Consider the following 113,293-nt stretch of genomic DNA (forward strand, 5'->3'; position numbering starts at 1 on the left):
TACAGCGCCTTCTGGCAGGGGTCTATTCATGTAGTCTACTCAACCATTAGGGAAAATGTCCTGAGTGAAATGAGTAGAAGACACTGAGCATGATCCACTTCCCTGTGGCCAGAGGCCATGTCAAGAAAAGAAGAGGAATACGTTTCTGTACGTTCCCTACAACATGCATTATTCAAAAAAGGGTGATGGCAGGAGGCATTATTTTAAATGTATCTAACCTGGTCAGACTGATAGGGGAGTAGAGGTGGTGGCCCAGAGGCAGAAGCATACTCTCCCAGTGTCGGGGTGCCAGGAGTGTTGGGGAAGTCTGAAAACCCTGTTTGGCTGGAGAATCCCTGGCTCCCTGCAGAAACAAGAATGAACAAATGTTACCTCTGTGAAGAAAACTAAACAGGTCAGTGCACACTTTATTTTGCCTTGCATAATAGTGGCCGGTGCAGCCTGAAAGAGAAAGGGGGAGGGCACTTCTTTGCATGTTGCTTGACATATTTTTCTGGGTCATCTCCCATCTATTAGCCCAAAGACAGAGCGACTGTGTACAATATGGGCATACAGAAATTACAGATATTATACACAGCACCAGTTAAAAGGACAGATGCTTAATATACATTAAAGCCTCTGGGTATATGGTTTATAAGAACAGCCCTCATTACAAGAATGAGGGCTATCTTCAGTTAAACCCTTAAATCCCTGAAAGAATGACTTTTCACTCTTCCATAACATTTAAATGAATAAAACTTGTCCCAAAAAATAAATGGTAGCCAGTTATTGTTAAATATGACAAATTGTAAGATAACAGTACACAAATGATCATATAACAACTACAATTCCACATGGATGATGTTTGATGATACTTAATTATTGCTTTCTATGACTTTAACTTTTAAAATTGGAAAATTAGGATTGTTTGTAGATTAGAAATGTGTTACAATGACTGTGAGGAAGAATTAAGCCTGAAATGTCCGTACTTGAAATAATATTTTCAGTGAGGTTGTGCAGACCTTTTCTTGTGCCTCCATTTGGAAGTTCTTGCACTTGTACATTTAATAGAACAGAAGAGTTTAATATAATTACTTTATATTCAATTTCAAAACCTAAAAATAGGTGAATTCCTTTATTACGGTTCTTATTTATGCATCAAAATAACTCAAATATACACTGAATATTTTTTGACTGAAGCAGATAAGCTGATGTCCTTTGTCAGAAGGACTCACAGTTTATAAGACCATATTCATTCAAAATAAAGGCACCACTACTAACTCATTGACCCCTTTGACTTCCCTCCTCAAATAGAACCTAACCTGGCCTGTTGTAGTCGGGGGTGTTCCTGCCTCCTGCTGTCAGACTCTGGTATGGAGAGGACGCAGGGCCCAGAGCTGCAATCATTTCCATGACGTTGGGCAACACCATGTGGCTCGGGCTGACTGTTCGGCAGCGCTTCAGCACTGGACCATCAGGCTCCTCTTTTATGTGCAGGTCTGGTTTGATGGGTACTGGTCTCCAACCACACACTGGGTCTATGGTGATCTCCTCATAGTCAGAGCTGGAGACAGAAGAGACAAATGGGTTTTCTAAGTATAATAAAATGCTTTGGACATCAAATATCCAAAAGATAAAAAACACAAACACTTATGAATTTCACATATGAGCGCTTACTTCTGGATATACACAAGAATACCAAGCATGTACTGGTCGACCTCCAGCCCCTCAAGCAAAGCGGTTTTACTGCAGACGAGAAGAACAAAGTGTTATCTAAAGTTTTCACTGAGATGAGTGGATCTGAGACTAGAAAGTGCAATAAGTCCTTGTTAAATACATACTTGCACACAGGACACCTCCAGGTCCCTCTTTCACAATTAAGTTGCAAATAGGACTCCAGGTCAAAACACTACGAAAGAGAGATGTCAACATTAGACAACTGATATGAAAGATTAGGTGTGTGTGAGAGTGTGTGTGTGTGAGTGAGTGAGTGAGTGAGTGAGTGAGTGAGTGAGTGACCTCACCTGTATGTGTCTGCAGTCATGACCTCTGGCTGGCAGCTGGATTCGTCTAAATGTGATCGGGCATTTGAGAGAGACTTTGATTGCAGTCTGCTCCACACCGTCCTCACCGTTCAGACCAGGGGTCCCGGGGATAGTGCCACTGCTGAAGTTTCTCTTGACTGAAACAAAAAGAAGGGAACACAGTCACATCCCTGATCTACAAACACGGCTGGGCGTTGTGACAAGGCATTTCATCTTCATCTAGGTCAATACTGAAGGTATATTTATCAGATTTCTGTTTAATTTAGATTTTTTTTTCATTTATTATTTTAATTTTGAAGGTCTCAAACATATAGTGTAAAGTACCTTGAGATAATGTTTATTATGATTTGGTAATATAAGAATAAAATTGAATTCAATTGAATAATTTGTGAAGGACAGGCGCAGAAAAATGGTAGAGAAACTCATTGTTACAGAGGGAGTGTCCAGTGTAACAATAATAGGCTCCCCAGTTTAAAGTATCCACAATAGTTTAAATCCCTGATTTGTACAGGCACCACCATCAAAAGAGATAATTTAAGACGTGTCTATTTACTGTGGAAAAAGGTCGACTGTGGTTATGAGTATGTGTGTGTGTCAGGTAAAATGGAAGGTATATTGTATAGTGGTGGGGGGGGGGTGCAATTTAAATGCAGCAATTTGCCAAACATTTTCTCTGAGTTCCTGGCTAATCGCATCACAAGAACACATCACTGGTCTGTTTAATGTCAGCCTCTAAGCACTGTAGCCCCCAGCTGGGACAGTGGCCGAGGGGATGAGTAAAGGGAGCACACAGTCGTTGGTTGCTGAAACTGGCAGGTTAGTGAAGCTGTAGTTGAGATTCGGTGACGTTGTGAATCTGTTGCTCAGATCCTTACTTCAGATGAACCGCAAGCTCCTGGCAAAGACCTTTTCAATATCCCATCAGTGGTTTAAATTAAGAAATGGTGGCTACTGTTGGATATGGACTCACTCTTTGTGATGCAGTGCTCAGCCGGCAGCAGTCTCTTTTTCATCAAACCCTGCAGGACAGACCTGACAGACGGCCGGTGGACCAGCTGTAACACAAACAGGTGGGACTGGGGGGAGATGGCGGGGGGTTGAAATGGCTCAGTTTAAAGTGAGACATACAATCAACAGGTTGCATTGTGACACTGCGTTCATTTCAAAGCTACTTACACAACAGCATGCGGTTACTGTGATCTGTACTGTGTTACGTCCTGGCTGACACACTTGCTTTAGGTACAGAGGCTTGTGGGAGGTTTTGTTGTCCCCTCGCTCAATGGACAAAGGGGTTGCATTGACACTAACCTGATCGAGAGGAACAAAATGACAGTATTAGAGTAAAGGTGCATCTAGGAACCCCTAAAGAGACTAAAATGACAGTGAACACCCTTTAAGAAATGGTGTTCTGACAAACACACACACAGTACCAACCAAAGAAAAAGTGAGGATGCTCACTTGCACAGAGGCAGGCCAGTTAGTGTTCATTTGTCTGTCCTCGTGGTGGTAGCACTTAAACTGCAGCTCCAGGTCAGGTCTGCAGGGGGAGACATAGCACAATTAATCAGGGAGAGAATGGGTGGGGTTATCAGACATTCCTCATCTGCTTTTCCTCATGTGGTATTTCAAATGACTCAGGAGGAGAAACGAGTGAGATGCACTGCTCTGAATACACACTGTGTTACAGAGGGTCCCAGCTAAAGTCTGGCCTCTGCTTTGAGGTTGCTCATCTGCACTACACAGCAGCTCACTCTCACTCTACCCTTTGTAATAACAAAATTAAAACACTAGTTTTAATATAAAAAAATAATGATATCCTCCCGTTACTCAAATTTCAACTTTTAAAACCAGGATCTTTATCAGTTTAAAAATCCATGTACATCACATATATTCAACCAAAACATTTTAGACCAGTGCTTTAAATGTAACATGTAATCTCTGTTTGCAATTTACATTATAAGAAGCAAGAAAAATTGGACACCAAATACACACGCGCTGTGTTTAGGGAAAAATCTGCCCAAATCATCGGTGGGTGTTAAAAAAATAACTAAAATCAGAAAAAAAGATGATATTTATTCCTAAACACATGATCAAAAGTCAGATTTCTCACCTCAACATGAGTGTTTTGTAGACGGAGTCTCTGAGCTGGAAGGCGTGGTTACTGACAGCCAGGTTGTGCTCAAGTCTGAACGGCTCTAACACGACACCGTCTCGTACTGGGAAAGTCAGCCGCAGGTCATCGCTGGGGTTACCTTGAAAAGGGAGTTAAATACACTTTAGTTTAGAATTGGCTTATAACAAAGGATGGGTCTATAATGGAAAATTCTACCATTGTACCACACTATGTACTATCTCTCCTTATGGATACTATTCCATCACCGGTCTCACCTGTAGAGGGCTGCAGGGTGCTGATGTTGGGTTTGGTGTCTGGTGGAAGGTAGGGTGGTTTTGTGTCCTGGCCTGGGGATAGGTAGGGGGGTATGGTAGTGCCAGGTGTCATTGGGGGGGTGGGGTTCCCTCCCATCGGTGAGACTGGATACCCGGGCATCACTCCACCCCGACCCGGCTGAGATACGAGGATGAGGAAGCGTGTTTAGAACTTCAGATCCTCAGCAGCGTATTTCTGTGTAATCTTAACTGGACTCAGTCTTTAGTGAAAGGGACTGTGGTGTGTGCATAGATGTCTTACCCCGTTCACTGCGGCCTGCGTGAAGGCATTGTATCCCCCTGCTCCTCCTGTTGGCAGGCTGCCCTGACCATTGAACGGCTCCGACTAGTGAACACAAGACAGGAAACAAGACAGTCAGCTAATGGTCTGTTTATCTGGACCTGGAGTAGTTCACTGTGGTGCAGAAATTAGTGTGGCCTTAATTATTCAGAAACTTTTAAGGATTCAATTTTTTCCCTGTTTTGATCAAATCAAAAAGTTAAAAGGCTGCAGTCTAATTATTAATGAAAAATAATTAAAGATATGATAAACATGCCTATTAGTTGGTCAATAAAAATTCAGCAAATATAAAAGAATTTCACAATCAAAATGTCATAAAGCCTGAAAACTGACAACCCTAAAATCTCCTGTTTTGTCCAATGTATAGACTGAGACGAATAATAATAATAAGCTGTTTGAGAGTCATTCTGTGTCACCTATATTTTCTTAGCTTTTGTCAACTTACTATATCTTGATTTTTGTTTGCAATACAAACTATTTTGTTGTTCCTTGCAACATTTGTTTTTATCCTACCCTTTAAAAGCATTAAGAGATCCTCAGAAAAAAGGCTTGCTTATGTAATTATGCACTTATGTTGACAAGAACATTGGAACATTTCCTGGAATGATCAAAAGTTCAGATATCAATATGGTATCAATAATGGTATCATTATTGAGTGTGTGTTATTGGTTGGAAGTGATTACCTTATAATATTGTGGAGGATTAGGCTGAACTGCTCCAGGAGGGAACTGCGCTGGGTTGTGTGGTCCAGAAGGGTACTGTCCCATTAAAGGCATCCGGCTGGAGGGGTAAGAGGGTGAGGGGGCACATCTCTGCTGTGGGCCGGGGGGGTACTGCAGAGGCTGGTTGGGGTATCCCGACATCCCACCAGAGCCGTACTGCTGTTGTGGATAACCCTGCAAAAAAAATATATAGAATGGAGCAGTTACTTAACCGTTGTTATTTTTGAAGTTTATTGAGAAGCAAACACAAGAGTGAGTGACTGACATTTTCTTTCTCTACAACACTATTTGTGAAGGTAACGGACATCATCCTAATATTCCAGCCAAGCCAATATTCAACCACAAAGAGGGAACTAATTGTATACATTTAATTTCATAAACATAAGCAGTGGTTTTTCTGTTGGCAAAAGGAATCCAGGACACATGCAGACAGAATAATCAGTCATCAACTAGTAAAACTGAATTTCGAAAGCGTGAGCAAACATCCATGAGTTAACAGTCCTCTCTAACCTCTGACTGGTAAGGCCGTTTCAGCCCCTGCTGTCCACCAGGATAGCCCACATGCTGGGCCATCTTCTGTGCCTGTGCAGCGTGAGAGGCATATAAGCCCCCAGCGGAGGGTGGAAGTCCAGGCCTGGAAGGGACCATCCCACCAGAGTTCATCATCTGAGGGCCACGGGGGCCCGAATGGGACAGGAACTGGGTGCTGTAAGTTGATGCTCCACCCATCTGGGAGGGAAAAGAAAAGCAAGAGACCAGATGAGGGATTGCAGGGTAAAAACAAAGCTCTCATAATAAAAAAAAAGTAAAATCGCTGTAAGTTACTGTAAGAACAGGTGTTTACATCTACTTTAGAGTTGGTTTATGACGAGGAGGAGGCTGCAGAGTGAATACATTTGAATAATTAACTGCAAAAAACAAAAACCTGCTTGTTCAGAGGGATGGTGCTGGACATTCCTGAAACTCCTTTTCATTTGAGCTCTTTAATAAGAACCAACAGAGATAATGACTGTTTGCTAAGCTTCTACAGTGACTCTTATTATGTAAATAAGAAGTCTGTAGAGTAAAAAGTCTGGCATGGAAGAGCAGTGTCATATTATGTGATGTCTCTCCTCTTAATAAGAAACATGTGTTGTGAGTGGAGAGGGAGCAGCTTCTGCTTCGCAGCCGTCGACACCAAACATTACAACTCTAAACCAGGCACGGTGTCAAAGATGTCGTTTTTCCTGAAGTCAGCAAAATGCAACACTTTTGAACAACTAAGCTGAAAGTTAATGTGTGACTTCCAGTGTTTCCTCTGTCGTTAATGAAAGACCGCATCTCATATAAGAGCGAGACTATAATTGATTTCAGTATAGTGCGGCATGCAATGTAAAATGTATAAGTTTACTGAAACACAACCCTGGGAAATACACTGAAGACATCCTTCACTGAACCACTGGCCTCATGATGTTAAACTAACTAATTAAAATTAAATTTTTAAATCAACCTAATCTGCTGAAAAACTGACAGGGACAGGCTGCATCTGCATTGGATCCATTTAAGAAAAAAAACTGAAATGAGTCTGGACTGGCTGAACAACACCACTGCATTCTGCAGACCCCCGGCTTCTGTACCGACCAAGACATTAACAGGGAAAACTGCACATTCAGAACTCCAAAACAAATAATTTACTTCAACTCCTGTATTTCAGTGGTTCAAAAATGCCTTCTGCAGAATATGAGGATGTGACATCATATTTAGTCGGCTTCAAATCAGGCAAATTTACTTGAGTAAGACTGAAATAGGGTTCATTCCTTTCTAGAGAAACACAAACTAGAAAAATGACATCCATGTAAAACAAATCTTATCAAATCTTATTCATATTTAGGGTTAAATTGATAGAGGAAAAATTATTCTTTGCTTTTATTTAGGTGTGTGCTGCTTTCCCAGTTTCTCCCTTACTTCGTTCACTCGGCCTGAACTCACTAATAAAAAAGTGTGTGCCTTCCCTCCCTTCCCTGTTTTTATTCTTTCCAGGCACGTTTACCTGTCCATAGCTCATCTCCTGGTGCTGTTTGTCCTGTATTGCTGAAACAGTTGCTGTGGCAGTGGCAGTTGCTGTGGCGGCGGCGGCAGCAACAGCAGCGGCAGCAGCCTGAGTGAATTCTGAGGGAGGACGCGTGCCCAGACCGGCACCTCCACTGTTACCAGAGTAACTGCAGGGTAGAGGGAAGACGGGGGAGATGAGTGGGCAGTGAGCTCAGAGTACTGAGCGTACGAGCGTGAGAGGTGTCGTCACTAGCATGAGTCAGAGCAGTGGGTGAGGAGCGGCCACGTTGACATATGTTAATGCAAAAACCCCACAGCATGACAACAGCACGTAACAAACAGCACAGTCCTGAATAAAAATATATACAAATTCAATTATCATAGTCAATTGGTCATTTCAATATGTGTGTGGCATGAGCAGTTTTGAAAGTAGAGGAACCTTTAACAAGACACAATGAGTTTCTTGGGTTTGTGGTCTTTTTGTTTTGTTTCCCTCTTTTTTTTTTAACCACCTTTAGTTCTGAGTTCAGTGTCTGTGATCATTGTGAAAGTGAAAGTGAAAAGTTAGCTTGACCTTTTTAGAAAGGCACAGTTACGAGAAATACACCAGGTTGTGTATTTGGTTTGGTAGTCTATATATTGGAATTTCCCTTTTATGTAATTGTAACAGGGTTAACTGTTGCAGGAGCTTGTTAGGAACTTTTGAGTTGATTTGATGCACGTGAAGCATAGATGTACAGTACTGATCCTCCATCAATGTTTAGGATAAACATATATTCTATTTCTTTTCTGTCACAGAAGCTGTGGTATTTTCAGTTGTAGTTATTGGGGGCTCAGCCATGTGCCATGTTTGTGTGCGTTGACACAGTAACCTTCACCTTAAATTTACTTTGAATCACAACACCAATACTGTCCTTACGTCTGGACATCCATAAGAAAAGTTTGAATAAAATTTTTGCTGGTTTGTTAAGGACACATATCCGAATGAAGTTTCCTCTACATTCATAAAATATAAGCAATTTAATTTACAGTTCCATTTTAAGAAAAATCCCTTTTTGAATTTCTTCTCAGTGAAGCTGAGAGAAAATCATCGAGCATACCTTCCACCATAGGCCGAGGATTGGTTGTAGGCGGCGTTGGGGCGTCCGTACATAAGTGGGTGACCGTAGCCTTTAGATACAGCGTCTCCATATGACTGTTGTCCCATAAACTGGGAGGCCATGCCAGGGCCCATCCCAGGGCCCATCCCAGGGCTGCCACCAGGCATCATGTGGCTGCCAGAACTTTCACCTGGACCCATTGGTGCACAGAACACCTACATACATAGGAAAGGGGGAGAGGAAGGGGGTTAGGGGTGGTTATCACAGTCATAAGAACCATAAAGCGTTGAATACGTTACATTAAATCAGTTACAGAAAGCAAGTGAAACAACAGAGAGACACACTTAACAGTCACATTCACCTGAAAGAGAAACTTCAACTAAATGTTCTGGAAGTTCTTTAATCAATAAATTTAATGAAACTGGGAGCCAAGTATTGAAGTGAATGATGGCCTTCTGTCCAGTATATTATTATCAAGTACTATTAAATGTGAATTGTGCCAACAGTTACTTTTACTGAAATAAGAAAGGAGGAGAAGACATTGGTATAGATGATGTGTGAGACCTTTGAACTGATTCGGGCATGAGGAGGGCGAGTTTTGGGTGCATTTATGACCACTGAGAGATATGGACCACACATGATAACAAACAGACCAATCACAGTTATTTGGGTCTGTGTTGTCATGATGTGCAGTTACATTTCAAGAGAGGTGCGTGTCACTGAGTGGACAGTACAGTAGCTACAGGCTTGATTCTGCAAAGTACAAATTGGACTTAACAGACAGACGGCAATCAGACTCTGTGACTACCAGCTCAAAATAGGAACAATAACAGAATTATGAAACTATCAATCATAGTCAAAAGAAATATGATAAAAAAGAGCCACAGTTGTACTTTCAGATTTAAAGTTCAAAATGACGGGCCTCAATTCCCTGCTCTGAGATAAACAGAAGCTTTTTTTGTATCAGGTTCTGTTAATTCTGGTTTTGTGTAGTTACAGCTCACGAAACAAAATGTCCCAGAGTCATGTATTACCTGACTGTGTGTGGGATTGGTCACGCCCCACACTGTGGTTACTACAGAGAGAGATCCTGGGTGCTGATTGGTGCCTGGTTGCCAGGAGACTGGGTCATTTAGATAGGGGCCGTCACTGCTGCAGAAGGATACAAAGCTGAGTTGGTGGGGATTGTTGAGGAGAGAGCGTTCATTCACATATCAGATATAACAGTTCAAAATCAGAGTATCACAACATTTTATTAGGATCCATTTCTGTATTACACTTTTGGGCCCAGCTGTGGAGCAGAGACAGTGCACCTAGGTGGTCAATTCATCATTTACTTTGCTGAGTTAAAGATTAACCTGAGGGTGGTTTCGTCATCTGACAGTTGAGGTTACAAACCATTTCCTCAACAGGAAACAACCACATTAGCAGTACTCTCATACCACATTATTTGCAGGGGCCTTTGGCTGAGATCTCTTCTACTGCCACTGTCGTTTTTTTAATATTTAAAAAAATTATTTCACAAAATTTTGCATTATTTAATTTATTCAAATATAAATCAGCCTCACTCCTGGTTTGTTTGTTTTTCTTTCTCTCTTCTTTCGTCATTTCTTTTCAGCCGCGGCTCGTCATGTCAGTGAGTTAGAGACACATTTCTTGCTTTCATAGCTTTCCAGAGAGCGACAGAGTGGTCTACAGTCTTTGTGGCTGTGCTCAATTAAAGGCTGTTCTGGCTCGATAAAAGCTCAAAATCAAGATGCTTCCAAAATGTCTGAACAAAAAACACTCGACAGCTGCTTTGTCTTAACAGTGTGTAAGAAAGAGTCAGACTGGTTGGTCCAGTTTTTAGGGAATTTATTCCCTTTGCTCTTCTAATTATTCATAGATCAGTCTGAGGGCAGTAATGCCTGCACTATCAAATGAAAAAACAAGCAAAAACAAGTATTACATGTTTTGCTTAAATCATTGTGCAAACATGTGTGTGTTATTTCAAAGGCTTAATGGATTAATGAATGTAAAAGGATATAATGTAAAATCCAATATTCAAGTAAAGCAGAAAGCCAAAAGCACCAACTAATAGTGACTATCAGAGCGCACTACTATTGTATAACAATATAGGAGAAGCGAATCGTTACCTTCACAGAAACACAAATATCGATAAACTGTTAATCCCATCTCTCTGAAGGCTATAATTATATAACATAAATGACCAGTGTCTATATGGTAAGAGGCTCTGTGTGAAACTGAAAGTGAAAAATTGTCGGTATGGGCATGATGAGCACTATACCAGTCATTGATTATCTATCTGAACACAAGCTGCTGTCATTTACCTGTATATTATGTTGACTTTGTCACAATAATAAAATCAGGGATTTATCAGAACCTCATGGGTGGCTGTTGGTTAGCACAGTGTTTATAAGACATAACTAAATCACTTTTCATTCTCTGGTCAGGCAACAGAGATAAGAAACAGAATAGAAGAGGCCACAGAGAGCAGTGGACCGAAGGGCAGACTAAAGCTGTTCTCAGATATGACCTGCGAAGGACCTGCAGACAGTTTGGTCCAGACTTTCTCCAGAGGTTTCTTTTACAAGTTTATGAACAACCCAGCAGGATCTTCTTAGCTCAGAGGCATTCACAACAGCAACAAATGCTCCACTGTGTTCAGGTGAGAAGTGGTGCAGCAGACAGAGGGATGTAATGTATTCATTCTGCTGCGGAAATCACGTGATTTTGGTTACATCCCATCAACCCTGTTCACCAAAACCTTTCTTGAAATCTTCGTCAGTGTCTTCTTCGTGTATGGCTCTTCCTTTTCATCAAGAGATGTTTGTTTTGTTTTTTGCATTTATACGTCTGTCGAGTGTTAGAAAAATGCAGACTTTATACTAGGTGGTCAGGCACAGAAAGGCTACAGAAACTCTGGAGGCTCTCACTCCTTCATTTGCCGCTTGTCGGACATTTGCTCAGACACATAAACCTCCTCCAGAGAAACTCCAGAGGTTTTCCGGAGTTCAGTGCATGTCTAAAGGCAGCTGGGTCTGTAGTTGTCAGTCACAGCAGGGGTCTGAGTAGCAGCTGCGCTCCGCCTTCTCTAACTTTCTCTGTGATCACTCATTTCAAATGCCAATACATCAGATCACACTGTGGTTATTAACCTGTTATTCTAGCTTCAACTCAAACCTTTATCTCTGTGCACAAGGACTTAAACTGGGTGTTTGCTTGATGATAATCAAACACATCAAAGGAGAATCCTGCAGAGGTGGCTGGCACTTTGGTCGCGTGTCTTTGCCTCAAACGGATTACTTCTCATGCCGTTTTAATTTTGATGGTGGAGACTGGAAGTACCAGTGGCACAGAATTTCTGCAACTATTCTTTATTAAGTGATAAAAAGTTGAGAGAACTCTCTGAACATGTTATTTCACAATCCTAAAAGCACTCACTTCACTGGGAGGAAATACCACAGCGTGCAGCAACATTTAACATTTACAGAGGAAGAGATTTGACCACTATTAAAGTTGTTTGGGCATTTCACAGTATACAGAGGTTGATATATAGAGAACCTGAAAACACAAGTGACGTTTATCTCACGTTTTTGTGCATATAACTTGATAAGACAACTCAAAGTGAACTGACCAGTTTATGACCAGCTTCATGAACAGTGATCCAGTACCACATTCCGTAGCTGTACGCAGCTCAACTTCTGCAATGCAATGTGACTACATCTGTCATCTGCTGTCTCATGCAAGCCCACATTCCTGGCAATTTACATTGACACGCAAACACTGGATTTCTACTGTTAAACTTGCAATCATCGCAAAAAAGGTAAAACAGTTGCCACCTTCTTGAGTTACAAATTCCATTGAGCTCATATGCCTCAAAACACAATATGTCACCTGAACAGGATTCCTGGATCCTATTTCATGTCTCACGAATACCTTCAGCTACAAGCGACACACCAACGCAACCACCTGCATCGGTCGGAATTTCTGCTTAGGTTCAGTGACACAAAGACAGAGCTGGAATAAGTTAAACTTGTTTCCACCAAACACGCCCCTGGGCCCAACAACAAAACCGTGACAAATACAGCACTGGGCAAGTCAGGTGAGGTGTCACATGGTTCACCTGAGGACGCCGAGTTTAATGTCACCACTGTGTGTTTGTGTGTGTACCTTTGTGGATTGGGAGGCAGGGAGGGTTTCATGGAGTTGAGGTGGTTCATCGGATGAACGGGGGGATCATCAGAGAGCCCCCACTGTCTTCAAGTGGCAGGTCCTGTGAGAGAGAGGGGGAAAGCACACACATAAAAAGACAGTTACTCAAAGCTCATTTGCTGCACAGCAACAATTTATCATCACTGCAGCCCATACTGTGTGCACTAAGATATAGTGCCCTCCCACTCATAGCCACTCACTTTAATCTCTGTGTGTCTGGATGTGTCTTTGTGTGTCTGGATGTGTCTTTGTGTGTCTGGATGTGTCTTTGTGTGTCTGGATGTGTCTTTGTGCGTGTGTGTGTGGACTGTGCACATCAAAATGTTAGCCTATCACTGACTGCTGTAGCTCTGATACCTCTCAAAAGGAGGGGGGAGGGGTGCTGGGAGCTAAATTTAGCATGCTGATTTCAAAAGGAATTTAAGAGAACGGAGATGTGAGGAGGCAGACGCTCCGCCCGGGCACGCCGACGTACAATCAGGCGCTCGCCAACACACGCTTGTTCTTCTTGTTCCTGGATTTGGTTCATTTAATAACAGCCCTCATGTTTATCCGCCACCTTCCCTTCTTCAATACGTGATCTTTTCTCTATTTCCTACACAATCCTCATTTCCACTCTGCTGCTGCCAACTGCTGCTCTCCTCCTACCTCCCACTAATGATTTTCTTTATCTGACGGTTACCAACTGACATGCTAATTTTCCAACATCAGAGCCTTGCCTCCACATCCCCTCCCCCTTGGTTCTTCTCTCTGGTTTCCCTATTGCACTTTGCAGATTTGGGTCAGACACCCCACATCTTGTACAGCAGGAGGGGAGGAGAGGGCTCCTCAGATCAAATACCTGTATTCCCTCCGATCAAAAGACACTGTCAGCCTCCAAACAGCACCTTGCAACTTCCATCACAGCTCAGCAGCTAAACCACACAATGCAAGATGTCTGTCTTCATCAGATGCTGCAGCACAGCCTGTACCTGCAGAGGAAGGATTGAGACACACTGTTCCCTCGGTTGACCTCAGCTTTCAGACTGTTTTTCACCCACGGCTCTTTGTGCTGCCTGTTCTTTTCTTGTCCTCTGCCTCTTCCTCTGCCATCAAACTGACAGCCAAAACACTGCGGGCGCTCAATCAACCCTCAACTGACCCTGTGCTCCCACAGCCCCTGTGTTGTTTGGTTAGCACTGATTTCAGCTTTCACGAGCAAAATGAGATGAAACAGAAAGCAAGACATGAACCTGTTCAAGGCAGTTTATCCAGATGTTGTGGTGTTTTAAACAAAAAAGTGTTATCTGCAAATCATATTCTCACTGCTACAATCATAAACCATCAGAAAAGGTTTTTGTTGGCGAAACTTTGCATATTGCTTGTACTGTTACAATATGAAAAAGGTTCCAGGCTGAAGGTCTGGACTTTTAGTATGGCTGAGACAATGTTTTCATTACTGATTATTCTGCAACGGTTTTCTTTTTCAATTTAATCAAAAGTTAAACAAATATGATTTCTAAGAGTCTAAGGTGACATCTTCAAATGTCACTACAAATTCAATGCATTCACAAAGAAAAGCAGCTAAATGTCACATTTCAGAACCTGGGGCATTTGGTATTTTTGCTTTTTCAATCTAATTAATTCATTCACTTATCACTTTAGCCTTAAATTACACAGTGAGACAATTGTTTATATTTCATAAAGCAACTGTTTTACACTCAGAGGAGGATGCGGTATATGGTGGCAGCATCAACCTGCTCATCGTTACTTTACCTGGACTGCTCTGATGTGATTATGTAAAACAGCCTTAAGGACTTTGAGAAGTTATGTTTCATAATCAAAACCAAATTACTAACATTAATAGAAACATATTGTAATCTCTATACATTCAATTTAGGCAGCTAATTACATCTTGAGCCAAAAGGCCACAATCATTTTCAGTTAAAGTGATCATCAGTTTGACTTACGTCACAGCCATTAGTGATCCAGTGTGCATCAACTGCTTGCGGGTAGGAGAGAATGGCAGCTAGTCAGCAAACATGATTAAACACTCCCTCTGCTTCTTTGTCAAATAGAAAGCAAAGAGCTCTTTACATAATTTATTAACTGCCACTCATTGTTTTCTGACTTGAGCCGTCACATTAACCGATCAAGGTTCTTACTTAAGTGCCTCTTTTATTTTGACAATCACTTAATAATACTGACGATCTCATGACCCAATCATTTATGGCACAATTTATATTGGGAATAAAATGAAACGATCTGACAGAGAATTAATCAGCAAAGATTTGATGAATCCTTTAGGTCTTTCCTCAAGGAAAAAACCTGTCAACCCAGTTGGAGCGAGAGGATTTCTAGATTTTCTGGTTTATAACACAGTCATTTGGGTTTTTGGCTGTTGATTGAGTGAACTATGGAAGAAATGTAAGAATGTCTTTCAGGCTTAATGTTCCAAGGCCCTTTTCCCCCTCCCAATACATAATGCCAAATTGCCATTTTAGCAAGGTGTGGCCAACACTACACTACTGAAAATAAGTTATTCTTCGCTGCTCTAAAAACAGCTCTTGATAGTGGCAATGCATTGCAGCTGTTGTTTTGAGACGGCAAAGAATAAGTGATTTAAAGGGAAAGAAATTTGCTGTCTTATCTGGATGAAACAAATATATTATTAAAAAGAAGATGTGAATATAATAGACGTGGTATTGGATCGGTAAACAGATTTGCTTACTCGCCTTTGACCTGCAATTCTGCAGTATCTGAGACATGTCTAGTTTGAACCCAAACTATTGTTTTTTCAGACACCAAAATAAATAGCTGCTCTTAATCAGCCACTGAAAACTGGATATATTAAAAAGTGAAGTTGGTAAGTCAACTGAGTCTAAAAATGTGTCAATATCATCTTCTGATCTCTGTGAAAGTCCTGAGCTCAACTCATGTATTACCTCAACCTCTTCACGACATGGACTCTCGCTCTTTGTGAGACCTCTCCTGACTTCCCAAAGCCTTTGTCAAAAGTGGTGTTTTATAAGCACCTGACAGCAGCAGATGGTAAGAAAGTCACAAGGCTCCATATTAATAGTGCACTTTCACAATCTTAGTTGTCCTGTACACATTTTTTTAAATAAATACCTTCCTGGTGAAGACGAAACAGGTGACGAGAGTATTCTCAACAAATAGAACCTCTACCAAGGTAGAGCTATTGGCAACCATGGATGTGAGCCTTCAGCTGCTAATGTAATGTGTCACATTACTTAATTAATATTTCATATGTGGTGCTTCTCATCTCAGCTTCAGAGATCGCCACCTACACTGATGTCTGGTTCTGCCAGAGGTTGTGGGAACTGTTGGGTTTCTCCAGAATATTGTAGGGTCTAGGCCTTACTCTATAAAGAGTCTTGAGATAATGTGTGTTGTGATTTCGCTCTACACAAATACAGTTTTATTCAACTGAAATTAATTTCTGTCCTTTCAGCCAACACAATCAATGAAAAATATGCATTATATTCTAGCCTTAGTTAGTAGATAGGATCGATCCAATACTGGGTCTGAATTCAATAAGATGCTATAGGCCTGCTTTGTACGAACAAGGCTAAGAGCCATTGACAGGATGTAATACAAATCATGACAGTGTCTATATTATCATAGACACCTGGAGGACACTGACTGAACTTTTAAAGAAATAAACGGTTTGCGATCCAAAAAACTTGATAATAATGAAAAATACCACTTTGGACAGCTCAAAAGCGAAATTTTCCTTTTACCTGGAAATAAAACTATTTAAAAAGGTCTGTTGCTTTTCTTTGTCTAATGTGGTTGTAAGGTCAATTTTTGGTTCACCAAAAATAATCTATTGATTAACAACTAGAAGACTAATATACATAACTGTTGGTGCAGAACCCAATGTTTATAGTGAAAATGAAATGATCAGTCAATTATTCGATTAGTTGAATTTATGAGGAAAAATGCAACAAAATGCACTGATTCCAGCTCGAATGTAAATGTTTGCTGCTTTTCTAAATCTTCTATGATATCAACTTGGAGGTCGGGTTGGACAGACAATAAAGACATAATCAATTAATTGATTACTAAATAATAAGAGAGTTAATTGATAAAGATAATCATTAGTTACTGCCTTCATATATACTTTTAAATATGGCTGCACACACAATAGTGAAAAGAGCTAGGTCTACACAAAGGGAACTGAGGAAAACAGAAAGAGTACAACTCTGAACCAATAGAAGTGATAGTGAGGTGCTTGTCTGCCAACATCTCTTCAAGGCAATGTGTGAAAATCGGAATAAGGAAATCGCAGATGAAGGCCAAAGGCTCACATTTACAACACGCCCACTTAACTGGTGACCTGCACTGCTCCTCTTTAATAAAGCACTAATTGAGAGTCTCAATGGGATCTGAGAGATTAACCAATTAAACACCATCATGAAAGGAAAGCGACAGATCACCACAATGAAGGGCCAATTCCAATTCAAGTCCAATTCAAGACATATGTGCCATGCACAGTATTTTGTGTACTACAGGTGCCTGGAATAAGAATTTCAATTTCAATTAATAGACTCATTTTGTACCATAAAAGGATCAAATATAGTGTCCGGAAACTGTATTAAGTTACTTCACTGAAAATCCTCATTTTTATCATTTAATTGTGTGTATATGGATCAACAGTAGAGACGCAAGTAGTAGCAAAAAAACATTTTATTGGGTATTTAAGTTTATTCTATAGCCTGATCATAAATCTGTCATTTCAGTGGTTTTGGTGTCTGGTTGGAGAAATCAAGCCACCAGATCACACTAACTTTTGCAGTTTTTCAAGCAAAAATGCCAAATATTCTCTGGTTTCACCTGCTTAAATGTGGGGGTAGGATTCTTCTCTTTGTCATGTGTGACAGCATGGCTAACATCACAGTGGGCTCTAATACACTGTCACAGCACAGTAGTAATCGTGTATATATCTACATGAAATCATTGGGGATAATAATCAGCAGACTAACTGAGCTGCAGAGAACATGAGGAAGATCATACAGCCAAAAACTAAAAAAAACACTAAGAACATGTGGAGGCTTCAAACAGCAGCAGCCTCAACACAAGCCCCTCACTTCACTCTGCAGTTGTCTCAGCACCTTCATTATCCAACACTTCTTCTTCATCATCTCATGTAAACACTGACCCTGGGTGACGGAGCCCGGCTTCCAGCCAGGACAACATGTTATTGTACCCATGGTATATTCAGGAAGTCCTGGCCCAGAGGGACAAACGGGCAACCTCACCTCAGACCCACTGCGACGCCACCACACATGCATGATATAAAAACAACAACAACAACAGTTGTGAGGCATGTAGCCTGTTGGGGGGGTTGGTCTCCCTTACACAACCTCTCACATGATGTGGTTATCGATCTGTGAACATACGACAGTCGGAATCAATCAAAGCAGGCGATCACACTAGCACACTCACGTCTAACCTGCAGCTCCTCCCGCAACTCAGCGAACCAAACATGCCGCTCACATTCGCAGCAGATCGGAACAAAGCCTCTCCGCGGTGTAGGAGTCCAGCCTGTCCCCCTCTCTCCGGCTCTGTCTGTCAGTGGGTAGCACGAATGTGTGTAAAATGCCAAATCGTGGCGGTGTTCTGTTGCACCTACCTGCCTCAGCTGCTTTACAAACGCAGATACGTCCACAGCCCCGCGGTAAAAAGCGACAATAAACGAGGGGGAAGAGCGTGAAAAGGCGTCCGGCGGAGGGGAGAGTCCGGTGTCGTAGCCTGACGGTGTGAAGTTTAGTGTGATGTGTCGCTGGGGAGGAACGGGTGGAGGAGCGAGTGGAGGCTCTTTAACACGCTGCTGCCGCTGTTAGCCACTCAGTGCTAACTAGCTCCCCGTCAGTCCGCGGCACGTTAGCCCGTCGTTACACTACCTGTCTGCGCGGAGGGTGAGAGCAGCTCTAGCCAGACAAGCTGGGCCCCCGTGTCTGGGAGAAAGTGAAAGCTGCTCGGCCCGGTAGCTTACCTTTCACCACCGCAGGAGCCGCTTGGTCGCCAGACAGCGTTGCGTTAGCCGGGCGACATTAGCCTGCTAGTGTCGCAGTCGGGCTAGCGGGGAGAAGAGAGGCAGCCCCGATGAGCGGAGCCGTGGTTACTAGGACCTGTTAGCTTGTTGTTTCCACACCCCGGGCTTATAATAAGTGAGTAACACTATTCATCAATTGGCCCGTAATGGCTCTTGTGTTGCGAACTTGACACGTTAAGCTACACACACTAACTAAGTACACGCGGGTTAATAGTTGCGGTGTGCGCTCGGGCCCATAACCTGGCACCTCGGCTCGGCTTCACCTCCCTCATTGCACAATGACCCGCTATAATATATTCATGTGATCACAGGGATATAATGTCTCCCACCGAGGAAGACCCCTCCTCCTGCAAGTCAGGCGGCTGAATGACTAACCACAGAGAATGTGTGTGTTAGTGAGTGGGGGGGGGGGGGTTATTGAAATGACATCACCTATAAATGATCACGTGGGTGTGTGACCCATGCACAATCAAATCATCCACCTGCACAACCTTCACACGTACAGAATCATGCAAAGGTTTGCACATGCTATGTTGATTTTTTTTGGTTTTAGGTAACGTGAATGCAACCCCTGCAGTAACCAGACATTTCAAAATGAGCTTTTTTCTTCAAATGATCTTCCACTGCTACTGTCTCATTTCATCAGCTCCTCCAAAGGACAATTTCAAGCAACTGTGGCATGCGCACAAATTTGGAGTCATGCAGTCCAATTTCTCTGCAGAGGCCACAGCTTGCAGGCTTTTTCGAAATTAGTTTTGACTGGTAGGATGTTCAGCCCTTCTCCTGCTGCGGATCACCTGACACATGGCGTCACCATCATGAATTAACTACTTCTGACTTGAACATCACTGAGAATCGAGCGGGATGAAACAGTGTCGGACCACAATCAGATTAAGATGCTACCTTACCAGGGGTCTACAAAGAGATGTTTTTTTTCAATGAAGATGCAGTATTATTTGGATTGTCTACGATTTTTACAGATTTCCACACAATCGACGATATTAACTAAGGGAAAACACTTTTGGTAATATTATGCTCAACATCTTACCTGCAGCATTGAGGTTATGCTTTCATCACTGTTGTAAGTTTATATTCCTCAGCAGGACTGCGCAAAAAACACTGAACCAATAAGCACCGAACTCGGTGGAGGGATGAGGCGTGGGCCAGGGAAGAACTTATTCAACTTTGAGGCAGATCCAGATCCTTTATTATGAATTAGAATATTTGTCTGTGAGGTCCAAGGGTCCTAGATAAGGAGAGAGTTTTGCTGTGCAATCTTCCTCAGGTTCTTCATTTCTCCTGTTCAAGACTTAAAAGAAAAAGTTCAGCTTTCAGGATGGAGCGCATTCTTGCAGCAAGTTCATAAAATTTAATTACAAGTTTTTCAGGTTTACATTCTTTTGCGGAACCCCACCTTCTGAAAAATGTTGCCTCTATAAGGTCAGTTATCTGATCCAGATTTTCAGCGCTGCTGGAAGACAAGCTGTTGACTAAAACCTAAAAAACCTACAAGTGATGACTACATTGACATTATCAATGTTATATATTTAAAATAGAAACAATTACTTTTTCTGTCAGACTACAAAAAGACACGTTTATGAAGTTATTCAGTTGGATGTAATTTTTGTAAATTTTTTGTGAATATCTAAAATTAAGTTACTGCCCAATATTTTGGCTCTGATTACAAAACAGTAAACATGGATATTTTTTATTTAGTCACATTTATTAATTCGATCTTTTTTTCTTCTTTTTATATTGTACCATAACTAGAGGCACAAATCGTCTTGGCTTCTATGAGCCTTAATACAATGATCACAAGTACATTTGCATTCAGCAACGAAAAGAGAATAAAAACTCTGTGGGTAGGTAGACGTTAAATGTGCTGCCGTGCAAGGAAACCTAAAAATATCTCTGCTCTGCAGGAAGAGTGGGTGAAAAATCATCGAGAGAAAGGACTGTTACAAAAAGTGTTGCAAGCTGGGATGTCTGTCAAAGGGGGGAGGAGTTACTGGGTAATGTTAAAACTACTATTAATAATAACAGTAATAGTAAGATTTATTTTTTACAGCACCAGCAGCTCAGTGCTGTACACAGAAATCAATCCCACTGAATAATAGTTCAAAGAAAATCAAGTATTAAAAAAACATGAATAGATTTAAAACACAAATATGCATGACATTTGATTAAAATACATCAACAAAGTGCAGCAGTGAAGTGAGAGCCCGAACTAACCTACATCCCACACTTACTGTTTAATTTGTGTTAAGTTCATGATATACAGGTAATTAAAATCTGAAGAAATGTAATTTGTGCCCAAACATTGTGTGCATTGCAAATAAAGCTTGTGTGTGTGTGTGTGTGTGTCACTTGAAGCCAGGCAGTGCTTCAGCAGCAGGGCCACTGAGTGTTTTGGAGTCATTAGAGGTGTCTGCAGTATCTTGCCAGAGGGCAGTGCACCGTGGAAAATAAAAAGTCCAACCAGCTCTGTGTTTTGCAGACCTCTGTTGCCCTGGAAACAGGTGCTGAGATTTCCCATTTCTTCATTTTTCTCTGCACTATCCATATCAGCCCCCCCCCAACACCACCACCTCTACACTCCACGCGCTGCTGCTGCTGCCGCTGCCTTTGCTGCTTCCTCCCCCACGACCTGCCGCATAGTACAATCACACATACACACACTCACAGTTCCAATCCACTGCAGTCATTTCACAATGTCACAGGACGTAGTAACCGACTCCTCTGCTACAGAACCGCACACAGGACCTCAGAGGGGTCGCAAACGCACACACACCTAAATTGTGTTGACCCTGCACTCAGTGCTGCAACTATCTGACCTCCAGGAGAAAGAAATGAAAACAGAGTGGCGATGGGGAGGGTTGGGGAGACAAAGAGGGAACAACTGGGAGTGAAAGCAAAGCCGACTGCTCTATCAGAAGAATGTGCTGCAACTCACTGCTGTTCTCGATGGAGGCAAGGTTAAAGAAGAGGACGGGAAAAAGCCATCTAGCCTTGCCTTCTCTAAAAATATTCTTCTCAGCGAATTAATTGTGCCCATGGGGATGTTCTGTAGAGTTCAGGCAGATGGTCCACCATATTGCACACACCTATGTCATAACTGTAGCTGTTATTATTGAAGAATTCATCCCTACAAGTGTTGAAGTGAGGGGGGGGTGGGGATAGCGTAGAATGCGTCATGTACGCGAGGCTCAGTTACAAACAGGAGAGACACGTTTACATCGGGCCCTGTCTCCTCACTTTCTGGCCTTTTTAAGTCATCCTTTTGTTTCTGCAGTGTTGTGTGTGCATTCCTTTGTCGTGACTTCTCTTTGGCAAGAGGCAGAACATTCCAGGGAAATGGCTGACCCACAATAGCACACACATACACACACACACACAGAAAAAAAGGCATGGGGATGACTGAGGTAGTGAGCTCCTCCGCCCGCTCGTTGCCTGGGCGTACTCGAATCACTGTTTCCTGACCGACACATGACAGATCATGTGGGCAAACACAGCCACACATACAGTATGGCTGTAGAGCATTACCAGCTGAAATAGCAACACACATGACCATCATCACTAGAACACATGACAGCACTCGCCCTCCAGCTACTCCACAACACCACTGTCACATCGTCAGACCATACACAATCCTCCCCCCTGCCTCAGTGCAAGTACATTTATTCAAGACAAGGGCAGCAAATAGAGATTATTTTTATTTTCTCCATGAACTGATGGTTTGCTATATTAGGAAATAAAGAAAGGCTCTCCCCTAGTAGAGAAAGAACATCCCTAAGCCCAAACCTAGTTAGCTATCAAGCCAGAAATGATTGTAATAGTAGATTCCTATGAATCTTCTCATTCCTCAAGCTGAACTCAATTAAATTTTTTTCAAATGATTTTGTACTTCTGCTTCACTAGTAATACGACAGTCCTGGGTATTTGTTAATCGCCTGTATTCACTTCATACATTATTATTTTATTTACATACAAAATTAAGAATAAACTTAAAAAAGTGTAATGTACTGGGGAGATTAGTTATTGCATTAGCTTCACCATAACCAGCTATGTCATGAAGCAACTGCTGACATCAGTAATAATAATCAAACAATACATCAGTGCTAAAATATAACAATACAGCACAGGCAGTGAGTGAGAAACTGAGTACTGCATACTGACAGTACTCATGTACTTTTGCTTAATTATCATTTTGAAAGCAGGCTTTTCATTTGTAGGCTAATGCATTACAATGCAGTACTACTGTGTAGTGATTAATAACCATCATCATCATGCAACTTTTAATCTCACCGTACCGATTCTGAATATTTGAAATGTGTGGGGGTCAATGGATTCAGTGTAAAGTGCAGTAAATACACAAATATTTCTGGGAACAGCTCAAGCTACTCTACGATCAGATCCTCAGCAGGGGACTCGGTTCAAGTTATAATAACATACAAATTCAAGACAGAACACAAAGGCTGGAAATGAGACAAGGAATGAAAATCCCTCTGACAACTTGAAACAATAAAAGTCTCTACAGTCTGATCTTGTGCAGGTGATCACTGCAGCAGGTGTGGAGACTAAACAGGGCAGAGGCGGAAGAAAATACTTCAAGATACCCACACAACAGTGTAAAAATGTTCCGTTACAAGAAAAGCTCCTGCATTCAAAATGTTAAAAAAAGTACAGGACTATTATAACTACCAATTATTATCTTTTGAATCTACTACAGATTCAAATTGACATGCAGAATTACAATGAACTCAACTGCTAAGTATAAAGTTTAGCCGCACCATCAAAATACCACCTATAGACATTAGTGCAGTTATAATAAATATCAAACATTCACAGGGTTTTTTTCTGCACCTTGACTACTTTCACTTTTTGCAATAAGTGAACATTAGTATCTGCATTTAGTTGAATAAGGTTTTGAATGCAGGGCTTTGTGGTTGCTATTTTTACTTAAGTAAAAGATGTGAATGGCTCCTCTGACATTGTTCTGGTGGATGATTCCTTTTCCATGAAACTGATTTCGACCATCTGTGTGACCCAACATTGAGGGTGATGGGATGTTATTTTTACTCCTGTTTGACTTGCTGACAGCAGTTTGTTGCAATTAGCATCAACTCCAATCATCTTTCTGTCCCGCAACCCCTGATTCTCATCCTTTTGCATCCTCACTCCCACAACCATCTGGTGCCTCAGGCTCAGCTTTCACGACTCTGATTTCGGGCAGAATCTACACATCGCCTAAATGAAGTGTTCAAGGCTCCTCTGCTGAAGCATCTGGAACAGTTGGACCAGAAGCTGTGCTCCGCTGCTGTTACTGTAAATCCTTAACATGCAGAGGTGGACAGTAACCAGATGCTTTTACTGAGGTAATATTGTCGAGTATTTGCATTTTGGGTTGGGCTTCTTTATACAGAAATACACCACAACACATGTCAGAGGGACAACGCATTGGACTCATTTTCATCCTCAGACATTGAAGTGCAGTAAAGTAGCGAAGTCAAAATATTGAAATTGCTACAGTACTGATATTAGATAGTAGAAGAATATTATTCTATACTATTACTTTTAATACTGTATGCATATTTAAACAATACTGGGGAAATGTTATGTTCTTCTATGAGTAATGCATTTTCAAACAATTATGGGGTTTTAATGTATTCATTTATATATTTTATTTCTTTAGCTTATTGTGATGAAATACTTTTATCTGTAAGCGAATGTTATTTAATTTTTGTTAAATAAAAAAACACAAACTATTTATTGGTGGTGATTTGTGAGGAAACCTGGGGGCTTTTAATCACAGCTGGCTCACTGCTGCCACCTTGTGTTCACAAAGAGTTTTGTTGGGACTATAAATAATATATAACAATAAGATAACTAAGTAACGATTGATAATAAAATTAACATCACATCTACCACTTTGATTATCCTACTTTAGTATTTAATATGATGTATTCTATTTACTTCTACTATAAATAATTTTCTATAATAATTTAATTTTTAATAATTTCTCCTACAACCTTTACAACACGATTGTCTGCGTTAATGTAGCCAGTGAAGACACAGTTAATGAAGCTGAGTGTATGAATGAAGTATGGAAACGATTCTAAACTATACGATGATAAATGGTGAAAAGCTTGATTGTTGTGATGAAGCCATGGAGCCAGACAGTGGCGTCTCTACGTGCTGTGGCGCTGTCATAATGAAAGTGAAATCACAGTGCTGCTCTTGACTCCACTTTCGGTTCAAAAGTGAAAGTAGACTTAGTTCTGTGAGCTGCGAGTCTCTGCGTGTCTACCTGCGCCCAACTGCGTGTTTGACCCAAGAAACCTGTAATTGGCACTATAGTCCCGTTACATTTAAACCCGAGGAAAGGTGAGTGTTTCTGTTTTTAAATCAACTCCATGCGTTATAACAGAAGTTTTACTAGTAGCTAATGTTTGAGCTAAAGCTCAGAGGTTAATGTGGGGAATTGAAGTGGTGGTTCACAGACGAAGAACAACTATCTGTCTATTTCTGGTGGTATGGTACAGATGCTTCGAGCTGGAAGACAAGGCGACAAAATGAATTATTATGGACGTTTGATGAAATAATTAAAACCATTAAGCTTTCCTTATACGATTTTAACAAGTGTACTGAAGTGCAATATGGAATAAAATATTAATTTTAAGGAAATTACAGGTACAATTGTGACATTCATAACCTGCTCATATTGTTATTATTTATTTTTTTAATCCTTGAGAGGTGACAAAGAATTGTCACATCACACTTGTTCATGTTGACATCCACTGTCTGTGTGTCAAGTTTCACAATACTTTAGATATTTTGAGAAACTTTAAAGGGAAAGTCTGCTCTATTTTCAGAAAGGCATTCATAACTTGCTCCTCTTAAATTATTATTTTTTTTAAAAAATCCTTATCCCTCCTTTTATCCTCAAATTTACTAGCATCGATTGTCAGCAGTTTTAATGTTCAGAAAATGATTATAATCACAATGCTTAATTATCCAAGCTCCTGTTTCAGGGCCATTATGTTTTTTTGTTTGCTACTCAAATAGCCCTTTGTGTAAAACCAGCCATAAAATCTCCCCAATTGACCTACCTTGGACCTAAGTTGGAAACAGAGATCTTTTGTATATTTATTGAATATACTGTATATATACATATTTGATAAGAGAAAGTTAAAGATTAAAGATTAAGATTAAGATACATTTTATTATCCCACACACATGCACAGACATGCACAGGAACGCACAGGCACACTCATGCAAGGGGAAATTTAACCTCTGCTTTTAACCCATCTGGTGCAGGACACACAGAGCACTGGGCTGCCGTGTACGGCGCCCGGGGAGCAGATGTTGGGGGAGTAAGGTGCCTTGCTCAGGGGCACTAGACAGGGTAGGGAGAATCCTCTTGGATTTTTGGACAGATCACTCCAGGTTTGTCTTTTTGTTGTTTCTCCGTGGAGTCGAACCAGAGACGAACCAGAGACCTTTTCTGCCCATAGTCCAAGTCTCTGCCACTAGTCCACCACCAAAATCAAATCAAAAAATCAAGCCATCTTTTCCTTTAATTTTCTCGAAATTGCTACAGCAAAGTCACATGAAACCTGACAGACAGAAGACAGACAGACAGACAGTGGGGGTCAACATGAAAAAGAATGTGTCGAAAATCCTTTGCCACCTCTTGAAAATTCAGTGTGTAGAATTTAGTGACAACTAGTGGTGAACACTCATGTTGCACCTGAATACCTCTCACCTCACCATCCCCTTCCAAACATGATAGAGAACCTGTGGTAGCTAGTGTGAAAAACATGGCAGCCTCCAAGACCTGCTCCCGATGTAAATGTAAAGTTTTTAAATATAAAGGGCCCATTCTAGGGTAAAGTAAACAACCATTAATCCAATTTAGGTGAAACACACACTTGTGAAAAAGTCAATAGGATTATTGATATGCAATTTCTGCCAATATATCCCTTTCACCTAGATCCCTTTTTAAAAATACAATTTAATAGGAGCAAGTTATGATGAACATGAGTTGAATTTCACTTTCAAGTACATCACTGGAGTTCAGGGAATCGCTGAAAGCAGCTTTAGACTAACAGATGAAGTGACTTCCTTTCACAAAGATCAAAGGTCGAAGGTCACAGGTCACAGTGACCTTATATGAATCTGAAAACAAGATTATGTAGAAATATTTACACAGAAACTGCATTGGTTGGTGGATGCATACAACTGCAGTGTGGTAACTTTATCCATCCGTTTTGTGATTTCCTACTGAATAAGGTATTATTTGTATAGCGCCACAAATTGTGGTGATTCAAATGTGGTTGGAGAGAGAGGAGAGAGAGACCAGGAACAATTCATATAAAACTAATAATAATAACAATTGTTGTTATCCCACAGCTCTGAAGTTGAAGATACCTGCAAAGAGCGAGAGAGAGAGACTAAGGGAGGGGAAAAAACACATAGTTAGTGACATGTAGATAAATAAATAAATAAATAAATGTGGGGGCAGAGAGACAGAAAGAAGGGGAGAAGTGCTCAGTGGATGAGTTTTCCCAGCAGTCTTAACCTATAGCAGTATAACGAAGGGATGGTTCAGGACTCACCGGATCCAGCTCTAAATATAGGCTTTATCCAAAAGGAATGTTTTAAGCGTTTTCCAGAACTCAATATCTGGTTTTCTAGAGTGTCTGTTATGACTTGTTTATCCTGCTCTTTTTGTTCTATGTTTCCCTTTCACTCACCATCATGTCTTGTCTCCAGTACGCCACCCCCACCACACACACATCCCACAGACATGGCCGAATGCCATGAAGACAATTCTAAATGGTTGAACAAGGAGGGACACCAACATAACAGTGATGACAAAAGCTCAGTCAGATCAAGTCAGGCCACCTCCTCCTCCTCCTCCTGCACTGGGGATGGAAGAAGTTCACCAGGAGGCGAAGGCAAGCGGAGGGAGCAGGACACTGCGTCATGTTGCCGGCTGGACGACCTGAAGAAGTGCCACAAGAAGCTGGGTCGACTGAACTTCAGAAGCACGCACACTGTCCTCGTAGATGTAAGAATATATCCTTCTCTCCTTCCCTGCGACTCTGAAACTTTAGCTTTATATGAAGCATTATCAGTTTTTTTTCAAATGTCCTACTCCACACTTAGTAATATTAGAGGCATTAGTTCACACAGATCTTAAGAACTAATAACCACCAACACAGACCACCTGTTTCAATAATTTGCAATTTCAAAATATACTGTAGCATTGTTGAAAAGCCTGTGGTCACAAATCATTCGCTTTCTGGAATTTACAATCACTACATAACTGCATTGCTAGCCTCAATCCAGCCACTTACACCTGAAGAAAGACAGAAAAAACTGAGCTTGTTTCTTTTTCCATCAAACGTTGGTACTAGATGTAAGTTTCCCATCACGTAAAACATCTGAGCTCAGCATTAACCATCGGCTTACCTGTTCTAATTAGGTTGAACCATAACTGAAACAACTGCGCTTGAGGAGACTGACAACAATTTAGCTGTCATTGAAGTATATAAATCTCCCCTTATGAAACCACATTCAAATGACACAAAGGCATAAACATGACTAAACTAAACACAACAAAGTAATAAAGCTTGCAGGAACCTTGAAGAAATAAACAAACCACATCCAACATCCAAAACCTTAGACTTTGACCCTTTGGAACTAGTGCTTAGTAACAGTTGACACAATTTCTACTATTTCCAACCTAAAAGCAGAATACAAACAAGGTTCTGTGTCATGACTTTACACTTTTGAGTGAAAAAATGGATTTAGTTGGACACCTTTTAATTATGGACATTTTCCTTGTGTTTGGATTTGATTTGTGTTTGTTTCCTGTTTTATTTGGGAAATTCCGCTACTTGTGTTTCCTGCACTTGTCCTTTAGTCCTATTTATGTCTGTGTCCGAAACCACTCACTAATCAGTTAAGAATGAATTCGCCATTTAGTAGTTGTGTCCTAATGTTAAGTGAAGTTTAAAGGTGGTCACTAACTGATTATATTTTTCAGCCCTTTCCTGTTCCCTAGTGTTTCTTTGCAGGTTCAGTTTATGGATTTTATTTTTTGCTTTGCTTCTGCACTTGTTTTTCCTATTTATTGAAATTGGCCTGCATCAAAGGACACCTGTTTTTTCACCTGAACCTGTGGCCCCTGCTTGTTGGTCCTCCAGTTCCTTATTGGGACATTCTGCTCTTCCGCATCAGAAAACTTTCCAGACAAAGTCGAAGACAGATAAGCACATTTTGACACGACAGGGCTCAAATAGTATGTGACATAAGAGAAAAAACACTCAGTCTGTAAATATTGACGTATATTTTAATAGTTACTTTTTATAAATACAGTATGATAATGTCTGTCACTAGGTCAGTATAGAGAATGTCCGTGTGAGTGAGTGAGTGATTGTTACGCGTGAGGAATGTGAACACAAAAAGGGCAAATGACAATATCACTCGGCAGGACAAGGGAGGAGAGCGAGGGGATCTTGTAGGTTTGATTCATAGACTCCTGAGCCGAGTCTGACAAGGCCTCAGCACCATCCCCATCCCAACATGCCTGAGGCCGCTGTCGTGCACAGCACATACATTCGATTCCTTGTGGTTGTTGTTGAACATGACCGTATGGTTTCGCTCACAGGTGGACATTTTCAACGCTTCAGGACAAGTTCTGCCCCAAGAAGGGAGAGACGTGTGGCAAAGTAACTTTGTGAAGATGCCCTTTTCGCCCGGAAGTGTCATAACCATCAAGACCGGATCGAGGAAGGTGTGTTTGAGGCAACACAATCTTTGTTGATCTGCAGTAGATCTGGGTTGTTTCCTCAACTGATGCAGAAAAACTTATCATGTTAGAAAATGTAAATGTATCTAAATAGCACTTTTGTAGTCTTAGCGACCACTCAGCTTAGAGGTATAGTTTTGCCATTCACACACACACATTCATACTGAGCATCTAACCCTAACCCCTAAAGTTGTTATGGCTCATTGTCATTGTTGCCATGGATTTTGTTCCTAGCTGTTGCTGCTAGTGAGCGCCTTTTTATTTATAAAGTAACTTAATATTAAATGTATTGTGTGTCCAAAGCACTTCCTTGAGCCCTTAGACGGAAAGTTCTCGAGATATGCAAGCCACAGACAGACAGACAGACGACTTGTCTTTCATGATTCCTTTTTATTTTGTTCTTAGTTTGTTTTAGATGATGACATGCAGCATAGTTTATATTCGTTTATGATGAGTTGATCTCCTCTGTCTGCTGCCCACCCAGGTGCAAAGGTGGGAAATGATCTCCAAGAAACTGGATGGTCTGGCCAGTAAGAAGAAACAGAGAGTTGATGATGTGGTGGTACGTTAGCAGCCTTCACACTTTTCCCCTTTAATTACATGCATACATATATATATATATATATGTGTGTGTTTCATACCAATTTATTTTCCCCATCCTTTTCTGGGATTCCAACAATTTACAAAACATACATCTTCTTTCTTACAGATACAAAACTTTTGAGAAAAAGTAAAGGCCCACCCACAAAAAGAAAGAAAAAGCTAAAGAAATCACAGAATTATTAAATGTAGATAAATTAACTCTATAAAGAGCTTTATTTATCTGGTGAAATGGCTTTCACAAGATAGTTTAATGTGTAAATAGCCAACTCAGTCTTTATTTACATAGATATTTAGTTTTTATTTTTAATCTTACAAAACTTTATATCATGCAGGTCAAGTATCAGTAGAAAACAGAGCTTAAATTGGACAGCACATTGGACAGATCCGCTTTTCTTCAAAATAATGCGTTTCCAGTTTCCACAGTCAAAGGTAAAATACCTAATCACAGGGCCCACATATATCTTTGCTTTTTAGACATTTCATACAATCTACTCTCTGGACCCTGTTCAGATTTCATCATCATAGAAATATACAGGTTTAGTCCATATACAGTATCATCCAGCCATCCTTCCTTCTGTTCTGGTCATACACATATTCTCTATACAAACAAATACCCTTTTTTTTATTATCAGGAGCCTAAATTACAGAAAAATACAGATAAATATTTGCATGGTAAACTTGCTTTCTTCCAAAGCAATGACACAATGCCGTGATTGAGCAATGCATATCTTCCAATGCCCTTCACATGACTCACATCCACTTTAGGCAACTTTCTTACATATTTCTCTGCAAATATATTTTTGCCCGGTTTGGGCATGGACTGAGCCTCCAGAGTTTCTCCACAGGGGCTGGAAGTGCGAACGCAAATGTTCGAGTGAGAGTCTCTGGACTTTCTTAGGACCTTATCTATTTGACCCCCTAGTTTAAAGTCTGCAGAAAGTCCAGAGGAGCTGATGTGAGAACACAACAGGAGTGTGCGCGTTGATGACATGTCTAACACGTTACAGACGCAAAAACAGACAAAACAACAAAGAGAATACAAATATATAATAAAAAATATAATAATAATATCAAAAAGCGCATGGAAGACACCGACAAAGAAGACAAAAAACACCTCTGGAGAAAGTCCAGACCTTCTTTGGAGTTTCTCTGTAGGTCATGTCTGAAAACATGACATCAAATGTTCAACCTTTCATATTCAAACTCTGTCTGTCTTTAGGAAGTTATCATCAAATGCAACCCACAATATAAAGATCAGTGGACGTTTGATGCCCTCTTCTCCTTAGTCAAGGTCAGTGTCCATTAGTTTGCTTCAGATCAGATTTGTGACGCCTAAACCCTCTATTGATCAAGAGTGGATCATATTGACTTTCTAGTGTATCCCGAAAGAAGAAAACTACTTCGACACACTGTTTCCAAAGATCGCGGCGTTGGCTCTGAGCCTCCCCCAGCATGTGAAGAAGGTAATGTAACTTCCTTGATTTGCTGACTCTGCATTTAACTCATGATGATAATGAAAATGATGGGGGTGTTCCCGTGTTTTCAGGCCATCCCGCTGCTTCAGACGGGGAAATGCCACGCCATCACTCTGTCACAAGTCCAGATATCCTGCCTGCTGGCTAACGCGTTTTTCTGCACCTTCCCACATCGCAACTCGTCCAGACCCAACGCAGAGTACCAAAACTACCCCACCATTAACTTCAACAGGCAAAACAGACCCACAGTCTTACATTTCTGAACACAACTCCTGTACACTATCTCCCGCGTGAACGGTGTGTGAGGTAATTGTTAATTCTCATTCCGGATGCAGTCTGTTTGGAAACTGGTCGGATCGGAAGAAGGAAAAGCTGAGGGCCATCATGCATTATTTCAATGTGGTAACAGATGAGAGTAAGTTGCTGCTGAACCCCCTTTCCTGCTTCCTGTCCATGAGACGTCTCAGTAAAAACCATTCTATTTACATCTTTGCAGAAACTAAACCAGAAGGACTGGTGACGTTTGAGAGGCGTTGCTTGAGAGACTCAGAGTTGCCGAGCTGGAGAAGGTAATAACTTACGTCATGTATTTTATAGAGCATTTAAAAACCCAGAATTACAAAGTTCATCGTATTATAAGACGGATAATTGAAGTCAACATATAAGCAAATGGGTAAGATCAGAGGTTTAAATAATGTTCACAAAGCTGGATGGGAAAAGGACAGGTGCGGGTAAGGGGGTTAGGGTGTGTGTTGCTGTTAGTTTGAATGTGGGATGATGGATGATTAAATTGTATAATCATTTTTTATAAATTATTTCTATTGGTAAAATGATAAACAATAATCATATACTATAAGAATATTGTCTACTCAACCTCAGGCTCCTGACTCTAAACACACAAAGTGATTAATTAAGCATGTATAATGTCATACTATATTGTAATGAAATAATCTCTACAAAAAGGTATTTTAGAAACATAAGTAATATCATGTAACTGTCAGTATAATAAAACAAAGACCTAAGTGTCTTCATTCACATATAAATGAAAAGGCCGTGCGTATATATAGCAATGAAGAGGAATCACAAGACCAGGGAGGCCTGGTAGCAGAGTTCTGTTCAGTCAGTAATCGATCTGCAGAGTTTCTTTTGTTCGGATCATAGACTGTATTTAATGATGGATGGATGACATGACAGCTCCAGTTCCTCTTAAGTGAAGCCAAAGCACCTCATTCACCTTCTGGTGGCTGGCTGCAGTACAAGTCATAAAGTCCACCATCTCGGACATTTAGAATCAATTTTTCTCAAAGCTAGTTTTTGACGTGATCTGCCGGCGACTGAAAGTTTAAAGGATAAAATATAGAGCATTTATAGAATGATGTGTACAGAGAGGGACAACTTTGTGTTGTTGGCATGACAGTAAAAAGACACAATCCACTGGATTCATCGTGAATATACGATATTACACTGAACAAGTTAAAGCTTTTGGAAGCTGGTTGCACTGGGGGGAAAATAAAGGCATGACTCGGACGTATCCTCTGAGGACATTGACAGCTGGCAAAACCTTTAATGGCACTCTATTTTGGTTATAGGTGTGATGAGAAGCTGTCCAAGCTGTATGTGACATCAAAAGGCAACATTGAGGCCAACTGTGCAGGGATGTTACAGGTAAGAAGCAACACAAAGCAGCAAAAGTCACAGCTGTTTCAGAATGATCTTTATATATGTGTGTGTGTACAGGTGGATTTTGCTTCCCGTTGGATTGGCGGAGGTGTGCTAGGCTCCGGACTGGTGCAGGAAGAGATCTTGTTCCTAATGAATCCAGAGCTGATAGTTTCCCGCCTCTTCACTGAGCGACTGGCGGACAATGAGTGTCTGATTGTGACAGGTAGTAATGAAATTATGAGTTAATGGACGAGTTAGATGACAGAACCATCTCAGTTTTGATGCAGTTATTGAGCAAAATTAAGTGATATCGAGCAAAACATTTTAAATGCCTTTTTCTGTGTAACTTGAAATTATTTGTTTTTTTCGACAGTTTTTTATGCTTTAATTATTTATGAGTTATTTTCACAAGGCAGGGGAAGCACCATATCACCTACAGCAATGTCAAAGGGCAGAAAAAGAGAAAGGAATTATAGGGAAGCGAGGGATAAATAAAGACTAATGAGAAGCAAGAAAGGAACAACAACAGCAAAGCAGAAAAACTAAACAACATCAATAAATATAGCACCCTTAAAAAGGAATGGGTTCTTCTCAGGCTCAGGCGTCATCCCTCCACTAAAAGTGGTGGAAATCAGTTAAGTCGTTTTTGAGTAATCCTGCTGAAAAATAAACAAATAAACCAACAGAACTGGAAGAGAAAAATCAAAAGAAATCCCAAAGTTAACTTGCATACAGACTTGAGCTCGATTAAGAGCTTTTTTTCTTTTCTTCCAGGCTTACTCCAGAAATCTGGCTACTTAATATGTTAAACAGGCAACTGAATCTATGTCATTCAGACTGAACATTGGACTGATCTACTTTTCTTCTTTTAAATTGAAGAATGGTCCAGCAAGCACCAAATCCGCCGCAGAAAATAATCCCCACCATTGTCTCCTGTTTGTTGGAAAAGGAAATATTGTGCAGCTCTTTTCGGAAATTACTGGGCCATTTAGGGGTTTTATTATTTTGTTATTTATTTTTAAGATTTACATGGTAGTAACAGGTGTTGATTTTGGTCTTTTTATGTTAAAAAAAAGTCTCACAGTTTGCATTAACGTCTCTGTCTCAGGCTCTCAGCAGTTCAGCCAATACTCTGGTTTTGGAGACAGCTTTCAGTGGGCGGGGCCTAATGATGACAAACTGAAACGGTATGAGCAGGCACTTTTTGTATTTTACAGAATTTGTTTGTTTGTTTTTCTGAAATGTTATATCATCTTTGCAGGGATGAGTGGGGCCGGCTGCAGAGGCAGATCTTAGCCATTGATGCTCTGCAATTCAAAAACCCAAGGGAGCAGTACCATATGACCAAGGTCACACGAGAACTGAACAAGGTCGGTTTTGTCTTCACGTGTTTTGTTAATTTTTGGGGAATTGGGACATGATGCTGCTGTTGTTGGAATTTGTATATGCTTCCACTACTGTTCTTACATGGTATTATTGTGTCCTTGAAGGCATTCTGTGGATTTAAAGGACATGGGGATGATGAGCCAGACATCGCCACGGGCAAGTGGGGCTGTGGAGTCTTCAATGGAGACCCTCAACTCAAAGGTTCGTAAGCGTTATGTGACCCCATCAGTCACATGAATAAATATATAAAACATTTGTCATGAGGCTTTTACTTCACTTCATTTTCAGCTGTGATCCAGCTGATGGCTGCAGCAAAGGCCAAGACAGGACTGGCCTTCTTCACCTTTGGCGATGAAGAACTGGCAAACGGCCTGAAGCAGATCTATCACCTGATGGTCACAGAAGGGATTACAGTTGGTGAGAGTTCCCCCGCCCCCCCCCCCCCCGTGATATTTTCAAATGTTGTTTCTCGTTTATTGGCTGGTGAATTCTTTCTCAAATTGCTTCATCACAGAGAAACTGTACGGACTTCTGGGGGACTACTGTGCTGTTCAGCAGGCCACCAGCCACTCGCATGTGGATCTGTTCAAGTTCATCAGAGACAACATCAGCTGTTCCAGAAGTCTGCTGTGAAGTCAGATTCATGTCCACGTCTGCATCTGATTTGCACGAAAATATAGCGGCAATGTTTTTGTTGCAGAAATTAGCAAGCTTCGAAATCATATCTTATGTTATACAGCAGTTATGATTATTTCACATAGAGAAAGAGAAGTTCACCAAAACGACAAACCCACGTGATCGCCACAGGACGCAAATGTTTTATTCAACTCCTCGCTGGCTGATTGGAAGTGAACAGTTGTTGAATGCTCGCCACTCGAACATTTGTGTATGTGTAAAAATAAGACGTCGAGGGGGCCAATTCAATTTTTAGATTTTGTTTTGAATTCTTAAAAATTGAGAAGGCAATAGCAATAGAGTGTAAACTAATGAATTATTATTAATGTACTAAACTTATTGAAAATTACAATATGTTCACTGAAGGAGGCTGAGAGCCGTAGTCACTTAAAGGGACTCTTACCTTTGTTGCATTTGAGAATTACAGCACATTCGAATCATCCCGCCTTCCTCCAATGCCCCACCCCCTCGTTCCCATCCGCGGTGTTTTTTCTTTTGTTTTTCCCCCTGGGAGCGGCTGTTTCAGTACGCCGTGGACCACTTTGGTCTGCCATCGTCAGTCGCTACGGTCGATACGGTCGCTACTCGCTACTGTCTGCCGTGGAATCAAAACAAACCCTATAGTTGAGGACGCGCCTTGATGACGCGGGCCCGAATGCGCGACAAGAATCAGACGGGCTTCCTGTCTGTTTCCATGCAGCAAACAGACAGGTCTGTCGGCCAATAAGGTCCTTCGGTCCGAAGAATTTTATTGGTTGAAGTTTTCACTAAATATTACGAGAGTGAAATAATTGTTTGCTTTAACTCCTGGTGGGTCTGTCTTGCATTTTAGAGTGTCATTACCTTATTAATACCAATTTAACCTTATCCACAAAAAGTGTAAAAATGCAACAAAGGTAAGAGTCCCTTTAACATGTTAAAGGGATAGTTTACAGAAAAAATGTAAATGCCCTCGTCTACTCAGCACTACGCCGATGGAGGGGTGGGTGAAGTGTTTGAGTCCACAAAACACGTCTGGAGTTTCAGGGGTAAACAGTGTTGCAGCCAAATGCAGTACAATTGAAGTAACCGGAGACCAGACGTAATAAAACAGCGAGAAGTAATGATTTACAATGTGTACTCCAGCAGGTAATTCACCATCTCAACCTGTTGGTGTTTTCGAGAAAATGGATAAAGAACTAACTCTTAAAGTCATAATCTCACAACAGTGAGTGGATTGATGAGAAGATTTCACCAGAAATGCTTTGTAGGGTTTTATCTCCCCAAACCAGACCCCTCAAGTTTCAAGTTTCAAGGTTCAAGTTTATTTTTGATTCCGGCCATACCTGTAAAACATACAGTGGATTAAAACAGTTAAAAGACTATGCAAGAAAGCAGCAGTTTTAAAAGACAAGTGCAATTAAGTGCTTGAATTAAAATGATTTAAAAAAACAGTTTTAAGTAGTATTAAGTGCACAATAATCACTGTTTGAATATGTATAGTAAAAGGAGATTTCATGGCAAATGTTGAGTTATCCAGTAGAATCACTTTAAATTAACCACATTAATGTCTATAGATTTATTCATTATATTTATAATTCGTTGCTTGACACAATACACGGATAAACTACTTTTGTGACAAATCAGTGAAAAGGAGACCAGCGGCCGTAAGCACAGGACATCTCCCCTTACCAGTGCCCCTGAACGCAACCTCAATAATCCCAGCCGTAATGAAGAAAACAGAAGATACTGATTTGATCTTGTTTGGGACAAAAGCAAAAATCAGGACAAGTTGCAGAAGGATATTATTTATTTTGTAATAATTGTGACTAAAATATGGAATTTCGAATTATTCTCAAATTGTATTAGATTTCTGGGACTATCATCTTATGACCTCCTTGGAGCTTGTGACCCCTAGTTTAGGAATCACTGGTCTGGATTGTTGTGATAGAACAATAACATTATTCTCCTCTAAGTAAACTGATACCAAAGCGTTGTCTGGTTTGTTTCAAGTGGATGTTGTGGTTGTAAATTACACTGCAGTGCTGATTTACACTGACTGAACCCTGCTCTGTTGCATTCATAATAAGTCTTGTTAAATCAAGCACAAAAAAAATCTTTATTTGTTAAAAACAATCAAACGTACATTTTATGAAAATAAATACATCCTTCCATTCTGAGGAGCTGAGGATTCTCAAGTCTCAATTCTCGCAAGTATTCGGTTACATTTGGCAGAGACAGGTGTTTACATTTATGTGGAGGGACGGTCAGGAAACTGGAAATAGGAAATGGGAAGAATTGAAGCATAAAATAAAAATTGGGAAAAGAGGTGAATTAATAAGAAGTCAAACAGTGGTGCCTCCTTCCTGAGATCACACAGGAGACACTGCTCAAGTTGTCACATTTTTAGGATTAATATGCAGACACACGTTCCCTACAAATGGCTCCCGGTTTCAGTTCAATATTCAGCCGTCTCGGCTCATCGTCTATATTTTGTTTTCTTCTTTCACCAGAGAGCAGGGTTGCATGGCGGTCGTCATCACACTGTTTAGAGACATTCCAGTTAGATGCTTGGGGAAATATAGCACACTTTAGATCGATGTTTAATACCTATGACACTGTAAACTGACATTTTTACACTTGAACAGATTAAACACATGAGGTATAACTTGTGAGTGAGCTTTTCAGATTTTGTTGCCTTTGGACTTCCTGTCCCGTCCTGTTTCAGTCTCTGTGCTAAGCTTACCTGAACAGCTGATATAAAAACATCTTCTCTTCAAAGAAATTGAAAGCTTTTTTCTCTGTTCCTTTAAAAAAAAATCTTCATTTCATAAGCATTTTTCCCCTTACAGTCCCAAAGCAATTATTTTTATATTAATAAAATCGTAAAAAAATCAAACACGTAAGCTAAATCTCTTTGTCTTGAAAATTCATTTTGTATAAAGTTATACATTCAGTTATGCAGGTTATCTCATAGTTTCTTAACAGTAGTGTCCATCACTGTGAACATGAGGTTGTCATATTAACAGTGTTTGAAGTCAGTAGGTCATTGTGGGTTGTGTTTAAGGATTAGACCTGTTACCAGGTCTGACATGGGAAGAGTGAGGAAAAAAATCCATCAATGCAAAGGAGGGAGAATAAAGTCTGTGTGGGGGGGTCACACAGTCTGATGTGTGTTGTTGGTGAGTGTAGGGAGTGAACTGGACCAGTCACTACACTTTTCCTGCGAATGCCTCCAGATTGAACGCTGTGTCCAGTAAACGCTGCAGCTCCATGACGTGAGTTTGTTTGTTCCCAGTAGCTGGAGCTGCAGCAGGATCACGTCCAGCATACCTGCAGCACACACACACACACACACACACACACATGCTGTTAGCAATAATACATTCACAGAGTCGTCTAAAATCCCACTTGCTTTGCTGTTTACTATGTAAGAAAATGAAATAAGAGCTGACCAGATGGGACGGGTGTGGTTGATGGTGGTACTGAGGCGAGGATTGACGTAGTAATAGTAACCCTGGTTCTTGTGCTCTTCCTGACACCAAACGAGATCAGCCTTTGCGTAGCGGTCAGTCTCTGCTTTCACCAGATCGAAGGGGAACGGTGAGAGCTGTAAAGAGAAAAAAGTATTATGATTTCAAACAAGTTGGTTGCAAAAGCGCATTCACACATACATTCATGCATTGCATCTATTGGCAGCACTTATTTATATTTCCATCTATTTACTCTTTCAGGGGCAATTGGGGCTCACTATTTAGATCAAGCATGCGGAATGGGAAAGACTGGGATCAAACCGCAGACTCTCTGATTATAGGAAGACCCGCTCTCCCCCCTGAACCACAGCTGCCCAGCCCTCTGGAGCCTTTGTGTGTTTAAAATGTATTTATTTTATTTTTGGGGTAAACAGAAGCAGAATATTACTTCACTTTATTTGTTTATTCCTGCAGTGAAGGGACATTTCAGGCAGCAGTCTTTCATCAGAACTGACTACACTGGGTTACAACCAAGCTCAGGTGAGCTGTATAACAGTGCAGCAATCGACCGACAGGAGGTCTCCCAGGCAACACTCAACACACAAAGATGGCGCGAACAAGAAAAAACAGACCTTACTTAATAAAGATCATATCACAATAATTATATAGCTAAGAGAATCCACACATGAAAGTAAATAAAAAACTTGTTGCGTTACATGTGATTCTGCCTTTAACAAAAATGTTATAAATTGATCAGGGATATGTTTTTATAAAAAAGTTCATATTAAAACACGTCTGTTTTTAGTAGATGCAACCACTTCTACTACTGTTAGGTCATGTGAAGACAGAACAGTGGCTGTAAAAGACTTTGAGAGACACATTTACTTTTGTCCTTTTTTTTCTTTTCCCACAGTTTTGTTACTTTAAAGCTTTTCGCTGTAGACTGGTTTCTCTAAAACAGACTCGTCTGTCAGTCAGTTTGATTCCTCTGTGCCTAACAACTGTAAGGGCTCAAAATGTACTTTTTCTGAAACTAATTAGGTTAAATAAAACATTTAAAAAGCAGGAGTGACCACAAATGTGTTGGACGTGAGTGCAGAGAGAGTAACAGTCATGTTCATCTTCAGGTACAATGAATATTTGTGTTCTGTGTCAAACAACTATTGAAAATAGATCCTTGGCCCTGACAGGAAGGTCAGGCCGTCACCAAAGTCTTCACCCTCCTGCATCATTGCTTATCTATGAAAGATTTCACGGTAAATTGGCCTGTATATTGAACCATCTTGTTCCGGAACAAAATGCGTGCCAGACAACATTACCATCCTCAAGGGAAAAAGCAATGGACACATTTCCTCTCTGAGATTTTAGTTCACTTCACAAAATTTCCCAATCCAGCAAGCCTACAAACTCAAGTTTCAATGAAAGATGGCGGCAGTGAGGTGTTGTTGTCATTGAGTTTGAGTGAATAAGCTTGAGGCTGAGTTTGCAGAGACGCTGACGTTACCTGTTCGATGCGGACAACTACTACATCATCGTCCATGCCTCGGTTCTTGCGTTCCCGTGTCAGCTCGTAGTAAATCTTTCCACTGCAGAAGATTACTCTCTTCACCTTCTCTGGGCTGGCAGCTGCAGGCCCGACATCTGGGATTATACGCTTGAAGTGGGTGCCTGCAGGATGGGAAACATAGGTTGAAACTCACAATAACACACAGAGAAACTGTAGGTCGTTTTTTTTTCTTGAATTGCTAGCTCTTCTTTAAATGTCAGCACTCACCCAGCAGCATGTCATCGAAGCTGGACCTCGCCTCTGGGTGGCGCAGCAACGACTTGGGTGTGAACACAGTCAGCTAGAGTTAAAGAGATACAAAAGAGGGCACAGAGAATGATCAGTGACTTAAACTACATTATCTCGTGTTCTGAATCACGGTGTATTGATGGTATCACTTACAGGTTTCCTGAAGGGCAGCAGGATCTGTCTGCGGAGGACGTGGAAGAGGTTTGCAGGAGTTGAGCAGTTGACAATGATCCAGTTACAGTCGTAGAGCTGACGCACCGAAAAGTCCTCTGACAGTTTCTGACAAAGAGTCAAAATTCAGAAGTAGGTCAAACATTCACTTTTCTGTCAGTTTACTTCTACTTGAGGTTTATTCCTGTTTTATGTTTTAAAACTGAGAATGTGATGAGTGAGTGTGACGTTGTTATAGATTCCACAGTATCAGTGGGCTACGTCTTCCTAGTTTCTTATATTTTATGTTGAACAGGAGGTCATCGCAATTTTAACCTTTTCAATCTTTTGACGACCAAAATCAAATATTTCATCTTTGAGTCCAAGTGAATATTTTTTTTATCAAATTCAAAGACATTCCCTCAGGGAGTTCCTGAGATGTTGCATTCACAACATCAAAAACTTGATTTGTAAGGTCACAGCGACTGTGACTTTTAACCATAAAATGGCATCAATTCATCCTCTACTCAAATGTAACAGTTGTACCAAATTTGAAGAAATTTCCCAAGGTGTTCTTGAGATATTGTGTTCACAACAATGTGACAGACTACACAAAACACAACGCTTCCGGTGACAAGGGAAAAAACTGGATCTGATCTGACTGAGAACCAAATAAAGGTTATATTAAGTGGTGTAGTAAACTGTGTCAACATTGTGTCCTGCAGACTCACAGGGAAAACATCAGGGTCATCGTTGCACATCTGCAGAAACCTTTCGGGACGGGCAGACGAGTGCTCTGGGCCCTAAGAGAAGGTTGGACAAACAGACACTGAGATAATTCAGATTGAGAGAAAGAGAAACGAAGAATGTGACCGATCAAGTTTTCACAGTTCCTACCATTCCCTCCATGCCGTGGGGTAGCAGCATCACAATGCCGTTGTGTCTGACCCACTTGGCCTGACCTGAGCTGATAAACTGGTCGATGATGCACTGAGCTGTGTTGTTAAAATCTCCAAACTGGGCCTCCCACAGGACCAGGGCGTTGGGACTGGCCATGGCAAAGCCCAATTCAAAACCTGCACGCAGAGGAGAACAAAGCAGGTGCAAAACAGAACAGGTTCAGAATATTTGTAGTAACACTTTTATCTGGTCAGATAAATCAGTAAACTAATAACCAAATATCAAGCTCATGGTGGTGCCAATTGGAAAAATAAACAGCATGGTCATTTGGCCCCCAGGGACCATGCATGTCTGAAGTAAATTTAAGGGCAATCCTTAAAATAAATTTTGAAATATTCCAGTCTGGACCAAGACCATACCTTGAGCCATGGTAGCCTACCAGTGAGAACGCAAACATCATTGATTTGATGTCTGGTGCCAACCTTTAAACTCTATGTTGCCGTGCTGTCAGCCCTGAGGACTTCCCTAATGGATGGTTCAACTATACTCCAGTAACGAGGCAATTGCTGAGAGTTTGTGCATAAATAATACTCACCCAGTACTCCATATTCAGATAGAGAACTGTTGCAGACAGTGTAAGGAGCTTGATCAGGGGAGATGTAGTTCATGGGGATGCAGATCTTCTTGTCAACGTTCTGGTCGTGAAGAACATGGTGTCGATGGCTGTGAAGAAAATCCGAGAAAATTTAGTAAAATCATCAATCATACTATGTAGTAGCCTTGATTACAGTTGGTATAGGTGAATTTGACTTTTGCTTCGGTTGTACCTGAATGTGCCCCTCTCCACATCCTGCCCACTGAGACGTACGTGGATCCCTTCTTTGAGCAGGGAGCCGAAGGCCATATACTCGCCCAGAGCCCAGTCACACACTCGCTGACTCACCATGTTTGCACGGCCCTTTAGGATACGACTCAGACCTAAAACATGAACACAAAGTCAGAAAGATATATTACAGAGCTTGTTCAGGGAGAATCCATTAAAAAAGTAAAAGAGAGCAGGACGTACCTCCATGAACGGTGAAATCTTCCATTGGGACAGAGGCAGCGATGTTTCCGATGTGGCCGAGTTCCTCTTCACTGATGCCAGTCGAAAGGCAGCTCATACTCTTTGGTTGACCCTCCGGTGTGAAAAAACCTTGACATACAGTACATGACACAGCTCAGCAGATGCGAGACATGACCGATATAATCCAAAAATGGGCGCCACACTCTGTAGAACTGATCTACACTGTGATGTATGATGTTGGTGAGATATTCTAAAGGGATCAATTCATAAATTATTTTGCGCCAACCACAGACAGAAGGGACCTTGTCACTAATCCACTGCACAAGAATATTTTTCCTAGCTGCAAATGTTAAAATATTATACAATCTTTTGTTGACTGCTGTTTTCAAACAGTCACTTGGGAGACCTAGAATCAGGGATATGGGGTCCATTCCTATATTAATATGAAAAATTCTCTCTATTTCACTTATAACTTCAGCCCAATATCTTTGAAGTTTATAGCAAGACCAGAAACAATGAGTTAAAGTTAACCACTAACCAGTCCTTGATTAATCATGACTATGAAAATGTATACAACTTACCACATCAGTTTAATATCATTAATAAACAATAATAATGAAAATAAATTGATTGACACATAATTCTAATCCAATCAACAACTATAGCCAACAATTGTTTTAGCCATATTTGAAGCAAATTATCAAAATGCTCAAATGTCCACACAGAGAGACTCATACCAGGCCACGGTGAGTCCAGCCACTGTTTGATGTGAAGGATCTTTTCATCTTTGGAGCGAGTGTAAGCCTCCTCACATATTTTGTCGTACCTCGCCACTTCCTCCTGAAAAAGACGGATGATAGTTGAGGGTTTGAATATGAGCAACAGCTTGCAACCATGCTACCAGTTCTGTGTCTCTGCCACAAAATACATTTAATATTCCTTTTTGTCAACTTCAATTCCTACTGTGCAGTACAATGAAAACACATGCAACCGACCATAAAGACTGTATATAATATACTTTTTTTTTTTACTAAAACAATAGTCAGGAGCTAGTATGAGCACTGACACTGTTTTCAATTGCTGCAGCAAATACCTAAAGTGTTAAGTCAAAGTTTATCTAAACTTACAGGACACATATTCGACTCATATCCAGGTTCACAATTTGAACTTGTGTTATAGCTTGAAAAAGTTCAGGTGCTCTGATGTTCAGAAAACACATCACTCTCCAAATACTGTCCATTGCTGCAATGTCTTTTTTCAGCCTCTGTCTGAAACGCTTGGCCTTAGCACCTGTCTCTTTAAGATCCTCCTCCCTTAAAGCCAATACTGCTCTTATTGGCCGGCCGGTCCCCTCTCTTCTGATTGGTCAACCGATTCCATTGCGTGTAGAATTGTCGGCTGCCACTGTCGCCTTTCATGGCTTTGTTAGGGGGCACAAAATAATGTGACACCAGAAAAGGTAGTAGTTTGGAATCTACCAACCTACTGAGGCCTAATTAACTAATTTAGATCAACTTTATATTACATGTGATGTTTTCACATAAAGGAAATAACAACATCCTGTTTTGTATTTGTGTATTTATTGTGACAGACGATTGTCATGAATAAATGCAAAGGAGACATGCAGAGATAGAAAAATAATTGGAAACTCCAAACCTCCTGCATTAAAGTAGTGTGTTATCTATGGACTGATAACTGAGCAACTTCTAAGCTTCTTGTTTGCACAGTTTTATGTTGTATATCTTACACCCTCCTGTTTATCTTTTTGTGTTGTCTTAATTTGCTTTTACAATTTGTCAATATGTCATGATGCCCTTTTTATTTTATGTGAAGCCCTTTGAATTGCCTCACTGATTAAATGTGCTGTACAGATACACTTGTCTTGCCTTCTTGCAGTTGCACATTGTTTTGGTTGCTGAGATGCCAGAGCCGTCAGTCAGTGACAGATTTCTATTCGCTGACAATGAAACCCGTGTTTGCTCTCACAAGAGGCTTTTTACAGTCTCATTATAAATCTCATTATGAATTAAACCATTTTAAACTGTAGCACTTTTTCTGACTGTAACAACCTCATATGTACAGAAGGTGAAGGGATTTGATCATGAATCCAAACTAAGGGACACGAATTTCACTAATGGTCGTTTCCTATTTTTCTCATGACTTGCTATTTGATGTGTGGATGACTTCACCTCATACTCTTGTGTTGTGACGACCCCATCATTGATGAGTTTTTCAGAAAACTTCTGCAGGACTCCTTTCTGCTTCTTGATCAGCTTGTACGTCAGTGGCTGAGTGAACATGGGCTCATCCATCTCATTATGGCCGTTACGTCTGTAACACACCTAAGGGTGAAGACAACTGTTCAGGCAAGCTTTTCGAATGACATACACTGCAAACACATGACAGCATCCGCACCTCAAATTTTATGACTAAACCGTTTGAATTAAAGAATAGTGGATATTATAAAACAGAGTGCTGGTCATATATACATCAAGTGGACACAAACACAACTCTTGAGAGGTTCTGTTTCTGTTTGGTATGTAAGTAGACAACTGTTTCCTTAACATATTCACTATATCAATTACACTATTAGGAATATAATTAATACATTTTTTGTTTGTTTGTGTGTCATTGGTTGAAAAGTCTTCAAAAACGTCCCAACAAAGATCCACCTTTAAAACATCCTGTGAGTACCCTGAGATTTCACGGAAAAACTATGACAACATGCAAAATAAAATTTGCACAAGTCATTTAAACAGAGCTTTAATGTAGTATAAAGGGGACAACATGTGAGATAAAACATGAAAACCAGAGTGTGTTTGTTAATCACTCACCAGGTCTACAACAACATCTTTGTGGAAGGTGTTCCTCCACTCAGCTGCTACATTGCACACGTACATCACAGCCTCCGGATCATCTGCATTGACGTGGAAAATGGGAGCATTTACGACCCGCGCTACATCTGTGGGGTAAGGAGATGAACGTGCCATCCTGGGGTCTGTAGTGAAGCCAATCTGTGGGGACGAGAGGAGAATGGGAAGGGAATGAAATCAAATGTTTTTACTGCTTGCATCTAATAAAAAATATTTTATCTCATAATCATTTCAGGCTGTGCATTCAATAAAATCCCAAATAACTAGTGTAGGTAAACTCTTAGGACTCAAAACATTTAAAATGCCACATGTGTACAAATTACAGAAAAATGAATTGGTCCAAGAGTTGAATGTATGAAAGTTTTAGCTAAGGTTGGTACATCTCTTGATCATTTGTTTTACCCCAATAGCGGGGCCTAAGTCTCTATTTGTTCAGATTTCTTGTATGTTTCATATCTTTGTCTGCCTGGTTTCTGAGATCTATATGAACTGAAAGGGAAATTAAACAGAATGACTTAAAGGTTTGATATACATCAACAAACAAACATGACATGAGTGCATAAGATACACTGCTCGACCCTTTATGACAAAGCACTAGTCTGCAGAAACTGGTATAAACTTTGGGACCAAGCAGCAATGTTGAATCCTCTCCTCTCCAAAGCTGCCTGCCTGCTCACTAACAGTGGATCAGAGCCTGAGTGCATACCTGATTGTTAACCACCACGTGGATGGTGCCGTGGGTGGTGTAGGACGGAAGGTCAGACAGGTGGAACGTCTCGTACACGATACCCTGGCCTGAAAATGCAGCATCGCCGTGAAGCAGGATTGACATCACCTGCAAAGTCATTCGTCGGGTTAAAAACATGTTTGGAAAACAACCCCAAGTGCAATCATGTACGATGTGTATTCAGATTACCCTCTTGCCCTCAGTGTCCCCGCAGTAGAACTGTTCAGCTTTGGTCTTCCCCTGCACAACAGGGTCCACTGCTTCCAGGTGAGACGGGTTAGCCATGAGGGACATGGAGATGTCCCTGTCGCTGACCCGGTTCTTATGTTTGTGATACATCCCAAGATGATATTTCACATCACCAGATCCCTAAAAGCAGAAAAGAAAGAAATATGTGATGAAGCCAGGCAAAGCCACACATACAACTGAATGATGAGCTGGTGCATTGATTAGCTGTTTTAAAGAATAGTAATTAAAAATACTTTTGATGGTAAATGAAAATCCATCATCTCCCTCCCTCTGCTTTCAGTCTATATACTAAGCTAACTATAATGTATTTTTTAGACATGAACTCCAGAAATGTTTCTTTTCACACATGAAACAACCCAGCAGGAGATTCACTGATTGGACGCATACACAACAACACAGAAATCTCCGAAGTGTTCAGGTGAGGGGTGGTGCGGCAGGCAGAGGCAGGATGTGATGTAATCAACTCTGCTGCGGAGATCATGTGTATTTCTTTACAGCACATCAACACCAGCGTCGGCCCTTATAGCCAAAAAATCTCTTGATATCTTCGTTGCCATCTTCTACATGTAAGACACCGCATTTTCATCCTGGAATCTTTGTATTCTTTGTTTTATTAATTTTGGTGTCTGTCGCATTTTAGAAACATCTTCAACAAACCAGCTTGCTTGCAGTTAATCCTGCGAGGGATCTCTTGCTGTGTTCTCACATGGACTTTGTTGGACATTCAGGCCCTCCGGAGAAAGTCCAGCATTTAACCAAGACTTCAGTGCATGTCTGAAAGCTTCTTAAACGACTATAATACCATCTTTCTGTGGCTACCAAAATATAAAACTTCAGCTAATTCCAAACTCTGGTGCCTTAGATTTCAGATCTTTGAAATCTTCTGAATCTTTTAAATTTCTATCACGGACCACACAAAGAGTGAGGAAACTGGTTTCAGCTACTGTCCAACAAGACTGTGGATCCGCCTGCTCAGCTACATTAGCCACATAAGACCTACTAATTTAGACAAACTTTTGGTTCATCTACTGTGTCTTTTTATACCTTTTTACAATCTTTACTATTTTATATCCTTTTAGATTTTTGCATTTTTTTAATGGGATTTGATTTTAATTTCATATTGAAAAGAGCTTGGAGTTTCTTTATATGTATGAAAAAGCTATAATCAAAAAACATGTTATTCTTATGCTTATAAATGTTTGTTCACTCTGAAAGTCCTTTTCAAACCTCATCTGCAGCCTCTAGTTTGGAGTCAAATTGGCAGAAGATTTGATCCAGCTCTTTCCGGATGACATTAGCGAGCACATTCAGCCGACCTCTGAGGAGACACACGTGCATTGTGAATTAACATTCAGGCTTTTCTGTTTGCCGGTATCACACATGATGTATGAGCTCTGTGTTTACCTGTGGGGCATCCCCATGATCACACTCTCCACTCCGCTCTGACTGGACCAGTCTATGATGGTCTTGAGGGCAGGGATGAGGGATTCGCAGCCTTCCAGACCGAACCGCTTCTCCGCAGACCACTTCCTCTGGAGAAACTCCTCAAATCTGTGAACAGGTGGTGGTGCTGCTGCTTCACACTGTGGTCTCAGAACATGTATCCCCCCCACAACCCCCCAGAAAAAAGACACCCTTGCCCTCGGGCTGCTCCGCAGGCTTTTCCAGGTAATTACTGAGCAGTGTTGAGGAATGTAAAGGAGCAGAAGACACACCTGGTGGATCGGATCATTCTGAACAAAAGAGTCCTCTTCTCCTCCAGACCAAACTGCATGATTCCTGGTGTCTCAAACTTCTGTCGGATCCACTTGCATTGCTCCACATCATTAATGAACATAAACTCCACTCCGATATGCTGACAGTAGGCCGTCTAGAAAAGAGAGGCAGGTCAGTGTGAGTGGACGTTTGAGTGACTTAACAGAAAGTACCTGAAATAATGAGTCTAATCTTACATCCTGATATATGGTTTTGGCATCAAACATTGTTACTGTAAACTTTATGTTTTGTTTCCTGCAACAGTATTTTGGGGGCTGCATTACTGCCTAACTGGTTCTACACATTTCAGAATACAAATGTTTTAGGTATGTGGATTGTTTTTCACCTCAAGGCGGTGGATAATCTCTCTGAGGGGCAGACTGGTCTCGTTGCCGCCGATGAAGGTGGTGGTGGGAAGGCGGAACACCTTGTCCAGGTCGGAGTCTGCCAGCCCGTATAAACCTGTTGTGAACATGTGGGGGAAAGAGAGAGTGGAGAGAGAGAAAAAGATGAGATCTTGAGACAGACATGTAACCACTGCTAAGAAAAAGAACGGATAAAGAGAGGTTTAAGACACACCACTGAATTCAAGTTTTCCTATAAAATGTGTGATCCATGCTTTTTCTCTTCACTGTTCACTCACTTTCCTTCACTCCCTCTGCAGCTCATCTAAGCTGGCAGGTAACTTGCCACAAAGTGCAAGAACAGAAAAGTTGTGATATTTTGAACATCGATTTTATTTTATTGATTATGATCATATCAGTATCATATCAGGAGTTGAACTACTGATTGTTTTAGTGTGACTAGTGCCCGTTCTAGATACGTCTGTTTGGACTGGGATGTTTGCTTAAGCATAAACAAAGTTCTAGTATTAATGAAACTAGAGCTAAGGTTTGTGCAAAAAGTCAATCATTTGTTGTTTGGCTCACCTAATCTCCCACATCACCGACTCAGAAACAATTGTACCGATAGGGCTGGCCCTGCTTGCTGTGTACTCTCCCCCCACCAACAGCTATCTCGTGTTACATATTGTTTGTACAATGCGCACAGGATTTACTCTATGAACATTTGCATATTCCTGACTTAATATTATTTTTGTTTTTAATTAGTAACAAATTGCATTTTCCTTTCAAAGCGACTTCTGACTGGAAAATAAGAGGCAATTATAAGAAATTTTAAACCTTTAAAACAAGTGTTTTATTTCTTTTATTTCCTTCTTCCTTTTACAGATAAGACAGACCTGATAACATTTGTGAACATAAGCCGAATGTTTACCAACTTCAAAATCTGAGGAAGTTGTGTGAGGTTTGGGCTGCAACCTACAATATATAGAATATACATCATTGTCTAAAATTGCTGTTTATTTTGATTATTCTTTTCTTTCAGATTCTCTAAATGGCTTAATTTTTCTGATGAAATGTCCACAATTATAATTTATACTTTTTTTTAACTTACACAAGACTAAAAGCTCAGAACATGTCATGCAACCAGATCAAATCTAAGTGTGTGTGTGTGTTCTAGTTTCTTCCTAGAACATTTGTGACTGGACTCCGTTGGCCCTCGCGATCGGTAAATGTGGAAGATTTCTATTAATAATGAAACAGTGTAATAAAGAAGACAGAGAGGCAGCCGAGGTGTTTCTGGCTGAAAGCAAACATCACAGGACTGATGGGTTGGGTTTACTGGTCAAATTGTACTTCTCAATTTAGGGGGGGGGGGGGGGGCAGACTGAAACAGTACAGGGTGGCTCCTTCTGATTCACAGAATGCGATGTCCTTGTTGAACCAAACAGAGATAAGACAATACGAGAAAACAGAGGGGGGGGGGGGGGGGGGCATGGTGTTATCTATGTCTGTGTTTGCATATCTCTGTCAGCATAGTAGTGCCCAGTGCTGTTACAAGAGGGATCTTTAGACTTTCCTCCCCCCTCTTAGAGCCGCCCTACACATAAAAACACGGAACTTGTGTTCCATGAGGTTTCAAAGAGAAGAGGCTGCACGATCCAAAGCTGTAATCAACCAGCGTCTGCCTGCAATCTAATCACAGGAACTTTTTGATGAAGCAGGCACAGATAAGCCTGTGTATGTCCTGTTTGACCCTATCAGCTGCTGAGCAAAGGTTAACAGGGGCCGGCGTTCACACACACACACACACACACACACACACACACACACACACACACACACACACACACACACACACACACACACACCCAAAAGCATTACCCCTCCCTGGAAGTCAAAGTCACTCACACACACACATACACCCCATTTGTAAAGTTTTTTGAAGCTGTAATTAAAGCCTTAATTATTATTCAATATCAAATTAGTTCATTCATTCACTCAGTAAACCTCCATGGACTGTTTAATCACTTGTGGCAAAGCATGCTGCACATGTGGACCCAAATTTAGTTATATTTATAAACTGCTTGTTGAAGTTCACACATATTATGATACAAACATTTGTATAGTGTTTGACCTGCTGATGATAATACAAAATAATATCAGGACAGAGAGGACAATGCAGTATGTGTGACATGTGGACATAAAGAGCTGTTTAGTAATGTTTTTTAAAGATGTTTCCATTCTGCTATTTGAAATAAAGAATATTGTGCATCATGGTGCATCATGGTGTTAAAATTTCCAAACGCACTCAAAAAGTAATCAGGCTACCAGTTATAAGTGTTAGCACGACATTAATAAAGGCTTTTGACTTTCTATATAATGCTAATACATCAGTGCACCAAGTCTGCAGTGTTAAATGTTTAGCAATAGTTTACGAATGGATTTTACAGCAGTTGTCATGCAGCACTTTTTTCAGAAGATATGTGGTCAAAAAGTCTTTTGAAAAAGTCTTACTTATTGATAAAAAGCTTTTCCAACCCAAATTTAAAAAAAAGTCTATAAAGAATTGTTGAATAAAAAGGTGTGTTATCAGAAAGTGAAACTTAAATGGAATATATTGTGTTCGCCCTGATGTTTTCACTGAAAACAAACCAGAACCAAAAAACAAGGAGGACACTATATGAGAAATCACAGGAAATTGATTTTGAATGGAATATCAGCAGGAACACCACAAACTGAAAGCATCCTCTTACATTAAAGCCTTTAACGTTAATGCGCAGAGTGCCGCTGGATGTGGGCCAAGGGTCTACATCAAAGATCCCACTCACAGAGCATAAAACTCGGCATGGGGTTTGAGGGACTTGTCCTACATTCAGCCATCTGATTTTAGAGCCGTTCTTTAGAGAGCTCTGGATGCATGAAGACATACAAACACACATACTGCAGGTTAAGTATAACATAAATCTTCTGATATTGTCTTTTAGTCTGATCTCTGTGAACCTCAGCGCCACCCGAACCTGTTGAAACAGAACAATACCTCTATTTACTGTGGAAACATCCTATAACAACGCATAACAATCGCTTGTTTTTGAACTCAGAGGCCCAGCCTTTTCATTCGGTACAATGCTGGCATGCAGCAGGCGTTCATCACACAACAGCCAACTCCCACGCTTTCCGAATGGTTTCCACTCTTTGAGCTACTGTAATAAAGCTGACAAGTCTGTGTTTAGTTAACAAGGTGATGGAAGTGAGAAAACGCCGTGCTACATATCTCCAAACAAGTCAGCTGAGCAGCCAGTGAATCTAAACTAAGTCAATTAAGAAGAGCATAATAATCATCCTTATTTCAACAACAAGAATTACCCGATTATTTCCAAATTCTTCAATTTGTTAGCTGTAAAAAATTAGTGTTGAATTATGGAGCATGTTGTCTTATCTCTTCAGAGACCATCATTTGTTCTACAAGACAGTGTAGTATGTACTGATAGGAACCAGGCTGCACATGTGCAAGATCAATCTGGACTTAAAATGATTATTAAATAATAAACGGGTACAATTATGATAACCCTTACCCTAACCCTAACCCTAACCCTACACCTGTATATGACCACAACAGCTCTGAAACTAACAACCACGAAGAACTGCACGTGGTCTTATCATCTCTCCTCAGACCAACACTTACTGTACAGAGTGTTCTGATAAGGACAGCAGGATACACATGAGTTACACCTAACGTGGCTCATAAGGGCACAACTCTGACAGTGACATCATGAACTGGTCAACAATACATAAATAAAAAACATAACATAAAATAACAAAGGCACAGATAAATTCTGTTTCTTATACGGAATATGTCACAACAACTTTGTATTTCTTGCACTCAACAGCTTTTTAGTGGGTGATAAATTGATGACTACAAATAAAGTAAACAAAAAACAACTTTCGTATTAAGGTTGCCAGGTTGTAATAAAATAAAGACCTTTAGCTTCTGTAAATCCTCCCAGCTCCTTGATTCATTGGCCCTTTGTTAATGACTTGAAATGGTCAAAGCTGATATAACAGATATAGTGTAACATCTAAATACTTTACAGCTTACTAAACACATGCAGGAATGTATCAAATGGCACCTGAAGAGTGGGTTTTATTCTGTTTCAGCATTCTGATATCAGATCTTTTTATCAAAAGTTTAGTATAAGCCTTACTGTGAATTAAAAAACTTGAAAAATCTAATCAGAATAAATAATACGCTAGGGTTAGTGACACTCAATGTTAAAAGCATAAGGACCTAACACTTTACAACAAGGGCTGTTGCATAACACAGAAGCTCCAGCTTTGGGCCCCTCTGGACTCTGGGCCGTTGCCTTAGGGGCCAATCTGAAAATCTATAGAGGATAAACACCAGCCTCAACAGACTATACCAATTTGTTTACAATTAGGCAACCAAAAATGTTGTTTGGAGGGCTATTTATTTATTTAACAAAAATGTAACACTAGTAAATGTTCAAATTTAAAAAAAAGTAAAAATTAATAATAAAGATTTTTGTTCTGATATATTTGTTCTGGTTAGGTTAAAAGCTTGTAGGCAGATCATGAACAGTTCCTCTTTTCTATGTAGCCCCTTTGACCAGGGGTGTCAGCTGCACTGTAAAACATTTTGTCCGTAGTTGCTTGTTATTGTATTAATAAACGTATTAATAAAATAAACAACCCTATTTTGTTCCCTAGTTAAGAGAAAAACATCAAATTTATCAAATATTTCTTTGGAATTCACAATATTAAGTATTTGTACTTATTTCCACTTTATATTTCACAAGCTCTTATTCAAGCAATCTCAGAAAATTCTGCGACTAACAACCAAATATTTCCTGTGTATACCATTCGTGCATGCCTTCCTGTTTACACTGGCACACACATATCCCAGTGTATGCAAGCTGTCACGTGATATATGCGTTTTCAAGTGTGTTGGAATGGACAGTGATTTAAACTGAAAGGGATCCAAAACGACCATGTGGACAGAGATAGGAAATGCTGTTTTCAAACAAATACATACAGATGTGGATGTAGCCTAAGAACTGGATAACTAGGGGATTCGAAAACAGGGAATCACAGGTAAGGAAAGGATGGGAGCAGAGGGAAAAACATTTGTGAAGATTTGCACAGGTTTAGATTTCTCACCAACGTTCTGGAAACCAACGGCACATGGGGCATCGTCAAAGTCTACACAGCCGATGTTCAGGGGGTCCAGCTTCGCTATGTGATGCCCTCGTACCTGAGCAAACACAAGACCACATAGCTCATTGCATGTTCACATGTTTAAATGGTCAGACTTTGTCACCCAATTCCAGCTAGATTGTGCTCATTTGACTTTGTCTAAACTGCTGACAACTTCCTGTAAGGAAGTAGACACAGATGTTAGCTTAACCGTAGACACAGATGTGGAGCAAAGGTAGCAAACAAAAGCAGAAGCACTGTTGGACAGATATATGGTCTCCTGCCTGAGTCCAAGGTCCATTCAACAGGTCATCAGTTCATTTAACAAACTGATGAAAGCTTTACTTGGACATTTACCAGAGTATAATTTTAAGCTATTAGTTTTAAGCTAGTACTTTTATAGAAATATACACTACAATTCTACTCAACTTCAATTCATCGGCAATTACTATAGAAACTACACCACATTTAAAATACAGTTGTAGTTGCTGTACTCCTAGAACTATAATTTGCTCTATCCTGGCCATCTGCAATATACACATTTTAATATATCAGAAATAATAAAAACAATACAATAGTCTTCGTAGTAACGCTGCAATATGATTGTGAACAATCATAATGAGGACTTTACATTTATAAAAAGACATTAGCTTTAATTTCAGATGATACTTTCTGCCAAAGGTGGCACTGCTGTAGTATGAGATCTTCTATAGTGACGTTATTTACACTTGGTTGACTTGACGTTTGAACGCTTGGACCACAGAGGCTTTAATAAATGAGAAACATGCTGTAAAACTCCATCCAGAGAGTTCAGCATAAAACGTCTGGTCAGCACTCCAAACAGACACATCATAGTGAGAATCTGTTATATTTAATCCAGGTTCAAAGCTGAGTTTCTAGAATCTACCATCAGGGAAGGTTATAGACCCTGTTTAGACCCGGGTGATCCGATACCAATTGGCCAGCTTGAAGTTCAGATGTGATGCATCTTATTGACATTGAGGACACATTTAAGATCTGATCTCACAGACCACGTTAGAAGGTGGTCTGAGTCAAATGTGGATGTGTAAATGCGTATGTGTCCTGAGCCTCTTTGTCCCTGTTCAAACCTGTTATTGTCCTCCGTCCTCACCGGACTAATTTCAGGTCTAAAAACACCCAAACGCCTATTAAATGCAGATCAGATCTGCACTTTCCTACGTGGAATTGTTTGTGGCCACAGTATCTACACTTACAAAATCTTAAATTGGTAAAATCTTTTTCACAGTAGAGCTGCACAAGATCCATTCAGTCCTTCCTGACTCCTCTGTCTACCTCACTGGCTTGCTTGTTCTGACATGCAGACACACACACACACACACACACACACACACACACACACACACACACACACACACACACACACACACACACACACACACACACACACACACACACACAGTGACATCGGACACATCTGTAAACATAAAAATATCTGGAGACTCGCACTCTGACAAATGCATTCTCAAATACAGCCCTTCCGGAGAATGTCCAGTTATTATATTATCCAGAGTTTAGTGCAGGTCTGAAAGCAGCTATAAATAGCATGTGTAGTTTACCTGGTATGCTCGTATGAGTGATTGTACTGCTAGATGATCCTTCACCAGCTTCTCCACATTGGGCTGAGCTCCCACCAGTGCCTGGACACTGGGCAGTCCCTGAGAAGTCCCACTGATGGGAGGAGGGCTCTGGTAGGCCACACCAGGTGGAGCCCCCGCATTAACGTTGCTAAAAAATATATCCCAGGACTCCAGGGAGAAAGAGAAAGAGAAGAAGAGACAAGACAAATCACTCAGCATATTTTCATATATAGTAAAATGGATCACTTCTTCAGGATGAGCAAAGTAATCCCAAATTGAGCAATGTCACATATGGATTAACTTAAATGTGCACACAAGGAGTAAACAAACACATTTGGTAAACAAGGTAGAGCAGCTTTGTGAAGCTCTTTGAGGCACAGAGCCGCTAACTGCTACCATTACCATAAGGGCTTCAAATTAATCAGCTCCTTGTTTTTCTCAATAAAATGTTTTGTCTATAAAATAGATTAATAACTATTATTATATTATCCCATAGTTCAAGATGGCATCTTATAAGGTTTTGTTTTGTCAAGCCAACAATCAAAAAAATATGCTCAGTTTGCAATGTCATAAAACACAGAAAAGCAGTAAATCCTATGATCATTTTCCCAAATAAAGCAGTTGTAATCTGCAAATTGATCAATGCTCAAAGTAGTTATCAGTTGCAGACTTTAGGTGGACTGTGATTTATAAAGGGAAAATTGGCCGACCACGATAGAAGTTTGATGTTCTATAGATAAGATTGGCAACCTGGCTTTTACTCTCTAGCAATTTGACAGATTTGTTTGCATATGATAGCTTTATGAGGTTGAATTCAAAAGAGCTATTCAAGGTTATTTCAAGGGTCTTAAGTAATTAGGTAATTTGTGACTTGAACAAAGTTATTGCTGCAGTCAAAAATGAAAGACATCTTCAGTCTGTGCTTGACTATGAGGGCATAACCCGATGTGTTCTATTAACAATACGTAGAGTAGAGACTGTGCTATGAAGGTTAACACTCATAACACAATTTTTTCTGGTTATACTGCTACTTTCTGGTTATACTGCTACTCCTAATTTTTCATGTGGCACTACAACAAAAAAATCACCTTTTCTCTGTGCAGTTTGGTTGACTATATATTTAGATTTGAAATAACTAGTGCATCCTTATTTTTTAGAAGATTCACAGTGCGAGTCATTCTTGCTGTACTCGCTGCTTTTAAAACATGTATGTGCAAACACGCATGTATGGAATGTCTATACGTGTAACATTTACCCTACAAAATTTTGGACAGGTATTTATTAGGACTCATAACCATTCTTTCTCTTTTCAGACCCCTCAGGAAGAAAGTCAGAAGAGGGGCTTAAGGGTAAAAAGAGTGAAAGGAATCACATTCGGTGCATCGGTTTAGGGACTGGACACCAGTGGGACAGCACTGGACCTGTTTTTCATATGCCCATAAATACAAATACAAGATTAAAAGCATAGATAATGTAAATATGCCGATACACAATGACGTACCTTGTGCACATTTCTAGGATTCTCAAGCCAGGCATAGTACATCTCCTCCACATAGTTAGAGCTAGTGCCATTAAGAAAGGGCTCAGCAGTCAGAGATGTGTTCAAACACCTTGCAAGCGGAAATGTCCTTAAACTCCTTCCAACCACCAGCAGTCTGGGCTGTGATAGTCTCTGTGCTGTCTGAGCAGCCGTTAAAGGCCGAAGCCTTGCCACTGTAGTCCGTAAGCGGTGCATGGCCCCAGCTCCTCTCCCCTACCCCTTCTCAAAAGAAGAATGCAGCAGCACGATCCCAGAGAAAGTCCCCCCCAGGCTCCTCAGCAGCTGCCACTCTTGCTCCCTCTGAACCGGTGAGGCAGGTTTCTTCACAGATCCTGGACCCTCTCTCCTGTTGAACGACCCTGGATCCTGTTGAATACACGTGTAAAAATTGTCCATCACAAACATTCTACTTCCTCAATGCATCTTAAGAGCAAAACTCTAAGGTTCATCTATTTATTATTCGTATAAAACCGAAACACAAAGTAGATTATCTCAATGCTATATCATTGTTATTGCCAACAAGGATTAGACCTAAGCCAATGTATCTGTGTCTTAATACATTCTGATTCCCTCGTACCTTATCAGTTGTCCCAAAGGCCAGATAGTTTAAAAACCAGTCAAAAACAGGTTGACAACCCTGCCACGTCCTAAAACAGCAGGACACTGTGACTTTTTACCAAAGATTAAACTCAAAGACAGAAATAGTGCATTTTCGGGGACTATTTTTGGCAGTGCATTAGTCCACATTCGAATTTGGGTTAGCAGGGCGGTATATGTGGAATTGAAACACCTCATGTTTCTCAATAGGAAGGATTTTTTTCATTCATCCTACATATGAAAAGACTTGTCCTGTTGCAAATGCTATTCGATCCCTGTTGCCCCCATTCTACATGCTGAAGTCTCCTGAACTTCAAATTGGCCCTGACGGCTGTGCTGCCAGTGTATGAGTGATGTCTGATGGAGAGTGCTGCACTGTATGAATGGGAATGTGAATGTAATGGAAAGAGCTTTGAGTTGTCATCAAGTATTTATATAAAACTAAAATAAAATGTTAAATAAGTACGCATTATTACTTTAATTCATACTGTGGATGTTTCCTTTAAATTACTTTGTCAAATTCTGCTTCTATTATTTTGCCTGTATATCAAGTGACACATAAAATGAATAGGTCTGACAATAACTTCCTTTAATACATTTTTGATTGATTATAATTGTATTTATGATTGTATTTATCAAAAAAACAGTGAAACATGCCCATCACTACTATTAGTGAAAACCCCCAAAAATGAAAATTTTTCTCATGTGATGTTTTTGCTAATATTTGCTTCAAAGCTGCAGTTGAGAGCTTTTTCAGCAGGCAAAACTTGTATGCCCCCCCCCCCCCATCCAGCTGAGCTCTGTCTACAAAGCCCCTCGCTAAAATAGAGGGCAAGCTGCGATGCATGTGATGCAGTAACCACAGCAACAGAAAAGGCCAGAAAAAACACATGGAGACTGCCTGCGGTATTTCGCAACCATTTCAGCAACTATGGAAATGTAATAACAGGAGGGACCCTTACCACCTGTAACAGTTCAATTAAAAAACAAGCTAACCTTAGCCCGACTGCAACATCACGGTAACATGAGACATGCTGCTACAAATATCAGAACCAACTGCCAATACTGCTCCCTGAGTATTTCGCAACTTTCACACAAAAAAATGCTAACCAATAGCCTCATCATCAGAGACAGCTAAGTAAATGTAACGTACAATAAAATGGTAAAGGAATCAACTTACTATTGAAACAGTACAATACTCATCGGTTTCTAGGTGTGCGGAGAAGTAATCACACAGCTATGAATGGTGGGGGTCACTGGGGGCTGAACAATAGGTTTTTGCCCCATGGGCCTGAAAAAAGGTTGCATTTGGCCATGAACACACACCTCCTGTTCACAATCCTGACTTCTCCCCTCAGCCTCCGGCTCTGCGAATGAGTGAAAAACTCAACAGCACTGTCTTGTCTGTCCTGTTCTGCATTAGCATTAAATCATACTTCTGTATTATTTTCATTTGAAAGTCGCCAAAAAGTGTAAAATCTCATGAATTACAATGTAGAACATACAATTAAAATAAGAAATAAGAACCAGGTTTATGCTGAATCTATATAGCTATCTTTCTGAGGACCAGTTCAAGTCTTCAACCTATGGAGTGAGGTTAGGACATTTTGGCCGTTCCTCACTTTAATGGAATGCTTGTGGGGAAAGACTTGGTTTTAGGGTTAGGGTTAGAATTAGGTTCGGTTAAGGGTTCGGGTTAGGCATTTAGTTTGGATGGTTAGGGTAAGGGGCTAGGGAATGCATTTTGCCAATGAGTGTCCTCACTGAGATAGCTGTACAAACATGTGTGTGTGTGTCTAAATGGTAAATGGTCTAATTTATAGAGCACTTTTCTAGGTGCAGTTCCCACGCCATATAGACCTATAGGCAGGTTTTGAGGACTGTGTGAGGCAGTGCTGAGGTTGTGATGATGGGGATTTAGGAGTGCCTTTGTCCACACATCAGCCAGGTGACACTGTTCTCCTGCAGCCGGTGGAGACGCCCCAACACGGACTAATGAGCAGACAAAGACACTCTTAATACCCCGCACAGACCATCAGATCTATCATGAATGTAGCTGGGACATTATTTTGCCATGATGAATAAACTCAAATCCACTAAAATCTTGTGGTTCCATTCAAAGAGGCATGCAGCTCTACGGAATCACACAACAGAGCCTTTTGCCTGCTCACCTCACTATGACATAGTCGTACAGGTCCAGCACTCGCAGAAAAAAGGTGAACATTGGCAAAGATGCATGCATGTCATATTTTGACCATCCTGTATTGGTAGCCACCCCAGAGACCTGAAGACTTGCATTCTCATAAGAAGTCTTCATTAACTATGCCAAGACATCTTTCCTTAAAGACACAGAGACATAACTTGCACTTCAGGATTCACCCACTCATAGTCACAAACTCTCTTGATATCCTCATCTGTGTCTTTTACGTGTGTCACCACTTTTTCACTGCAGATATTTTTACTTGTATTAATGTTTTTGCCTTTATTCTAAGAGCCCAGGCAGATAAACTCCGTAGAAAGAGCGTCTAACTCTGACATTTACATTCACACATGCAATGTAATGTCCGGAGAAAATGTGGAGGATCCTCCCAGTCCAGAGCACGTCTGAAAGCAGCTTTACAGTTTTATTACTTGATTCCTTTTAATTGAACATAATTATAATATCACACTGTCAAAATAAACTAACGTTTAACATAAAGTAGACCTCTTGCATACTATGAATGAAACGTACTTTAAAGTGTCTTGTATAGTTTTCTTGTAAACAAACTAAACTTATATTTTACAACAATGCTTCAGTCATTGTTGCAATTGAATGCTTTAACAATTTCAATGTTACCGATACCTTTTCAGTAAACCAACTGGTAAAAAAAACAAATAATTATTGAAACCATAAAATACAGCTGCCTTTTGAATTAGTGATATATCTGCTGTGGGTCAGCGGGGGACCCAACAACAAATTTGAACCCAGGGCCCCAAAAGAGCTGCTTCCAGCCATGGCCATAATCATATCTACAACTCAGCCCCCAGTTCAAGCACTGTGAAGCTGAAGTAGTAGTAGTTAGGGTTGCAAAGGGGCGGAGTCCGGAAACTTTCCATGGGAATATTAAGCTTGGGAATTTTGGGAATTTTGAAAAAAAAAAAAAACTTTGCAAATTAAACGCTGAGCAATAAAAACATCATTCAAAACACTATTTTAAAGATGTATGGAATGCAGCACACGCTGCACGTTGAATTTCAACCCTCCACTGTGCATTCTTCCACCATAATAACTGCTGGGATACTTCCCAGCATCCTGCAGGGCTATTGAGGCCTGCTGTAGTGTGCAGGACTAGTCAGGTAAGTTTCGATGATATTACTGGGGAAAATATATTAGCATGCTTATTGAGGATTGTTCATCTGTTCATCTAGCCTATTTCCATTCAGTTATCCATCAATAGTAAAATATTTTTACAGACCATTCCAATTGTTTGGCTAATTTATATCTCTGGCATTGCATTAGTGTTTTTTTATAAACTTTTTTCTCATCTTATTCTACAGAACAATGCCACGTGCACTATCTCATGTCTGGAGGCATTTCACCCTATCCAATGTAGAAGGAAAGGCTGTGTACATTTGCAAATACTGTGCAAAGACCAATGTCAAGAATGACACAAAGATGCAGAAGCATATAGTCAAGTGCCCAAAGTTTCCTCAGGGCTAAAATCAGCCTATGACACAACAAAATGTTTATAATTATGTCTGTATATGACAAGGTAAATACAGTTAGTATAAATTACCCACAACATTTCCAGTTTATTCCCGTTAATTCCCGTTAATTCCCATGGAAAGTTTCCAACTTTGAATATTCCCGGAGTTTTGCAAACACACACACACACACACACACACACACACACACACACACACACACACACACACACACACAAACACACACACTCACACACACACACACACACACACACACACACACACACACACACACACACACACACACACACACACACGCATCCACAAACACCAAACATTATTTGTAAGTATAGCGCAGGTACAGACACTAGTTGAGTTAGAAGTCAAACGTTGCTCCGCTTTAGTTCCAGGTGAAAGTGAGAGAAGTTTGAGTGACTCGTTACCTTCGCCACGGGCGCGTCCCTCCTGCTCCTCTGTCTCTTTGAATGAGAAACAAACTCAGCGGCACAGTCCCGTCCGGGGCGCGCGCCTGCAGGATGCGATGTGCGCACGCTCCCCGGTCACTGTCTACTCACGCTGGTGCTGATCTGACGTCACCACGGCGGTGACGTAGACACGAGAGCGGTCCGGTTGCGTCAGAAAACAAAGAAAGTGAGAAACAGTCTAATAAAGTATCGTGTGTTTAATCGGCACGTTCCGCACACAAGAAACACATGGGGGCATGGTTCAAAACAGCTGAGTTGAGAGTGCTTTTCATTTCATTCATCTCAAAGAACAGAAAGAGATTCAACTCTAAGTGTCACACATGTGTCCCACAACATATGGATGGGTTTGTGTGTTATGTATTTGTCAAATATGATTTATTATAAGTTGGACAGGTTCAAGTGAAGCAATAAGAAATGAAGTTGAAGTTTAAAGTTAAATGTTTCATCTGGAAGTAGCCCAAACGTGTGAAACCCTCAGGAGATAATCAGTTAAAAATACAGAACTTTTAAATTGTCCCTATGCAAACACCTCTAATAGGCTGCTTTCGAATTTCTCATTCAAAGAGGCCAGTGAATCTCCATATCCTGCTGGAGGTCATTTTAATGTTAATGCATGTTAATGTTATAGGTGTTTTAACACCATACATCTGCTGGTGATGCTAATCAACTCTTTTCTTACAGGCAGAGAGACATTAACATGCAGGTCAGGACAAACCCAGTTTAGTTTCACTCACCTCTGGAGCCTGTCAGTTTGAATCTCTGAGCAGTTGTGTCGATTCCTTCGTTTAAAGAAAAGTAGGAAAAATCAGTCAAAATGACAAAGCACAACAGTATTAGTATAATGTATTTGTTTCCTGTGGGGTTTTCTTGTTAGCAAACCAAGGTGTCTCTTATACCAAACTCATTAAGTTTGAAGCGGAAGAACATGCTGACTGCACTTCATCATAAAATGAAACAAATGCATTTAGATTTTAATGCTTAAGACTGTGTTTAATAGCCATCTGTTTCTCTTGTGGATTGTGTCGGCACATTGGTCCTAAACTGTAGATCAGTGAAACTGTGTAAAACTATGATGGCAGGAATATGCATCATAGTGAGCACATATAATACAAACAAAATAAGGGCCCAATAAATAATGCTCTATACTGTCAAAAGTGTTTGTCATTTTATTTGGTTCACACGCTGATCACATTCTTATATTTATCAGACTTGGAATTTACCACTCTACATCATCATCAGTATAATGAATAAATAAACAAAACTCAAGCTACAGAAGCTACCCTCGAGCAATTAATGTGGAGGTTACTGATACTGTGAAGTTACATCCTGGATATGGATTATTTGCCAAAGGGGACAATGACTCTAAGTGACTCGTGATCTTAGTAAAGCACTGATACTATTGGGCTTTAGACTGCACAGGAGGACTGTTGGCTTTGGCTTCATGTCCTTTGTGGGAGTTTCAATGATACAAATGCTAAAAAAAAAAAAAAAAAAAGCCTGCAGAGTGCCTGAATAATAATAATCCAATCACTGGGGTGGATCGTAATGATGGATATGATATATATATTACTATATAGATATAGATATGCCTACTTATTTATACAACCATTTTTTGATATACCGCAATCATTACAATCATCATTACTGTTCCCTTCATCTCTGCAAGGCATTTAAATACTTTAAACACTAATACACCTCTCCATTTATGTTTAATGTCGTCTTTTCTCATGTTGGAAATATTGTTATTTTGTTGATGTGCACTGTTTCACGCAGCATCTATTACCCATCTGTCCATCCTGGAAGAGGATTCCTCACTTGTCGCTCTCTCTGAGGTTTCTTTCCCCGTTCAGTGTTTTTTTTGTTAAAAAAGTTTTTCCTCATTCTTTGTGAGGGTGAAGGGAGAATGATGTTGCCCCTTGTTAAGCTATATGAGACAAATTTGTATAAGTGAATATGGACTTGGATTTGGTCAGTGGTGGGAAGTAACAAAGTAGAAATACTTCGTTACTGTACTTAAGTAGATTTTTCACATATCTGTACTTTACTTGAGTATTTATTTTCCTGACGACTTTTAACTTTTACTCGCTACATTTGAGCACAAATATCTGTACTTTCTACTTCTTACATTCTCAAAACTGGCTTGTTACTTGAGCAGCGGAGGTTGGCGCAACGTGCACCTTTACACACGGCGCACCTCTCTCTCGCGCTCTCCTGTCCTGCAGGAGCTCGGTTCAGTCTTTATTATTAGGGCCCGAGCACTGACAGGCACTGACAGACGTTTTCCCTTTCCTGCTTCGTGTCAACATCTGCACATAAATACATAGCTCAAAGCAGCAAGTGGTTAACTTTTCTTAAAGAAAATATTGGAAGTAGTTGGTTTAAACAAAAACTGTTGGCAAATAGACTATCATTGGTTGGCCGTGTCTACTTAGTCTTGCACGTCCACGTAAACACAAAAAACAGATTTTAAACAAGTCGAGATGGAAAAACAAACAACACAACCAATTATATAAGCCAACGCAAAAACAACTTTCAGCCAACACAACCAAAAACAAACACTGTGTCATCGACTACTGCATATTCACGCACACAGTTCAGGTTTTTTAATGGACCTCGCCAAATGGAACCCTGGGTAATCAGGCCCAGTTTTCCACTAGCTATAATGCCAATATAATTTTTGCAAAGATATGATATATCTATATATTGCCAATTCCAATCCTTAGTCGCCCTTTGTGCTGACTCAACACAACTTAGAAGCTGTTGAGTCTTTATATATGTATTGTACAAACTGGCTAATGTGTACAACTTCAAGCAGGGTTGTGTCTTCACTTTGCCGTCCCTACAGGCAAGATACCCTACAGGTGTAGTGTCACCCTGCTGGAAACAAATGCAAACACAAACGCAGACCCATTCAGTGAAGAGAGTGTAATGATAAATAAACAGGCTTACATGTAGATGCGTGGACAAGCTGGCGGCAGGTACACAGGCAGGTAAACATCCAGGCAGCTACAAAATACAGCTAATAGACACAAAAGCTTAATTTGGTCTATCAGTGTTCTTAGGAAGAATCAAGAGGCACTTGTTGTGTTGATTCTTTGTTGTCTCTAGAAGTTCATATGCACTTGTCCAATACTTTTTTAACCTCAGCATCTCGGGTTCAAAATTTGTAAAATTATACATTATATATATAGTGTTGTTATAATTTTTCAGTCAGTTGAAATAAATCCTTAACTGAACAATTTTGGGTTGTTTTGTGTCTGTGTAGGCCTACTATAAAAATCACTTAGCATTTTTAATTTTGGTACTTGTACTTGTACTTTTGATACTTAAGTACATTTCAAAACCAGATACTTTTGATACTTAAGTACATTTAATATGAGCAACCCTAAGACTTTTACTCAAGTCATTTTCTGACGGGTGACTTTTACTTTTACCGGAGTCACTTTCAAGTAAGATATCTGTACTTTTCCTCAAGTATGGCTTTCAAGTACTTTATACACCACTGGATTTGGTTGATTGATTTATTTGACTTCATTGACTGTTTTGGCTCAATTTAATTGTGCAAATCACGACAAAGCACATGTAAGGACTTGTAATGTAACCCTGGACATGCTGTTAGGTTTTGAAAAAGGATGCACTTCCATCCTTGGATGTTATTTAGCCCTTGTTCCTGTAGTTTGAATGTTCTAATAAATGAAGAAAAAACATTAAAATCACCATCAGTTCATATTAGCTCAAATCTTATTGTTTTGCTTGTTTATCTGACTGTTTTATCATTTTATTTATGTTTTCACTTCTGTAAACTTATGTATATATATATATATATACCCAATTATATCTAATTTTTGAATAAAGGTAAAGGTGTTGAATGTCCCTTGTACGTTTGAAGGTCTCCTGCACAATTTAGGTTACCAACTACCAATAGATGTTAGCAGGAGTTAGAGGCCACCAGCGGATGTTAGGGATATAACTTCCCTTAGTACCTTAGCGCCATCAAGTGTTTTGGCCCTGTAATTAATGATACAGACCGAAGTTGAGAGTACACTGAGGCTAAAGGTAAATCTGACTGGCTACTGGCTTGCATGACAGCACTCAGTAGATCAGACATCATTACCTCTATGCCTTTTTTATACTAAACACTGTCCCATTTTAAAGTATAGGACAAGATGGAGAATATCCCTCGTATTTTCTACCACACTAATTAATGCCTACTGCCAGTTGATGTTACCACCAGCAGATGTTAGGGAAATGTCTTCAGTTGTGTACCTTTGCATCATACGTTGTTTTGGCCTTTTAATCACAAGCAACCCTCTTCTAAGGCAGACCAAACAGGTCTATACTTCTGATCCAGAGCCATTGGCTGCAGTGTGTGATGTTTCTTTTATGGTCTGGCACAGGGCTTGTCCATGGATCCCCAGATCTCTGAGCAACCCGATGGTGGATGTTGCAAGGAAACCCCTGCAGCCAACCTCCGCAGGGCAAACTATTGCTTTCCAGACAAGTTACTTGGCCTCAAATGCCATGTCTGCATACTTCAGGCTTTATCTCTCATTAGCTTCATCAACATTATCCTCCCATGGTACCGTCAATACTATGAAGTGGACCAGAGTATCAGGTCAGGTCTCAGGGTGGTAGTGACAATATATGATGGCACTGCAAGCCGTTGGCACACGTCCACCAACGTATCCCAGCCTCTGGCTTTCTCCATCTGACCAGAGGTCATCAGAGGAGGAGGCCCTCTTTGTCCTAATAAAGCATTTTTCCCGATGAAAAGCACCTCTTGACTTTACTCTGACAGAGACAGTTTAAATAAAGTTTATTTTATTTTACAAACCACTGAACAAATGCATGCTAAACATTTCACCACATTAACAACAGTACCAGGCGAGCAGCATTTCAGTGTAAAGGATGATCACTTCATATGGCCATTTACATTTAAAAAGTGTGGCAGTTGGGGGGAAGAAAGAAAAATAAATACATTGTATTGCACTCTACTTGTTCTTGACTCTATTTTAGATCATTAAACATTAATCTATCAATCAAATTTTATTTGCATAGCCCATATTTACAAATCACAATTTGTCTCATAGGGCTTGAACATGGTGTGACATCCTCTGTCCTAATAACATAAGAAATATTATATACATGTATGCTTTGACAACTCAAATAAAAATGAATACAGAACTAAATGTATAATGCTGCAGCAACGCAAAGTCAGATTCCAGACAATATAATTGATATTTACAGTAATAGAATATTCAGTAAATGTCATAAAATTCCCAAGTCATTCTTACATCATTTCAAATACAGACAGCTGAGTCAGTTGCACCGGTGTAGACTCTTGATGAAATTACTTTTGCATATTATTTTGATTAGAGTTGGTTGTAAATGCGTCACGGATTAAGTGATTAGTTAGAATTAGAATAATTAGTGATTGAGAGCATTATTTCCTCATAACATAATATTGTAAAAAGCTAAAATTACTGAAATTGGCATTGAAATTCAGTCAACAGCAAAAGACCATTTAAATTTCCAGTAATGTAAAACAGAGAAGCGACTAATGCTCACGTTTGACAGAGGATCTTTCTTTCACAAAAATACAGAAAATCTGATCAACTAATAATCAAAACATCTTCTGATGCATCTCCTGCCATCAGCCAACAATACGTCAGATAACTAGTCAGCACTGATGTTTTCATGTTGCCCATTATGTGATGATTAGAGGATAAAACAGTTTTTTATTGTAAGAGTTATACCTCTGGACATTATACTTCTGGAAAATTGAGTGAAAGCAATTGAAAAATGTAGATGTCATCAACGCTGATTAAAATGGATGAACTGACGACCTGTCTGTGACAGTTTATCACTCTTTTTCTGCTCACACTCTTTATCAGACTCTCACAAACACATCATTGCAGAACTCAGCACTGTTCACATTTATATTTTGAACCCTGCACTTCACTAATGCAATTCTGTTGTTTGATGTTGGCGCCCTCTTGAGGAGAGGTTCATGCACACCACAAGGGTCTGAATGAAGATCATATACTGTATATATATATATATATATATATTTAATATATTCAACTTTGACAATCTAATGACAAGTGGAAATAATTTCTTTGATAAAATTAGGTATGTTTTCCATCTATCCATCTGCTATACTGGTTAACCTTGAACGTCGCATGGGTTTGGCTGAGGTGCAATAGAATATTCTTCGAATATAAAAAAATAGTCTGCTTGGAATTATAATTTGTTTTGTGCATTGGTAACGTGTACAGTCACATGAAAGTTATTATAAAAACACTGATTATAGTCATGTAAAGGATTATGTATTCCACTATGGGTTGATACATTCTTTTTTTTTCTAAATAATCTATGATAAACTAATTTTTCCAAAAATTTGATATGTGGTTTTCACGGGACTGAAAGAAGCTCCAAGTCAAAATAACTGGACCAATAATTGACAGATTCTTTTTGATTTAATCCAAACAATTGACAATCATTTTGAGGCTTTGCTTTTGGTGTCTGGTCAAATATTTGAGGAAAAAATCTGTGTTACTAAAATCCTGCATACACATCTATTATACAAATGTCTCATTTAGCATTCTTAATACGCATAGCATTTCTTCTTCACTGCTTAAAATACACAACTAACCCCCTGATGTGAAGCCTGTCAGGGCCATTTTGATTGTAAAAGGTAAAAGTGATCAACTATGATCCTGGGTTTGGTCTCTAATAAAATCTGATCTGGACCCAGCAATTTCTCTAAAAGGCATATTCTGTTATCATCACCACCTGCATCCTTATATCCTACACTATGATATGAACACAAAAAAAATAGTTTATGCACTTACAGAGCCCAGAGAATAGAGGCAATAGAGTATAGCTCACCAGCAGTTCAGTCCAAAAGGAGACAAATCAACAAAATGCACGATAACACCCAACTAACCAATGTATTAACTTGAATATCATGCAATTAAATACCATCTACAGCATAGTTGGAGTAAAGTCACCACGAAGAAACTGGAAATTTACATAAACAGCAGTGATACTAGAAATTCAACCATTGTCATATTTTCAGCAGTTAACTTGCAATGTTCAGTACATAGAGAATCGGTTAAGAGCGACACTAATATCTTAGCATGCTGCATGGGTTTCACTGTCTCACAGAGTGCCTCAGAGGGGCCCGGTGAACACCGAGGCGTGGGTTCGGGGTCCACTACACTGCAGAGTAAAGAGGGAAAAAAAACTCTGTTGAATAACTAAACAAAACAGATAATTAAATACACCCACTGGTCTCTCTGTCTGTGAGACACGTGGCTTGGTCGTTTCACACAGGCAGCCCTATTCGTGCAGAAAAACAGCCACAGGTTATAAGAATAACAGGTAGGAGTCATGCTCGTCATAAAAAAGAAGACAATAACAGGAGGAATGGTTTAGAGTGACTCATAAATACACTGCACAACGACAGACTGCAGCCATAGTAATACTAGAGGGAAGGAACAATAACTTTATGTTTGAGGGGGGATCTTGAACAGGAGGGTGCCACATTGGAGCACAGGACACAGGAGGTGTTGTCCAGGTGTGTTGCGGTGTCAGACTGCAGCCACATACAGGCCGACAGGCGACAAGATGTGGGCCATACAGTTTCCTTTAGCAGCTGATGGATACGCCCTCTGCTGTACTGTAGGTTTCGGCGATGGGAGCTTCGTTGTCACCGTCTGCTGTCGAGGTTGTAGGGAGACAGAGAGAGAAGATCGAGCTGGGTGTGTGGGGTGACGGAGGACTGCCACCATCCCATAATCAGACTCTTTAAACTCAACCTCCATCCACCTCTACCTCTCTCTCACCACCGCGTCTTTCTTTCTCTCTTAGATTATCCACCCATTCCCTGTCCGCCCCTCTCGACCTCCTCATCAGTGTCACGTACCTGAAGGAAGAAAGAGAAGTTTTGTTTTTTGTTTACTTTTCAAGTAATTTATCAAGGGCCTGCCCGTACAAACGAGCGGCCGATCACGAGTCAGTCTCGGCTGTCCATCAGCATAAAATATCTAATAAAAAAACAAATTGACAACAAACATTCCCCAGAGGGATAAGAACTTCTTAAAATGACAGACACCAACTTTGAGAGAAAAATAAAGTATTGTACTTTTAGGAAGACATGTCCCTAACAACTGGAGGTCACCAACATCCGATAACATCAGCATTAATTAGTGCGGTAGAACATACAAGGGATATATTCTCCATCTTGTCCTCTTTGTTCCAAAATGGGACAGTTTTTAGTTTTAAAAAGGCATAAAGGTAATGATGTGTGATCTACTGAGTGGTTCACATGGCTCTTATAGTACTAACATACACCTGTAACTTAATTTATGCAGACGACTTTTAAACGTACAAGGGATATTTACCATCTTTTCCTATATTCCAAAATGACATACTAGTTTGGTCCATGTCTCCCCCACTAACATGGAGGAGACAGGGTTTATGATTTATACTGCAACCAGAAACCAGGTGGCAATCAAGATGATTTGGCTTCACTTTTGTGTGAAGCCAAATCATGTTGTCTATCTTTATGTATAGTCTATGCTTCTGACAGACAATATAATACCTTACAATATGTTTTGTACCTTATCCCTGCAGAGGGGCAGCAGGAGCTCCTGAGCAGTGGAAGTGGACGTTTTGCCACCGACTGTCCCTGCGGTGCCACACCCTGGTCTCTTCTGATTGGCTGGAGCGGGGCCGGCCCTGCCCGTCGACAAACTGCGTCAGACGAATGTACGCGATGCAGGCGGCTTCGTCTCCTATCATGTGCACGTGGGGGTTGAGGATGGTGGTGTGGATGGGTTTGCTGTTCTTGGAGAGGACTGATGGGAAAGGGGAGAGTCCAGATTCAGACAGAACGTAGCTTTTAAATTCATCAGATGAGACGGATGCCAAATGTAAACTTACGATTGTCAAAGTAAAATCTGTGGAAGTCCATTCCCTCCACTAGATTACCCAGCCCCTCGGGCTCAAACGAGGTCAGGCCAGGGTCGCAGATCTTCCTGCAAAAGGTCAGAATACGAACCTCAAAAACTATTATTATATACTCAATATGTATATTTTTTACTTGGCTTCTTTAGGGGTCAAAGTGCTTGTCCACAAAACACTTCTCCCACCCCTCCATCGGCATAGTGGCAAGTAGATAATGAGTTAATTTTCATGTTTCAGTGAACCACCCCTTTAAACGATTCTGAAACCAGGACCAAAACTGAATAATCTCATGTCACTATACCAGAAGATGTAATATTGATGTAAATATTGTGACTCAGCATCATAATTCTCATTCATTATGTCTACCTTTTCAGTTAGTAAGTCAACTGAACTCTCTCAATGGTATGACTCACTAGTTAAATAGTTTTGTTTCATGCACCACACACACACACACACACACACACACGTTTGTACTTCTGTCTTAGTTAGGACACTCATTGGCATAATGCATTCACTAGCCCCTTCCCTAACCTAAAGCTAATTCTAACCCTAATCCTAAAAGCAAGTCTTAACCCTCAAACAGCTCATCTAAAGTAGTCAGAAAGTGAGGGCCGGTCCAAAATGTCCTCACTTTCCCTGAAAGACCCTCACGTGGTAGGTACTAGGCTCAAAATGGTCCTAACAAAGATTTATGGGAAAGTATCACACACACACACACATGTGCATTCACAATCTGCCTCTATTGTTAGTTGTGTGGGGATAAAACAATGACTGTAATTACTCTTTAATCTTTTAATACAAAGAGAGAAGACATTAGCATGTCAGTCAGATTAATGGTTCTCTATGGCTGGAGGGGAGCTTTGGGATCGTACTTTTCCTGCAGCTGATGAGGTGACTGTTCATGGAACAAGAAAGACTGATAGAGAAGTGATGGACTCACGCGTAGGCTTCAAAGTCCCCGTTGTTGACAGCTTCGATCAGCTGCTCTGTGATCTTTATGATCTCCTGTTTGCGAGCTGCGGAGACAAAACAGAAGGTCTGTGAGTACAGTGGGACTGCATCCCTGTGTACACTGATGCTCTCATGCACAACACTCAGGTCAAACTCAACAAACACTGAGAAGCACACGAGGCCCAACGCACCTAAGAGCTTGTTACTCATTGTCAGTCACCTCTCTGTCATCAGTGGCTTTCTGAGGGGAGTCTCCTCCATGCTGCCTCACACCTAAACAAAACTACTTCCATGCAGGAAGTCCCAGGGTTTCCCCTTTCCCCCAGTAGGACAGGTGATCCTCACCTGCATTTCCCAAAATAAAATGCCCTTTCCTGCTGCGTCCAGCAGCTGAATACTCACCTCCGTCCCTCACCACTCATATCTCTGGTTTACATGTGAGGTGCTTGAGCTCATCACGCTATTTTTGTCTCAGCTTTTTAGATCAGATTTACTGTGTCCTCCTCTCGCTTCCTCCCAACACTGAGAGGAAGGAAGGCTTAGCTCGCTCTGATTCTCTCTCTCTCTCTCTATTCACAATTAATACAAAATAAATTGTCAGTAGAATAGTAGAAAAAAATCTATTTCACATAAAAATATGCCCTTCTGTTATTGACAAACATTTTTGGTTTGGATTACTCTATCTTATTGAAACCAGTTCAATAGAGACTTTCAGTCATAATATCTATGTCTTGTCAGGGTTTGTTTTTTTATGAGATGTTATTTTTTGTTTAATCAGGGGCTGATTGAAACAATCTGCCCAGTAAGTTATTGCATTTACATTTATTTACTTATTTATTAATTTCTGTTTTCTACTGCTCAAAATATCAGAGTTTATTTTTGGTATATTTCTTTTTCTTATGAGTTGCGATTATTTATTTATTTTCCTATCATCACCTCAACTTATATGTGATTTCCTTATTTCTTCCATTCCAGGTATTCTTTTATATCTTGGTTTTCATCTTTGGTAGGGACACTTTTTCAGATGGCCAAAACTAATATACTTATTCATATTAATGCAAACATACAGAGCCTGACTCTGCAAAACTTAAATGAAATGTGTGTTTGCTGAAATAACTTTCTTGAAACTGGGCTTGTGTTATGACTTTGTCAAATTTTAAACAGACATATGTTTTGTGATGGAAAGATATATTTTTAATCTATAATGCAGTTTGAAGTTGAGGGTTGAGATCATAGTTAAGTATCCCTCATATCCCAGTCATTATCTTTTATAAATGTTGGCATAGTCTGCGCTCATTCCGAGATCAATTACTAATTGCAAAAGTGATGTCTTTGAAAACTTCTGAAACCAATCTGAAATTAGTTTTTATCAATAACGTTTTTTATGCAAAAATGGATGTAACTCATTCAACACTTCTTTTTCCAGAATCTTTTTAAAATATCTAAAGTTCAACTCATTGAAATATTTACAAACGCCTGAATTAAACAGCAATGATTAATGTAATAAAATTCCAAATAGTGCATCATGTTTAAATTAGAAATGAATTAAGATCTAACCCTCTCAGATACAGTGATAGGTCAAAGATTTATAATAAAAATTTGGAATTAGAAAACTATCTCTAAATTAGACGTAAACCTAAATTCTTTCATTTTGCTGAGGTCTGTTGTTTTTTATGGTGAGTTTTTTACTGTATTTACAATCCATCGAGGTGTTAGCTGCACACATACTGTGACCCACGCTTCAACTCTATTCTCTCTTTATTTTGGTAATGATTGTGTACAGCGTTCTGAGTCCTGCCAAAGTGAAGGTGACCTACAGTCAGTCATGTGCTTTAATGTGTCCACTTAGGAAACAGACAGACACTCTTTGAAGACTTTTCCTCTTAAAATTCATATCATGTATTAATCTATTTTATTTTATTATCATCATTACCCTGCATGGCCGTAAGACAAAATAATTGAACACCTGGACAAATCTTGATGGGGATGTTAACTATCAGAGTTAATTGGTTCAGAGGAGTGTCAAAAAAACACATTTTCCAAGATATCTCTGTAATTAGAGATAATTAGAGACAATCTAAAACTAATGTTGATCAGAAAAAACTAACCCTAACCCTAGTTTATAAATTATCTCTGCATCCTAGAGGACTATAGACATGACTAAAAGCTTATATAGACTTCTGCAACCAGTAACATAAGGAACACGCCCAACAGTTTATTAGCTGTATAGCATTGGCTGACACAGCATGCACAGGGTATGCATCAGCCCTCTGCTGCCTTTCACTTTCATTAGTGGTTATCGACAGTACGTCTGCAGTCATCTCATGAATTGTATGATTGTAGATGCACGAATCCCTCCCCCTGTGTGTATAACCTACCTTTCACATCTTCATCCTCAATAGTCGTGGTGCTGCTGTCCGATGATCCCTGCAAAACGCACAGACACAAATTTCAATTATCCTGAAAAAATGTAAACGCCCTTTCAGATATGCATACAACCACAAGTACACACACACACACAATCATAAATGCATGCGCACATGTACACAAGACCTTGATCATATCTACCACATCTGACTGTAACTTAATGCCTCAAATTTGCCAAAAAAGATAAAGAACACAACACATGAGCGTGTGACTCAGCAGCACACTGGCACAATCCCGTCTGTGGATTGAGCCAAATCACCAAAGACAAGTACAGCACATGACGTTGAGCCACTGTTACACACAGTCTGAACACTAGGACAGGGTTGATCTGGTGGAAAGTCTTGCTCAAACAGCAGCGCGACCACTGAGCTCCATTTGCCTGAGCACAGAGGGGCAGTATAAGACAACAAAACACCGCCAAGGGGTCACAGCTCCACCATCTCACAGTCGAACTCGCTCATTCATAAATATACACCAAGATGCACACAGAAATACGTAGAAGATTCTCAATGAAATACACACATCCTGCAAAACAACAGGTTTTTCCAAATACAGTACGGCTTTACCGAAACAGATAGAGAAACAGGGTGAGGACGACGATGACAAATGTAAAAAACGGGATAGAATTTCAGAGATGGTTGGAGAGAGAGGGGAGGTGTACCTTGGTCCCATCTATTGGATTATGGATAACAGTAATCTGAGGCTCCTGGAGGAAGAATGGGGAGAAAGAAAGAAAGGATGGAAGGTAGGAATGAGTGAAAAGAGTGTGTGAAGTGAATGAATGATAAAGAAGTGAAGAGAAGGATAATGAGGGAATGATTTATAAGAGGAAAGTTTGAGAAACACGATTAATAGAGAGCAGCGTGTGCATGAAAAGAGGGAGAGAGGAGTGACATATTTTCAATTTGAGCAGAAGTTCCGAATAGCAGAGTGATGATCATAAACATCATCATAATGAGTGATCTAAAACAATGTTTAGAGTTATTAAACTCAACTCTGTCTATACGACATTAAGTAATACATCAAGTTACTACATGTGACATTGTATGACTTAAACATACATTAAGTTCTGTTCATGGCTTTTAAAGGATAAGTCCGTTTTTTTGTCGTTGATTAATCCCATAAAATACCAAAACCAACAATGAAAGCCTCTAGTGGCAAGTGTGTGTATGTACAGTGTGTGATTCCTCTGAGCTACAGAGCTACATTTATTTCCACTTATTACACTGGGCGACATGTTCTGTCATCACCATGAACACACACATAGTGCGGTTTAATTGAATCAATGCCTCACACACCATGCTAGAGACCCACCAAATGCAGATTGATCCGCTGCGGAAAATAGTCCCAAACAAAAGCGCTATTTCGTTCTTTTTTAGTAATGTTTGCTAAAACCTACAATGACTGACTGACATAGTAGTAAAGTGAGAAAATATTGAAATGCACTAAGACATTGTTGGTTTTGGTCTTTATATCCCTTAGTTTAGACAGTAATGTAAATGTAGAAGAAGACGAAGAACACCAGACTTATCCTTTAACTACATTAAAGAGATTGTTTTATATTTCCAATGTCATCTCAATATTAAACCAGCAGTCTGCAAAAAATATTGGAAAATAAAATACACCAACATCCAAAGTTCATACGACATGAGTCTACACATTGTAAACTGAAGATCATACAGTATCTATTTCTTATAATTAAATACTTTGAAATGGGACATTTTGGGAAATGCACTTACTTCTGTTCTTGCTAAGACTTTGGCTGGAGACGGTCAGCTTAGCTTAGCATTACAACTGTCAACAGGGGGAAACAGCTAGCACAGCTCTGTCCAAGGTCACAAAATCCAAATGACAGCACTCATAAAGCGCACAGACGAGAAGTCTCATTTTTAAATCAGTAGGAAATCCAAAAACTATCTTTCGGAAGACTTTCTTCAAATTTCCTCATTAATGTCAAGGGGACTGATCCCAGATTAAATATGATAATTAACCGGATGCAGTAACCAACTGGAAAGACTTTGTTGGAAACTGTTTAAGGGCAGGCTCATTGAATAAATACTTGGACGGTTGTTTGCCATTGAGAAAAGCCTGCAGTGCCGTTTCTTGTTTTCATTGAAGAAATGCTGATATAACTGCAGCATCTACACAAACCTCTTTAGGAGTTGATATTGTTGCTAATGCTAACAGCTGCTTCGTGCAGCCGTCACACCTAAGACCCCGTACACACCTGGTATTATAATGTGCTGCATGTGATCACAAGCTGACAGCTCGGAGTACAGGTGTGAACGCACTCATAGATGGCGACACGGTCACGCCAGACCAAAATTCGGGTGGTTAATTAGCCACAAGACTCCACATTCTTTTAGCGGTGTGAATGTGGCCCTGGCTACACTTAAGGACCGCCTCCTCAACCGACTTCCCCCTGTGTAAGCAGAAACACGTACACATACCGGTCATTTAAGCTGTAGCAACAGGCAACAACGACAAACAGAAGCGATTTGCTCAGCCTCTGTCTGTGTTATTTTGATATCTTCTTCCTCTCCTGGCTGCTTCCATGCATTATATATTTGCGAGTGAAAATATATTAATATTTGAATATAAGGCGGGAAAGTGAGATCTGATCTTAGATCCGATTACAAGACGCATGTGGGGCCACATTTTAATGTCAGAAGAGACCACATGCACTCAGAGCTGTTATTGGATCACAAATGCACAGGGCCTAAGACACCGGTGGTTCCTCCCTGACAAACCACTGTGGATGGCCACAAGCCAATAGCTTGGAGCCTGGAAAGAATGAATCCTGGCTTGTGAGATATCCAGCAGCCAGAAAGGTTAGTTTGTCATAGCTCAGTTGTGAAATCCAATCACACAGCAGAGTGTTGCTCCTGACAAGCTGCTGTCAACTTTGTCAGGCAGACATCCCAGCTGAAAGTATTGGAGCAGCCAACAGAAACAAGTTGCACTGTCTCCACTTCTATTTCAGAAGTTTAGAGGTTTCAAGACAAGACTCTGTTTGTGAAGTTTACAGCCTGCTCCACCGTCCTCCAGGCAAGGAAAAGAAAAAGTGCATTTCCCAAGTTGTCAAACTATTTGAAAGCTGTGAAACCTGATTTAATACACAAGGTAAAAATAATACAGCACAACTATCCATCCTTAGACTCTGTCTCTATTTCTCTCTCTCACACAAACACAAACACACACACACACAAACACACACACCCCATTTTGACCGTGTTTCTGACAGACAGACGGACGGACAAATACAGAGCTGCATACCAGTGCAGCAGTTGTGGTGTTGCCTTTGGGACTGGTGACTATGCTGTTTCTCGTGCTGTTTGTCTGGGGCTGTGCAGGAAACACAAAGTGCTATATTAGTGCTCAGCAGCAATGGTGAGAGGTGCCATCTGCCGGCTGTAAAGTGGGTGGTTACTGTGTAAAAAATGTGTAATAGAGGTAAAAATAGCAGACAGAAGCAGAGTGCTCTGGAGAAATAAAAAGTGGGTAGGAAGAGCAGAGTGCAGCCTTCCAACTTCCAGGGTTTGAGCGAGCAGACACACCAAAGATCCAAAAAGCTTTACCCAGCGTTTCTGACTACAGAGTTAATTAGACAAAAAGGTTTTGTACTATTAATCATGTCAGTTCCTTTGTACCTGCAGTAAAATCTAACAGAACCCCAGTCAGAGTTTGGATATTCAAGTCTGAGCTTTTTCATTTTCACTGGCTTCGGATGCTGGCTTGGCAGATGGAAATTAAACCAATGACAGATGTGTACCTTTGCAACATCTGTCAGATATAAAGACACAAGCATCACATTCATTTCGTCAAACTCTGTGTGTTCCTCCCACGGACATAAGGGTCGGTTAATGTATCTCTCCTGAGTAAAACAACATCCAGCTGCCTCATTTCAGCAGAGGATGATGAGGTCAAAAAGACACAGGGTCGACACAGATTAGAAAGAAACAACGAGCTATACATTAAAAATGAAAGGACGACTTATGACATCAACACCAACCACAGCAAACACACACACACACACAAATGTAATCGCGCTGCGGCAACTTCATGCTTGAACCCAATTAACATTATTTTCTGCTCATTTTTTTCCTCAGCATTGTTTTGCCTGTGATTGACGACTGTGGTGGACAAAATAAAAAAAATAAAAATAATGAAATGCCGGTCAATAATGAGTGAAGAAGGAAAAGAGTAGTGGAGTTAACTGGAGTTGGAGATGATGTAAGAATATTTGCAAACACGTGTCATAACTAATCATTTCAGCACTAGACTAGTTAAGCATTTGTACAAAGACAACAGCTATACTTTCGACCCCATACTAATCATCAATAAATCATAAATTATCAATTTTTGATCACCGGAAATTTGGTTCAGTATGATTCATGAGCTTCCAATCAAGAAATGAAAAAAAAAATTAGTTTAAAAGTGTTTGTGTCTCCAGACGATGAAGTGCTTACGTCTCATTGTCATTACATCTAATGAAAAACCTTCACTGCAGCTCTACACTCCTGAGTAAAGTTGGGGTAAGAGCTTCTGTAGCTACTGAGGTGACCCCCGTCCGTTGCATTAAACTGGAATTAGAGTTGCCTGTTAGTGTCACTGAAAATCAAAGGGCAAAAATCAGCCGGAGAATTTGAAGCATCAGCATTTCCCCTTTGAAGGTCTCTGCCGTGCTGTTTATCCTGCCAGCCAACCAGCCAGAGGCGTAAGGAAGCATTCAGCTCAATTTAAACTCCATCATCTACGCAGCCTTCTTCTGTGGCGTCCTTATTTTGACACACCGCCGTTCAGCAGCGCTGCCATCTGAGGTGAGAAAATTAGTGTGCAAACAAAGTCGGCAAGTAACTCGGAGAGACCCAAGTCTAAACTCTCAAAGCCGCTTCTGATAAAAGAACAACTACAATGTGGTGGCCTCCACGTCCACAGATCTTCTGCTGCTGTCCATTCCCTGTGTTTGTGACATTGAACATGACTCACCCAAAAAAAACAATATAAATCTTAGTCTGGATGAATACAGAAAAAGGTCAGTGACTTGAATCATGAGACACAGGTTTATTTACAGCAGTCTCTAGTTTTAAGAGAAGGCAAGCTACGGAGATTAGCATAAATATATTACTGCAGCTTCAAACGAATAGACAGTGCTGCCACGTTTGAAAGGTTCATCCACTAATACTCTCCATAAAGAGAGGAGAGCTCATCCTGGGCTCATATAATATCATGGCTATGTGCTACAGTTAAGGTCAGTGATTCATCCTATAGAGACCAATACCAGAAGCACCCTGCTGTTAGCAAGGCAAGAAGGGGTACAAGGTTGCACGGAGGGATTTACTTCACCATAAATACTGATTTGCTGAGTTTTACATCAAAACACATCTAGATGACTAAGCTGAAACTGAGTTGCATTTAGTAGAAAAGCTTTTGACATTCATAGTTACAGAAAAGCCACCCATCTATTATTAATATCTCTTATCCTTTTGAGGGGCACGGAGGACAATGAAAATGAGCGTGAAGCCGGGTGCATCCTGGACGGATCAGCAGCCCGTCACAGAACCAACACACAGAGAAAAACACTGTCAATTTTCAGTCTTTTTTTCCAGTATCAGGACATAAAAACACAGTAACCTAAAAGGTGTTTGAAATAAGATTTGTATAAAGGTTATTTCTTATCATGACTTCATCATCACCCCCCGATGATACAGCGATCGACCACAACCGTTATATAAAACAATTGATTCTAACCTGAAAAACAAATTCTCAGGAAGTTGCAGGAAACTGAGCTGAGTGTGTAAGAGACAGAGAGAGAGAGAAAATAGAATGTGCTGATACTGAAATAGCTACAGGGGTTGTGTGCATTGGCGTGACGTCAGGGTGCAGCAAGGGGAGAGCTCCGATTATGTAATGATAGATTAATCATCTGGTGGGAAATAATCTGAGATTAGCATCAGGCCACCCGAGGGAGTGAGGGAGGGAGGAAGTGAAGGAGTGAGAGAGGGAGGGAGGGGAGGGACAGTGTGCAGAGAAAGAGGGGGGAGTAAGAGTGTGTGAGAGGGAGAGCGATCAACTCCAACAGGTACAGAGCTGCAGCAGGTCTAAATAAAAAAATAGACATTGTTGTTTCTTTTGAACGAAGTTATTATCTCTTGATCAAGATCTCATATGAAAAAGATCCAAAGTTTATGCAAAGAAAAAATTGCACATAATATAAACGGTATCAAAATCTTAGATCCCTCAAAGAAAGGGAATATTATTTGCTGAGAGCTAGATGCTGCATATCTCGTCTTCTGCACACAAGTTATAGTCCTTTAAAATGATTCATATCGTGTGTGTGTGTGTGTGTGTGTGTGTGTGTGTGTGTGTGTGTGTGTGTGTGTGTGTGTGTGTGTGTGTGTGTGTGTGTGTGTGTGTGTGTGTGTGTGTGTGTGTGTGTGTGTGTAAAATTCTGCATGGACAAGCTAGATATCTTGAGAGCAGAAACACACAATCTTGTCCAGGGAACACACAACTCATCATCTTGCGTGAAGACGATCTACAGAACAGTATAAACTGATCGTACAAGCTTGTATTTTTGCACAGAAATAATTATCATTATCATCTCATAAGAACAAGATTCATAGCGTTTATATAGCAAGATCCATATTATGTGTACACATTTCCTTCACAACATATGACCTTGCATGAACAAGATCTAAACTTTCTAAAGTAGTAATGAAATGTGTGCATGAGTTTGAAGCAGAAACATTCTTCAAAAAGTAGCTCAAACTAAGACATTCATTTACTTTTGTATTTCTCTTATCTTGGGCACACATTCGATCTTCATCTTATGTCCACAAGTAAGAATCTCATTTCCACAAGAGTAAAACTTTTGCACAAGACAACAGCTTTTGCTAAGGTATTATGAATATAGTCATACAAGCTATTAATGTGTATTTACATGTAATTTGTGAAGACAACATAACAGCTTATTCCTAGATAAGAAGTGATGTCAAGTATCTCTATAAAACACCCAACTACTGAGACAAATTCAACCAAGGTAGTGAACAGAGAACTGCTCATCCAGTGTTAACAACGAGGCTTCACAGTCCCTCGTGCAAGCAAACGCACCACAGCAGACAAACACAGAACTTGCATTCAAACATACATTTGTGACAAAGTGCACTGCCTCCCTTGTGAGGCTGAGGAGGAGAAAGGAGCTGACAGGGGTGCACCGATAACGTCAGTGTGGTCTGAGTCACTGCAGCCCGAGGACCGCTTCAGGAGATGAAATAGTTCCGACCTCGTACTTTAATGAGCTTTGCTTTGGCACAGGGAAATATTTAGGGGGGGTAAATGTCTGCAGTGGAGTGATGCAAAGTGCCAGCTGTGCCAAATGGAGGTGACTGAGCGTGGAGAGGAAGTAACACAGCTCTGTCAAACCAGACAGTTAAAGAGAAGTTACCATCTGGAGGGTTCAAGAATAAAAGTCACATTTGTTCTCCTTTAGTAAAGGGTAGATGGATGCGTCAGGGTGGGCCTGTTATCCTTAATAACAACTGTTTTTTATCATATTCATATATAGTAAATCTCCTGTTCTACCACAAGACTCTACTGGATTTACATCTGGTGACTGTGGAGGACACTGATGTTCACTGAAGTAACTGCCATGCTCATGAAACCATGTATGTGACATGGAGCATTATCTGGCAGGAAGTAGTCATTAGAAGATGCTAACAGTGGCCATGAAGGGACGGACATGGTCAGAAACAATACTGATACATTGTGACATTTAAACATTTGGTATTAAGGCCCAAACTGTGTGAATAAAACATTCCCCACATCATCACACCACCAGCAGCAGCCTGGACTGTTGATGCAGGACAGTTTATTTCCATGGAGTCATGCTGTTGATAATTCTGATGCTACCTTCTCTCACAGTATTAGGCAAAGTTCAGGGAAAGATCCTGGTCTAATGGTTTGATACTGAAAATGTTTTTGTTCACAATGACATTTGACCAATTCCATCGTGACAATCGTGTCCTTTGTGTGCCCGTCACCCGCCCCTGTCCTGCCAATATTCATAAATGTCGAGTTTAAAAAAAGATTTTGATAGCCCTAGTATTCAATTCCATTCAATGCTGTTGTGAAGAAATGTAATTTCAAGGACAAAGGTGTCACAAAGTCACTGAGATATGAGTGATGAGTGTATGTTTACATACACTGTTACAGATGTTTGACAAATGAATGGAAGAACCAGAATAAATACTGGAGACAAAGAATGAAAAGGCCTCCATTCACGGGCCACATTGGGCCACTGATAGGTTGGATGAGTATGAAAATGATGTGAATAATATGCTGTGTCCTCCACAGTCACCAGATGTCCACCTGAATGGTGCTGCATCCCTCCAGTACAGTCCAGAGACTTGTTGATTTAATGCCAGCAAGCCACTTTTTGGGGATTCCCACAATTATTAAATTAATTCATAAGACAACTTAATAAAGTGAAGGCAAAAGACATAGGTATTAATAAATCTCCTAATTAAAACATGAAATAAAAGTGAAGGGCAGGGAATGGCACAGACATTATGCTCTGGAGTTTAGCCGGAAGACATTACCTTGAAAATATTAAAGTGAACGCTACAGCACTTGACAAAGTCAAATCATCCCAAACTGCATCTGCCATTCACTGAAATATTTATGGAATAATAAAAGTGTTTCTTAAGGGGCAAAGGGCTTCCAGAGCCAAGGACATAGAAAGGAAACAGTGCAAATGAGAACCAACAAGGACAGAGGGGAGGCAAGAGAAGCTGCCTTACCTTGACATCAGCCTTCTTGTTCAGGAGACTCTTGGCTGCTGCAGAGAGGCAGAATGACACACCCTCAGATGGAAGAGTACACATCATACACCTTCAGATGACCACAGCTCTTAACTTGCAAGCATGCATGCATGCAAGAGAAAATCACTTGCTCATCAAAGCACTGGGAATCTTAAAAAGGAACAAGCAGAGCACACAAAGAGTGACTCTGCTTATCTCTCCACATTTCCTCCCCACAACCCTTAAAGGAGATACAAAAAATCATCCCTCCCTCTGGATAGAAAAAAAAGTCTGTCCTGTAAAAAGACATTAAAACCCCAACAAATAAACACACACATTAAAAAATCTCCATCCAACTGGCACCTCCTAACCCTGATCCATTGGCCAAAAGCATTAGATAAGCAGAGGGCATCAGGCAAGAGGGGGGGGGGAAAGTCGAACTAATTCTCTTCATAATCCAAACACACTCACACACAGATGCACGCACAGGCACAGATCGGGGGAGTTCCCACAGTGAAAGCATGAGGGAAGTGGAATGGAGATTCAGGTATGTGATAATGGGTTTGTTAATCTCAAAGTGTAGGCTGGATTAGTTGGAATCACTACAGAGTTCGTTGACGGGCAGGAACTGTGCACAACTCTCTGGTGTAGCAGCACACAAGGGGAAACAGAAGCCATAGAGTATGTGTTTTCAATGCTATTCATAATGCTAAAGCTATTAGAAACGGCACCACAACACACAGTTCTGCTGATGCTAATCCTTCATGGCAGTAACACTGACACTCTGAGTGGGTGAGCGAACCCCAGCTTAAAAGCCACACTGCACAAATGTTAAATTCTTGCACAAAACACTCAAAAGCATTCCCTTATAGCACATCTTACATCTAAGCTTCTGCGTGCACACAATTTGTCTCTTAATACCCTGCAGGGCAGAGAAGCCCTAACCCGTGGAAGTGGGAACAGTAATACTCTCCCCTCCCAGATGAGGGATGAGGCTGCTTACCTTGGCAAACGTTTGAGAAGCATTAGAAGGAAAGGGAGGGGGGAAGATTTAGGAAGAGAGATTAAAACAAGTTGAGGGACAGAGGGAGGGTGTGATGTTGTTTCCATTTTAATCATGTCTGCCACGAGTTCAGCGAGAGCAAAGGAAGTACAGTGAAGTTTTGAAGCGAGGAGAGAACAGTGGTGTAAATACAAAGAAGAGATTTTTTTTAAATGCGAGTAATGGCAACAACCGAGAGGAGTCTACCTTGTTCCACGAGGCCAGCGGTGGTACTAGCTGCAGCACTGAGGGCAGCGGGGGCTGTGGTCTGCCGACCAACTGAAACACAACAAAATGCAGAAACACATGGTTAGTTGTTGCTGTTTCTAAAAGATTAAGGAAGTAATCACTCTTTATCTGGTTCTTTATTTGTCAAAATAATCAAAAAAAAAGTTTTAAATCTATTTGCACCAAACTTGGGGAGGACATATGACATGGGCCAGGGAATGAGCCATTGCATTTTGGTGTGGATCCACTTGAAGGGGCGGATCGAGGAACTTTTATCAAATGACTTTTTTATTACTTTTCTTAGTATTTCAGATAAATTTCTCCAGAAATAATGTTTGGATCTTGATTTAAGATCAGACATATCCTCTTTATGGTGTTGAGATCAGCGACTTGGTGCAGTTCCAGATAATGATCTAGATCGGGTGAAATGCTAAATCTGCAATTTATTTGTCCTACAGTGCCACTCTAGTTTCCTAATATTAAGAATCCCAATACAACCTAAAACATCAATCTCAACCCTTTCTGATTTCTCTACCCGGTCTGAGGCTGTCAGCTCTGAGCCGACTGGTTCCTACTCAGGATAAAAGCCTTTAGAAACTTCTAACAAATGTGTATATTTTTTATTTGTAAATAATTTACTTAAGTTTTTAGCAATCTGATTAATCCATGTTTTCTACTTGACTGGAGCTGTGTAATGAAGCAATACATCCCCCAGTTCAACATTGTGGCTCTCTGGTAGAGAGGAATGAGAAATATCGGGCTCTGTACACACAGAACTTGCCATTTGATAAAGCTAAAAATGGCACAACAGCACCATTTTAATTTGAACCTATAATAGACAATTCTTCCACCACAGATTCTACAAAGGAACGTCAACATCACAATGGCCGTGTTTGATTTGGGACAAGACTTCCACACACTTCGCCTGTTAATGCAGATATGTGAGTGTACGAACTGAAGCATCTAGTTTAAGACACTGCAAGAGAATCAGTCCATCACACGGATCAAAATAAGCTCTTTTTAAAAACACCTTATACCGTATGATTCTGTGGCCGGAAAAACCAAGCAAATATGTGTTTCCTGCTTACTCTAACACTGCCGCCCATCAACCTGCTGTGGGTTTGTGTGTGTGTGTGCATGTGTGTACGTATGTGTGAAGAGATGGCAGAAGACAGATGGGATGTCATCCTGTTCTCTCCTCTCCTCTCCGGCTCAGGGCACTGAGATGTTTCCCTTGACTCTCTCTAGTCTTTTCAACAGGCAGCACTCACCAGAGAAGTTCCTGGAGACGAGCATGGTGGTCAAAATGGCCCCCTGTCAGGGTGAAGCAGAGGACACAGGTAAGAATGGGCCTTGTTTTATTCTCCCACCCAGAATTGAAACAAAATCACTTTACTTAAAAATATATTTTTCATTTTGGAGCAAAAGAGGTTTAAAATAACCTCTTAAAAGTACAATAATAAGACCAAAAGTGCTATATTTATATTATCAATTTACACATACTGCTGCCAGTGCTTGTAGAGAGTCAGGAATCACAGACTAAAATTGTATTTACAATTTCAATTAATGATGGAAAATATAATTGTGGATTCACTCATGACTATGTAGTGACTCAACCTGTGAGAGAACAAGAAAATAAGCATTTCCTCCTCACTGATCACAGCATTTATTACCATTCTCTTTTTCTCCCCCAGTTTACGTGAGCTTTATTAAAAGCTAAAAATACATGTTATTCAACAATTGAGGCTGACTCAACAAAAGAAAATCATCACAAAATAACATCATCCTGTAACTTTCTTCAAGACAAAAGAAATCAGAACTTTAACAGACAGATGAAGCGATGTCACACCCTCCCTGTCTGAAAAAAGGGGGAGAGAAACTGGGATGGAAATGAAATATTGCAGTGTCTGAAATTTAAAATAGCATGTTTGCAAATGATACGCTGATGTTATTTGCTCAGAGTAAATGTCATCAGAAGAGGCTGTCGACACAGTGTAGAGGTAAAAGAATCAACTTCATTTGGAGCCACCGGGTATTTTCACACCTTGAGTTTCCTCCTGGCGTTAAACTTCTTCAGGCACTCCACTGTCTCCTGCCTGTGCATCATGGAGGCCACTGTTGAGCGTTGCTGTGGGGAGACAGAGAAAGAGAGAGAGAGAAAGAGATGCTCAAAATAAAACAGTGGAGGAGCAGCTCTGACAGTGAAAGGCCTATGTGGGCAGGAGCTGTCGCAGAGACTCGTTTCGCTGGAACGTTTTGATTCTGAGGCGACATTTCTGGTAAAAATAAAAAAAATGAAACAAAACAATAGAAAAAAATATTTAAGTTTGTTCGATGGTATCCTAAACATCAGCACTCTGCATACTCATCCTGTTTTATAACGTGAGATATGTGCGATACTTTTTATTTATTATTATTAAGGGTGAGCTAGCAATATTATATTTGCTTTAGAAAAATACCGTCCCCTTTACTTTTCAACTAAAGGGGACTGATGTTTTTCTGTCAGGGCACTACTGTGATCCATGTAAATGCGAGTTGATGTGTATTTTAACTTAATTTCCCCTTTTATCTCTGCAATAAGTGTGTAATATTAAACTGCAGGACTGTATTATTATATTGCAGTACAATTACTGATGCATTAATGTACAACAAACATTTACAGTTGGGGGGAAACTACAGTAGTTACCTCCAGCGAGGAGCGTATGTTTACACTCCTAACATTTGTTTGTTTTGTTTTGTCTGTAGAATTATGCAAGAACTGCAGAATTGATTTCCATGAAACTTGGGATGGACACGAGCAAAGAAAGACCCTGATGAAATTTAGTAATTTTCAGTGATTTCCCAAGGGGAAATGAAAGGATCTTTATGAGCGATGTGTGTGTTCAACTTTGACTGTATTTAAAGGGACTGTTGGGCGTTGGTTCCATGCTGAAATCAGGAAATGTTTGTCCTTATTATTCATTATTTTGTCAAATGTTTTACTTGTATGTACAACAAACCCTCTTATGCATCTTAACTGCACATATCAGAGTCGTGGGCGTGCCCTTAGGCCACTAAGCCTGATATTTTTGTTGATGATGAGCAGATAGAAGTGCTTATCCCTGAGATAGGTTGCTCTTTCGCCCTTGTGTGGAACAAATTATTCAAGATAAGCTGACCCAGTATCAGCAGATATCAGAGATCGCATGTTTGGAAACAGATGGTGCTGATATTTTGGCAGCTTTGGACAGATGTTCACAAACTTGCTGTCAGGGGATTTACAAATTACAAATTGTCGGAGCGTCAAACTGGGTGCATGACATATAGTTTCCTGTCTTCAGAAACAAGGAGCCTGGTGTGTCTATATGGCTTCACAGTAAATTCTATGTACTTACGCAGACCCATGGGTGCTTCAGAGCCTCCTGGGCAGTGATTCTCTTGGCTGGGTTGATAGTCAGCATCTGGTTGATCAGGTTTTTAGCCTCCGGAGTCACCGTATCCCACTCTGGGGAGGGAAACTAAAGCACATACACACCCAGGCATCCCCACATTACAGTATATCATACAACATTATGTCTGACTTCTGGAGGGATAAAGGCGACAGAGGCAGGCTCACATCATACGCTCCAGCTTTGATCTGCTGGTAGAGTTTGTGCTGGTCCTCATCCCAGAACGGAGGGTATCCAACCAAGAGGATGTACAGGATCACACCTGCGCACATGGAAATGCAAACCACGGTCTGAGTGACAACAAGGAGAGAGAGGAGGCAATTGAGACAGAAACAGACAAAGAGCTCACCACAGGCCCAGATGTCCACAGGTTTGCCATACGCCTCCTTCCTCAGAACCTCTGGGGACAAATAGCCGGGGGTGCCTGCAAAGCCTGCAGACGCAAACACAGAAAACACAAATCAGGGTCCTGTAACATGAATAAAAATGAGTTGTGTTATTGCCGTTTAGCCGAATAACAGTTTGAGTCATGTCATATGGTTTGATGAATATCTGATACACTGGAGCACTTTGAACCGGAGACACCATATCAACTCACAACATCAGTTTTTGGAAAATACGACAAAACAACCAGTGGTTGAAACATAACAAAATTCAAACTGCTAATTGGGGTTTCTTTTGTTTTTCCCTGGAAATTGTTTCTACTTTTTACTTCACTGCATTCACTCGATGGCTTTAGATACTAGTTACTTTGATATTAAGATTTTAAAATATGACATTTAATCAAAGATTTATATTTTTTTGTGCTTTTTATTTAGGGAGCAAATATGGAGCTATTTCAGACTGTGCACTGAATACATTATGAAAATGTAGTTTGATGCAAAGTCAAGCATTTTGGCTTGCTGCAGTCCTTTTATAATATATCTTGGGTAGCTCTGGGTCAAAGTAAGAATTTAAAAAAACTCCATTTAATGCATTCGGTGGAGTCTCCTGAAATAACTGTGATCTCAGTTTAACACACTTAATTCGACTCCAGTTGAGAACTGGAGAGACAAAAGAGTCACCTAAAGTACAAATACTAGAACTTGGAGATTTGGAAACTGAAAACAAAAAGAAATACGAACTTTCAGTCCGACGAGATAAGAGGTAGAAGACTCTCTTCTTGTTTGCTAAACCCAGGAGCCCGCTGACAAGAATGATAAAATGACAGTTAGGATGAACAGTCCTGTGAAAGTCCTCCATCAAAAGTGCTTTGCAGTCTTCAGTGTGTCAGCGCTGCTGCACATCAGAGCTGACAGGCAACAGAAGCCTTCATGATCAAGAGGAGGAAGAGGAGGAGGAAAAGGAGGAGAGTGACGATGGGACCAGACTCGCAGATGTTAATGAAAATGTACTTTAAAAGGTCTACGTGTGACTCATGATGCCTGCACTGCAATTAGTGCAATATTTAAGTGCGACTTAATTCATGAGCATTTGGAGAATCATCACTTGAACCTGGTGGTCCCCTCTGCTTTTTACACTGAGTTTCAGCTCAATGTTTATCTGTTTTCTGTTGTGTTTCCCTCTCACCACTCTCACAATATGGTTTTTGACCACAGCAGCAGCAGTTTTCAGTGTAAACAGCTGTAAAAAGCCACGGTCCACTACCTGCTCAGCAGAAAGCAGCAGAGAGACACAGTCAGGGAGCCGCTGGTGAAAACAGTGGAGCTTTTAGCAGCTAAAGAGACAGATATTTCCCTCAGGAGGTGGTGGAAACCAAAAACAGAGATAAAAGAGAGAGAATACGGGAGCTAGACACTAAAGATTGTGTGTTAAAGATGGACGATGTGTCTCTACTTCTTCGAGAGGGTTCATGCTTTGCCATCTTGTGCCAGTGACGTTATTTGGTGCTAGAGCTAAAGTCTTTGCATTGGAGAAAGCAGCCCTGTTATGAAGGTCCGGCTGATACATCTGCATGATCTAATTGTGATCTAAAAAGTCAATCATGACATGACACCTGCTTTTATCAATTACTGCATCAGAAAAATTTAACAGTATCTAAACACTGCATCCTTGATTTTTTTTGGTAGCTTGTCCCATCTGCTAACATGGCCCTCATTGGGGTTATGGTCTTTAATGTAGCTAGCCACCAGGGGACTAATAGATGTTTGGGCTTCTTTTGGGGAACAAACCCCACTGTATGAATGAATGACCGGTATGATCTCTCCTGAAACAGTTAGATGCGGGAAAAAAAGCAATTATACAAAGTTCAGCATACCAAATTACAAGACAATGATATAACAGTGCTGTGTTTACAGCTTGTTTCTGCTGCCCCCATATGGCAATAACAAATCAGTTATTGCAGGTTTAAGATTATTTTGCTAAGATTTTCAAATCCAAATATGGAGTCACCTGGAAACATTAAAAAGTCACAAGAAGAAGGTTTCAAACAGCTCTTAGTTCTGAATTAGCAGGCAGTCAACCAGTTTCTATGGTATATCTTATCGTTATCATTGTAAACTACATTTCAACAGGAGCAGGTTAGCAAACAGTCTCAGTAAAACAGATTTCAATCTTAAAGGGAATCAATAAACATACCAAACCAAGCCTGCTGGTCTCCTTGAACCTCGATTGCCAGTCCAAAGTCAGCCAGCTTCACTGCTGCGTTCTTACACTTGCTGGCCAGCAGCAGGTTCTCCGGCTGCATGCACAACACAAACATCAAGCACATCAGTTCAAACTCTGCAGTCATATGATTTTTAGAAGTGAACACGTTTCATAACAGACCAGAATAAGGCAACAAGCTTTTGAGACTGATTCTATTTAATGGGGTTGGTCCATTTAGGCAAAAGCTGAAAACTGTTGAGTGTGTGGCCAGGCTGGGGCACAGCCTTAAAAATGGAAAGCACATTTGGAGACTGTAAAAATGGGTTAAGACACACGTTTTGCGGATGATTGCAACATGTGACCACTAATGTTGCCAACATCAAAATATCTAGCAGCTTCTTTGCTCACTTGACTTTAAATTTGACTTTTTACTTTATTGTGTGTGCCCCCATGTTTCACACGACAAAATGCTACATAGCCAAAATAGCGACCATTGAAGGGGAGAAGTACATTAGTGTATTGAATATACTTAAGAAAACAAATCTACTCTGTTTTTCTGAATTAACTCGATAGCTCCCAATCATTGTATTTCCCATCTTGCCAGAGCAAAGCAAAGAAACTGATAACAATGCCATTTATAATATAATTAATGAGTAATCATTTATTACTTAAAGACACAAGCACTTCTAAATGTCTCAAACGCAAATCAAAATGAAACTGGATCAGACTACAGAGGCTGTTCGCTTCACCACTCTCAGAGTAGCTAAATGAGGTAAGTGAGCCATCGTCAATTCAGAAAAACAAGAGCTGATTTGTTTTCTCGTGAAATACATATCACATTAAACTCTCAAGAGTGGAATGCTTCTCAAGATGTGTTTCATACTACTCATATTCTTGACTGTTCTGAGTGCATTATATCGATACTATTACATGTCACCATAATTGTTAGTAATTTCTCTCTTGTCGTTTTGTGTCTCTTTGTGTCTCTTTTTGTCTGTTTCCGGACTCATCTTTTGTCTGTTTTCAGGACTCATCTTTCACATTTTGTACCCCTTCTGCTCATTATACATGTTTTATCTTTCTTTGAGGTCACTTTGCATCACTTTGTGGCTGTTTTGACTCATTGTGTCTTTTGATGGTCATCTTGCAGCTCTTTATTTATCTTTTTCTGGTTATTTTGCACTTGGTACATCTCTGTGGCTGTTTTTTGTGTCTTCTGGTCATTTGGTGTATTTTTGATGTCCTTTTGCGTCTCTTTGTGGAAGCATGTTTGACTTTCTAACTAGAAATTTGAACAGTTCCTTCACACAGAGGCTCTCGTCTCAAGGTCCTGGGCCAATTTAGGATAGAACGTCACCATCCCTAAATTATAGAAAACTGACAAGAAAGTGTTACAGACCACTGAGTTGAATTAATTCCATTCAGATCAGAGGATTAAGAAAAGCAACGACAGCAGCATGCAAAAATAAATAGGAACACATTCTGATCCAAACAGAGTGAGAGGCAGAGACAGACAGATGGGACTTAAAAAATATAGATCTTTTTTGCCATTTTTTTTACTTGAGGGAGACCAAACACAGCTGCTTGGCTTTTTGCTGCCATCATGTCTTTCCTGCTCAGACGCTGACATAAGGACAATCTGACAAACATCTTTAGACACACACAGGGACGAGAGGGTTGTCTGTAAAGTTAATTCTGATGGTGATTGATTTTTGCCTGTAGTCATTAATCATTCATCACAGTCGCACAAAAAAAAACTGCAGCTGAGTCATCATGTCACCCTCTGCCATCATCTTCAATTAGAGGATATTTGGCTTGTGAACAAGAGGTAGGACATACTCCAAGGGGCCAAATAACAAGGGAAGATACTCTGCACCTCACAGAACCCCCCATAAATCTCCCTATTCTCCGATACAGTGCAGTGAAGCATGAAGAGTCAATTGAAATATAACCTAAAACAATTTTTACAAACCACAGGGGGGCACAAGGTCATATGCCACTCGATCCTCCTTTGTTGCATTTCCTAGCAGGGGAGCTCTTGGTTTCAAGGAACATCTGCATTTTGGGAAATACATTTATTTCTCTCCCACAGGGAGTTAGATGAGGAGATCAGTAAGTATTTACGTAATTTCTGCATTCTTAATATAGAAGTTAGATAGTTGTTAGTTGGTTGGGTTTAGTTGTGTCTGATATATTTAGTTGTGTTTGGTTGTGTTTAGTTGTAATCAGTGTTGGGAAGGATACTTTCAAAACGTATTCCGTTACAGAATACAGAATACATGCTCAAAAATGTAATCTGTAACGTATTCCATTACATTAACTAATCTGAGTAACGTATTCTGAATACTTGGAATACTTCCGGTTTGTATTGCATTTTTTAAGTGTATGATTGCGGCGTTGTTATAGTCAGTGGAGCAGCAGCAGTTTAAACTCTCTCTCCGCCGATGCGGCGGGCCAGCTGGATGTCCGGCTCCCATCCACTCCACCTCTGTGCCGGTCCCACCGGACGCTGAAGGACCGCCCCCCCCTTCGCCAAGGCTGCCTCGCGCCGTGCAGCGATCGTTTCGGCGTCGAGTCTATTTTTTTTTGCGCTTGACGCGAGCGTATCGCTCCAGGAAACACACTGAAAAATGATTTTAAACGATATTGATGACATATTATATGATATAAATGATAAAGTATGCATCCCATAGTTTGTATTCCCCTTCTGTTGTCCTGGAGTTTTAATTTTACCAATTTTACCGATCACATTATTAAATGCCCCCCTCTGCCCATCCACTACAGACACACAAGCAGTCATAAAGATAAAAAGAGAGGGGGGGGGCGGAGAATACGTAATTTACCCTCGACACCCGACATTGAACGGAGCAAACAGCGGAGAAGTTCTTGAAGATAGATGACATTAAATTGGGACGCTGTTGCAGTTAATGTTGGAGCAACAAGTGACTATATGATTTAATACTTCTGGGATATTATTAGAGCTGCCCGGCGCTTCAGCGTCCGGTGTGAACCCGGCGTGCCTCGCTGGTCTCCTGCAGAGCCGTGACAGCGGAGCTCTGGGAGCGCAGGTCGGTCTTCTCTCACCAGGTGCTGGAAGGGCAGCTTGCGGATCAGCAGCTCCGTAGATTTCTGGTAGCGATGGAACTCTCTCAGAGCCACGGTCCCGGGCCTGTAACGGTCCCGAGCCGGTCGCGGTGAGGCTTCTTCACGCCGCCGGGGGCCGGGGCGCTATACGGCAGCCCTGGTCTCCAGCTGCTTCCTGGGGGCTTTGCCGCCGGTGGATTTACGAGAGCGTGAATAAACTCAAGAAGTACCGTCATGTAATCCACTGATTTCAACAATGTAACTGTATTCTGAATACCATCTATTTATTTTGTAACTGTAACGGAATACAGTTACTCATAATTTGTATTCTAAATACGTAACGCCGTTACATGTATTCCGTTACTCCCCAACACTGGTTGTAATTGATGAGTTTGGTTGTGTTTGATGTGTTTGTTGTGTTTGGTTTTATTTTATGTGTTTGGTTGTATTTTATGTGATTGGTTGTTTCTTATGTGTTTGGTTGTGTCTGTTGTGTTTGGTTGTGTGTGATGTGTTGGTTGTGTTTGGTTGTATTTGATGTGTTTGGCGGTGTTTGATGTGTTTTGTACAATGTGTTGGGTTGTATTTGATGTGTTTGGTTGTGTTGGTGTGTTTTGGTGTGTTTAATGTGTTGGTTGTGTTTGGTTGTATTTGATGTGTTTGGTTGTGTCTGATGTGTTTGGTTGTGTCTGGTGTGTTGGTTGTGTTTGATGTGTTGGTTGTGTTTGGTTGTATTCAATGTTTTGGTTGTATTTGGTTGTAATTGGTTGTAATTGGTTGTATTTTAAATATTTGGTTTTATTGATGTGTTTGGTTGTGTCTGGTGTGTTTTGTACGATACATTTGGTTGTGTGACTATTTATGCTGGCCACGATATTTTCCTTATTTGCTCACATTTTATCAATCTTTTTCAAACTGCAGGGTGTTGACCTGAAGGCCATCGTAGAAAGATATCAAGTGGGCACATCGATTGAAACCATATATAATGAGCCTTTTTTGCTGTTGTTTCCTTTATGAAACCCATATACTGAGTAAAACTTAGTGAATGTGAGGATGGAATACTCTGCAGGACACAAACATTGATCAGATATTCTCCACCATGAAGTCCGGGTAGCAGATTCTGACCTTTATTATTAAATCTCTTTCAGGGAAAAAAGCATGCAGGCAACCTTAAAAATACATTTCTCTTAAGTTCCCCGAAGTGTCTCAATGCAATAAAATCAAATGGGCTGGGGGCAGTATCAGGACGGAACATGTTGACAATGGTTCACAAATAGATTTTCCAGAGTTTAATTTCCTGGTTAGCATTTATATGTATTTTATATGTAATTATTTATTATTGGTTATTTATACATATGTTAAACACAAGCTGAAAACTATATCAGCAAATTATAAACATATCTACATGTAATCTTGTACTTTTTGCCAGCGTATCTTCTTACAATAATATTATGATGTTTTATACATTGCTTATTTATTGGTTGTTTACTAAAGGTAATAATAAAGTATTATTTCTTTTTTTAACAGTTAAGTAAAACCCCACTGATACTGAATCACTTGCAGTTCCTGAGTAACTTATTAGAATTTAATCATTATTTGTCCTACTGGAAATAATTAGAGTACGCTTACCATACAAATGTTACTTCTAAACCATTTAATAACCAAAAAAATATTCAAGCTACGTACTTTCATCTGTAAGGCACAACACACTGTGAATTTGAGTAAGTTAATAAAGGTATATATTTCATTTATAATTTTATGCATCACAAATATGCCTAATTTGGAGCAATTCAATAAGTAACTTAATATCCTTTCTGGCAGGAAGTTTCCAGTATGCTGCGCTTGGCACCACACGCAACAGTGATGTCATGGTGCACAACAGAGTACACTTTTACTGCAGCACAGTTAGAATTTCAACTGAAACCAGGGTTATCAGCTGATGTCAAGTTGCTCATTCAATTAAAACATCTTGGAAAAAGAACACAAGAATAAAATACTTGTAATCAAATGCATATTTAAACATAAAGGCACACATATCATATACACAAACATGCATGTAATGATACATCAGGCTCACATGACATGCACTGACATGCTGGGTTCAAGTATATTTCGTTGCACTTACCAGCCGTCAGAATCTAGTGCAAAAGTCAGACGCAGACAAATACAACTATAAATCCCTTCCAACACACGTACAGACACAAACCCACACAGACACACACGTACAAACACAGACACACACACACACGCCTGCATTTGACTCACCTTGAGGTCTCTATGTACCACCCCCATCTGATGACAGTGGAGCACGGCCTCCAGGATCTGCTGGATGCAATGACTGCATGCAAACAGCAGGGGGAGCAGGTTAGTCTGAACACATTCAACCCCCAGCAGCATCCATGCAGAGGCAGCTACCTCTCAAAAGAGGCCACACGCGCACACACACACACAACCATGTGAAGAGTGAACCTGTCTGTGTGCTAGGAAGGGAGAAGATATTTTTTCTCTTTTCAAGACAGGGCCAAACAATACAGGCAGTGTAGGAGTGTGCTGCAGTTCCATGTGGGAGACACGGTGTCTAACCTGCACATTTCCCTATTTTATATAGGAACGGCAGATTTAGCAGGTTTCCAAGCATTTGAGGTAAGATGCTGCTCTGCTGTTACTCCACTGAACTCTCCTCTGTTTCACTCGCTCACACACTCGCTCCCTCGCTCGCTCTTGTCTGCTGAGGACCCACAGGAAATCACTCTTCTAGTACAGACCATCTAAAATAGTGCAACATGAGTCCCAGAAGCAAAACCTGAAGACAGGCAGACACACAAAGAGAGACGGACAGACGGACAGACGGACAGACGGACAGACGGACAGACGGACAGACGGACAGACGGACAGACGGACAGACGGACAGACGGACAGACGGACAGACAGACAGCAGGCACAGGCACATTGGTTTTAACTCACAAGCAATTAAACACAAGCATGTAGAAAAAACAACCCTTGTGCAGAGGGTGCAGGGCAATGCAACACTATGAGGCACACACACACCTTGAGGTCCCTGTGCACTATTTCATGTTGGTGGGTGTAAGACACACAGTCTAGAATCTGATGTATACAGTGACTGTGGAGACAAAACAACAACGTGAGGAGCAGAGAAGGAACACGAGAAGGTAAGGAAGCATAAAGACAGTCATACAGAAAAGTCGACAGGAGGAGGATGTTTTTAGGAACATGTCAGAGTAGAAGAACAAATTGTAAGTTCACCCAAAAAAAAACACATCTCCTGACTTATTTCTAATTTACCACATAGACAGGTTGGGTTTTATTTCCCAGGTTTTGCTGCATCTCAGAATTAGAATGGAAGGGAATGAAATTACATTTGTGGGCCTCACAGCTTATTAGTTATGTATGGCAGAACAACGTGGCTGGAAAGCAGTGTTCGGCTGCAAGGGTTTCATTACAACATCCATTCGTTGCTCAGAGATCTAGGCATCCACAGTAGAAGCTCTGCACCAGACCATAAAAGAAACATCATCGACTGCAGCCAGTGGCTCTGGATCAGGAGGAAAGACCCCAAATGGGTCCCAAGATGTAAGAGAGATAGACCCAGGGCTGATCAGTCTGCGGTGGGTCTCCCTTAGAAGAGGGTGTCATGGGATTAAAACAGAACTGAAGATATGTCCCTATCATCTACTGACAGTTGGAAACTTAGGAAGACCTTCAAACGTCCAAGACATATTCTCCATCTTGTCATACGTTCTAAAATGGCATCGAACAAACGTTTTAGGCACTAAAAGTAAGGTGCTTTTCATAGTAACCAATTAACATCATACACAGGGTAGTTTACAAAATAAAATCAATATTTGCTGTGACCTCAGCACCAGTTTGCTTCAGTTCACCTGCACACAGTTTTTAAGATTCTTGGCAGGTTGGTTGTTCAGAGCATCGTGGAGTTTCCAGCTTGTGTCTCTTGTCCCTTCATGTGAGCAGACTGACTCTGTGATGTTGAGATCGTGTTCTTCTTGTCTCTAAAGATGGTTATTCATCTACATTTAGTCATCTGTGACTATACTTAAGCTGCAGTATAGTAGGGGAGGTAAATGTAATTCCATAGTAGGGCAATTAACGCGAAATAACATTTCCTCGATAGAAATATAAGACACTGTTGATAAAATGTTGATAGAACTCATTCCATCCATGTTCTGAAAGAAAACACGAACATTCCAATCATAATGAGAATAGCGCCTTCGCCAAACCAATCATGTGGCTGGAAAAAGAGCCACGTAGGGTTTGGTTGTCTCACACAGCACAGAGTGTAGGAGGAGCAGCAGCACATGTGTAAATGCTTTGGCTCTTGAGGCCGTGCTCACTACAACGACTGAAAACTCTACCAAAGAAGACATCCCAACGGACACAACCCAAGGCTCACTAGACGAGGACATTGTTGAAAAGAAGGGTCAGAGGAATCCGGTAGACTGGTGATATTTTGGCAGAATAGTAAAGAATCCAATCTGTTCAGTAGGACTCTGGCTTCATGTCTCCCACTGCAGAATGAATCTGGGACCAAATCAGATGCCTCCCTGGTGGGATTGCTTAACAGTGGAAGTGCTGTAAACTTTTAGCACAGCACATATATATAAAGAAGGTTGAAGAGCAGCACACCAGCAGCATCTTGGTGAGCAGATTCATTAGCATACGTCACAGTCCAGGCATGTCAGATCTCAGAAAAGCAACAATTTCATTAGAGTTGCCTCCTTGGTCATCACGTTCTTACCAGTGCTCCTTTCTGCATGGCATGTAGGAGTGTGCGTAGTCAAATGACGCAATCGCTGGATGCCACCCCTGTCAGTTGCACTCTACAGACATGCTAGTGGCTCTGTGCACACAATAAATACAGACATCAGCATGCTATAATGCTCTCAATGCTTCAGCTCGGGATCAGGCTTCTAAAGAAATGCTTGCTGCTGATGGATAGCTTCCCTGTGCACCTTTCTCATGTCTGATTCTGGGTGACCTTGTCTGATCACCTCTCTAACTCTCCGAAAGCGATAATCTGACATTCACACCCACCTCACACCTCTTCAGAGTCTGCTCAGTCGTGCGGGGGTGAGAAAGGAGTTGGGATTTGAATCTCCTAGATTTTGGGAACATTTTTAACGCTGTGAGTCCCATAAACAAAATTCCATTCACCTCCATTGTGTCGGGGGGGAGGCAGGATATCTGAGAAGCAGATATCTAGAGACCTGAAGATGCATTAAACCAAAGCTGTACACGCATTGGCTGAAAACCATCACAGACAAGTGAGAAAATATGTTTTTGAGTAATTTGGGTGAACCATTGGTTAAACAGGGGGGAGAGAGAAGGGAGGGGTAAAGCAATTTCATGTGTGCAGATGGACAACTGTCAGCAAGATACTGTTGGACAGTAATCAAGCCATGCTAGTCACACACCCACACACAAACACATAGTGACACACACACACACACACACACACACACACACACACACACACACACACACACACACAGATCCACACATGATTTATGTAAAGAGAACAGGGTAGAGTGATAGCAGATAAGAGGGGATGAAAGACAATATTTGGGAAAGTAAAACTGAAGAATACAGAAGAAAATACAGAAATCCCCAGTACACTGACCGAGATGATCAACAGGGCTCCTATAATTCTTCTTGCCGTACATTTGACAGGAAATTCAGTATGAAACCACAGGTGTGAGCACAAAAACCTACTCGGTAGCACTTGCCAGTGCCAGTGTAACAAATCCTGCCTCATTTAAATTCATGGAGCACGATTTATCGCCATTTTAAACCTGTTGCTAGGTACTAAAGGTTATTCATAATAATCCTGGAGAATGAAGATCTGAATGTAGACTTTGCCACCGTTGTGTGAGGACTGAGTCGCAACCAAAGGCCACTGTCCAATGGGTGGTAGGAGGAGTTTTAAAAGATAATCTGCATTAATTCCCCCTAAATAATACTTAAGATTCAGTCAGAGCAACAATTTAAAACATTGATCCCAATTCTGAAAAGCATCAATACTAAGTGACACCTGTGGTCCATGGTGGTCACACCAGTAAATGTATTTTCATCATATATTATCAAAATATCACATTTGCTGTCACTCTGTCCCAAATGAAATACTGAGTAACAATTCTCAGCAGATTTAGAACACTAGGGTTACAAAGAGAAGATGGCTGAGTGCAAACTAATAGCCATGAAATACTCTTCAGTGACCTTGAAAACAGCTGATATTTGTATATGTTGTAAGATTTGCAACAACAACATTAAGAGCTATGGTATATAAATCATCTGCATAAAATGTACATTACCATCATGGAGAAATCATGAGCATATTACATAAAGATATAATAAAAAAGGACAAAGAATAAAGTGCTGTGGAAGAGGTCTTTGTAACCAGTAGAAACTTTTACTTCTACCAAATACAATGGATGAGTGTCACATAATATCAGCTTCTGTAAGATTTATTAGTTCTAAATGTTGACAATTCTAAAAAAAGTACACATGTTATCTGCCTGAGGTCCCTGCACAAACCCTTTATTGCAGTTTGACTGACATCTCTTGGTCCACTTCCTTAATGCTAACTATAAAAATAGTATACGTTTGTAGTGTATACAGTCTACTACATGTAGCACAAAAATGTGATTGGCAGATATCGCTGTAAATTCTTCAGAGAATAAAAAGAAACACTTCTACAACCCCACAAAAAGGGCACAGAGATAGCAGATTTCTAGGGGGAAAGCTAGGTACAGTGACCTGCTAGCAAAAAGCAGACAAATCCTGCTTTACCCCATCTGCATCTGTAATCACATGAATCTTTGTGTTTGCATATATTAGCATATTTTTCATAAAGGTTGAACCTACTGAGACAAACAGAATAGAGACTTGAGGATGCATGCACTAAATTGATAATGCATGCAAAAAGGCTTGCATACACAAGCAAGCAAGCCTTTTTTTCAAATACAGTAAACTCAAGGAACACAGTTCCCTTATAATACTGTTTCACCAACATTTTAAAAATATCATAGTTACACCTGAAATACATTTAGTTTTAATGTAAAGAAAAATGACTTAGAGCTAATCAAAATAATTTTATTTTGCATTCATTATTAAGTGTGTGTAGACTCACTGCTTCCTGACTGATTCATCATTTGCTTGATGATTGGTAAACAACCCACAATTTAGGTTATTTTATGTTCAAAGGCCATAGTGTTTAAAAGGTCTTTTATAGCCCTAGATTTGACTACGTGTGGTGATCAACCGGAGCAAAGATGTGACCAGGATTCAGAGATAAATTCATTTAAAAACAGCTGGAGACAAAAAAAAAATTCCTCATTTTACTGCAGCTCTCATCCTTCCTCCTTTTAGTGTTCCTGTCCCCTTCTTTTCTTCTCTCTCTCGCCCCCACAAACCGCCTCCACAGTCAAATTGATTTAAGTCTACCTCCTGGGGGGGCTACCATGTGGGCGTGTGTGCATTTCATGCATGTGTATGTTTCCATCTGTCTGTAAAATTCTGACTCCAGGGAAAGCTACTCGACCTCAATTTGCAATTCAGTTCACAGAAAAGAAACAGTGTAAAGCAACAATCCGTCAGAACTGGAGCTTGCAACGCCAAAAACCAAGTGTCAAATTTTGTCTGTGTGCACTAATGAGAGGAGTCCAGCTCAGAGCTGCAGGATGACTGCAGAGGCTGGAGGGCTGACACATGGAGGGGATAAAGAAAACGGTAGGGATGAGATTCACGGGTGTTTACCTGGCATCTGCTTCACTGTAGTATTCTCTAGCCACAATGTCCTCAAACAGCTCCCCTCCTGTCACCCTGAGAAATGTAAAGATGGAGGTTAAAATGTAGAATTGAGGGGAAAAAAATCATGGCAGCACACAAACACATATACACTTGTACACACACACACACACACTGACACACACACACAGAGACAGGAGGGGGATGTCCTCATTAGGGGGAAACCCCGGCTGCAGGATTCACTCCAAGTGGGTTGCCATGGAGACTGGCTCCAGTACGGGAAAGTGTGGATGCTTCTCTCCGTGTGTGTGTATGTGTGTGTGTGTGTGTGTGTGTGTGTGTGTGTGTGTATGTGTGTGCGTGTGTGTTTGTGTGTGAGTGTGTGTGTATATGCGTTTAAGTAGGAACTGCAAGGGGGGAAGGAGGGAGGGAGGAGGTGAGGCGGGGTTGGGCTGTTATGTAATGGGGGAACTGCCTTGGAAGTGAGGAGGGGGTGAAGACGAAGAGAAGAAATGAAGGGAATGCGGATATTGGGGGAGAAAGTAAGGCAGCGTAGAGAAGACAGGTTGAAGGAAGGGAGTGGAAAATGAAGCACTAGGGGAGTGGGAGGAGGATGAAGGATGAGGGATAAAGGAGGAGGAGGAGGAGGGAGAGCAGCACCGCACAGCAAAGGAAAGACAGAGAGCTAAAGAGAAGGAAGGAAGGAAGGAAGGAAGGAAGGAAGGAAAGAAGGAAGGAAGGAAGGAAGGAAGGAAGGAAGGAAGGAAGGAAGGAAGGAAGGAAGGAAGGAAGGAAGGAAGGAAGGAAGGAAGGAAGGAAGGAAGGAAGGAAGGAAGGAAGGAAGGAAGGAAGGAAGGAAGGAAGGAAGGAAGGAAGGAAGGAAGGAAGGAAGGAAGGAAGGAAGGAAGGAAGGAAGGAAGGAAGGAAGGAAGGAAGGAAGGAAGGAAGGAAGGAAGGAAGGAAGGAAGGAAGGAAGGAAGGAAGGAGGAAACAAAGCTCAAACTCACAGGTCAAAGAGTAAATAGTGGAAGCCTTCCTCTGAGATACTGTCATGAAGACGAACTGGAGGGTGGGGAAGAGAAAGAAGGAAGAAAGAGAAACAGATAGACAGACAAGCTTAAAAAATGTTGTTTTCTTTTGGGGGATGATTTTTGTTATTACCTTTAAAAGAACACATCATATTGTTTCTGTTTTAAAGGACAATGGTGGTGATACTGTATAATACTGTTTCAACAATGAATCTCTGTCAGGGTCATATAACATTATTTTAAAATGGTGACATTCACACAGCACAGTGAGTGACTTGTAGCTACACACAGGTTTCCTACTGACTTCAGTGAAAGTTGACAGGAATCGTGCTCGGATGTTTGGCTGCAGAGCTTATGCTTGCAATATCATGAACAGTAAAAGATCATGATGTATTATTGATAAGGGGACACTTTTTTTTTTTTCTAAGACGAAAGAAAGATAGTGATCCTCTGATCGAGGCAACACTCACCGATGTTGGAGTGCTTGAGCAATCTGCAGATGCGGGCTTCTCTCTCCAGCTTCTGATGGTCTACAAGACAGTCACACCAGGATCTTACAACAATGTCTCAGATTTGGAGAAACAAATGAAGAGGCAGCTTGGTGCTGGTTTGGTTAAAGTGAATTTACAAATAGATTCATGTTGGGGAATGACATTTTCAAAACAATTCAGTGAAATCAAACGATATCATGACGAAAACCATATTTAAGTATGTATAGATCAGGAGTGGGGAACATATGAGACAGTGCCAACAAGGCAATTTATAAATACATAACAAGAAACTCAGAAATACAAAAGTATTTCCTTATAGCAAATAGTTTTTCTGCGATAATAGAAGTATTATAAAAAAAGGTTGACTAACATGTCTTACACAGTCAGGGTGAACAAAACATTTATGTTACCGTTACATATAATTTCTGACAGGCATGGCGACGGCCAAGAGAAGAAAAGCAGATGCCGGTCGGCGTGTGAAGGAGCCTTGACGCTGCAGTAATGCTACTGGAATCAGACGAAGTAAAATTGTTCCAAAACATCAGTTTGTCACAAAGAACTGTTTCTAACAAAGATCCGGATTAGTTTAGACTAATATCAACCCCGCCTGTGTTGTCATCAACATCAATACCATCTGACATCAGATTCCTCACAGAAGAGAAGCAGTTCCAGCCTTCATTAGAGAGATCAGTGTGATATATGTGTTCAATTATTTTGTATGGTCTTTGGTCTTATAAGAATTGAAATGGCCCTTGATATGATGTTAATAAGAGGTACCCGCCCCTGGTCTAGATTAAAGTTATAAATGTTCTCAAGGTTATGACACACACACACACACACACACACACACACACACACCACACACACAACTGTACATATGTGTTTTGCACATAAACAGCCAACAGCCTGAGGGCTTTACTTGTCCCAGATGCCAATTTAACTAAATCAGGAGAGGAGAGGAGAGGAGAGGAGAGGAGAGGAGAGGAGAGGAGAGGAGAGGAGAGGAGAGGAGAGGAGAGGAGAGGACAGGAGAGGACAGGAGAGGAGAGGAGAGGAGAGGAGAGGAGAGGAGAGGAGAGGAGAGGAGAGGAGAGGAGAGGAGAGGAGAGGAGAGGAGAGGAGAGGAGAGGAGAGGAGAGGAGAGGAGAGGAGAGGAGAGGAAACAAGAATGAGGAAAGGCAAACGAGCTGGGAAGAGATCCAGTTGAGCTGAGGGTTTATCCAGATGAGAAGAGCATTGGAAGACATCTGTCTTCTGTCTGCTTTTTATCGACAGTATCACAGTTATTCTTAACCTGACATCTGACCCGTCATGTCAAACCACAAACAGCTAAATGATTGTCCTCAAAGGTCAAATGCACCGGAAGAAGGGAAAAGACACTGGTACTGTGAGATCCAGGCTGGCCACACCCATGATCCCATTCCTTAAGAATAATTACATATTTGTGGCTGATTTTAAATGATTTCTGAAGCGTATTTAATGTTTTTGATAATTGGGAGAAAACGACTGACTATCAAAAACACGATGCTGCGACTGGTAATAACATTATGTCTAAAAGCAAGAAGCAATGTCAGGGACACTTTGCATTACCAACTGCTGTGTGGTAGAGTGTGAAAACTGACGGCACACTTTTGACGTCTACTTGTTATAATCTGTTGAGGAAAATGTAGATTTTACTAAACATCCTTTTTGATGCTTGGATCCTTTTTCTCGCCGAGGATTGGACGGAGCATCTGACTGACACCATCATCTGCCTCTCTCCGAGGAACAGACGAGAAGGCTTCACACGCTGGAATCAAACAAGCGCTGAAATATGCTAATGTGAGCCTTCAGATCTGGGACATACACACTACACACATAATGAGGAAAACCTGCAGGATGTCTCTGCTTCTGCCTGTGACTGAGAAAACACACAAACAACCATTGAACAGTGAGATACATCTGTGTTGCACGTGTGACTCTCTTCCCCTTACCTCTGGCCGAGAGTTTTTTGGTGTTGATGATTTTGGCGGCGAACTCTAAGCCTGAGCAGAGTTTGACACAGCGGCGTACCACTGAAAAGGCCCCCCTGGGAAACAAAGACAGGAGACAGAAGGAGGAGACGGGTCAGCTGCCATATAAGCTTTGTCAGCATCAAAAGGCACATCTCAGCTCTCAGACTGACCTCATTGATGTCCTCTCTGGCTTTAAACCAACCTCATCTGCATGCTGATAGACATCAATGTGCCTGATAATCATCAATGTGCCTGATATACGTCAGTCTGGGGTCAAAGTCTGTTTCCCTGATGATGTGTTTTTCAATGCATGGCTGGATCACCAACCAACTTTCTGATTTCATTGAAATTGGACCACATAAAAGGAGCATCAACAGTGTCAGGTTGTTCATTCTCCTGGGTTTTAGTGTATTTTTGGGGTTGCGAATATGTATTGTCAAGTAATTAACACACAGAAAACTGGTCCAAGGTTGTATTTCTCCATCAAAGAACCAGAAAGTTATTTTCTTTAATAAACAATTGATTGTTCAGTATATGAAATAACAAGAATCAAGTGAAAATTGACGTGATCAATCCCTGATCTGAGTCAATATATATTTCTGGCTTTGTCTTAGCAACAGTTAAAAAACCCAGTTTAATAACAAAGAAAACTATAAATAAAGTCGTCATATTTAGACAGGCTGGTAATAGTTACTTTTATTAAAATGTAGTCATTTAACTTTTTTTTTTAAGACTTGAATGATTACCCATTTATCAAATCATATCAAAACAACTAATCCAATTAATCAACAAATCATTTCAGCTTTAGACTGGTTGGTCTCTGAAACTCTTTCAGCTGAATTTGTGACCCTCCCAAGAATTAAAGGGTCACTTTGTCCCAGAGGTCCACCAAGGTTTCCCCCTTACCTTAACATGGCTAAACCAAACTTTATCCCAAACCATTCATTTTCTCAGATATTTAACCTGACCCCTGCATCAACATAAACCTAACCAGTTGTCTCTATGCACATGTTCATAACTGAACATGTCCATAGAAGTGTGGCAGCGGGGAGAGGGAGGGAAACCCAATATAAAGAGGGAAAAGACAGAAACAAACAAACCATCATGACATTACAATCCAGAATATTACTGTGAAGGAAAATTTGAACATCCTCCCACATTACATCTGCACAACTCCATTAGGAGAATAGAGCCTGCCTCATTCCACAGATACTCCCCTATCTCTTTGCAGTGCCAAATTCAGGTTATAGACAAAGGGCCAACCAACAGTACATTGTAGTGTCTACGTTGAGGGACTTTCATATCTTATTCATATGCCCCAGACAAAGAGGCACCAACTTGATCTCTTTTGTGTATTTCACCAGTGGCAAGACGTAAGTACACAATGTGATTTATTTATGCATACTTTAGGCTTAATTATACAATAGGATGTGAACACCTACATGTTACACAGAGTGACAGCAGCCGTTCATGGATGTGCTGTTAGAATGATGGTGAAGCAAGTAGAGGAAGATATACTGGGATGCTGTGGGAGACATCTTCAGACTTGGAGGTGACAATTGCTCATGTAACTCTATTAGCGTTTCTTTATTGTTTCACCTTCTGGTCTACTTGATGCATCAAGTCGACATTAAAATCTTCTGCATTAGAAATCAGCTGCTGCCTGAGTTCTCCTTTCACCATCTTCCAGAAAACTTCCATCACATTTACAGTTAAACTATTCAGGCCTGTTTGCTCAGCAATCTGCCCAGCATCTACGTTATGAAAGCAAAACAGAAAATAAATCAAGAAAAACATAGGAGTTTTTGATAAAATGTCAAATTTTGACTGTCAGCTACTCTTTTTCTGCAGGCTATACGCAGATTGTAAGAAGACCGTAAGAGGTAATCAAATGTCTTACACTTAATTCACAAAGTAAGTTCTTAATTTCCTCTCTTGATTTCCATACACTAATAATTCTTAGGACTACTGGGGATGTTTTACAAGGTAGAATGCTGCAAGAGAGCAATACATGGAGCACTGCTGCCACTGCTAAGTGAAGTAGCTTGGATCCATAATGTGTCGATCTTAGCAAGAACTTATGTCAAGGTTTCTGCAGGGATCACCAAGCTTAATTCAAGACTTTGCAAGGCGTTTGTAGTACAACATAGACTGAATGTTTCACACTCACAATGCCCAAAGTATGAAAGGGCCTAAATTAATTCACCAAGTAAATGTGGAATAAATCTTATTTACATTTAAACCACATTGCGTCATGATTTCCTGGCATATTCCAGATAATATAATTATTAAATTACACAACTTGGATATGCAGCAAAATACAGCAGATGGATGGAGTGAAGGACTTATTTAACAATAGCTACTTAATTTATCATCAGATGTCTGGAATGATAGGACTGGGGATTTTCCAGCCATCTTCTTACAGTCACCAACAAAAAACACTTGGCTAGAAAATGTATGAAATTGAAAACTTCTTATTACCTGATCTCAATGATTTTTTAAAGGAGACATATTATATATATCTTGTATTTTGTTATTTGGCACCACACCAACAACACTGAATTTAACTGATTTAGGCTGATAGAAACCTGCGTCAACTGGAGGATCAGTTAATGGAGTGAACTCTGATTGTATCCATTCCCATCGCAGACGAAAGCCAGATGTTAGGAATTATTGTTATGTACAAAAATGCCTTAAATAGTAACAGATACAATGAGATGTGAACAGACTGTCGCAAATGCACAACCTCTGGAACTTAAATCAAAGTAAAATCCAGTATTAACACAGATACACATTGATACATTGATTCAAATTTTGTTACACGCTGTATGTCTACTCTGTACCGGTCGTCAGCTGCAAACAAACTGCTATAAATAAGAGAAAAGCTCATTTAGCTGTATGTGTGACTAAAACGTTTGTGTGGGTGGGAAATGAATAAAACAGTTAAAAACTCCCAAGTCAGAAAAACAAGTGTTTTCCCGTCTCTTTACGTACATAACATCCATGAAACAGCGCCCCTGTTGACGCTCTACACACTTCTTATCTCAATGACATGATGAATAATGTCTGAAAAGCAGGTGTGATCGAATGGTAGGAATTAGAGGAAGGAGAGCAATTTCAAGAATAAGTATTGTAAGTTAAGAGTGTGTGTCTGTGCGTGTGTGTGTGATGGTGTGAGAGTGTTCTCTAGAGTTGTTTAAGGCCACGTTTGCTCATCAAATCCAACAGAGACAAGCAGAAATAGCCACCTCTGTCATTTCTCAGAGCTAATTTTATCTCACCTCAGTATTGTTACGCAATGAAACACTCACACGCCCCCTCGGAGCCCCTGCCTCTCACAAGCTCTCCAGCATGCATACATTAAGAGGAGACGAGGGTGAGTAAGCATGACACTCGCTGACACTCCCGCCGTGTGGTAGAGAAGGCAGCAGAGCGTCGACATGACAGGTTATCTGCCGGGCAGGTGGGAGTCAGGAGGGGGGCTGGATCTGGATCCAGAACCTGCTAATTAGCTGAGAGTAACAAATGCCCCATTGAATCTTCTATATTCGCCACCGTTTCTTATCTGCCCTTGGAGGCAAATGTTCAAGTATACCCATTGAGCCATTGTGTAATCTACATTATAAAAGGTTCGGGATTAGAAATAAGACTGTAAATGTATATTTGATCTTGCATGTGTCCACTGACCCTGAGGCCATAGGATGGGAAACACCCACTAGTCCTTGATGATTACACCAATTGCAGTGTATTCTTCTCCCGAAATGGCCACAAGGGGCAACGATGACACTGTTTCAAAGTTTGTCAGGGGCTGGTGGAGACCCAAAACAGAGCTAAAAGAGAGTGAATATTGGACACAGACAAAATGGAACTCCACAATGTGCTCTTTCACTGGTAAATATGGATAAGAGCAGCTGTTACTTCCAATTTGTATTTTATGTGGGCATAAGGATGGATGACATGACACCTCCTCAAAAAAGAAGCCAAAACTTGCTGGCTGCAATAAAGGTTATAATCCCCACCTCCTCCATGTTAGAGTTTGGGACATGGATCGAACTAAAAAGTCAAAGCACACATCATTTTAGATCGTTCCTGTCACACTCATGTATGCTCAGGTGTGTCATGTTCCTGATAAATTGGGGGTTGAGACGTCATGATTGACAGCATTTGGTCAGGAAGATGTGTGGGTGGGACCGTGATACTGTGGCTCCACTCCGTGATCACAACATTACAGACTTCAAATGAAATCACCAGCGCAAGATGGCAGCACTTGTATCTAGGATGTTTAAGCTTCACGTTGAACAGTGGGAGCGTGAAGTGACGATGTCATCCATCTTTAAATATTCGGATATTCGTTCATAGCTCGTGTCCACTGCCCTCCACTGGCCAAAAATAAATTGTTGCACATTAAACTGTCTATCTTGAGTCCAACAATGTAGTAGGGGTCCAACTCTACGTCAGTGAAGTTACCCGTTTGTTTCAACAAAGAGGCACGTTTTTATAGTTGGGAAACTGAAAGTAGGGAATCTTTGGCCTTTCCGATTGATAAATTACTTCTATGCAGAGGTTGAAGAAGCTCTCAGACACTGCTGGCACAGCTGTCAGGGGGAGACGGTGATCAAACCGCCGTTCTTCTGGTTGATGGGTGACCAACTTAACCCCTGAGCCACAGCCGCCCCAAATATTCTTGGCTATTGACTATCAAAAAACTTCTGATTATTTTTCTGTTAATGTTAATTGAGGCCCAATCCCAAAAGACCACTGACTCTTAATACTTGCTCAGAATGATATCCTCCAGTCTTTGCTGCACGACACACACACACACACACACACACACACACACACACACACAAACCCAGGATACACCAGAATGTGACCACACATGCAAAACAGTAATAAGGCTCTGTTATCAGTAAGGGCAGCTGCTGTTGCTCCAGCACCTCTATTGTCTTTAATTTATCACACACACACACACACACACACACACACACACACACACACACACACACACACACACACAAACACACACACACAAACACACACACACACACACACACACACACACACACACACACACACACACACACACACACACAGGGCTAGACATGACCGCCATCACACAGGGGCATCACAGCAGCCAGTTAAAATAAAGAAATATCCACAGAGGTTGACAAGTGAAACCAACTTGTCCCCCCCCCTCTAGGGAGACTGTGGAATAAATGTTCCTGTGAGACAGACACTGCAGAGAGATCCTCTCTACCCACGCACAACCTGACAGAGACACCGAGTCCACTTCTCATCTACCCACTGTGGCACCCTTAGCCACTTCAGTCTCTCTCAATTTGGCTGCATCCTATTAGGGGCCACACACCCCCAATCTCTCTATTCATTGCCTTCTTTTCTTTACTCTTCTTCTGTCTTTTTTAATCACAAAACCAACCTGGTTAGATTTGCAGCAGATCAGGGGCAGCAGCAGCAGCTCTATTATCTGACTTCTCTCCAAAGCTGTGGGTGCCACTGTGATTAAAGCCATGATGGTGATGAAGGAGCTTAATTCCGACACATCAGCTCTCCCCCCCCCCCTGATATTAGCCCTGTTTGTCCCTAATGAGCCTGTGGCCACAGAGGAGGAGGGAGAGGAGAGGAGGAGGAGGAGGGGAGTGAGCCAAGAAGTGCTCCTTGGCTCATGCAGCCCCATCTTCTTGTCCAATCTCGAACTACTGTGTGATGGCTCCGGCATGGAAACCAGTCCACTGGTGCAAAGAGAAGCCAACAAACCATCGTGGTTCCGAGGCTGACTGCACATGCAGGAGCGCCCCGGACCAGCGTGCGTTTTGTTGTGGAAGGATGGAGCCGCATCCATCAGACCCTCCCTCCTGCTCTGTGGGGTCAGGCTGCATGCAGGGGACTCACAATAGCGAATAACGGAACAGTGCCTTACTTGCCAAGCTCCTCGTACAGCTGGAATTCGTCCGTAAAGCGTGTACAAGTGGTCGCAGCCATGATGCTTCCTCCTCGGACGGGTGCGGGTGCCGAGTCCGAAATGCGCGGTGCGTCTCTGCGGACGGGGAGGACCTCGGGCTCAGTCTCCGCCCACCTCAGACCTCCGGGCGGCTGAGTGGTTCAGCTGCAGCACGCACACACACGCACACACACACGCACAGAGAAAGACAGGCTCACACACTGCAACACACACACACACACACACACAGAAAGAAACACTCACACAATGAAACACTCACTGTAACACTCACTGCAACACAGGCTCACACACTGCAACACACAAACACACACACACACACACAAACACTGCAACACACGCTCACACACTGCAACACACACACACAGAAAGACACGCTCACACAATGAAACAGTCACTGTAACACTCACTGTAACACTCACTGCAACACAGGCTCACACACTGCAACACACACACACACATACACGCACACACAGAAAGACACACTCACACACTGCAACACACACACACACACACACACAGAAAGACACGCTCACACAATGAAACACTCACTGTAACACACACACAGACACACAGACTGAAACACACTGTAACACTCACGCTCACACACTGCAACACACACACTGAAACACACGCTCACACTCTGAAACAGACACTCACACACCAAAACGAAGACACTGAAATAAACTCACACGAACACACACACACTGTAACACACACACGGTCCCACCTCTGGTAGCAGTAGATGCAGGAGGACAGACTCGTTAAATACCGCACAGTATGGTAACGTGAGCTCATCACATGACGTGTTCCCCCTGCAGAAGAAAAGAAAGAAGGAATAAAGAACAGGTGGAATCAGAGGCAGAGCGGGCTCTGATTGAAGAGTGCGGGGGAGCATGCATTTGATTACACATCATTATAAATCATAAAATGTGGAGCCTGCAGCCGATAATGTAATTACCTCACTTGGAACTTACTTGAGCAGCCTGTGCAGAGTCTATGTTTAGATTTACCTGTCAGGGGGCCGCAGGGAAAAATCTATTGTTGGGCCCCCACCAACCTCACTTTAGCTCCTATTGTCTGCAAAATGGAAATGGATCCAATCGGCCTTCACTCCCTGGCTAAATGAATCCGCAGTAGACACAGGTTTCTATCGGCTCCAGCTCCGATCAGCAATGATGGAAGCATTACACCCAGGTGAAAGCACAAATTTCTTCTTGATCTTTAGAGATGCTTTGAAACATGCCCTGAACTCAGGAGATCCTCCAGGGTTTCTCCAGAGGAGGTGTATGTGAGAGCCTGCTCTTCTCTCATCCTGGTCCCATGGTATAAAGTTCAGAAGAAAGTTCAGCAGAGTCGATGTGAGGATACAGAAGCAGATCCTCTGTAGGATTCCCCACAAGCGAGTGTGCATGTGGACGATGCCTCTAACAAGTGCAGCAAAAAAACTAAATCAGGGTGAAAAGGTGGTGCATTACACCTAGAAGAGACAAAGATGTCAAGAGAGTTTGTGGTGATAAGAGCTGATGCTGCAGTCCATGTGCTTTAAACAGAAACACAAGATTTGTTGTTGTTGTGAATGCATCTGAGCATCACAACTCCAACTGTGTTGTGCATATGTAAAAGACAAACTTTGGAGAAAGTCCGGAACTAAATCTTTGGAGTTCCTCCAGGGGACATGTCTGAAAACATCTTTTTTTTTGCCTAACTAGACACTGCAATTTTTCTGTGGGACATTATCAAGGGCAATGAACTTCTGAGAGTTCACACATGAAAAGCCAGGAGCATTGGTGTACTTAGTGATTTTTACTTCTTGGAACCAACAGCGATTTCTTCTGCGTAGGGTGAAAATTCCACACTGGAAAGACAGCAAGGTCTTTACAGCAGTTAACAGCACGTTTGAGCCGTCAAACATGACTCACCATGGAACAACAGAAAGGAAAACTCCTCTTCTAGCAATGGTAAATGAGTCAATAGCCTCTTTTAAAATTCTCTTTATATTTGCATGACTTTTTTTGTGGGTTTAATTTCATAAATAAAACTGAATATTCCCACTAATATTGTTGTAAAAGAGGTATTTTTTGTGTTTTAATAAGTTTTTAAAATTGTTTCCAAGCAGTCAGAACATGTCTTTCTAGTAGAACAGAATACATTTACTTAGTTAATGTACTGCATTGTAAATGTTTCATGTATCTTTACATTACTGAAGTTGATATATATTCCAGTACTTTTCACTTTTACTACACGACGACATATATCAGTAAATACTTTCTATGCTACATTCTTGACATGCATTTTGTTACTTGCTCATTGTTTTATGCTTTTAAAAGTAATAAATAACAAGAAAACAACTTCTCATGTTCCATGTGGACAGGAAAGTAGAAGAAGAACACGATCAGCTAGGTGTCTGTTGTGTCCACAGTTGTTTCAAAGGAAGTATAATTTAAGCTCTATGGAAACCGCTTCTCACCAGCATCAACCAGTTGTTACTAATGACATCCTGATGCTGTGTGTGATTCACTGGCAGATACCACTGCGTCATGCCACTTCTCT

The 113,293-nt window shown here is 40.8% G+C and overlaps 4 protein-coding genes across 6 annotated transcripts in view; 1 reads left to right on the plus strand and 3 right to left on the minus strand.

Moving 5' to 3' along the window:
* Positions 1–19,181, minus strand: part of zmiz2 (zinc finger, MIZ-type containing 2) — a 22,742-nt gene extending 3,561 nt beyond the window's left edge. For 2 of the 3 annotated variants that reach the window (XM_061092056.1, XM_061092147.1), the window contains exons 1-18: positions 18,822–19,181; positions 12,779–12,881; positions 9,640–9,757; positions 8,606–8,820; positions 7,504–7,672; positions 5,985–6,203; positions 5,436–5,648; positions 4,714–4,797; positions 4,413–4,590; positions 4,135–4,276; positions 3,459–3,561; positions 3,201–3,332; positions 2,995–3,100; positions 2,004–2,161; positions 1,821–1,888; positions 1,657–1,725; positions 1,302–1,543; positions 219–343 (exon numbers count right to left, since the gene is read on the minus strand). In XM_061092056.1, coding sequence (XP_060948039.1) covers positions 219–343; positions 1,302–1,543; positions 1,657–1,725; positions 1,821–1,888; positions 2,004–2,161; positions 2,995–3,100; positions 3,201–3,332; positions 3,459–3,561; positions 4,135–4,276; positions 4,413–4,590; positions 4,714–4,797; positions 5,436–5,648; positions 5,985–6,203; positions 7,504–7,672; positions 8,606–8,820; positions 9,640–9,757; positions 12,779–12,828 — 2,391 coding nt within the window. In that variant the 5' untranslated portion in view covers positions 12,829–12,881; positions 18,822–19,181. The remainder of the gene's footprint in view (positions 1–218; positions 344–1,301; positions 1,544–1,656; positions 1,726–1,820; positions 1,889–2,003; positions 2,162–2,994; positions 3,101–3,200; positions 3,333–3,458; positions 3,562–4,134; positions 4,277–4,412; positions 4,591–4,713; positions 4,798–5,435; positions 5,649–5,984; positions 6,204–7,503; positions 7,673–8,605; positions 8,821–9,639; positions 9,758–12,778; positions 12,882–18,821) is intronic. The other variant, XM_061092126.1, reaches the window with a different exon arrangement.
* Positions 19,182–25,148: 5,967 nt separating this feature from the next.
* Positions 25,149–38,148, plus strand: pargl (poly (ADP-ribose) glycohydrolase, like). The gene is made up of 16 exons (XM_061088915.1): positions 25,149–25,265; positions 27,657–27,954; positions 29,560–29,685; positions 30,185–30,262; positions 31,523–31,594; positions 31,680–31,766; positions 31,850–32,010; positions 32,114–32,193; positions 32,275–32,347; positions 33,368–33,443; positions 33,516–33,663; positions 34,549–34,627; positions 34,702–34,810; positions 34,931–35,027; positions 35,115–35,243; positions 35,341–38,148. Exons 2-16 carry the CDS (start codon positions 27,691–27,693, stop codon positions 35,457–35,459), a joined length of 1,698 nt encoding a protein of 565 aa, XP_060944898.1. The 5' UTR covers positions 25,149–25,265; positions 27,657–27,690; the 3' UTR covers positions 35,460–38,148.
* ogdhb (oxoglutarate dehydrogenase b) lies at positions 37,581–61,966 on the minus strand. The gene is made up of 23 exons (XM_061088799.1): positions 61,907–61,966; positions 57,144–57,548; positions 55,622–55,810; positions 53,988–54,081; positions 48,815–48,930; positions 48,429–48,583; positions 48,118–48,264; positions 47,941–48,031; positions 46,654–46,833; positions 46,444–46,572; positions 45,699–45,878; positions 45,054–45,206; positions 43,602–43,704; positions 42,865–42,993; positions 42,626–42,776; positions 42,394–42,521; positions 41,796–41,974; positions 41,630–41,701; positions 40,902–41,027; positions 40,728–40,800; positions 40,458–40,621; positions 38,936–39,090; positions 37,581–38,813 (listed from the first exon to the last, which is right to left on the minus strand). Exons 2-23 carry the CDS (start codon positions 57,375–57,377, stop codon positions 38,693–38,695), a joined length of 3,069 nt encoding a protein of 1,022 aa, XP_060944782.1. The 5' UTR covers positions 57,378–57,548; positions 61,907–61,966; the 3' UTR covers positions 37,581–38,692.
* Positions 61,967–70,576: 8,610 nt separating this feature from the next.
* On the minus strand, positions 70,577–110,763 carry LOC132998919 (calcium/calmodulin-dependent protein kinase type II subunit beta). Its single transcript, XM_061068668.1, has 20 exons — positions 110,702–110,763; positions 104,743–104,837; positions 102,749–102,808; positions 102,258–102,312; positions 101,260–101,325; positions 95,734–95,806; positions 90,376–90,478; positions 88,148–88,231; positions 87,966–88,060; positions 87,745–87,867; positions 86,415–86,498; positions 85,642–85,684; positions 84,350–84,421; positions 83,101–83,138; positions 77,576–77,644; positions 74,961–75,005; positions 74,251–74,299; positions 71,862–71,937; positions 70,898–70,992; positions 70,577–70,812 (listed from the first exon to the last, which is right to left on the minus strand). Exons 1-20 carry the CDS (start codon positions 110,761–110,763, stop codon positions 70,577–70,579), a joined length of 1,623 nt encoding a protein of 540 aa, XP_060924651.1.
* Positions 110,764–113,293: the final 2,530 nt, after the last annotated feature.

This window comes from Limanda limanda, chromosome 1 (assembly GCF_963576545.1).
Source record: "Limanda limanda chromosome 1, fLimLim1.1, whole genome shotgun sequence".
In the NCBI taxonomy this organism is placed as follows: Eukaryota; Metazoa; Chordata; class Actinopteri; order Pleuronectiformes; family Pleuronectidae; genus Limanda; species Limanda limanda.

Bases quoted from the DNA above. Each gene is read 5' to 3' on its own strand.
- pargl (XM_061088915.1), top strand. From the start codon at position 27,691: ATGGCCGAATGCCATGAAGACAATTCTAAATGGTTGAACAAGGAGGGA. The intron at 31,595-31,679 runs GTCAGTGTCCAT...TTGACTTTCTAG, and splicing joins CCCTCTTCTCCTTAGTCAAG to TGTATCCCGAAAGAAGAAAA. The intron at 35,028-35,114 runs GTTCGTAAGCGT...CTTCATTTTCAG, and splicing joins TGGAGACCCTCAACTCAAAG to CTGTGATCCAGCTGATGGCT.
- ogdhb (XM_061088799.1), bottom strand. From the start codon at position 57,377: ATGCACCGCTTACGGACTACAGTGGCAAGGCTTCGGCCTTTAACGGCT. The intron at 41,702-41,795 runs GTAGGAACTGTG...ACCTTCTCTTAG, and splicing joins CCCACGGCATGGAGGGAATG to GGCCCAGAGCACTCGTCTGC. The intron at 39,091-40,457 runs GTAACGTCAGCG...TTCTCTTTACAG, and splicing joins TAGTTGTCCGCATCGAACAG to CTCTCACCGTTCCCCTTCGA.
- LOC132998919 (XM_061068668.1), bottom strand. From the start codon at position 110,763: ATGGCTGCGACCACTTGTACACGCTTTACGGACGAATTCCAGCTGTAC. The intron at 87,868-87,965 runs GTGAGCCTGCCT...TATGTGCTTTAG, and splicing joins TCAAAGCTGGAGCGTATGAT to TTTCCCTCCCCAGAGTGGGA. The intron at 85,685-86,414 runs GTGTGAAAATAC...TCACCCTGACAG, and splicing joins ACGCCAGGAGGAAACTCAAG to GGGGCCATTTTGACCACCAT.